The 140,674-nt window shown below is 50.3% G+C and overlaps 2 protein-coding genes and 2 long non-coding RNA genes across 10 annotated transcripts; 2 read left to right on the forward strand and 2 right to left on the reverse strand.

Moving 5' to 3' along the window:
• Positions 1-2,692: 2,692 nt before the first annotated feature.
• LOC129551734 (uncharacterized) lies at positions 2,693-9,285 on the reverse strand. 2 transcript variants are annotated; one of them, XR_016039523.1, is made up of 4 exons: positions 9,169-9,285; positions 8,283-8,529; positions 4,262-4,363; positions 2,693-4,011 (listed from the first exon to the last, which is right to left on the reverse strand). It is a non-coding gene; the product is annotated as an uncharacterized LOC129551734 (long non-coding RNA). The 2 variants fall into 2 exon arrangements; XR_008685127.2 differs by having other exon boundaries at positions 8,283-9,272.
• An 11,395-nt stretch (positions 9,286-20,680) lies between these two features.
• MAPKAPK2 (MAPK activated protein kinase 2) lies at positions 20,681-66,226 on the forward strand. Of its 4 annotated transcripts, none has more exons than XM_088845151.1 (12): positions 20,681-21,304; positions 23,882-23,919; positions 60,848-61,016; positions 61,191-61,330; positions 61,518-61,591; positions 61,835-61,914; positions 62,345-62,471; positions 63,054-63,129; positions 63,489-63,613; positions 63,910-63,995; positions 64,096-64,176; positions 64,670-66,226. In XM_088845151.1, exons 1-12 carry the CDS (start codon positions 21,014-21,016, stop codon positions 64,811-64,813), a joined length of 1,431 nt encoding a protein of 476 aa, XP_088701277.1. In that variant the 5' UTR covers positions 20,681-21,013; the 3' UTR covers positions 64,814-66,226. The 4 variants fall into 4 exon arrangements, with proteins under 4 accessions (XP_088701277.1, XP_088701278.1, XP_055275958.1 ...); XM_088845152.1 differs by having other exon boundaries at positions 20,684-21,304; positions 61,518-61,582; XM_055419983.2 differs by lacking the exons at positions 23,882-23,919; positions 60,848-61,016 and having other exon boundaries at positions 20,686-21,304.
• Positions 66,227-105,096: 38,870 nt separating this feature from the next.
• IL10 (interleukin 10) lies at positions 105,097-109,621 on the reverse strand. Of its 2 annotated transcripts, none has more exons than XM_055419980.2 (5): positions 109,330-109,621; positions 108,504-108,563; positions 108,062-108,214; positions 106,998-107,063; positions 105,097-105,928 (listed from the first exon to the last, which is right to left on the reverse strand). In XM_055419980.2, the coding sequence occupies exons 1-5, from the start codon at positions 109,495-109,497 to the stop codon at positions 105,836-105,838; spliced, it is 540 nt and encodes a 179-aa protein (XP_055275955.1). In that variant the 5' UTR covers positions 109,498-109,621; the 3' UTR covers positions 105,097-105,835. The 2 variants fall into 2 exon arrangements, with proteins under 2 accessions (XP_055275955.1, XP_055275957.1); XM_055419982.1 differs by lacking the exon at positions 109,330-109,621 and adding an exon at positions 108,879-108,920.
• A 23,456-nt stretch (positions 109,622-133,077) lies between these two features.
• LOC129551732 (uncharacterized) lies at positions 133,078-136,059 on the forward strand. 2 transcript variants are annotated; one of them, XR_016039462.1, is made up of 4 exons: positions 133,078-133,197; positions 134,008-134,150; positions 134,537-134,644; positions 135,327-136,059. It is a non-coding gene; the product is annotated as an uncharacterized LOC129551732 (long non-coding RNA). The 2 variants fall into 2 exon arrangements; XR_016039463.1 differs by lacking the exon at positions 134,537-134,644.
• Positions 136,060-140,674: the final 4,615 nt, after the last annotated feature.

A 140,674-nucleotide genomic window follows, 5' to 3' on the forward strand; every position in this document is an offset into this window, starting at 1 on the left:
CATGGTCGTAGGAAGAGGACAAAGCATGTGCTTTAGGGTCTTAAAGATCTGGATTCAAGTGCTGGCTTTTCCCTTAACTGAACTTAGGCCTCCCAATTTATTTATTTTTTTCCAGTTTCTACTTTATGGGAGAAAATAGATTTGTTGTAATTTATTTGTTCATGTTATGCGTTTTCTCTTTCCTCCTACCCACCCTCATAAGCCACTCCTCATCCTTTAAACTAAACTTTCACTCCTTTTATTATTTCCAAATCCAAGAACTGGGCTCTGCTCTCCTGGGGCAGAGGACACAGGGCTTACTATGGGCCCCAGGTTTTAATAGTAACCAGATCCTATCAATCATTCATTGGAGGCAATGCAGTTATATGGCTCCTGCAGTGAATTCGCTGGGGAAGAAAACAGAGAAATGGGGCAGGTGTCAGCGAGAAGCAGACCTGAAGGCCAAGGATACTTAAACATGTTACAAGATCAAAGAGAAGAGTCAGTTGAGGGGGAGTGGGTCACACACCGTCAGTTACAAAAGCTGGCCTCTTTGTCTTCCCTTGGGATGGGAGACTCCCCGACAGTGGAGGAGTTGGAGGAACTCCACTTGTTCTTTCCAGTGATTGGTGGAGGATGAGCATGTGACCCACTTCTAGCCAATGAGACGTAAGGATGAATCTGCTGGGGTTACCTGGAAACCAGTCCAGTCGCTCAGTCGAATCCGACTCTTTGCGATACATTGGACTGCAGCATGCCAGGCCTCCCTGGCCGTCACCATCTCCCGGAGTTTACCCAAACTCATGTCCATCGAGTCGGTGATGCCATCCCACCATCTCATCCTCTGTCGTCCCCTTCTCCTCCACCTTCAATCTTTCCCAGCATCAGGGTCTCTTCAAATCAGTCAGCTCTTCGCATCAGATGGCCAAAGTATTGGAGTTTCAGCTTCAACATCAGTCCTTCCGATGAATATTCAGGACTGATTTCCTTTAGGATGGACTGCTTGGAGCTCCTTGCTGTCCAAATATGTTTGGGTAAATAAGATAGTCAACACAGCAAAAAAACCTTAAAAAGTTTAAAATTTATTTGTATTCTTTGTTTCACTCCTGCCTCTTTCCTTGCTCTGTTGAACTGTGTCCTCTGAAGATAAGAAGCTTCAAGCCACTGCAGCCTCCTTGAAACAGAGAAGGGATGTACTGAGCTGGAGGGTGACACCCAGTCCTCTGAGGATGGCAGTACAGCAGGGTGGTGGGACCTGGATCCTTGATGGTACTTGACGACTTTGTTGAGCTGCCAAACAACCAGAGATCACTCATTTAGGGCTTATTAAGAAACTATTATCTGCTTTATGAGTTAAGCCACTGATAGTTACCTTTCCAGGGCTTCGCTAGTAGCTCAGTTGGTAAAGAATCCACCGGCAGTGCAGGAGACCCCAGTTCGATTCCTGGGCTAGAAAGATCCCCTGGAGAAGGGATAGGCTACCCTCTCCAGTATTCTTGGGCTTCCCTGGTAACTCAGATGGTAAAGAGTCCATCTGCAATGTGGGTGACCTGGGTTTGATCCCTGGGTTGGGAAGATCCCCTAGAGAAGGGCATGGCAACCCACTCCAATGTTCTTGCCTGGAGAATCCCCATGGACAGAGGAGCAAGGTGGGCTATAGTCCATGGGGTCTCAAAGAGTTGGATACAACTGCACAGCAAAGCACAGTACAGTACAACACAGTTACCTTTCCAGCTGAATGCATCTTCACTGGTATGGGGAGGTTGTTATATTCTGGATCCAAGGTATTTTAGGTTGGTCTTAAAATAGGATCAGGGTACCTGTATGATTTTTGATGTTGAGGTAAAGCATCTCTGACTGGGGCTTCTTCACCTAAAGTAGCGATCAAGACTGCTGCTGCTGCTGCTAAGTCGCGTCAGTCGTGTCCGACTCTGTGCGACCCCATAGACAGCAGCCCACCAGACTCCTCTGTCCCTGGGATTCTCCAGGCAAGAACACTGGAGTGGGGTGCCATTGCCTTCTCCGAGCGATCAAGACTAGTGCTCTTTAAAACAATCCTGAGCTGCCAATTACTTTGTGATGGATAGTGAAGGTTATGGAAGTCAGATCTCTTTACCATTCTGATTGAAGCCAGGCTAACCTACTTAAAATCTTTCAAGCTAGGCTTCAACAGTACATGAACTGAGATGTTCAAGCTGGATTTAGAAAAGGCAGAGGAATCAAAGATCAAGTTGCTAACATCCGTTGGATCATAGAAAAAACAAGGGAGTTCCAAAAAAAATCTACTTCTGCTTCATTGACTACGCTGAAGCCTTTGACTGTGTGGATCATAACAACCTGTGGAAAATTCTTTTTTTTTTTTTTTGAAAATTGTTAAAGAGATGGAATTACCAAACCATCTTCCCTGCCTCCTGAGAAACCTGTGTGCAGGTCAGGAAGCAATAGTTAGGGCCGGACATGGAACAACAGACTGATGCAAAATTGAGAAACGAGTATGTCAGGGCTGTATATTGTCACCCTGCTTATTTAACTTCTATACAGAGTACTGCTACTGCTACTGCTGCTAAGTCACTTCAGTCGTGTCCGACTCTGTGTGACCCCATAGATGGAAGCCCACCAGGCTCCCCCGTCCCTGGGATTCTCCAGGCAAGAACACTGGAGTGGGTTGCCATTTCCTTCTCCAATACAGAGTACATCATTCAAAATTCTGGGCTGGATGACTCACAAGCTGGAATCAAGATTGTCAGGAGAATATCAACAACCTCAGATATGCAGATGATACCACTCTAATGGCAGAAAGGAAAGAGGAGCTAAAGAGCCTCTCGATGAAAGAAGAGAGTGAAAAAGCTGGCTTGAAACTCAACATTCAAAAAACTAAGATCGTGGCTTCCAGTCCCATCACTTCATGACAAATAGACGGGGAAAAAGTGGAAACAGTGAGAGATTTTATTTCCTTGGGCTCCAAAATCACTGTGGATAGTGACTGCAGCCACAAAATTAAAAGATGCTTGCTTCTGGAAAGAAAAGCTATGACAAACTTAGACAGCATATTTAAAGCAGAAACATCACTTAGCCAATGAAGGTTCATATAGTCAAAGTTATGGTTTTTCCAGTAATCATGTATGGATAGAAGAAGGCAACGGCAACCCACTCCAGTACTCTTGCCTGGAAAATCCCATGGACGGAGAAGCCTGGTGGGCTGCAGTCCAAGGGGTCGCTAAGAGTCGGACACAACTGAGCGACTTCACTTTCACTTTTCACTTTCATGCATTGGAGAAGGAAACAGCAACCCACTCCAGTGTTTTTTCCTGGAGAATCCCAGGGACAGGGGAGCCTGGTGGGTCTATGGGGTCGCACAGAATCGGATACAACTGAAGCGACTTAGCAGCAGCAGCAGCAGTATGTATGAATATGAGAGTTGGACCATAAAGATGGCTGAGCACTGAAGAACTGGTGCTTTCAAATTGTGGTGCTGAAGAAGACTCTAGAGAGTCCCTGGGACTGCAAAGCAATCAAACCAGTCAATCCTAAAGGAAATCTACCCTGCCTACTCACTGGAAGGACTGATGCTGAAGCTGAAGCTCCAGTATTTTGGCCAACTGATGTGAAGAGCCCGCTCATTGGAAAAGACCTGGTGCTGGGCAAGAGGAGAAGGGGGTGACAGAGGATGAGATGGTTGGATGGCATCACCGACTCAATGGACATGAGTTTGAGCAAGCTCTGGGAGATAGTGAAGGACAGGGAGGCCTGGAGTGCTACATTTCATGGGGTCGCAAAGAGTCAGACACGACTTTGTGACTGAACAGCAGTCTTAAGAAAGAAACAGTGATTAGCCCTCTCCACCACTTCTCATCATTACTGGTCATTCTTGATCCTCTGGGAGGCAGATATTCCTAACTTTTCCAGCTGGCCACCATTTGATCGTGATAGGAGACAGAACTCTGGAAGTCATGCTTTCCTCTGGAACTTAGACAGAAGACAGCTCTCTTGATTGAGAGTTCCAGAGGCTGGGCTGTGGTTCAGAACATGGGCCTGAAGGGAAAGAAAGTGAGAGTGAAGTCGCGACGTGTCTGACCCTCCGTGACCCCGTGGACTGCAGCCCACCAGGCTCCTCCGTCCATGGGATTTTTCCAGGTGAGAGTACTGGAGTGGGCTGCCATTTCCTTCTCTGAAGGAAAAGGAGAGACGTGCAAAGAAGGCACCGAGCAAGCAGCCAGAAGGCACGAGCTGCCCTTCTCAGAGCTACTGAGGAAGGCCTGGTGACTGAGAACAGAGTACCCACCTGGAGACGTGTGCACCCGGCGGGAGAGCATGTTCTCGAAAGTGACTAGTAAAAGCCGAAGAGGAACCAGCAGACTAAAGGATGGATTGGAAACAACCGGGGCTGAAAGCAAGGCATCTAATTAGCCAGTTACTGGGATATGCTAGGTGAGGGAAAACTAGGGCAGTGCCAGGGGAGATGGAAAAGACGGCAGGATACAGGAGGCCTCGCTGAGACAGAAGCAGCAAGGACTGCCGACCAGCGGGATGTGGGATGTACGGAGAGGGAAGAATAAAAGGACAGATCTAATACAGCGTCGGGAGAGACCTTAAAAATCAACTAGGTCCGTGGTCCCCGGCGTTTTTGGCATCAGGGACTGGTTTCATGGAAGACAATTATTTTCCATGGTCCCAGGGAATGGGGAGGCTGGTTTCAGGATGACTCTCGTAAGGCGTGAGCAACTGAGATCCCTCGCCTGTGCAGTTCACAGGAGGGTTCCTGCTCTGACGAGAATCTAGTCCACTGCTGATCTGACAGGATGAGGAGCTCAGGAGGTGATGTGTGCAGCAGGGAGCGGCTGCCAACACAGACGCAGTTTCTCAGCCCTGCCACTCACCTCTTGCTGTGCCGCCTGGTTGCTACCAGGCCACGAACAGGTGCGGGACCCCTGAGCTGGGCCAAGTTTGCAAGCCAAACTTGGGATACCTTCTTCAACAAAGCCGTACGATGTACATGGGATACAATGTGTTTTTCTCACTCTCTTTCCTTGTTCAGGACTAGGGCACAAAGCGGAGTCATATCACAGAAGACAGCGCAGTTGTTCTGTGCAAGGGTTTGGGGGACGGGGCGGGGTGCATCTCTGCAGGGCCAGCTTCAGGGGTGTGTGACCCACGTGCTCACATAGGGACCTGTGCTTTCGGAACCCCATATTCGGCTTAATGCTCTGCGGTTGCTCTCTTGAAATTCTTCATAATTTCTGGATAATTTACTAAGGACAGTTCAGTTCAGTTCAGTCGCTCAGTCGTGTCCGACTCTTTGTGACCCCATGAATCGCAGCACACCAGGCCTCCCTGTCCATCACCAACTCCCGGAGTTCACCCAAACCCATGTCCATTGTGTTGGTGATGCCACCCAACAATCTCATCCTCTGTCGTTCCCTTCTCCTCCCGCCCCCAATCCCTCCCAGCATCAGGGTCTTTTCCAGTGAGTCAACTCTTCGCATGAGGTGGCCAAAGTACTGGAGTTTCAGCCTCAGCATCAGTCCTTCCAATGAACACCCAGGACTAGTCTCCTTTAGGATGGACTGGTTGGATCTCCTTGCAGTCCAAGGGACTCTCAAGAGTCTTCTCCAGCACCACACAGGGTTAAAATGAGGGTGGATGAGAAGCATGTGGATTATAAGAGTTGCAGCCTATCTCACAGGCTTGCTGGGAGTGTTAACTAAGCAAATACATATAAAGAGCTCGGAACAGTGTCTGGCACGTAGTGACTGCCGTGTGCGTGTTTCGTGTCAGTATTATTCCCTCCCTGTGTGGATTCCTCACCTGGCAGCCTCAGGTTGATTATTCACAGGGTCGCAGTTAACCTCTCATAGTCACACTGTTAGACTGGCACTCACCATCCAGCCCCAGGCTTATGGTTGTCTTTGGGGGAAAAACAAACCCCACAATAATAAACGCCACAGTAAATAAATGATGATCTCACATCTTCTCATCCCTAGTGTAGCTGAATAGTGCTTCGGGGTGCATCTGTGTGGGATGTGTGTCTGTGTGTGTCTTTGCATCTGAGCGGAAGCTTTTTTTTTTTTTATCTTAAAATTAGAGGTTCTCTCTGGTGATTTGATTTTTTTCTTTACCTGCCTTCTTTTTTGTTCATTTGGAAAAGATTCTTGAGCCACCTGCTTCCTCCCTCCCTCCCTCTGCGCGTCCTCAGATCCCCAAGGGGAGGGCGGGATGCAAGTCACTACTGTCATCAGGGTAATGGCTCCCTCCCCCGCTTCCCTCCACTTCCATCTGCTTCCCTAGAGCCTATCAAGTGTCCAAACTTTGTCCTTGGAGCACAGCTCCTTGGACTGGTGGTAAAAAATTAAAATACCAGCCTGACACTTCTATTCCACGAACCTCCGTAGTGATCAAAGTCTGGAAGCTGTTCCCCCCTGCCCCGTCCTAATCTTGGATGGTCCAACCCATTCCCAGTAAGCGGAGCCGTCTCTTACTGTCCTGGGGTTTCAGGTCTGCGGAGGACTGCATATTTTTTCCTTAGCAGAAATAGTTGTGGTTTTTCCTAACAACTTTGCAAGTTCCCCATAGAGCTGGAAATTCCCTTCTTGGTTATGGCTTTTAGTGGATGGACAAGAAACCTGGTCCGGGCCTATCTTTCCTGCTGTGTGACTCTAGGATGTCAGCTGAAGGTCTCTGGGCCTCGGATCACAAGAATTTCCTAGACTGGAACAGACTGGGGGCTGAGAAGGGAGGGACTGATTTTTAAAGGACCCTGGGAGAAGGGATTTACAAACATCCCTGTGGTGAGAATAACCATTTGGGGAACTACCAACCCATTTAAGATTCCTCTTCTTGGGGAAAAAAAAAAAGAGTTTAATAATTTCTGTTGGTAATTCCTATCCCCTACCCTCACCTCCATGCCTGCCTCCACCCCTAGCTGTTGACTGATAGAGCAGATAAGCGGTGCCCTCCCCTTCCCACTTATACACGCACTTCTGGGAGGCCCTAGATAAATAGGAGGCAGTGGCAAGCTTAAGGAACTATTATTATCATTGTGATGATTGTTATGTTTTCTGCATGAGAAACAGGAAATGAAACTGGCTAAAGTGACCAGTGATACATGCCTAGCCCCATCTCCTCAGCCAGACCTACAGGCAAAGAAGCCAAAGAAAACTGGCTCTGCCGCAGGCTCTATCAGCCTCCAGTGTGTCTGTGTGTGCGCGCGTGCCTGTGTGAGTGAGACAAGGAGTGTCTTTCAGTAACTGGTTTCCAGGACTGCGATCTTTCTACCTTATTCTAAAGCCCATGCTTCCCTCTTCATGTGATATCCTCAGGGTCCTTTCTTAGGACTTCCTTCCCCATTTCCTAGACAGAGCTTCCCACAGCTGTCAGATGGGAAAGGACATGTCCAGTGATTAATTGGTCCCTCTGCACACACACCTTATCTACTGAGGCCAGGTCTGAGCCTGATGCCTTCCTCGGGAGCCCGTTTCGTCCCCAGAGCCGATATTGCCTGAGCCAGAGGTCTTTCCTCCCTCTCCCTTCGGGAGCTCTGTTTCCTCCTCTGGCCTGGCTGCCCCACACTCCATCCGCACGGCTGATTATTCACATCCTTTGTCGTTCTCAGGACTCGATTGAGGATAAAAGGTAGTCATAGAACAGGGGCGATGTAATGGCCCCACGTTGACATTTCCATTCACAGCACCAGGGCCCCTGGAAACTCTGAATAGCAGTAGAAATGACCTGATTCTCAGACTGCCTTGTTAACCCCACTTCCCAGGGGGGAAAGAGCTGGCAGCTGCGTGGGGAGCATATGAAACAAGCTGGTGTTTCAGAAATACCCCCGCATCTGGACTGTGTTCGTTCCGAGCAGAGGGAACAGCAGAGAAAAGGCATCGGGATGGGGAGCAAAGAAGGGATGAGAGAGCAGGATGCTGCGCTCTGCTTCTCCTCCCAACACCTTTAATGGACCAAGATCTCGATCCAAATGAATGGATTATTGGCATTACGGTGTGGGAAAAACATAACTGTCTCATCGTGACTTTTTCCAAGCCCAGAACAGGGTCCAGTGGCGCCCACTCAGGTCTGGGGTGGGGGTGAGGTCAGAGCTGGGCGCCTGATCGGAGAGGAAACTCTAGGAAAGAGTCTCACGCCCCAGGCTCGTCTGCCTTTGTGTGGCCCCTCTCCCTGCTCCCTGTCTTGTGTTGGGTCCCAGCTTCCTGCCTTCAGATCCCCACTCCAGTCCTTACGTTAAGTCGCTTAAGTACACTGGGCCTCAGTTTCCTCGCCTGGGCCCCTGAAAGGGTATTAGTAATACTTACCTTGAAGGACTCTTGTGAGAACTGATTGAGTCAACACACGGTGGGCACTTAGAACCACGTCAGGAACACAGTAAGCCCTTGATCAATGCGCGTGATTGTTACGGCTTCCCTCTTTCTCTGAGTGGCAGGCACCATTCTGCATTCCGTCTGCCCAGCACCAGTGAGTGTCATATTCTGGGGGTGGATCCAAGCCTGTGGACACGCGTCTCCCCAGAGGCTGCACTGCCGCCCGCCCGGGTCTCTGTCCCTAACAGGGAGCGGAGCATGGAACATGGGGAGTCACCTTGCCTCCAGTTCCTCCTGGCTCCTCGCCCCGGGTCCCCGCCTGTGTGCCTTTGTTCGCTTCTTGCCCGCTCGCTTTTCCCAGCTCTGCGGAAGACGGTCCCTGTGTCCCGGTGCAGGCCGCCCTGGAGTCCTGCCGGGCTCACCCCTGACGCATCCCAGTGAGGACGCCCACTGGTCTCCCCACGCAGCCCCTCACCTTCCAGGCCCCGGGTCCCCCCACACTCCCTGGGGGAGCTGGAGGACGCACTTCTTGGTGTGAAGGAGAACCGGATTCCCCGGGGAATGACGCCAGCAGGGCAGCTGTGATGACACCAGGGCTGGAAGAAACACCTCTGCCCGGCCCGGCCTGTCTGGGGAAGGCCCAGGGGACGGCTGCCCACATGATCGGGCTCCGTCTGAGTGACCGGGGCCTCAGCCCCAGATGGCTCTGCAGACACCAGGGGAGCGGCCAGGGGGCCAGCTTCAGAGGCCTCCCCTCTTGGACCAGAGCTCAGCCCATCTCTCCACTTCCTGGCCTGGCCTCAGCCTCCTCCCTGCTGTATATCCACTCCCGCCCCAGGCCGTCCCCGCCTGCTTCCTTTTCTTCCCTAGGGAAGCTCACAGGGAAAAGGATGACCTGGTCCCAGGAAGCTCAGAGTGAAGTCCCCGTGCTGTCCAGGCCTCCGGACTTGGGTGACATGGCGGGTCCAGGGCTTCCTGCTTGACAGCGTGACTTTGGAGTTGAGGATCTGATGTCCTGGGATTCAGGCCAAACCCAATCCATGCCAGTTCCTAAGTGAAAGGTTGGCCTGGCTCAAATACCGCTGGAAGGATGCACCAGCGAACGGGGCGGAGAACTGGGTGGCTGAGGGGCTTCAAGCGGGACAGAGCTGTTTATTACACGGCCTTCAGAGTCCCTGCACTGGGTACCATGCGGATGTGTTAAAGTTTCCATAAGAGAGAGAGAGAATTTTCTGTACTTTTGTTAATCTTCTATGTGTTGAATATAGAGAAGAACCCTTTGGTCCTCTCTTCAGGGCAGAACGGATACTGATGCAGTCGCATTGGGGAGGCCACATCTGGGCCAGACTTCAGGCTCAGAAGGGGCTGTCAGAGGTGGCTGGCTGCTCGGGGAGATTTTTTGAGCGTCTGAACCACCTGGAATCTTGAACTGTGAGGTGACACATCGCTAAACGCAGCGGTCCATCCCGGCCTGGAAGGCCACTCTCCTATCCGATGGACTAATGGATGGCTGAGAAGAGACGAGAGGACTACAGAGAGGGCCATTCGGGTGCCTTTGCGCTCAGAGCCAGCGTGGAGGGGCTGGCCCGAACTGGCACCCCGGGGACCCATTCTGGTAGATGCCAGAAGCTGCCTCCGCTTTCTAGGTGGGGCTTCCCATGTTGCTCAGATGGTAAAGCGTCAGCCTGCAGTGCGGGAGACCTGTGTTTGATGCCTGGGTTGGGAAAATCCCCTGGAGAAGGAAATGGCAACACACTCCTGTACTCTTGCCTGGGAAGTCCCATGGACAGAGGAGACTGGTGGGCTACAGTCCATGGGGTCGCAAAGAGTTGGACACGACTGAGTGACTTCACTTAGTACATTTTTTTCTTTAAAAACATTTCTTTCTTTTTCATCCCAGGCTTTTGCACTTATATCCTGTGTTGAAGCTTGTACAGCACTTTCACATAATATCACTTATGGCTTCTGTCATCCAAAGTCGAAAGCCTTAGCAGAGTGTTAGCCCTTAAGCCTGCCTGTCCCCTCACACCTTGTCACCCTCCCCTACACACCCCATGCTGACCACCTGCTGCTTCGGAAGGGGCCTTGCAATTTCTTCTCTCCCTTTGCTCCATTGTTTGATGTTACACCGTTTTCCTCCTTTGCCTGGAGAATTCTTGCCCTTTTTTAGATTCCTAGGTCAAATGCCATTTCTTTGGTAAGAACTTTCAGATGATTCTCTCTTGTTATTCCAGAAGACTCATGCTGAAACCCTCTCAATGCCACACCCATTAAGATGGCTATTACCAAAATGCAAAAACAAGACACCAAGAAAATAACAAGTGTTAGCTAAGTAGAGAAACTGGAACACTTATGCATTGCTGATGGGAGTGTAAAATGATGCAACTGCTATGCAAAATAGCTTGACAGTTCTTAAAGAATTTCATGTAGAATTACCACATGACCTAGCAATTCAACTTCTGGGTATATACCTAAAAGAACTGTAAGCAGGGACTCAAACAGATATTGGTACACCCATGTTCATAGCTAGCAAGGTAATGCTCAAAATCCTTCAAGTTAGGCTTCAACAGTAAGTGAACTGAAAGCTTCCAGATGTACAAATTGCATTTAGAAAAGGCAGAGGAACCAGAGATCAAATTGTCAACATCCGTTGTGTGTGTGTGTTTAGTTGCTCAGTCGTGTCTGACTCTTGCAACCCCATAGACTGTAGCCTGCCAGGCTCCTCTGTCCATGGAATTCTCCAGGCAAGAATACTGGAGTGGGTTGCCATTTCCTTATCCATTGGATCATAGAAAAAGCAAGAGAATTTCAGAAAAACATCTACTTCTGCTTCATTGACTACGCTAAAGCCTTCGACTGTGTGGATCACAACAAACTATGGAAAATTCTTAAAGAGATGGGAATACCAGACCACCTTACCTGCCCTCTTGAGACACCTGTGCATAGGTCAAGAAGCAACAGTCAGAACCAGACATGAAACAATGGACAGGTTCCAAGTTGAGAAAGGAAGTATGTCAAGGCTGTATATTGCCACCCTGCTTATTTAACTTCTATGCAGAGTACATCATGAGAAATGCCAGGCTGGATGAAGCACAAGCCGGAATCAAGTTTGCCCAGAAAAATATCAATAACCTCAGATATGCAGATGACACCACCCTTATGGTAGAAGGCAAAGAGGAACTAAAGAGCCTCTTGATGAAATTAAAAGAGGAGAGCGAAAAAGCTGGCTTAAAGCTCAACATTCAGAGAACTAAGATAATGGCATCTGGTTCCATCACTTCATGGCAAATAGATGGGGAAACAGTGGAAACAGTGGCTGACTTTATTTTCTTGGGCTCCAAAATCACTGTGGACAGTGACTTCAGTCATGAAATTAAAAGATGCTTGCTTCTTGGAAGAAAAACTATGACAAAACTGGACAGTGTATTAAAAAGCAGTGACATTACTTTGCTGACAAAGTTTCATACAGTCAGAGCTACAGTTTTCCCAGTGGTTATGTATGGATGTGAGAGTTGGACTATAGAGAAGCCTGAGCGCCAAGGAATTGGCGCTTTCAAATTGTGGTGTTGGAGAAGACTTTTGAGAGTCCCTTGGACTGCAAGGAGAGCCAGCCAGTCTATCCTAAAGGAAATCAGTCCTGAATATTCATTGGAAGGACTGATGCTGAAGCTAAAGCTCTAATACTTTGGCCACCTGGGGTGAAGAGCCAACTCACTTGAAAAGACCCTGATGCTGGGCAAGATTGAAGGTAGGAGGAGAAGGGGACGACAGAGGATGAGATGGTTGGATGGCATCCTGGACTCAATGGACATGAGTTTGAGCAAGCTGCAGGAGATGGTGAAGGACAGAGAAGCCTGGAGTGCTGCAGTTCATGGGATCATGAAGAGTCAGACACGACTGAGCGACTGAGCAGGGGTGATGATGTTCATAGATTCGTTATTCACACTAGCCAAAGGGTGAAAGCAAACCAGGTATCTATCAAGAGGGATGAACAAATAAATAAAAGCTGGTATATATATACAATCAAGTCATCTAGTCGCTCATTCGTGTCTGACTGTTTGTGACTCCAGTGTCCAGCAAGTTCCTCTGTCCATGGGATTCTCCAGGCAAGAATATTGGAGTGGGTTGATAGTTCCTTCTCTAGGGGATCTTCCGAACCTAGGAATCGAAACCGGGTCTCCCACATTGCAGGCAGATTCTTTACCATCTGAGCCACCAGGGAAGCCCAATATATATGATGGCACAGCTCTGCAAAAAAAAAAAAAGACACTGTGACATATGCTACAACATGAATTTAAATACACTGTGGTAAGTAATAACAAGCCAGTCAAGGAGACAAATGCTGTATGATTTCACATTTATGAGTTTCCTAGAATAGTCAAATCCATAGAGACAGCAAGTAGAGTGGCGGTTGCCAGGGGCCGGGAGGAGGACGGGAGTGGGGAGTTATTATTTAGTGGGAACAGAGAAACAACTTGGGAAGATGAAAAGTTCTAGAGGTGGATGATGGTGATGGCTGCACAGCAGCGTGAATGTACTTAATGCCTCTGAACTAGTTAAGAGTTAAAATGACAGATTTTATGTCTGTAAACCATCATATGTATACATGTGTGTATATACATGTAACTTTTCAAGGCACTCAAGGTCTGTCAGGGTCCCCTGGGCATTCCCACGCCTAGTACGATACGTGGTCCTGAGTGGTGCTCTGTTAGGGTTTGTAGCTATGAAAGGGGCTGCAAAACTGATGGTGGGGGCAGGCCAGGCGTCAGGACGGCCCACATGCGAACTTCTCTCTTCCAGCATATCCAATTTTCTCTTGCACTTACTGCTCCAAAGAAGGGGCGGGGGCTCTAGACATCTATCCAGAGGTGTAGGGAGACCTCTCACCAGCATCAGTGAGTGAGCTTCCAGGAATGAGAGGGACTTGCCCACAACGTGTACTATATAGGTCATGCAAAAGAAAGAACTTCCTCCTGCAGTGCAGAGAGGCACCAGAAGTTCTGAGCCTAAAGTTTTCTAGTCACACACCTACTTGTCTACACACAGGTGCAGACAATCTGAAAGCTGGCAGATCAGGTCCTTTTCGTCTCTACGGTATTATAGTTTTTGTAACCTAAAGAGAAATGTGGGAGAAAAGGTTGGCTCCTACCTCTGTCACTTAAGAAGCAAAAGACAAAACGAAATGTGGGATATACCACATATGTCATATATTTAGGTCCTTTCTCAAAAGCTTGTACATCCCAAGACCCCAAATTCATTGCTACTTAAATGACTTTATTCATTGCCTTTAACTCTTGGTCTTGGAGGGAAAGAGTCTTTGGAATCTGGTGATTGCAGACTGTTTCCTTCTTGTGAGCCATGAACACAGCCTGGGATGGTTTCCGCAGAGTGGCCTTGCAGGTGTCAGGTGGCTGGACCACCTGCAGGAGCGTTTAGTAACATGGACCCTGATGTGTGGAAACAGCAAGGGTCTGAACTCCAGTTTTCTGTCTAGTGTGAGGACTTCGGTCTTTAACCTTTCTGAGCAACAATGTTTTCAGTGATTGACATAGCGGAAATAAGTACAGCCTTGTTGAGAGGACTGAAGGAGATGAACGGTATTGAAGGTACCTGCTGCATAATAACAGGTCCCATTTATAGAGGTCAATTAGTATGTGTCAGTAACAGCTCAGAATGTTGCCTGGGTATTTAATCTAGGGAATATTCTCACCCCTGTCATTATACAAAAAGAACGCAGAGCCACAGTTACTATAGTGGGAAGTGGTGGAGGTAGGATTTGAACCCAGACTTCATTCTACCATGCTCCGCCGCCTCAAAATTATGGTCTCGTGGGAAGCTGCTTATTTTTATACCTTTTGAAGATCACTACCCAGTCCACACACACACACACACACCCTCACTCACATCTCTTCCCATGTTCCTCCTTGCCCACCTGCATATACGCATCTTAAGTGAGGGGTGGAGAAAAGTCCCAAGGGTCAGCAGGTCACCAGTGGCCCTTCGGGTTGACATACCCTGGCTGTGTTCCTGGATGACAAAGCCCCTTTACCCCTCTCACTCCCCGTTTCACTCTCCAGGCTGAACGCTCATCTGAGTTGCAACTGACAGGCCAGATGCAGGCTAGACTGGAGGGGCAACAGCTTTTAATATGGGACAACAGTCTTGGGCTGTCTTGATGATGGTGGAATAATTACCTCTTTCCTCTTCATTTCCTATAATAAGGCACAGAATTTACAATCAGGCATCCTGTAGTCTTAAGTAGTCCCATCTGCAGTGCCCTTGGACCAGGTTTTGCCTGCTGATGTGCAGAAGCCAAGTTTCTGTTCCCCCTCGGGTACTTCCTTCTTTCTCTTCCCATTCCCAGTCTTCCCCTCAGCTCCTGCTGCTCCCTGCTGTGGCATGAAACAGTCAGAGGATGGGGTGCAGACAAGGGCGCTGGGGTCAGGGGGCAGAGCATTTCTTCCCCTCTGAGAGGTCCTCACACAGGGCAATGCCCACAACATTTGCTTTGGGTAAAATTTCTTTCTGTGGATCAGTCCCTAGCACTTTCAGAGAGTTCAGAAATTTCTGTGACTAATGATTCTTATATATCTGTCATTTTTGCTTTGGAGAATTTCTCAGTTTCTCAAAGAAAGACTAGACTACAACATGAAGACTGCTGATCTCTCCCTGGCCTCAAGTCATTTTCCTTTCCAAGAGTGAGTTTTCAGCAAAGAGACCTTTTCCTGTGAATCATGCTCCCTTCTGCAATATTTTGTGTGTCCCAGCAGTAGACACAAAGATCTGTATCTGTGTGCACATATCTGTCCAACAGCTTGTAGATAATCCTATCTCATCAAAAGCATGTCCTCTGAAAATCTGCAGGAAGTTCACGTCCATAGATTTTCACTCCTGTCATCCATTCATAATGCCACATCACAGTAAAATAGGAAATTTTTACTCTTGGATGGTGTGAAGGCACGGTAGGGGAAGCTGGAGAAGACAGACTGTCACAGATCATGATTAATCCTGTGATAATAACCCAGCCATGCAAATTAACACAGACCTATACTCTGTAACAGATTAGGCCAAGATCGAAGGAAATTGAGGTGTGGGAGATTTAAAGTTAATCTAAAATGGAAAGTATAGGTCATACCTTTTAGGCCATTCCTGCCCAGAAATGGCAGATATCATATTTCTGAGCTTGAGAAGGACATGTGGGTGTATGTCTTCTTAGGATTTACAGTGGGGGCTGTGAAAATGTACTTTGGGTTAGAAATACCCTTGGAAAATTATTCAATTTCTCAAGGACTCAATTTCCTCATTTTAAAACAGATACATGAGGACAACAGCACATACCTCCTAGAGCCACGTAATAGTTAGAACGGAATTAGAATGTTAATGCAAGAAGACTTAGAACACCGGTTATTGTAATAAGAAGGACATTTATTTCTATCTCATATGAAGGCTGGGTGAGTTGTTTAGGGTTGATACAATGGATTCAGTCTCCATGTTCTAGCCAGGCTCCTTCTATCCTTCTGCTCTGTCATCCTCAACTGTAGCCTCCACTTCATGATTCAAGACGGCTGCTCAAACTCCAGTAATTCCTTTAGAAAACTACTTATTATTTAATTTCTGGCTGTGCTTGGTCTTCATCGCTGCAAGCAGACTTCCTCTAGCTGCGGTGCATGGGACTTTGGTGGCTTCTCTTGTTGCAGAGCACTGGGCTCCAGGCACATGGGCTCAGTAGTTATGGTGCATGGGCTTAGTTGCTTCAAGTCATATTGGATCTTCCTGGACCGGGGATCGAACCTGTGTCCCCTGCACTGGAAGGTGAATTCTTAACCACTGGGCCACCAGGGAAGCCCCGGCCATTACATTTTTATTCCAGCCACCAGGAAGGAGAAAAGAGGAGAGGAGGAAAGGGTAGGAGAAGAAAAGAGGGGGAGAAGGAGGAAAGGAGGCTGCTGCTTCCCTTAACAGCTTTCGTTCACAAGTCATGAACACAGCCAGCTGTAATGGAGGCTAGGAGGTGTAGGTTTTATTCCAGTCAGTCATGTATTAGCTAATTGTTGAAGATTCTTTACTATCAAAGAGGGGGAAATGGATACTGGCAGAAACAACCAGCAGTCTCTACCACGGATCCTCATGAGATTTAAATGAAACACTGGAGGGGTGAGCACAGTCTTGGATATGGAATAAACACTCATTAATCACCATCACCATCTCATCATGAGGAGGTGGGGAATACTCTGGAACTATGACAAAACGTTTCCTTATTTAACCTCATCTTTCTGATAAAGTCACCATACCCATCTCCCTTCTAAGACACAATGAGCTTCGCCTTTTTTGAAGGTCAGACACCTTTATGTGTCCTTATGACAGAAAGGAAATCAGTCCTGAATATTCATTGGAAGGACTGAGGCTGAAACTGAAGCTCCAATACTCTGGCCACCTGATGCAAAGAGCTGACTCATTGGAAAAGACCCTGATGCTGGGAAAAATTGAAGGAGGGAGGAGAAGGGGATGACAGAGGACGAGATGGCTAGATGGCATCATCCACTCAATGGACATGAGTTTGAGCAAGCTCCGGGAGTTGGTGATGGACAGCGAGGTCTGGGTGCTGCAGTCCATGGGGTTGCAAAGTCTGACACGACTGAGTTGAATGGATGAAACAAAGCTACATAAATGGAAAGCCAAAGAATGACGAACATTGGATTCAAGATAATGGTTATCTTGGCCAGAGAAAACAGAGTTGGGTTGGGGGTGAACAGAGCAACTGCCTAGTTAGATGCATGCTTTTTGTCAAAGTCCTAGTTTTCACTTCGGGTGGTGGATTCACAGGTGCCAACTGCATTATTAAAAATAACTAGGGAATTCCCTGTTGGTCTAGTGGTTAGGATTTGACACTTTCACCACCACGGCCTGGGTTCAATTTCTGGTGAAGGAACTAAAGTTCTGTAAGCCACAAAACGAGGGCCCCCAAACCCCCCAAAAACCAAAAGACAAAAAACTAATAACTAGTTAAATAAAAGCAGAGATTCAAGGAGCAATGATTCAATGATGAGGATGTGCCATGAATCAAGGATTATAATTAACCCAATTCTTTGTGCCTGGGGTCTTTAAATGGCCTTTGTGTATACAGTATTGCATGGCATATGTGTTTGCATGTCAACAAAAGTAGTACTTTCTGTTTGCATAGACGTTTAACTTTTGAAGTGCTTCTATATAGCCATAAAAATTGTTTAAGTAGTTCATTACAGATGGTTGAACTCTGGGTTTTTATGTCCTAAGAAAAAATATTTGATTCTTCCAGTAGTTCTAAAGGGAGGCAGGACAGAGCTTATCATCACTGTTTGACAGATGGAAAGATGGAACTGAGAGGCACCGGATCTGCACGAGATTACGCAGCTGGTTAGGACTGGACTGGAACTTAAGGCACTGCATCTCTTGCCCATCTAAGGTTCTTCCCTTAGCCCATCTCTCTCCCCAGTTACTGTCCATCCATTAGACATTTATTCCGTTTCTGCTACATGCCAGGTACATTGCAGTTATGTGTTTGCGTTCATACACGTGTGTGTTTTCTGGGTGCTGTGTGTGAACTTTATGTAATCTCTATGCACAGAGTCCTCGTGTGCCCCTTAGGCCTAACTGGTCCTTGTAATTCCAGGAGGAAGCCCCAGCTGGGGTTTCAGTTGTCTAGTTATTCCTAGGTCTCTGGGCTGCAGCATCTCCCCAGAGTCCCAGCTAGACAGGAAGGCAGCTCTGGTATCAGGGACAGAGCCCCAGGCAGTGGGCACAGAGGAGAAGAGCAAGCCATCAAAGCTTCAGTCGTGATAAGATTCACTATTTCACGATCATTTCTAGTTTATGGGGAGTTTTCATGAACACTATCTCATTTAATTCTCACTCAACCTTTATATTTGAATGTATTATTTCTTTTTTTTTTTTTCAGATACAAAGAGGAGAGACTTGAATTCAGGTCATTTGTCTTTAAATTCTGTTCTCTTTCCAGTGCACCTCTGTCTCTGAAAGAGGAAAAAGAGCTTATCCCCTTTCTAACCTTGTGGAGAAAAGCAGGTGAAAACTCAGTGCCAGGTAGTAGGAAGGCCCCAGAGACTCTGCAGAGGGCGAAAGACCAACTCCCAGCCCTGCACAGCCCCAGCCCAGCTGAGATGAGACCAAAGAGCGTGCTTCTGCCTCCCCATCCCTGCATCTTTCTCTCCGTCCACAGGCATCTTCCTTGTGTGCCCCAGGGAGGTGACAGCAGTACTGCAGGATGGGTGAGTTGTCTTTCAATCTCTGTGGCTGTCTTTGAGGAGTTAGAGGAATGGGGAACTGTCTAACCTGTCTGCCCTCCAGCACGAGAGGAAGCTCCCAGTCTCGCAGAGGAGGATCCCTCCGTCTTCCCCTCCCAGACTTGGGTTAGTGCCACTCTCTTGATGCTGTCTGCTTGTACCTGTCTTCTTTCCCACAGATCAACACCATCCACCACTGCAGGTCTGAGCATGGCATCTTGCCCAAAGCCAAGGTGTTCACTAAATTAACTGCTGAGAAAGAGCGAGGACTGGGGTTAGGGGAACTGTTTTTCTCCTTGGCCCTGGAGTGAGTCCTGGAAGGGACTGTGCTCCTTTCTCCACTACCCTTCAATCCTTCCCTGCTTGGGCTCAGGCCCCAGGGCACCTGTCCTTAGGATGTTCCCTCCTCTGCTTCTCCCTGAGCAGGTTCTCCCTGGACAAGGGGACTCCAGAATGTTGGGGGAATATGCGAGGAGCCATGTGTGGCCATACGTCAAGTCATTCTCTCTAATTCAGCCTTCTCAGTTATTAAGCTGAGATTTTGTCTTCACCTGTGTGATTCCTTTATCTCATTTCTGAACTGTTTTACCAGTCAGAGTGAGGAGAAGGTCAGCAGGGATATATTTCATGATTATCCTCAAACCTCCATCAGAATATGTACAAAGACCCTCTGGCACCATATATTTAGGGCCTCTCTAACCTCCTCCCCTGATCTGGGCTACATTTAGGTCCAGCTAGATCTTTGGTGTGGAGAAGGAAATGGCAATCCACTCCAGTGTTCTTGCCTGGAGAATCCCAGGGACGGAGAAGCCTGGTGGGCTTCCGTCTATGGGGTCGCACAGAGTCGGACACGACTGAAGTGACTTAGCAGCAGCAGCAGCAGCAGATCTTTGGTAGGCTTCCCTGGAGGCTCAGCTGGTAAAGAATCCACCTGCAATGCAGGAGACCTGGGTTGGATCCCTGGTTTGGGAAGATCCCCTGGAGAAGGGAAAGGCTACCCACTCCAGAATTCCGGCCTGGAGAATTCCATGGACTGTATAGTCCACCAGGTCCCAAAGAGTTGGACAGGACTGAGTGACTTTCCTTGGTGTCTTCCTCAGAGACATGAGGCTGAACTGGACCCGAATATGGCTTCTTCAAAAAGCACCCATTTCTTATGGCTCTAGGTTCAGGGGCTAACTTTTCCATATTGGAGATGAGGTACATAGTCTCTTTTTGCTACACTGTCTCAGGGAATTCTCTCCACACCCTGTTCTTGCCACTGGGAGTGGTGCACCGGACTAGCCAGACAAAGGAAAAGGCCGCCTGAATTCAGGCAGTCTGAACGTGGTCCTCTTCCTGCTCTGTATCCCCTTTTAACTAATTGACCTGGAAAAAAAAATGTTCAAAAGTATAATTACCAAACGTGTTCATACAGTAACAAATCTTTACTGAAAAACAAATCTGTGGGAAAAGAAATGTAAAACTCAGAGGAATGTGTTCAAGTTAAGAAACAGTCCGTGTTTGCCTCACCCTATTCCGGGGATGAATGGCTTCTGTAATTCCAGCTCACCCCCGGCGGTCTCACCCAGGCTCATACTCACGAGTCACTCCTCGCCCTGAAAACACACCCCCAGCGGCTGATGTCTTGACGTAGACAATTGGAGAAAGTGGATTTTCTGTCTGATTATGCAGACACTTTCATGCACCTCCCTTTTCCCTTTGCGCGGCCCTCACTAATGGACAGCTAGGATTTTGGATGAGATGGCTGGATGGCATCCCCGACTCAAAGGACAGGAGTTTGAATAAACTCCGGGAGTTGGTGATGGGCAGGGAGGCCTGGCGTGCCGCGTTCCATGGGGTCGCAAAGAGTGGGACTCGACTGCGCGGCTGAACTGAACTGAACTGAGAGTTTCTCGGTGCGGCGGTCCTCACGAATGACAACTAGGACTTCCCGGTGCGGCGGTTCTCACGCCCCGTGCCCCGCTCCCGCGGCCCTGGCTCCCGGGATGCTGCGAGCCCTCCCCTTTAAGGCCAGCCCCGCCCCCCCGCCCACACCGCCCCGGCCCCGCCCCGCCGCCTCCCGGCCCCGCCCCCTCGGCCCTCCCCTTTAAGGCCCGGCCCCGGACGCAGACGCGGCTGTGACGCGGCCGCCGGCCCCCGGGCTGGGTACTCTGTCGCGCGGCCGCTTCCCCCCCGGCCGGGCCCCGCGCGCCGTCTCCCGCGTCCCGCCGAGCGCCCGGCCCCCGGGGGGAGGGCGGCAGGCAGGCAGGCAGGCAGGCAGCAGGGCCGGCGGGCGCCAGCGGCGCGCAGCGGGGCCCCACGGAGCCGCGCGCCCCGCCGAGCCTGGAGCCGGGCCGGGGCGGGGAAGCCGGCTCCCGCCCGGAGCAAACTTCGCGGCCGGGCGGGGGGCGGCGGGGCCCGCGTCCGGAGCCGGAGGCGGGGCCGGCCGCCGCGCCCGCGGGCACCATGCTGTCCGGCGCGGGCGCCGCGCCCCCGCCCGCCGCCGCGGCCGCCGCGGCCGCCGCGCCGTGCTGCCCGCCGCCCGCGCCGTGCCCCGGCCCGCCGCCGCCCCCCGCCCCGGCGCAGCCGCCGCCGCCGCCGCAGTTCCCCCAGTTCCACGTCCGGTCGAGCCTGCAGATCAAGAAGAACGCCATCATCGACGACTACAAGGTCACCACGCAGGTCCTGGGGCTGGGCATCAACGGCAAAGTTCTGCAGATCTTCAGCAAGAGGACGCAGGAGAAGTTCGCCCTGAAGGTAGGGGGCGCGGCGCAGGTGGGGGCCTCCGGGGCCGGCGCTCCCGGGCGGCTGGTCCTGTCGGCGCCGGCGGGCGCGCCCCGCGTGTGCCCCGCGTCTGCCCCGCGTGTGTCCCACGCGCGGCGGGAGGGTCGCAGACGCGCGGCCGGGCTTCCGGTCACCTGCGGGGACTCCCGGGGGCTCGTGAGGACTCGGGCGTTTGGGGTCTCAGCGCCCGCCGGCCGAGTCGCCGCGGTCGGCTTCGGGGACCACTTGGTCTCGTCTCCCCGTCTCAGGAAGCGGTTTTCGGGGGGCTTGTGGTTCCCGGTCCTCTCCTCCCGCCTCTCTCTTCTTTCCGCGGGCACAAAAGGCCCATTACTCATTGAGCTGGTTGGTGGGTTGGTTTGGAGAAGTCGGATCTCAAGAGGTTTATTTAGCCTCGCTCCTTATTTGGGAGCCGGAATGTGTGATTTCACTTCCCTGGGCCTCGTGAGTGCGGCTGTGGCGCCTCGGGGCGCGCGCCGGCCGGGGAGGTGCAAGGCTGGAGATTCCGGGCGCGGGGGCAGGGATTGTTTTGATCCGGGAGCTGGCCCCCTCCTACCTTCGGTGCCCGCGAGGCTCCAGATGGGAGGCCAGCAGGCTCCAGCGCGGTGTCTGCTGTTTCCATAGTTCCCCTGATCATTGTAAACTGGGTCTGGAAAACCACGGCTTGGACCCAGGCTGATTCCACAAATCGGAGATGGCCACTTGAGTCTTGGACTTGGCCGATTTTTTTTTTTTTTTAAGGAGCCTGGTGTGGGGAGAAAGGGGATTTCAGTGGGAATATCTACTTCGAAGTTTAAAATAATGAACTTGGAGGTCTGATGAGTCCCCAGTGCAGTGTGAGCAAGTGTCTAGGGTCACTAAAAAGGTTTTCCCCTAAGAGGGGTTTCAGATCAAACCACCATCTCTAAAGGTGACACATAATGCCTATTTCCCTTGAGGTGTCTTTAATGATTGGAGGAGGAGAAAAATACTTCCTGTGTTATATTTTCTCTTCCCCCTCAACCCCTATGGCTAGCTGTGTTTCAGCTATTCATACGCAACTCAGATATGTGTCATGGGTGGGACTGTTGGAATATATAATTAGATCTAATAAAACCTTGGTACTTGGGGTTGTAGAAGGCAAGCATGTTTGATTTACAGATTTTAAGGCCTCTAAAATTGTTTTCTTGCTGCTTTCAATTCTTCCTTTCCGGGGAGAACTTCAGCTGGCCTCAATACTGTCAGATTTCTTTGGTTTTACTACAAGCTATTGCTTTGGACTTTGGAGAAGGAATGCATTAGTATCCTGAACCCTTTAATGTTTGTGCCTTAGACCATTCTTTCCATAGTCAAAACTGGGGCAGGGAGGGAGAGTGGTTGTTTGACCGTGGCTCTGACCTTGGGGAGTGGAGTTGGGTGAACACTGTTGGACCACAGTTAACCTGCACCGTTGAGGAAGTGACAGATGTTCTTTCCAGGAGAGTTTTCTGTCCCCTCTGAGATGCCATCTGCCTTCACCCACCAGCAGTTTGGGGACACTGGCTGCTGTTGGAATATGGTATAAAGACTCAGAACAAAAACTCTCAACTTCTGGTCCTTACTCTATTTGATAGACACACAAAACTACCCCCTAAAATGCTTTTGGGTGGCAGTTCAGATTTCTATTGTAACTAATAGGAGAGAGATTTGGATTTTTTTCGCCTTTAAATAATTTTGAAAGGGAAGATCTAGCAGTATCTTAAATAACACTCCTAGTTTGCCCTTCTCAGGTTAGAAGCAGGTGACGATTGAAGTCAGAGTGTTTTGACAGGCAGCCTGCTCCCAGATCTCACAAGTTGACTCAACTGTTAAATTGTAGATTTCCCACACATCTTTGTGTAAAAACTTAATCATAGAGGAAGAAAGAAGGGATGAGGCATTCATAGACTGACAGCAGTATCAACAGTGCTTCCACGTCCAAATGCTGGGTAAGACATAATTACAGCTGTGGGGGAAGCCTGCTTCAAACAGTTCGGTTCCAGAGACACACCAAAGAGATTTCGAGATCTTGAATCTTGACTAACTTAACTGTAGGTGCTGAGTAGTGAAATGATTTTCAAAACCGGGAGTGTTTTGATTATGAAGCAAGGGAGGAAGATGTGGTCGGGATTGCCTCATCGGAAAGGTGCCTGAAGAGAAAGGGAGGAGGCCTCTGCTCCGTGTACAGCGTGAGGCCATTCCTGGGGTTTAGGGCAGAGAGCTGCAGGGCCTCTGACAGGGTCGTCTGCTATCTCACAGCCCTGAGACTTGATGAGAGGTGGCAGCTGCCGTGATGGCCTGCTCCTCTGTCTGTGGTCTGGTGACCTCTTAGTCCTATTAAATGTAATCAGTGCTTTTAAAAATAGCCTCAACCCACCCTGCTATTTCTCTCCATCCACCTGAGAGATGCAGCATTTAAATGCTTTTTGGTTGCTGTGGTGGCCTTGTCGCATGGTCTCTCCTGGCTGCTTTTGCTAAGGTCTGAGTCATATTCATACTTCACTCAGAGTTGGAAGGACAGTAGAGGTCATCTCATCTGACTTTTTCATTTTGCAGATGAGAAAACCGAGGCCCAGAGCAAAGGCTTTCTTGAGGTGAGACAGCCATGCCTTTGGCAGAATCAGGATCAGAACCTGGGATGTCTGACCTCTTCCTGCTTGATAACTGCAGTGACATCAGCGGGCTTGGTCCCAGGACTGGCTGCTGCTCCAGAGCCCCTCAAGCCCCAGGAACTACTATTACTGCAGGCCCCTCCTTGACTGTTGGGTTAGGGGTTGCTGGGTGGGGATTTATCACCTCCCAGCACTGATCCCCAAAGTTGGAGGGGCAGCTTATAAACCAACTCAGCAGCTCCGTAAGTAAGTTTTGAATCTGGAGTAACAAACTTTTTTTTTTGGGACCACTCCCTCCTCTTTTTAGGAAGTGTTTGCTAGAAATCTTATTTACTATTATTATTTTTTTGTGTGCAAGAACATGAGAATTCTATTCACTGTTTCTCTGGTAGGGACACCTAGTCTCAACCCACTTGTGCATTAATTGGACCTGTTCCCTGCTGCTTCCTGCTTCATTGTGTCATGGTGACTCTTAGGTATTAGCTGAACAAATTTAATTAAAGCCAGCACCCCTGTCCCCCTCTGCTGTGTGACTCTGATTCGGTGACGCGTGCTCTGCTTTACAGAGTATAGAATTTGTAACTTATCTCTGTTTGTCTTTCCATTGTGTGGATTAGAGGAAGCAAAGTCCTGTTCCTTCTCCTTCCCTTTCTCCAGTCCTCCCTCCCCAGGTGGCTCGTGCCGCTGCCCTGTGGCTTCCTTGGTGTCTGCTGGTACCAAGGGCCGCTGATCAGAACCTCTCAGGGTTGCTGTGGACACTGTGAGAGAGCAGGGCTGCCTCATCCCCGCACGGCAGGTAGCACCCTCTGCTGCGTGCCTGTCAGGGAGCAAGCAGAGTTAGTGTAGTTGGGTGAGGGGCAGTGTTTCAGATGGGGGTTTGCTGGATGGAGTCACAAGGTGAGGACGGGCTCACTGGCTGGCCAGCCTCTTTTGTCTCTGCTATCATTACAGGTAGTTAACAGTTCTCTGAGCATCCTACCATATGCTTTGTGTTGTGTGGAGGATACAGACATTCCTAGTGGCCTTAAAAATTTGGAGGTCCAGAAACTCTTTTGGAGAAGGGGGAATTATGAAATGAACAAATATAGTCTAAAGCTGTACTGTCCACTGTGGTAGCCATTGCCCACGCAGAGCTGTTTAAATTAAAATTAGTTAAAATTGATGGATTAAATTAAGCTAAGTTAAATTTAAAAGCCAGCTGCTAGACACATGTCAAGTGTCAGTAGCTAGATGTGGCTAATGGCCACTGCATTGAACAGTGGAGAGGAACGTTTTGAGCTAGTAGAAAGTTCTGCCGGGCTTTGCTGGTCTAGGGGTTAAGTTGTGTGGTTGGAAGTAGAGGAACTTGGAAGAGGGCATCTGTGAGGACTGAAGGCGCTGAGGACAGTGTGTTGCTTGGTCCCTGGGGAATGCTCCCATCTACCTTTGAGGGGGGAGGGATGGTGGGTGGGGGCGGGGGTGGGGGGGTCGTGCTGTGAGAATCACGCGGGGCTGGGGGCTCAGCATGGAGCCTAACGGATCTTTGTGTTAAAAGCGGATATTAAAGTGTTTGAGGAGCATGAAGTAAACTAACAGGATGTTATAAAGAAAGGTTACAAATCTCTGAGGTTGGGGCCTGTGGTTTTTTGGGGGAAGGTCGGGCTTCTGGGTTCAGAGACCCTGCGCCTTACTTTGGGCCCTGCCTGTTGCAGCAGGGCTCTTGACGCCCACTGAGGCAGGGTCAGAGCTGGGCCAGCACTTGATTCCTGTTCACTTAGGAGTTCTGGGCTCTGACAGAGCTTGAAAATAATCTTCAGCTAAGATGTGAGGTCAGTAGCTGACAGCAGCTGGGAGAAGGGCAGCCTTAGGACCAAATATTGATGGGTGTCTGGGAGTTAAGGGGCTCCCCCTGCCTTTTTAAAAAATCAATTTAATGTCTGGTGGACTAGAATACAATCAGATTCTTTTTTCAGTTTGTATCCTGGTTGTGGCTTTTATTTATTCACTTTTACAGTCTTATTTGTTTGTTTCCTTTTGGCTGGTTCTCTGTTGCTGAGCATGGGCTCTTCTCTGGTTGTGGTTGGTGGGGGCTGCTCCCTGGCTGACGTGCATGGACTCTCATCGTGGCCTCCCTTGCTGTGGAGCCCTCCGGGCTCTAGAGCGCAGGCTCAGTAGTTGTGGCCCACGGGCTTAGTTGCTCCACGGCATGTAGGATCTTCCTGGACCAGGGATCGAACCCCTGTCTCCTGCATTAACAGGTGGATTCTTTACCACTGAGACACCATGGAAGCCCTTAGGGGCTGCTTTTTAGGGGATGAAGGTATTGGTATTCCTGATTAAGATGTTTTGGTTGCTTGGAATCTGAGCTGGGCCATCATCAGTTGATGATTTTATTGGGAGAGGCCTGGAGGAGCACTAAATCCCTGGAGGCAAACGAAATCCCTGGATGTCCTGGGGCTGGGGGAGGCCCCCTCACCGTCCGCAGAGCCGGGAGGAAGGTCGGGTGTCAGCATCTGCATCTGAGTTCTTCCATGATTCCCAGGGGGCCCTCCTGTGCGCTGGTGCAGGACGCTTCGGGTGGTTTGCTGTCTGCGGCTCAGGACTCGCTTGACTGCCTGCTCCTCCTCTGCTTCAGGCTGTCTCCAGGGTCCTGCGGAGGCTCTTCTTTCCCCTCTTCCCTGTGCTGCACCTTTCTCGTAGCTGCTGTGACCTGGACAGAGCTGTTCTTCGTGTCTGAAGAGGCTTCAGCTACTCTTGGTCATGATGAAAGGCTCAGGGACCCATCTTGAAGGGACCCATAATTCATAGCTTAGTGCCCACGACACACCCTAATCCTCTTTCTTGACCTTTTCCACCTCACCGAGGAAGAGATTGGGCCATTCTGGAAAGGTTCAGCCATACATCCAAGATCTTATGTGGTATCAGCATCAGAGCCATGTCTTGGGACCTGGTTCCCCGGGACCTTCTCTGGGTTTGGGTTCCTGTGGTGTTTCGGTTGCTGGAGGGAGTGTGGGGACTGGGACCTGGCAGTGCCAACCTCAGTCTCCACTGACCAATCCCTGGGCTGTTTCTTCATCAGTCGGCTTCGAAATGGGGACACTGGTAGGGAGATAAGGTCGTGCCGCTGAGCATCTTGATGTGTACCAGATATGAAGCCAAAATCAGATTTTGTAGCTTTTCTAGTCTTTCGGGAAATACTAGTATTTTATGTTTTAATATATGTATGTATGCAAATACCTAGGGATGACCGTATCACCATGGGTTATGTGCTAGATTAGAAAGAAAAGAAAGATCGATCAGTATTGGTGCCCTGCTAACTAGTTGCGTGACATTGAATAGGTTAGTAAAGCTTCTCAGGCCTCTGTACGTTGGAGGGTCCTGGGCACAGCAGTGTGGGGTAGGCGGGCCGCGCTGGAGGCAAGAGGCAGGAGAGCTGGTTGCCGTGCTCCACATATGACCATCAGCAGTGCCATCCAGCATGGGTGCCCTTTTGACAGGCTCCCTACTGGGTTCCAGGGCAGCTCCCGCCCAGTTAATTAATAACCACCGTGGACCAGCTGTTCCTTCTCTCGTGTGAAGACTTGGTCCTTGTTCCAGCACGAGCCTCAGCGGAGAGGATGGGCTGTGAATCGTCTCCTTCCTTAGAAATGGGAAGAACCAGTGTTGTGTGGCTCAGGGTGGAGCCGGGAACTCTCCACCTGAACCTCCTTCCCATTTGAAGCTGTGGGGCCAGACGCAGCCGCTGAGGTGGGCTGTGCACGGCAGTTGTCAGGCTTTGCCTTGGGTGTGTGTCTGCGTCCATCCAAGTGGGTGCCGCCTTGTAGTTCACCTGAAGTGATAGTGTGGGTTTGGGGCTGTTCTGAGGTGAGAATTGGGAATTGATTTCCAGAGCTGATGGGAAGTTAGGATACATACCAGGTACGCCTGGGTACCCCTTCTTACCCATGGGACTGGGTGCTAGGGGATGTGACGGGACCAAGGAGGCAACAGGAAAGGGAGATGCCTGGTGATAGGTGTTTTCTCTTCTCTTCTTCCGGCCCGTTCAGGGCTACCGCAGTGGTTTCAGCCCTGAACTTTGGACCAGGGTCCTCGGTGCCAGGCCAGGAGATTTGGTTGAAGGAAGAGAAGACTCAGCGGAAAGGGGGCTACGGTTGTGCTCAGCCTCTGGCAGTGTAGAGTTCTCGAGGGTCTCTTCTCTGACCTGGTAAACACATTTGCGTGCCATCTGGCAGGGAGTAGAGGCTGGGACGTGGCTCCAAGGTCACCCTTTATCAGAAGCAATGTTCCCTTCTAGGACCAGCCAAGCTGTGTGTGTGTTCTGCCCGGAACCTGAGCTGTCCTGAAGGGTCATATGAAAGGGCATCTTCCTCTGGAGGGATGTTTGCAGGTCCCTCCATGGTCAGTGGCTTTCCAGCACTCTTCTTGGGAAGTGAGGAGTGGTGACCAAAGGCAGAAGCCTTTCCTGTCTCAGAGGAGATGACGGGAACATCTCTGTGTGGCTTATCTCTGGGATGGTTCTTTTGAACGTGAAACAAAAGCAAAATCTCTCTAGTCCCAGGTACAAGGACCTGGGAGGGGACCTCTTGACGCGCCCCCACCAGCTCCTACACCTTCATGTTCCTGAGGGGCTCCTCCCCCCTTCCCCCAACATCCCCCCCACCCCGAACCCCACCTAGGCAGGTCAGTGTGACCACTTTGCTGCCGTTTGGTTCTTCATGCTGTCATGAGGCTCCCAGCCCGCACTGGATGTTTGTCACTTGGCGTCCCGTCCAGGACCCAGAACTGTCACTCAGCCCCTCTTGTCTCAGCTGCTAAAAATAAACCTGCCCCGCTGCTGTCTCCCGTCTCCAGTCCTGGCTCAGCCCAACAGCGGCCCAGGTTTTCCCGCCACCGCCTAGCTGTTTCTCACACTCACTGGCGCCCCCTCCCTGTTCGCTCCCTTCTTCCAGCCCGAGCTCAGTGGGTGGCCCAGGCCGGCTGTCTTTTCCGAGTGCTGAGAGTGAGCTGCGGATGCTGGTCTCCAGGTGGCTCCATGGGCTTGGGGAAGGGTCGGTCCGCTGGGGAGGGGGCTGAGGCGCTCTGTGCTGGCCTCCAGCTCTGCCTTCCTCCAAGCCCTGCCTGCAGGGGGGCTTCCCTCGAGGGGTGGGGGGCGTGGGGCTGAGTGGGGAGCCCAGGGCCGCTGCCAGGCCCTCACCCCAGCTGCCCAGGGACTGAGCGGCTACCTGCCCCTGCGTGGGGCTCGGCAGCCCGGGGCTTCGGGTTCCCTCATCCACAGTGTGACCTCATCCCCTTGGCTTCCAAGAACAGCCTCTGTCCTGAGTCAGGCATGCCCCGCCCCCGGCCTCCCCCGGGCCACCTGCAGGATGTCACCGAGAGCTGGGCCTCTCCCTCCTGACTGGGGGGGCAGGGGTCTTGCTGATCTGCGTCCCTTAAGGCCCACTGAGGCCCCCTCTTCTCCTGCTGCCCGTGGGTCCTGGTACCCCAGGTGGTCCTGGTACCATAGAACCACGTGAGGACGTGGGCTCAGGTAGCTGACATTGCTGGTTACCGGATAGATACTGGGCAGAGTGTTCCCTTTAGTTGGCTTCCACATTCTCCTTTGTTCCTAATCCTTGGAGGGTGTCGGTACTGACCCCGTCAGACAGGGGGCTTCTCTGTCTGTTTTCTGGTTTGGGGGCTTATTTGGGAGAAGGGGTGCCTTGGGCGGCCCTCCGCCTGTAGCTGGAGTCCCATCCAGAGCCTGCGTCTCCAGGACTGCCTGCTCCCGACTGTCCTCTGGGGCCTGGTTTGCTCCGCAGGGAGGGATTTCTCTGCCAAGGTCCCTGGGCCTCTGGAGGGGAGGAGCTGGGTGTAGATTGCTAAGGGTTTATTTTTGACTCTGACAGGAGTCCCTGTCCTTGGGGAAGCCGTGCCCTCCCTCTCCCCCGATCCTGGGCCTCCAGGCCTGGCTTCTGTAATTCTTAGAGGAAGGTGAGGAAGAATTTTAAAGGCAGGCTTCCGGGAGCCTTAGGTGAGGGAGGTCTTTCTGAGTGAAGAATCTGTAGATCTCTTCTCCGGTCTGATTTCTGCACAGTTCAAAGGGTGGCTGTGGGGGCGGGGGGGAGACGGGGAGCCCAGGGCACTTAAAGCCACATGTGTGGAACTCGGAGCATTCGAGGAATGCAGGTGGACGGGGAAGCGCTCGCGTGCCCTGGAGTTTGCTGCAGTCCAGCTGCAAGGTCATCTTGTACCTTTTCTGTGCTTCGCTCCTGGCAGGCACCCGGGTCTGAAGAAGGCTGGAGGCCACAGAGTAGCATCACCTCTCACGCTTACAGAAGCATCCTTTTGTTCCTCCCCTTGGCTGCAGCTCCCCAGCTCCGTATCCCTCCCGCTGGACCCCAGTGGGGCCCTCAGGACTTCCCGCTTCTGTGTCCCCCCACCCGTGGCCTTTGGTCACCTGTGCTGTCTGGGAGGAGGAGGGGCCGGCTGCGAGCGCCCCTTCGCCTGTGCTCAGCTCTGCTGCTCTCACGGGCACTTTTGGTTTCCTTGCTTTAGATGTTTAAAAGGAAAATAAAACTGAGTTTGAGGTGTACTTAGAGGGCTGGCGGTGGAATGAAGTCTTGCCCCTCGGTTCTTTGGCGAGCGTGGGGATTAGTTTGCCTGAAGCACAGCTCTGATCATGTCGATTCCCGGCTTAAACAGTGGATTCGTTTTGACTGCAGAGCTCAGGAGGTTTCCACATTCTTCTCAGATCTGACCACAGTCTGTTTTTTCTGAATGTATGCTGCGCTTCAGCCTCAGTGACGTCTGCCTGCTGTTTGCTCACGGGACCCTGCTTTCTAACGCCCGCTCCTTCCTTACCCAGGGTCTGTCTCCCGTCCGTCCTGGGTCGTCTTGGCTCCCCGCCTCGCCCCAGCCCTTGTCTGGGTCTGCCTCTTTCGCCCTGTGCCCGCGCTGTTTCTTCCTTTGTGACCCCTTTCAGGCCAGAAGTGGGTCTTCTCGTCCCTCCCTGTCACACGCGCCAAGACGCTCTTACCTTTTCTTTCCAGTTTTAGATGTAATTCTCCATGTGCAAAGTGCAGATGTTGGATTCTGAGTTCCTTGAAAACCTATGTCTCCCGTTATTTTCGTATCCTCTTATTTCTATGTAGTGACTGTACACCATCATTAAAAAACTTTCAGTGTTTTGGCCTTGTGCATTATGCCCAGCTGCCTCACGAAGATGTGATTCCTGAGTAACAGTGGATGCTGCCTCTGCAAGTGTAGCATACTAGCGGTGATCCTCAGGGTTTCAGGGGGTGACTGGGTGAGGGACAGGGTTGGTCTGGACTCTGAGAATGAGTTGGGGCTCTAGTGAGGGTCCCCCTAAGGGTCTCTCCCTGGTCTCCCTCCTGTCTGCTAAAAGGCCATTCAGGACAGCCTTCTGGGAGTTCTCCCCTCACCCACTGGGGCCTGCTGACTCAAGCTGGCACCTGGCATTTCTGCTAATGGAGTTCTCTTTCTTGTAAGGGCCCTGACCACAGTTTCCCATTGATGCGTCTCCTCCTCCTGTTTCACAGCTCCTCCGTTTCCTGTTGCGCTGTGGAGATGACCCTCCTTCCCTTTGGAGAACTTTAACTGAGGGAGGGACGGGTGTGGAGCCAGCTCTCCCAGAGTTCTTGGCATCTTCGAGTCAGCCCCAGACACACAGACACCTGGGTGCAGTCCGAGGGGGTCTTCCTGTCTCCTGGCCTCGCCCTGTGGCTTGCAAGAGGGCCAGCATCGAGCATCATGATGCCAGGACTGAGGTTGGAGCTTTGAACCTCCGGGAACCCGTAAGTTCCAGGCAGGGGGAGAAGAACCTGCCTGGCCTTTGAGGCCCCCACCCGGCTGTGGGTCTCAGCAAGTTCTTGAGCCTGTTGGGGCCTCACTCAGCTTCTTCATCGTAAATCCAGGGCTCTCCTGTACTGAAGGTGGTCTTCATCACCACTGACACTCCTCTGCTGGGAAAGAGGAGGTCAGTCTGGGCTCCAGGGATTGGGAGCCACCCTCTCTGCCCTCACTTACTGCAGGCCAGTGTTCTTTCATCCCTCCCTGGGCTGTAGTATTTTTATTCATTCAGATGTTTGTAAATATGAATTCTCTTTGTGCCTGCCTCCTGTCTTCCCTGCTGAGTGACCATTAGGAGGCCCAGATGGCAGGATTAGCCTGGAGGGGCGACCACTCTGGGTCGTCCTCTTGGGTTTAGACTCCTTTAATACCTCTGCTATGTGAGAAGAGAGGGGTTTAGAACAGGGAGGGCTGATTCTTTTCTAGCAACTTAGACTGGACCCCTTCCTTTCTTAGTAGAGTTTGCCCCAGGGGACCTTCAGCCCTCTGAGATCCAGAGCAACTCACTGCTTAAGAAAATTAGCACTGCCCAGGATGACTTCTGCCACCTCTCTAAGGATAGATCAGAACAGCAGAATGACTGATACATACAACAATATTCTGTCTTCTGTCTCCTTCAGATCACTGTCCAAAGCTTAGCAACACTGTGAAGGTTTTCCAGATTAATAGCAAGTCTTTATGGAGCAGATATTATGTATCAGGCATTGTATTAAGTGTTTCACTTACATTCTTGTTAATCCTTAATATTGCGAAGTAGAAGTCCCTGTTTTACAGAAGAGGAAGCATGTCCAGAGTCACTTGGTCCCAGCGGTTATTTATTGAGTACTTACTAAGTGCTCAGTGGTACTGCAGGCTTTGGGGATACCTCAGTGTACCAAAAAGACGAAAAAGAAAATCCTGCTTGTGTGGGGCTTGCATTCTAGCATGGGGGGACAGACAAAATACAGTCAGATAAATGATACAGCTTGTCAGATGGCAGTAAGGAGAAAATAGAGGGGAGGAGACCTTGGAATGCCGGGAATGCGTGTGTGCTGTTGAAATTTCAAATAGGGGCTCAGAAAAGGCTTCACTGCAAAAGTGACATTTGAGTGAGCCCTAGAAATATTTGGGGGCGAGGCAGGCAGAAGGAATACAAGTGTAGAGCCCTGAGGCTTCTAACGCTGGGTGCATCTGGCTTTCAACCTGGCTCCGCATAGCTTCCAGTACTGCCTCTTAACAGTTCTGCCCTGACTCCACTGGGATTCAGTACTTAGTTGATTCAGCTCTTTGTTTTTTCATCAAATATTTATGGAGTGCTTATTGTGTGCAAGTGGCTACAGTGATCAGATGGGAGCCCTGCCTTTGGGAACTTAGAGTTTAGAGGAGGAGAGAACACCTTTGTGTATGAAGTAGTGCAGATAGCCTGACCCCTGCACCCTGTACTGTGCCTGTTCACAGGTGTTCCCTCTTGATGCTCGCCAACGGAAGCAGTGCCTCCAGGTGGTTTGATTCCAGGTTTTACCATAAAGAGGTTCAGGGAGCTGACTGGGGGGAAAGTGGTAGAATCAGAGCCTCAGAGGAAACAGACTCAGGTGGGCTCCTCCAGCACAGAGGGGTCGGGGCTGTGGTCCCTTTTGCCTGGTGCAGACTCGCACCTGTGGGCCTCGCGGGGCCACTGCTCGCAGCCGGTTGGGCAGCAGGAGGGCGAGCGCGAGGCTGTGGGGCTCCCGCCTTGCGTCGGCTGAGGTCTCCCAGGGCTGTATCTGTAAGCGGAAGTGCTTGGGATCACGCGGACCGGCTGTCCAGGAGCCGGGGGACTGGGTGATGAGATCGGGCTGGCCGGGCCCAGCCCAGGCCCTCACAGGGCCCCTCCCTCCCCCAGGAGTCGCGTGCCTCCTGGGGGGCCTCCAGGTGGGCCGGGTCGCCGGGAGGCTCTCTGTGCCCTCGGGCTGGCCGCCTTGCCTCCTGCCTCTCGGGCGCTGGGTGAGTGGAAGTCCGGGCCCAGGATGGAACGGGCCGTTAGTGCAGATGGGAAAGTGAAGCAATGGCTTCGGTTGCTTCTTCCTGAGCATGTGCTGTGACAAAGGAAGTTACAACATTTTTTCCCCTTTCTTTCTTTTTATAGAGCAAGAAGGGAAAAAAACAGTCTTCCAGTAAACTTCAGAAAAAGATCCAGCCTTTGCTGGATGGCTGTCCCCTCCCCCACGGTGCTGCTTTAGCCTGAGGTCTTCCTCCCATCCTGCCTCCTCCGTCCATCCCTGCGGGTGTCCCTCTTCTCCGAGGGCCTGTGTCCCTGAGGCGGGATAAGTACCTCTTCCAAGAGGAGACAGTAAGTTGGTCTGCGGGAGCCTTGAGGGAGCATCTGTCCGTTGTTCTCTCCACATACTGAGAATTATTTAAATACGACAGGTGTTTGCAGATGCCCGCCTGGCCCCTCACACTGCAGCTTTGGTCTGTGTTCACTTGGTGCCCCAGAAGGTGAAGGTGGTACCTGTTTCTTGGCTAAGATAACCACCCCCTTTGATAGAGTGTATGTCCAGTCAGATGCTGGGCAAAGAGGCCCAAATGTGGGAGCAAGAATCAAGCTGAAAGACCACACATGTGAAGCTGGAGTCCTTGGTCAGGTTGAATCTGGCCTTTGTGCTCCGCCTGTGTGGGGCTTTCCAGGTGGCTCAGTTGTAAAGAATCCGCCCGCCAATGCCGAAATTGCAGGTTTGGCCTCTGGGTCAGGAAGATCCCCTGGAAAAGGTAATGGCAACCCATTCCAGTGTTCTTGCCTGGGAAATCCTATGGACAGAAGAGCCTGGCGGACTACAAACCATGGGGTCACAAGGAGTTGGACTCAACTTAGTGATTAAACAGCAGCAGCAGCTGTACTTGGGCAGGAATCCAGTTGTCTTTTTTAGTGTGCAGATGATAAATTTTCCTGATGGAGACTATTGAGGTCTGAAAAAGTAGTGCAGCTTTTTTTTGGTGAGGTTTATTTCTTCTCCCTTGGATATCTGTGGGGCTTCCCTGATAGCTCAGATGGGAAAGAATCTGCCTACAATGCAGGAGCTGCTGGAGCTGCTGCTGCTGCTGCTGCTAAGTCGCTTCAGTTGTGTCCGACTCTGTGCGACCCCATAGATGGCAGCCCACCAGGCTCCTCCATCCCTGGGATTCTCCAGGCAAGAACACTGGAGTAGGTTGCCATTTCCTTCTCCAATGGATGAAAGTGAAAAGTGAAAGTGAAGTCGCTCAGTTGTGTCCAACTCTTAGTGACCCCATGGCCTGCAGCCTACCAGGCTCCTCCATCCATGGGATTTTCCAGGCAAGAGTACTGGAGTGGGGTGCCATTGCCTTCTCTGGCGATGTAGGAGACCCTGGTTCAATTCCTGGGTCAGGAAGATCCGCTGGAAAACAGATAGGCTTCCCACTCCAGTATTCTTGGGCTTTCCTTCTGGCTCAGTTGGTAAAGAATCTGCCTGCAAAGTGGGAGACCTGGGTTCGATCCCTGGGTTGGGAAGATCCCCTGGAGAAGGGAAAGGCTACCCACTCCAGTATTCTGGCCTAGAGAATTCCACAGTCCATGGGGTCACAAAGAGTCGGATGTGACTGAGCATGTGTATCTGTTCTGTTCTGTTCTGTCGCTCAGTCGTGTCCGACTCTTTGCGACCCCGTGGACTGTAGCCTACCAGGCTTCTCCATCCATGGGATTCTCCAGGCAAGAATACTGGAGTGGGTTACCATTTCCTTCTCCAGGGGATCTTCCCGACCCAGGGATCGAACCCGGGTCTCCCGCATTGGAGGCAGACGCGTTAACCTCTGAGCCACCAGGGAAGCCCACGAGCATGTGTATAGATATCCAGTATCTGTACTCCAGATATACTATGCTGTATACCTATACCTATATACCTGTATACCTATAGCATACTCCAGATACACTGAAGGATATCTATACTCCAGAACAGCCAAAAAGTTCCAGTACAAATCAGCTTTGAGACTCTAGCTTCGGACAGCTGAGGGCTGTTCCAGATCATCCTTGAGACCGAGGTCCGCTTGCTCTGGTGGAGCTAGGGGCTTGCACTGGGTGATAGGCCCCGATGTCTTGGATGGGGTGATGGCTGCTAGTGTTAATTGCTTTCTTGGGCAGAGAAGGGCACAGTCACAGGTCAGTCTCTTCGAGCTGGAGCTGAGCTCCAAGAGGTGGTGGTGGAAGGAGCAGTCAGAATTTGCTTATTTGTGTGGATCTCAGAGTGAATGCATAAGCCCCTTTTCACAGCTAGTTGTACTGCTGGTCCAGTAGCCACTAGCCACATGTGACTATTTAAATACTTGAATACAGTTAAAAATTAGTTTCTCCATACCGTAGCAGCAGCCACATGTTCAGTGCTCGAGAGTCACATAGAGCTAGTGGCTCCCGTGCCGGGCAGTGCAGACGGAGAGCACTGCATCCCTGCAGGACGCTCTCACGCGGCGCCAGACTCTGAGGTCGTTGTTCTGCACCCTGGCAGAGATTTAGCAGAACTGGGAGGGAATTTGTGTAAGAACATGAGGGGAGGTTTTGGGGTCCAGGGTAGAGAGCAGAGAAGGTGATCTTTAGGAAGGCAACTTTTGTTTGTCTTGCTTAGGACTGCCTCCCCACAAATGGTCGTCTAGCTCAGTGACTCCCAACCAAGTTGATTGTCAAAATCACCTGTGTGGGTAACATTTGAAAATACAGATTACTGGGCCCCACTCTGTGTATTTTACTGAGTCCAAGATTGTGGGGTGGTGTTCAGGAATGTGTGTTTTTGTCTATGATCAATTTCTCTGTTTGGCATCCTCTTCTTAAACTCCTCCAGTGATGGGGAGCTTACCTCTTTTGAAGAAAACCTTACTCTTAAACACTTTTTCTGGTTTTCTGTTTTTTTAAGTTTTGTGTCTGTTGAGTCACAGTTTGGTTCCTGAAGGTGCATCATCCCTTGGTGCTTGTGGCGTTTTCCAGAGCCTTACAGGACGCCTCAGCCCAGCCCCACCCGGCCTTCTGCAGACACCTGTGCAGGGCTGTGTCTGCCACCCCCTCGCCACGGCGGGCTTTCAGAGTACCAGGCCTGCCGAGGGCCCCCGAGAGATGCAGGCTGCGGTGTCACTCCCGGGATCCTGCTGATCGTCGGGCCTCGCTGAGAGGCCGTGGAGAGGTGTGTGCCTCAGGGGACCCTGACGGGGAGGGTCCCCAGGCCATCAAGCTGGTCATCCCCCAGTGTCTATCCTGCTCCATGTTCCTCTGCATGGTTCCCACCTGCTTTTTGAGGCCACTGACCCAGTTTCATTCAGAGGCATTCAGGGGCAGCCATCTAGCCAGATATGACCATAGTTATGTCTGTTTAGAGACCTCCTGTGGCCTCCCTTTGCCTGCAGCGTGACACTTAAACTCCTAAATATGGTGTTCTGGCAAGCTGGCTTTGACCTTTCTTTCTTCCCCTACTCCTACCCCCAGCACACCTGTGTGGACTCGCGTGCCCACTCAGGCGCGCACATACACATATACGCACACTCACACGCGCTTTCCCTCCCAGGAGAGGACTCCATGCTGCCCTGCAGTATATGTCTTCTGCTTCCGGATCTTCTGTGTCTTTTTCTTGTTCATCCTTCTATTCCTGGTAGAAGTTTGTTTCTACTTGGAAGCTTAGATTTCACCTGTCCCCCAGCTCCCCCAGTTCCAGGCAGAATAACTTTCTGCCCTTTATTAGTGGTGGTTCACACTAGCTGCTGCTCTGAATTTAAATGATAGCCACTCCCATGTCCTGGCCTCTGAGTACCTTAGGGACAAGATACTTGTAATTTGTTTGGTACTCCCAGGGTGAGCACAGTGCTGGGCACTTAGCTGAGCTTCATCAGACCCGGGGAATGGCTGAGCCTCTCGCCTGTCTGTCTTCATGTGGATCCTAATGAGACGGCCACCGGGGAGCTGGGCCCCTTTCCTAACACCAGCTTTTTACCCCTGGTGTCCTCTGACCGCGTCAGCCTCAGTGAAGAAACTACTGCTCAGCAGCTGATAATTAACAAGCTGAGCGGAGCCTTGGCTACCTTAGAGGCAAAACTGGTATTTAAACAATAAAGTTGCTAAAACCAGGAATTAAAGTGTCAGCTTCACAAGAGCTATATCCAAACACAAGCCCGCCCAGTTAGAGAAGATTAGAATAATGGAGCCGAGGAATTCTCTGTAGCCTTGAGGAGGAGTCCAGGGGCAGGAAGCCCGGTGGGGAGGTTGGGGGGCTGGCAGGAGCTGGGGAAGGCAGCTGTCTCTGTTCTTGAGGAACAGGGGTCTGGGGTTGCTTAGGAAGATTGGGGGGTGCTTCACTGGAAAGGGTTGTGAGTGTTCTCTTCACTCCCACTGTCTAGAGATTGAACTAGTTTTGCTGGGTGGGCAAGAAGAGAAATTTGGGGAAATTGGGTAGAAATAAACTATGAACTTTTTTCTAGGGTGATAAAACATGCACTTTTGTATTTGGTTATGAATAGAGACTGTTGAGCGTTACCTTGTGGGATCTCACCTTAATTTCTTCTTACGTTTCCAGGGTTGGGAGGGGAGAGCTGACATAGGGACTCCCCGCTTCTTAGGTCAGAACTAGAGCCCTGGGAGTTCCCCAACCTCTTGGGTGGTGCCCAGAGAAGAACCACAATCTCCATCTCCGCCGAAGGTGTTCTCAGAAATGTGCACGCCGGGAATAGTCTGTGGCTTCAGAACAAGGGCAGAGGCTGTAAGAAGCAGAGGTTTCCTGGGTGCAGGGCCAGGGGCTGAGGGCACCGCCTGGGGCTCTGCTGCGGAGGTCAGTGGGAGGCGGCGCCCCTGCAGGGTGCGCTTCACTGTGAGTGAAGCAGGAAGCCCGCACCAGGGTACCAGAGGGGGCTCCTGAGGGGCTTTTCTGCAGTTACCCCAACACACACAGCCTCTGTTGTTTCCAAGCTGAAGGAGGGGTCTGTCTGACAAGGTTTTTTTTAGTAGGGGGACTCCTTCCAGATCCAAGAGACAAACTGAAATACATAGATTGAATATAAAAATACTGGACTCTCTGGGAGATGTTGACGGCTCATGTCGTTTCTGAGAGCCTGTCACTCCCGTGATGGGAGGAAGGTTGGGTGAGAACCCTTGCTGGTGCAGGGTTAGGGTTAGGGTTAGGTCAGAACCTAACCTAACCTCCCAGGGCTCTAGTTCTGACCTAAGAAGGGGTCTGTCTGACAGACAAGGTTTTTTTTAGTAGGGGGACTCCTTCCAGATCTTGGTTAGCCTGCCGTTCCTTTCAGGTTTCTCTGTTGGACTTGGTGGTGTGACTGGCTGAGGTTACCCCGACCACGTGCGATACTTACAGTGGTGGCATCTCACTGACCACAGGTGTGTACGTTCAGTGCAGTCACCCAGTTACTTTTATGGGCAAATGCAAAGCAGCTGAGGAAGTCTAGGGAGAGATTTGGTCAGGAAATAAAACCAGCTGGTTCATCCGCAGTTGAACCCATAAGCACAGGTGATTCAGAGCCAGGGTTGGCTTGAGCATATGCAGAGGTTCATTGTTTTGGATGAAGTTCTAGTGGCCTTTGAGGAAACTTCATCACTGGTTGGACCGAACTGTGAAGATGCCACAGCACGCTCGTGAATCTGTTCGTCTGTTTGCTGGAAGCTTACTGAGGAGGAAGCACGGAAGCAAAATGTTCCTCATGTGTTTCCAGTAGTAGAAGAGCTCCCTCGGGACTGAGCGTGGGGCAGACTCCCCCGTTTCTGCAGACACCGGAAGTCTTGGATTGCGTTGGGGGAACATCAGTCCTGAGACACCCTGTGATCAAATGAATCTGGGAAACGTTCTTCAGCACACATTAACATTCTGAAGGTGCTGAGAAGTCCTGTAGTAGAAGAATCTGTTCGGCTTTGTATAAGCTGGTGCTTCTGAAATACGTCGGGCCCCTTTTTCTCGATACCTGTCACTTATTAACATCCTGCAGAATACTGTTTGAGAAATGGCGGTGGAGGCTCCCTGCTCTGGGCTAACTGTCGAGTGATTCAGAGAAGCATTCACCTGACTGTATGTTAACACAGGTTTGAGAGGCTTGAAAAATTGTGTGTGTGCACGCCGGGGATGTGGCAGAGCAGGGCCCCCTGGCAGGTGGCTTCCATTGGCGTTGGCCTGTCTGCATTCCTGCTGGCTTTGTGCTTCTGGAGAAGGCTTTTGTCCTGTCTTGAACACACTGAATAGCAGTTACATCTGTCATGCCTGGGAAGTGGCAGTGTGCAGTGTTTGGGGGGGTGGGGAGCAAGCAGTGGGCGGTCACCCCCGCTTGAGCCCCAGGCTACTGAGTGCTCCTCGCCCTTGGAGAAAGGGCCTGGTGATTCAGAGGCGGCTGCTTGCCAGGTCTGGAAGTGCAGGGGCGCAAGAGTTAGCTCCCTTGCCTCTATGTGGCCTCCTGGTAATGGGGGTCTCTGCCCCTTGAGGTGGCCGTGGGAGAGGCAGATGGACTGTGTCTTTTCTCCCCTCCCCACTGGCCAGGGCGGAGAGGCATAGGGAACCTCCGTCACCTGGGGGAACTGAGATGAAGGCGTTTTGGCTTCAATTTAAGTAAGGATTCAGAATTGGGAAGTGGACTTACTAAAGTCTGTGGAATTTTAAAATTCAGGAGTTCCGGCTAGCGTTGTTTTCAGACCGTTGGTGACCAGAGGTGGATGTGAAGGTTGGTCCCCTTGACAGCGGCTCCTGAGGAAGGGCTCGGTGGCTCCGCTGGGCCCCTCACTCTCAGAAGAGCCTCGCTTCACACCTGAGCCCGCTGCGCGCCTCTGCACCCTCCCGGGGCAGCTTGCTAGGGGGTCATGGTTGTTTACAAGGATGTTAGTGGCTTAGGGACAAAGGGAATGTTGGTGGGGGTTGGCAGTGCTTCTGGAGATTGTGTACTGCCAGTGTGGGTAGAGCTCTGTGTCATGAAGGCAGGCCCTGGGCTTCCTCCCTCTGTGTGTGTGTATTTGTATTTTTGTGTTGTGTCTCCTCTTTTGACCTTCCCAGAGGGAAGGGGCTTAGTGTGTCCTCAGGAACTAGGGCGCCTTCCCTGGTGTCTCCCTGCCTTTCCACTGCCAGCAGCCTCGGCCTCGCTCAGGTGGGGAGGGGCAGCCCGGCCTCAGGGCTGTGTGAGCTGAGGCGGGGAAGTGCAGCAGCCCCAACGGCCCCAGGAAGCTCTGCCGCCAGCTGGGGCTGCGTTTGCAGACTCCCAGGCTCCAGTGTCCCCAGAGGGACCAGTAACTCTGAGCCCCCAGGACTGGTGGCCCCCAGGGAGGGAGCCCTTGCCAGGAAGCTCTGAGCTTACTCGAGGTGGGCCTCGGTAAGGGCAGCAGAGAGCTGGGCAGTGGGGGAGAAGAAGGGGTGGCTCCTCCTGCAGCCCCTCGTCAGCTGCAATGCATCACCGCCACTCCTGGGAATGCTCTCAGGCCACTTGTAGGCAAATCGGTCATTATGGAAGTTCTTTCTGACCCCAGGGTGGAGCTTTCCTTATTTAGAAGAACCTTCAGCTGTGCTCTCTGTTCAGGTCCTGGCACTGAGGGTCAGAGCTGTCGCCCTGATGAGCCCTCAAGGCTAGAAGGCAGGGCGGGGTCTGAGCCTCACCTTGTCCTCTCTCTCTCTGGTCCCCCTTCCCCTGTCCTGTCATCCCCCGCCCTGCCGTCCCCCGCTCGGTCATCCCCTCTCCCGCCGTCCCCTCTCCCGCCGTCCCCTGCCCCGCTGTCCCCTGCCCCGCCATCCCCTCTCCCGCCGTCCCCTGCCCCGCTGTCCCCTGCCCCGCCATCCCCTCTCCCGCCGTCCCCTGTCCGGTCTGCCCCTGATTCTGGCCCGGTGGAGTAGGCAGGGATTGGGGGCAGGTGGCCCCACACCCCTGTCCTCTTTCCCACAGGCCCCGGCCTTGTTGGGTCTGCGTTTCTTGCACGGCTCTCCTTGCAGCTGGAGCACATCTGGACCTTGATGGTGTGTCCTTTTGTCCGGTCTGATGAGGATTCCAGATTTCCCCTAGGTACCAGCCAGTTATTCCAGGGGATGAGTGGGATTTCCCCACCCGAAGGCACTCTGCCTCCTGGAGAGCCTTGACCTCTAAGCCACCTGCCCTCACGCCCTCCCCCAGGAGAATGGCAGGAAGGAAATCCTGCTCGAAGTTGTTTTTTGGTTTGTGAGGTAACCTTGGTTTGAGAAGCATGGAACGTACACCGCTCTCCTTGAAAATCTGAGGCCAGAAGCTCTAGCTTCTTTGGTTTCCAGAGAAACCAGATGGATCAGGCAGGGAAAGAAGGGACTGGTTATGGGAACTGAAACTCCTGAGAGGTTCCCGGGCTCTCCTGTACTTTTCTGGGAATGTGAGTGGTCTCCTCAGGGCCTGGGTCGTAGCCCTCACTCGGTCATCAACCGGCTGTGGACCCCGACGGATGTGCTCAGCTCTCTGCATCCGAGTTTCCATGCATTTGAAATGAAGATCGTGTTGGCTGCACATGGTTTATGACTTTAAAGGGCTATGGAATATATAAAAATTAAACACATTTTCAGGTTGTATTTCCTAACCTAGAAGAGAGAATCGTGTTGAAGTATTCAGTGTCAGAAGGAACCCTGACCTCAGGTAGTCTAGGCTTACGCTAGAGCGCAGGTGCCTTGAGTTCAGGTGCTGGGCCAAGGACTGGGCCGCTCAGCTTTGCTGTGTGTCCTTTCTCTAGGCCAGCTCCAGGACGTGTGTCCTCGGGGTGAAGAGCCACAGTAGGTAAATCATGCCACAGAGAGAGGTTTGCATGGTCTCTGCTGTTGCGGGTCGGGCAACAGGTATAGTCAAGTAGATAATCTTCAAATTATTGAAGTTTGACTTTTCAAAATATCAGTGATTTTTTTTTTCTCCAGCAAATCTATCTTCTTAATTTTCTTGAATCTCTATAATATCCTGTGTCCCAGAAACCTGCCGTGTGCTGTGGGCAGGGTGCAGTGGTTCCTCACTGGTTCAGTGTTGGCTGTGGATAATCTACAAAGCGGATAACTCACATGCAGCAGAGCTAGTCAGTCAGTCTGTTTTTTGAGGACATACTGATTTGATAGCCATCTCCTTGCTGTAGGAAACTGGCTGGAGCTCGCTGCAACCGTAATTGCATCTCTGCATTCCTCGGCTCCTGTCTGGAAACATGGTTTGCACAGATGTGTTGAATAGTTGACTGTCAGAAGTGCTTCCTTCACTGTCCAGGGGAAAGGACCACAGCCAGAGAGGGGCAGGGCTAGGGTCAGAGAGTGATGGAGCGGGTCCCACGGGAACAAGCAGTTACGCCAGCGAAGGTCTGAGCGTGCTTACATGTGCTCCACCTTGGCTGAGATTTCCTGCCCCCAGGTTGGCCGGGCCTGCTGCAGCTCTGCCCTTGAGGCCCCTGTGCTGACTGACGGGTTGCTGTCCTCCGCTTGCTGCCGTCCTGCCGTGGCCGCCTGGCACTCGTCCTTCCCCTGCGCTCCTTGCTGGCTGTTACTTCCTCCGTCCCGCCTCCGTTAGGAAGCACTAACAGGCGGTGAGCTTGAGAGAACTGCAGGTGAGCACCCGTCCGCCCCGCGGCCTGGGCTCTGCCCGTGACGTTCGACGCTGCTCGATTGCTCGTGTCTTGTCTTCGTCTCCCCGCCTCTCCTTTATCAGCCTGTCTTATTTTGAGAATGCATTTTATAGGAAGTGGCGGACATTAGTACCCTTTGCCCTTAAACATAGATAAGCGCTGGAGTACAGTACTTGTTCATGCATTTAATTAATTATTTTGTGGTAAAATTTATATAGCAGTGAAATGCTCAGCTTTTAAGTGTATCATTTGATGACTTTCATCCATGCAATCCAAACCTCCGTCAAGATAGAGAACAAAAATTTTTATTATCCTATAAGTTCCCTCATGCTCCTTCCCAGGTCATCACAATTCTGGTGTTTTTGCACTAGGGATTTGTTTTGCCTGTTCCAGAATGTCATGTAAAAGGGAATTAATCACACTGACCTCTCTTTTGTAAAGTTCATCCACCTGGTTACCTGTGTTGGTAGCTTATTCCTTTTTATATGGAGTAGTTTTCCATTATATGGATATGATACAGTTTGCTTATCCGTCCTCCTTTGGAGCATTTCCGGTTTTTGGCTATGATGAGTAAAGCTCCTATGAATATTCTTGCACAAGTCTTTTTTGGACACAGTGTTTTCATTTTTCTTGGGTCAGTACCTGGGTGTGGGATTGCTGGGTCAAAGGAGGCAGTTCATTCTTGTTCTTGAAACAACGCCCTGTGTCCTGTAGTAAGATTGTGAGGGTTAGAGACGCCTTACTGCTCGTCTGGATTATCCTTTCACTCAGTGTGGTATTCCCCCGAGGGCCTCTGCCTGCGTGTCTCCAGGGGTAAGGCTTACCACCTTATAAGCCCCTCCTCTTGGGGGACAGCTCCTTGTAATTTCTGCCTTGGGGAGTCACATAGCCCTCTTCTCTGTGACAGCCCTACAGAATTTTGGGAGTGTTATCACATCCAGTCTCTCAACTGCTCAGAATAATTGTCCCAGTTTGTCGATCCATTTGTCCTGTGACTTTTCTTCTCAGACCTTTTACACCCTGGTCTTTATTTTTTGGAAGTTTAATAGTTTCCTTTTGCTTAGACGTGACGGTGGATTTGTGTGATGTGAGCAGTGCCGAGTGTGGCTGGGTCTGGGAGCCTGTCTTGATCTAGGATCTGGATCTGCCAGGGAGCTGAAGGTGATGCTCACTTCTTGGCAGCTGCATCATGACCACATCAGGGCATTGGATCAGATATTTGTAAAACAAAATACCACAAATCTAAGGTGATATTAAGGTACTCCTGCAGCTTGAAGTCGTTTAGAACCTCTGATACTAACATCATCTTGTGTACCTTCTGCTTGCCATCTTCTCAGTTTATCTTTGCCACCACTATTAAAACGAACTTAGTAAAAACTGGTTTAAAACAGCGTTTGTCAGCTTTGGGACTATTGACTTTTTGGATCAGATAAGTCTGTTGTGGAAATTGTCCAGTGCTTCTTAGGAATTAGCATCCTGGTCCTCTCCCTCCCAGATCCCAGGTGCAGCCCTCTCTGTGCCGCTCCAAGTTGCAACAATCAGAAATGTCTCCAGACATTTTCAGATGTCTCATGGGGAAAATCATGTCAGGCTGAGAACCATTCCCACAGTGTAGAACTTAGTAATTGAAAAAAATTTAAACAGCGGAGCTCTTCCTGAAAGGTAACCACTGTTACTCCTTACATGTAAACCTCCCTCTATGTTCATTCACTGTGCAGGCAGTCCTTGCTCTTCACAGTTACAGTATACATGGATTTCATTTACTACAGCTTAGTTAAATGGCCCAGTCCCAAAACAACGTAGTCCCAGTTTGAATTGTTATGATACGTGAACTATGAGTAACTGTATAGAGTACAGACTTTGCTACTAGCTCTTCAGTTCACAAATCCCTGTGTACCTAACAGATGTGTGTTAGGCTACGTGACCAGTCACGGCCCTTCTTTGCGTCTGTTGGTGGAGGTCACTGCCCGTCTGTTGTTGAGTTCACATGGGCAAGTGTGCAGCTGTTGTGTTGCTTCCTTGTCTCCTAGCAATAAACTCATGTGATGTTTTACAAAAGTGGATAATCAAAAGAGGAAATTGCCCAACATTGATGAAATTTCAGCAAAGAAATGAAAAATGGTAATGCTGAAAGTGAAATTCCCTAACTGGCCATAAGTGAAATTATAGAATAAGCAGCTGACTGCAGAAATGTCGATATTGCCGCCGTTTGAGACTCTGCGTATGCGGCCAGCGGAATTAAGTGAAGGCAAATTCCCTGACCCAGCAGTTGTGACGCAGAGAATGAAGAAGTGCCAGAGGAAGTGACACTGGGAAAAAGTTTCACATGGAAGGGACTCTTGGAGGTATTTTGCAACATTAAAAGCCCAAAGGATAAAATGTTGGAAACTGATTCAAATTTACAAAGAGTGTGGCAATTTGTAAAGGTGTGGAAAAGATATTTGCTCTGTCCTGTGTTAAACCTTGAGAAGGCAAGCCCTGTTCAGCCTGCTCTTTTTGAGTTTTTACAAAGAAACAAAACACTCATTCTCAGTGTCTCTATTTTTCAGTTGCTAAGCTAAGTTGATTCAGTGTCCGACTGTGCAACCCCATAGACCCAGGCTCCGCCATCCCTGGGATTCTCCAGGCAAGAACACTGGAGTGGATTGCAATATTAGTTTTATACTAGTTTCTTACTTCTTTATTCATTTATAACTGACAGTAAAAGAGTTTTTAATGTTTTGACAGAAATTTCTAACGGTCATGGAACAATCAGTTTTCCCCATTGATGATTAAGATTATTTTGTATGGTCATTTGTATGGTTCCATGTTACTTCCCAGGTGGCCCTAGAGGTAAAGAATCCGCCTGCCAGTTCAGGAGACACAAGAGATGCAGGCCTAGTCCCTGGGTCTGTAAGATTCACTGGAGGAGGGCATGTCAACCCATGCCAGTATTCTTGCCTGGAAAATCCCATAGACAGAGGAGCCTGGCAGGCTACAGTCCATGGGGTTGCAAAGAGTCAGACATAACTGAGCATACACACACACACACACACACGCACTACTAAGCAAAGGCTGTCTATATTTACAAGAAAGTGGGTAAACACACACACACACACACACACACACACACACACACACACCTGCCTTTTCTTTTTCAAAACATTTTGCAAAACTGGGACCAGACTGTATGTACAATCTGCAGATTGCCTTTTTCATGGAAGAATATCTTTTTTGGAGAAATTTTGATCTCAGTTTATCTAGATCTACCTCCTGTTTTATAATCACACATTATTTAATGTACCATTTTGGGTATACCATAATTTATTTGATCAGTTTCTATTAGTGGGCATTTAGTTTATATCAATTTTTTTTAACCCACTTGAAATACACTAATACACTTGACTCTTGAACAGCGTGAGGGTTAGGGGCACTGACTCCCATGCAGTCAAAATTCCATGTATAACTTTGCAGTCGGTCCTCTGCACCTGCAGTTCTGTATCCTTGGAATCAACCAACTGGGGATGCTGTTGTCCTGTAGTATGTATTTATTAATAAAACTCCGCATGTAAGTGTGTAGTTTAAACCCATGTTGTTCAAGAATTAACTGTAATGCTAAAGTGAGTATCTCTGACAGATACTACCATTAGCCCCATTTAATGGATGGAAACATTGGAGATTAGAAAGTAAGGGAATTCCCTGGCAGTCCAGTGGTTAGGACTCTGCACTTCCACTACTGGGGACCTAGGCTCTATCCTTGGTCAGGGAGCTCATTTAAAAAAAAAAAAAGGAAGTGAGATAGCTGCCTAAGGTCAGGCAGCTATTAATACTAAACTTAGAGCTGGCTTGAATTTAGGGCAGTCTAATTGTAAGGCTCTTTAACAACAATGCTTTATAGTTTCTCTTAGAAGTAACTTTTAACAGTAACAGCAACATCATCAGGAAACAATAGTAGAGTTTATTGAATTGCCCTATGAAGTAGGTACTGTTATTATCCCTGCATTGCAATGAAAGACACTGGAGGTGTAAGTTAGGAAACTTCCAGAATCTTATGGTTAATTAGTGGAAAAACTGAGACTCATACAGGCAGCCTGCCTTCAGAGCCTTCGCTCTCACTCATTGAGTTGTGTGGATCTGACTTCAGAAAGGTCTTTCTCATCACATGCTATTATTTTAGTAGATGTTTTTTGAGCCCCAACATATGATATTTTTAGGGAGTTACTTTGGCCCGTATTTTCACTTACTGTGATCTTTAAAAAAAATCTGTTACCTAGCATGCGCCCAGTGTTTGAGTCACTTGCAAGTTTGATGAACTTCCTGTCTACTACATCTTTAGCCAGCATACTGGTAAAATTCTAGGCAAAGCCAAGGATGGCATTCCGTGGTTTGTCACTGGAGGCGTTCTCTGGGTTTAGTCAACATGCAGATATTTATTGAGTACGTCCAAGAATCCATGTATTAGGCCCAGGATTAGGAGTCAAAAAGTGAGCAAGACGCGGTCCTAGTCTCAAGGTCTGTATAGCAGAAGGAGGACCAGTCTTGTAAGTAGCACCGGTGTGTGTGTGGAAGTAGGAGTTTGACAGGAGTCTTGTGGGAGCAGAGAGGAACGAGGGGCTGACTGTGCCTGGAAGTCACTGGGGAGCTTCACAGAGGAGGTGGCACTGCGCTGGGGCTGGAGGGATGCGAAGACGTGGCGCCCTGGTGCGGCGTGACGCATTTGCGGACAGTGGGGTCAGTGTGGCTTCAATACGGTGAGGGCAGAGGCACTGTGGGCAGGAGCTGGAAAGGCCGAGCTAAGCAGTCGGGAGTTTATCCTCTCAGCCAGTGGTGATGTTTGAGGAAGAAAATGTGTCTTCTCAGGTTTGCCTTTTAGAGGTTGGTGTGGGACGTGTTGGAGAGCAGACCAAGTCTAGAAGCTAGTTAGAGCGCACGGAAGGGCCAAGGGACCAAGCACGTGGCAGCCAGACTGGAAAAGAGAAGATTGATTGGGGAGATCTTTGCATAGACAGAGGTGGATTGGCTCTGTTGGGGCAGGTGGAGAGAGGCTGCAGATGACTGCTTCAAGATTTATATCCGGGGGCCTGGCTACAGGGGGTGTCACTGTCATTTACTGAGGCCGGGCAGCCAATCAGAATGAGTGCCGAGTTCAGTTTGGTGCATGTTCAGCCTGTCCCCAGTGGCTCAGCCGTAAAGAATCTGCCTGCGAGAAACAGATGTGAAATCACGTGGTCCTTCTTAGCAATTCTGTGTGCATATTGCTTCTTTTTCCGTGAGTGTTTCCTTCACTAGGCTGAACTCCTTGCCCCCGCCCCCCGCCATGCCTGGAGCAGGGCAGACACTGGGGGATGCTCGCCGCCGAAAGCTGGCAGTGCCCGTTTTCCGCACCGCTCCTCGGCGCTGACCACTGGTGGTGTGGGCCTCACACCTGCTGCAGGTCCCTTCTGATCGTGGGGTGTGATTCTTCTGAGACTGGGATGTGTCTGCAGCTAAGTCTTTGGGTGCTTATAAGTCGGTTCTTGGGCAGGCTTGGATTTGAGGTCTGCCTTAAATATGGTCGAGTTTGAAGAGCTTTCTCCTTGACAGAAAAGAGGGAGCACAGTCGCCGTCACTTTGGTAGATGAGAGCCTCTGTCCCTCCCCACGAGGGGCGCGCTTCCTCCCTGGGTCTTCTTCCAGCTTTGCTTGTAGGTTTAAGACTTATTTCAAGTGGTTCTTGCGTTTTCATCAGCTCTGCGTATCTGTTCTTTGAGCTCATCCCACTCTCGTTGGGACTGTCCTGGGTTCGGGCAGTTGCTCGTGTCTTTGGACACCTCCTCAGCCCCCTGTGCTGTGACCTTGCCTTTGGCAGCTGGGGATTATCGTGCTTTAGATGCTCAGAATCTACTTGTTGGAGACCAGGCCTTGTCTTTCCAACTGCATTCCCTTTAGGGATCTCTGCTTATACTGTGCCTTTGTCTCAGATTTTCCAGGAAGTCTAGGTGAAACAATTGTTTTTGTCTCCAGGCTTTTTCTTCCCTCCTTTGAACTCCAGATTGACGAGGTTATCCCCCAGTGTGGTATTCTTGTTGTTGTTATTGTTTTTGCTAATTGAGGTTTCTTTTCTTTTTTAAAAAAATCTAATTTTCTAGCCTTTGCTTTCTGGTTAGAATCGAGTTCCCTTCCTGCATCTTCAGCTGTTTGAGAGATGAGCTCCTTAATGAGGCGTGATAGGAATGTGTCAGGGACACTGCTCTTAGCAGAAAAGGACTTCCCTCTGTCTCAGATGCCCGGGTACTCGTGGTGGGTGGGGCTCTGTCTTGCGTCTGGTCCATCTCCGTCAACTGTGTAGAAGGAGCAGTTCCCGTCTCTCACCCCTTGGTCCCCACGTGTTACCACAGTACCCACTTCTTGTTCTTTCTCGTTCTGCCTTCACCCAGCTGTCTTACAAGACCCTTCTCTTCTACTTTCTCTCTCAACTCCCTCCACGTCCCCCCAGATCGGTTGGTTAGGGCACACATTCCTTGAATCTCATTCCGCTGAACTAGCCCGACGAAGATCAGAGGCATTTATTGCTTCCAACTGAAGGTTTATATTTGCTTTGTTAGCTGCGAAGGGTTAGATGCATCGGGGCCACGTGTGTACCCAGAAGCGGTATTCATGACCTCCTTTCGTCCCATTTTCTTTTGATAGTTTGCCCATCTCTGGATTTCGTAAAATCATGCCTACATACTACAAAGAACAGGGTGTTTCTCTCCCTGCCACTTGGACTTTGGCTTGCAGCACGCTTGGATAGTCCCGTGTGTTTCCTCCCTGCCCCCATCCACCTGTGTCCGGGGAAATACGCTGTGTCTCATGCAGTCAGCCACAGCCTCCGGCGCTGTCCGCATGTGCGATCCCCATTTGGTCGGTGAGCGTCGCAGCTCCTCAGCGTCAAGCTCTGAGCTGGGCCTGGGGGACGCAGAGATGACCGGGCCGACCCCAGACGAGCCTGGAGGGGAGGCCTTTAGGAGGAAGGAGATGGAAACAGGCACTAGTATCTGCAGCCTGGGCTTTGTTTGCCGAAGTCTCAAGTGTTGTGAAAACAGGGACCTGGAGGTTGGGGTGTGAATGGGGTTGAATTCTGGCAGTCATCACTAGCTGTGTTACCTGGGGCAAGTTGCCTTACCAGCCCGGTCGGTCGTCACACCTGTAATGGAGTCAGCAATTGACTGTCTTCCAGAGGCCTGTGAGGAGGCTTAAATATAGCGTATTTTCTATATATAAAGTGCACCTGATGCCTGGTTGGTGTGGTACACATGCAGATTCTTCTTTCTCTTTCTGTCTGCTGGAAGAAACAGAAGTCTCTGTGTCCTCTGGCTTCTCGGTTCCTTCCCAAGACTCCTTCGAGGTTGACGTCCACGCTGAGCGAGGGGCTGTTTTTCCAGGTCAGTCAGAAGTGGTCAGCAGCGGTGGTTTGGGGCCGCAGCCTGCTCTGTGTCATGTTTGGGTTATTGTGTTCTTTAGTCGCTAAGCCATGTTTGACTCTTTTGCGACCCCGTGAACTATAGCCTGCCAGGCTCCTCTGTCCAAGGGCTTGTCCAGGCAAGAATACTGGAGTGGTTTGCCATTTCCTCTTCCAGGGGATTTTCCGAATCCAGTGATTGAACCCACGTCTCCTGTGTCGGCAGGCGAATTCTTTACCGCTGAGCCACCAGGGGAGCTACATTCGGGTTATATACTCCCCAGGAAGATGGCAGGTCTTCTCATCACCTGGGTTCCCCTCATACTCTGAGTACCAGCAGCCCGCCCCGCCCGCTGTGGTCCACGAGTGGTCCCCATCTCCGCTCCTCCTACTCTAACAAGAAGGTGGACTTGCTTCTGGGGGACTCAGGCTGGTGGTCAAATGTAGGACTAAAGCATACTGCACCTGTTGAGAATCCCTAGACTTAATTTTTAAGAAGAAATACATGCGGATGATAGAGACCCAAACAGTATAGAAAAATGTAAGATGAAAAGGGGGAAAAATGAGAAAATATAAGCTTTTCTTTTGGCCAACTCTGTGGACGTCTTTTTGGGGAGGTAATTTAGCCTCCAGAAAGATGCGAAACATCCATGAGTTTGTATGTTGTCTTGCTCTGCCTTAATCAAAACAAAACAGCCACCCAAGTGCTGTATTTCACATTCTGTTTAGTACTTTTTTATTTTTGGAAATTTAAAAACCGCAAAAAAGGAAATGTTACCTATGGTACTACCGTTTATGTTCAGTGGCTTGCAGGATCTTAGTTCTCTGACCAGGGATAGATCTGTGTCCTCCACTAATGAACCTTTTGGTGTGTTTGCTTCTTGTTTTTGTGAACATACTTTAAAAGTTATCTAAGTAATGTGAATTCAGCTCCATTAAAAAAAATTAGAACATAAACAAAAAACCCAAAGGATCCTCCTGTTCTTGTCTAACCACTGGATTGCCAGAGAATTCCTTCTTTTGTTTTTGGTCAAACATTAAAAAAAGAAAATTTGCCATTCTGGTGAAATTATTGTTATGTTTTATAAACATTTCTGTTTTAATGAGTTGCAGCAACCTTCTTTGGTTTGATTTTCTCTTTCTTTGAGCTGTCTGTTCTTTTCCTTGGCCAGTTTTACATTGGATTGTTAATCTTTTACAATTGATTTGCCAGAGTTAAGTTAACCTTTGTCTAGCACGTGTTGCAAATATTTAAAAAAAAATTTGTCATTTTTAAGCATAACTTCTAAGCCTCTTGCCTTTTGATTGGAGGCTGGCCCTTTCTGTCTGCCCAGGAGAGTGAGAGCAAGGCTAAGGCGGGAACCGCAGGGAAGGTCACACTCCCTCAGGTAGAGTGGCTCAGGGCTGTGAAGGCTTTGGGTACTGGGTTCCCCACGGTAAGTTTTAGCTTTGCTTTGGGTTGGGACTTTCCCCCATCACATTAATAAAAATCAGTAATCAATGTAGAAAACCACTTTACCTCCCAGCCAAATGTTTGGGAATCTGTGTGCCAACATGTGGGACCCTGATGATGTCCTCTGTGTTTTATTTCAGTGACTTTCTCGCCTTCAAAGATTGAAAAGAAATGTGCTGTTAGATTTCTGTTTTGATCATTTCCTAGGGGAGGTCCATCAGTTGCTCCTCTCTGAACTGGGCAGAGGTTCTAGAAGGGGATCCTACTCTTTCTGCGCCTGTTCAGTTGCTCAGTCGTGTCCGACTCTTTGCGACCCCATGAATTGCAGCACGCCAGGCCTCCCTGTCCATCACCAACTCCCGGAGTTCACTCAAACTCATGTCCATCGAGTCGGTGATGCCATCCAGCCATCTCATTCTCTGTCGTCCCCTTCTCCTCCTGCCCCCAACCTTTCCCAGCATCAGAGTCTTTTCCAGTGAGTCAGCTCCTCACATGAGGTGGCCAAAGTATTGGAGTTTCAGCTTCAACATCAGTCCTTCCAATGAACACCCAGGACTGATCTCCTTTAGGATGGACTGGTTGGATCTCCTTGCAGTCCAAGGGACTCTCAAGGGTCTTCTCCAGCTCCACAGTTCAAAAGCATCAATTCTTCGGTGCTCAGCTTTCTTCACAGTCCAACTCTCACATCCATACATGACCACTGGAAAAACCGTAGCCTTGACTAGATGGACCTTTGTTGGCAAAGTAATATCTCTGCTTTTTAATATGCTATCTAGGTTGGTCATAACTCCTTCCAAGGAGTAAGCATCTTTTAATTTCTTGGCTGCAGTCAGCATCCGCAGTGATTTTGGAGCCCCCCAAAATAAAGTCTGACACTGTTTTCCACTGTTTCCCCATCTATTTCCCATGAAGTGATGGGACCAGATGCCATGATCTTAGTTTTCTGAATGTTGAGCTTCAAGCCAGCTTTTCCACTCTCCTCTTTCACTTTCATCAAGAGGCTTTTAAGTTCCTCTTCACTTTCTGCCATCAGGGTGGTGTCACCTGCATGTCTCGGGTGATTGGTGTTTCTCCCGGCGGTCTTGTAGACATCGAGGAAAACCATCATTTCACGCAACACCTGTCCGTTTCTCATGTCTTATGTCCTGAGCTGAGCTGGGTGAAGAGACAAGAGACACCTCTGCAGCCTCTCGTCTCTGAAATTTGGGGGGAAAAGAGATTCTTGCTCAGCAGCACTGCTGCTTCTGTGACAGCACATAACTTATGTCCTTTATAGCACAAATCATGATGTGTAATTTAAAAATAAACAGAAAATGTGTTTGTCGTGTGCTTCCTGCACTAAAGTGTAATCTCTGTGGGGCAGGCTTGAGTTGCCATGTTCTCCGTTGTGTTCTAGCAGCTTCCACACCAGCATGTGACGCGTGCTGGGCGTTCCAGGTGTGCCTGGTGAAGACCATCGGGAAGATGAGGTCTGGGGCTGCGAGGGCCGCGTGCCTCCCACCCCCTGGATGGCTGCAGACCCGGGGAGGGGGCATGGGGGGACCCCGCTCTTCAGGGGGGTCACACATGGTACCGGGACAGTGTGCCCCCTTGTGACTCCGTGGGAGGGGGCGTGGGGGACCCCGCCCCCCACTGGGAGGGGGCGTGGGGGACCCCGCTCTTCAGGGAGATCACACGTGGTACCGGGACAGTGTGCCCCCTTGTGACTCCGCGGACCTCCTTGTTTGCCGTTCAGGGCTGCGGGGGCCTGGTTTCCCAGGGGTCAGGCTGAATGAGAGGAGAGGTCCTGTGATCTTCCAGCCAGACATGGATGCCCCGTTCCCAGCCGGGGTGCTGCGGAGGCGAGGGTCAGGGCCGGCTGAGCTGGAGCGGGCCGAGAGTGTGGCTCGCACTGTAGGTCTGCTCGTCTCTTCTCCGTGGGGGCCTGTGCGGCAACGGGCGCCCTCTGGGCACAAGCCACTGCCTCGCTCAAGACTCTGAGCGCAGCCCCTGACAGAGCCGCCTGGGCGACCACAGCCGCTGTTCCCCGGCCACCGGGCCCAGGGGTTTGAGGGACAGGCTCCGAGTCAAATGCAGAGAGCTGAGCTTCTTAGGCTCTTTAAAAAGTATGCATGCTAATTATGAATCACTCAGAGAATAAAGATACAGTAAAGAAAATTAAGGCGCCTGTTATCATATGTTTCAGATATATCGCTATTAGCGTTTTACTGAGTGTGACTGCCTTTCCATACATATGTGTATATACAGACACATATACATGCTGATCGATACATCTGTGTACATATGCATATAAATATAAACACACGTGCACACATACATATGCAAATATACATATAGGGCTATACTGAAATATACATCTAGGACTACGCTTAAATCTACATCTAGGAGTATGCTGAAAAGCTTTTCTTGGAAGATCATCTTAAGGAGTTTAGTTGGAGGAGCATTGCTCTGCAGTGTGGCGTTGACTTCTGCTGTACAGCACGGTGAATCAGCTGTGAGCACACATGGCCCCTCCCTCTGAGCCCCCACCCCAGCTCACCGCGGAGCCGAGGCTGAGCGCCCTGTGCTGTCTGACAGCTTCCCACCAGCTCTGTCCACACGTGGGCGTGTGCCTGCATGAGTGCCCCGTCTCCACTCGTCCCGCTGTCTCCTTCCTGCTGTGGCCACAGGTCCACTCTAATGTCTGTGGCTCTATTCCAGTCCTTCAGTTAGGCTCATCGGTACCGTTTTTCTAGATTTCATATATATGTATTAATAGACAGTGTTTCGGAGAAGGAAATGGCAACCCACTCCAGTGTTCTTGCCTGGAGAATCTCAGGGACGGGGGAGCCTGGTGGGCTGCTGTCTGTGGGGTCACACAGAATCGGACACGACTGAAGTGACTTAGCAGCAGCAGGATACAGTGTTGTTTTTCTCTTTCTGACTTCGGGTTCATCCACCTCACTGTCGCTTACTTTTTCACTTACAATCAGACAGACTTAAGGAAACTTCAGATGGAGATTTGTGCTGTAAAAGAAAAAACAAAGTGCTACTGTTGATAGCGTCGAGGTGACTGAAACCCTTAGAAATCATTTCCCCTTAAATATTATTAATTCTGAAACATTATTTATCTCTGTTGCCTGTTGTTGGGCATGTGGTTTGTTACTCATTTCTAGTTAAAGTAGGCAACGCTTAGAATGTATATAGTGTTAAAGCTCCTCTGATTAGTGCCATAGGGTAAAATTCTAGAGTTCTTGAATTCTGGGGCTTCAGGGGTAAAGAGCGGCTTTGCGCATGCAGGCTTGTGCATGTTTTCAGTCCCTGTAGGTGGCTGTTGGGCTCATGGATGCCCTTGGGCAGGTATTCTGCCCTCTGCCCTTCCTCGGGGTGTGGGAAAGGGGCTCTGGGAGCAGTGGGAGTGGGGCTGAGACCCCAGCGCTGCTGGGAGCAGCCAGCTCAGGGACCTCGAGCTGGAGCTTAGTGGCTCTGCTTCTGTGTTCTCCCACTCAGAGAGCAGCATGCGTCCTCGTGGGGTGGGTGTGTGGCTCCTGCTGACGCGGATGGCTCCCTTTTCCCAGCTCCTCTGGGCCCTCCGAGGCTGCTGCTTGCTTGCTGGGACTCGGCCCACAGCAGCAGCCCTCCTCCCCAAGCCCTCCTTCTTTCTTCTGGCCTGCTGGGCGCCCAGGTAGCCTCCTTCCATGTGGGTGAGCCTGCCCACAGCAGAGGTGCCACCCTTCTGCTGGGAGGGCAGAGAGGGTCTTACCCACCAGGGTGCCCACGCGTGGGCACCGCACCCTGTGCTTGAGTCAGGCTTCTGCATCACTCCCTCTGGCGCTCAGTCAGTTGTGGGGAGGAGGGATGGCTTCCGACGCGGGCACCCTGCCCCCAGCTGTCTGGGTGGTGTGAAGGGAGAGGGGGACCTGGGGCCAGCACGCCAAAGCCCACTTCTCTCCGCTGTTGCGGGTGCCCCTTGCCCGGCGCCTGGAGCCGTCAGTAGCACCGTGAATGAGATGCGTGTGCGTGAGGTGCCCGCTACCCGCCCCAGGGGGACTCGTGCAGGGTCTGGGGAGGCAGTAAAGCGGCAATGTGCACCGCTCACTCTGCCAGGCTCCGCTCTCCGCGCAGTGTAACGCGCTAGTTCACTTCGTGCAGGTGGGCGCTGTTGTCCTGTTCGGTGGATAAGCCTAGACAGCGCATTAGAAAGCAGAGGCATCACTTTGCCAACAAAAGTCCGTCCGGTCAAGACTATGGTTTTTCCAGCAGTCATATATGGATGTGAGAGCTGGATTGTAAAGAAAGCTGAGCGCCGAAGAATGGATGCTTTTGAACTGTGGTGCTGGAGAAGACTCTTGAGTCCCTTGGACTGCAAGGAGATCAGTCCTGGGTGTTCATTGGAAGGACTGATGTTGAGGCTGAAACTCTAATATTTTGGCCACCTGATGCAAAGAGCTGACTCATGATGTAAAAGACCCTGATACTGGGAGGGATTGGGGGCAGGAGGAGAAGGGGACGACAGAGGATGAGATGGTTGGATGGGCGTCATCAACTCAATGGACCTGGGTTTGGGTAGACTCCGGGAGTTGGTGATGGACAGGGAGGCCTGGTGTGTTGCAGTCCACGGGGTTGCAAAGAGTCAGACGTGACTGAGCAACTGAACTAAACTATTAGTTCAGGAAACTGAGGTACAAAGGGATTAAACCTTCCCCAATTTCGCACGCTTGGTGAGTGCTGGAGCCTGTGAGGGATGGTCCCTGGGGACCTGGGGCTTGTTCTTCCTGTCTTCCTCAGATCGGCCTTACTGGTGAGCAGCGCTCAGACCCCGGCCTCTGTTTCTTTCCGCTTCTCTGGCTCACCTAGGCTTAGAATGCTGACAACCCTGGGTCTTCATGCGGTCCCATGATGGAAGATTCATTTGGTGGGGGATATGAGGCAGACTGCTTTTTTGCCTGCAGATTCCAGCGAAGACAGAGGCATGGAACAGTGTTTTGTTTTTTTTGTTTTGGATTTAAACATTTTTTGAACTGGAGTGTGGTTGATTCACAGCGCTGTGTTAGTTTCGGGTTACAGCAGAGGGACTTGCCATGTGTATGTATGTTCACTCCTTTTTAGATTCTTTTCTCACATAGTCTATCACAGAGTACTGAGTAGAGTTCCCTGTGCTATGCGGTAGGTCCTTGCCGATCTGCTTTATATATAGTAGTGTATATCTGTTAATCCCAAATTCCTAATTTACCCCTCCCCTTCCCCTTTCCATGAATTTGTTTTCTGTGAGTCTTTTTCTCTTTTGTAAATAAGTTCATTTGTATCATTTTTTTTTTAGATTCTACATATAAATGATATCATATGATATTTGTCTTTGCTTTACTTAGTGTGATAATCTCTCTGTCCATCCATGTCACTACAGATGGCATTATTTCATCCTTTATTCCATTGTATTTATGCACTGCATCTTCCCTGTCTTGGCTGTTGTAAATAGTGCTGCTTATCGGGATGCCTGTGTCTTTTTGAATTGGAGTGTTTCTGGATACATCCCAGAAGTGGGATCGCTGGACCGTGTGGTAATGGATCAGTATTCCGGAGAGTTCCCTCGCCGCCACCCTCCCCCTTGAGGCTCCTCCCCAGGCTGCGGCCCCTGGCCTGGTCCTGCCTCCTGGCACACCTGTAGGCGGGCGGCCTTGCCTATTGCGTTGCAGTTTAGCACATGTGACAGTTAACCTTCTCCACTGGGGAAGGGAATTTCAGAGGCAAACTCTGGGGGCAGAGGCAAGTCACAGTATGCATTGCAGGCTTAGCATGTGCTTGAAATGTTTTATGATCCCCTCAGGCGTTCCTTGTCTCGGGGCCTCTAGCTTTTTGGTGGGAAGACCCTTCCTGCCCTCAGGGCTGTGGTCCTGGGCCTTTTGGCCTCTCCTGTCCTTGTCCAGGCCGAAGACGTGGAAGCCTTTCCATGTGACTCTCTTGGCTCCTGGTCAAGCCTGTTGTTGCGTTCCTCTGCTGGTGGCCCCTGGTGGCGCGCCAGAATCCTGTTTTCTCTCCCTGACGCTCCTCGGGCCAGAGAACAGCACCTCCCCTGTTGGTCTTCACTTAGCCCAGTCCTCCAGATTAGCACATTCCTGCCTGCCTCTCTGTGGCGTCGGTACCCCACAGCTGTCCACACAGCCTCTTTGGCTCTTCACGGCTCTGCCCCGTGACATCAGCCAGCCTGGAAGCCTGACCAGGTCGAAGGTCTCACTTTCACTGTGGGCTGATTTTTATATTCGTTCAAGGATGTCTGACACACCCCTGGCTGTCAGTTTCTGGTGTTCATGGGGATTCTTACTCTGCTTCTGTTAGAATTTGAAAGTACTCCTCTGTCCAATTTTCTTGTTTTGACAAGCTGAGAAGTGCAGAACTGGGATGCAAATTGTGTGTGATTCGCAAAGCCAGGTTTGCTGTACTACGTCACTCCAGCTCCTCTGCCAGCTACAGAGTGCATTGTGTGCAAATCTGAAGGTGCAGTGTGAACCCAGGCTTCCTGGCCGCACGTTCTCTTTTGCCTAATGCCCCTCACACTGCTGTGTCTAAGGTAGAGAGCACACAGAACCTGCAGTGCGTGCTCTGAGTTTAGGAGGGGCAGAGGGGCGTGCACGTGGATTTGGGCCTTGGTGTGTGCTCACTTGGAGAAGGAAATGTCAGCCCACTCCAGTGTTCTTGCCTAGAGAGTCCTGTGGACGGAGGAGCCTGGTGGGCTGCCGTCTCTGGGATCGCACAGAGTCGGACATGACTGAAGCAACTTAGCAGCAGCAGCAGCAGCGTGCTCACTTGGCACAGCTGTGGAGAGTTTGAGCAGAGCTGGTTTCTAGGCGGTGGTCACGGGGCTGCAGGCACAAACCCAGCCTACGGTCTTGCTGGTGAGTTGTAACATCAAGGTTTGTCGGTTATATCAGGGGGTTCCAGCCTCACTCAGAGGTGACGGAGAGGGCCCCTGTGCTGTGGCAGTTACGCTGATGGTTTGCAGAGGTGAGCGCCTTTCTGATAACAAAGCGTGCTCAGAGGTTCTTTCCTTAGAAGCTTGCAGTGGCTCTGTGAGGGAGGGAGGCAGATATTCTAACCCCTGACTTGCAGATGCAGAGCAGGCTCAAAAGGTGACGGTCTCTCCAAGGCTGTGCAACCGGAAATGGACAGATTTCAGACCCGGGCCCAGGTCTCTCCTCACTGCAGATCCTTGACCCCCGTTGCCTCTGGGTGAATGTAGAGGCTTGGGCTTCAGCACTCTGCACCTGTAGAGGGCGATAGAGGTCTTTCTTTCTGCGCTGCGCTGCCCTGAGGACTTTTTCTCTTGCACTCTGAAGTTAGCAGTCTCACCGCAGGCTCTCTCACTGGGCTATAAGCATTTTTCTGTGTGGTGACCTTCCCTCACGCCCATTCCCCCAGTTTGAGTTCTTTGAGGTTGTTGTTGAGTTGCTCAGTCGTGTCTCTTTGCGACCTCATGGACTGCAGCACATCAGGCTTCCCTGTCCTTCACCATCTCCCGGAGGTTGCTCAAACTCATGTCCCATGATGCCATCCATCCGTCTCTTTCAGACTGGGCCTCTTCTTTTTGGTTTTGACATCTAGCACAATGTGTGACCCATAGTAGGAGCTCTGTAAATGCTTGTTGAATTGAAATACTTGCAAATGAGATTGGCCAGAGTTTCTTCCTGCTTTTCATAGTGTGTGGGAAAGGAAAAAAACCTTTTTGAATGAGTGAAGTTGAAGGGAGCAAAACTCAGGATCTGTGCAGTGTCCCTAGACTGCCACCAGGTGGCAGTGTGACCCCATGGTGACTGCTCCCAAGGAGACTGAATTATCTGGGCACCTGTTGGGGGTTGTATCTCTGAAACCAGTTTGCATTTGGGGATCTGAGACTAACAAGTCTTGGCTTCCACCCCTCCTCTAAAAGTTGCATGGTATCATGGAAAAGGTTTAGGCTTTGGAATCCACATGGCCTGGATTCCAACCCTGGCTTCCCCCAGAAATGAGCTTGGGACACATTGCTTCTATGAGCCTCAGTTTCCTCAGCCTGTAAAATGGACAGCTGTTGTACAGTTAGGCAAAGCCCAGCATGTCATAGACCATAGCATAACTGAATGTTAGTTTTATTGTTGGAAGTACCTGGTTTGCCTTTCCCCTTCCTGTGTAATCTGGCTACTTTCCGGCCATCTTATCTTCCTCACCAAGACAAATGCGCTTCCTAGCAGATGTTTTTGTGCTCCGCTGTATCACCCCCCATCAAGGTACCCCCTGGTACCAGAGCGGCTGCCCTGGCACCAGGTGCCATGCGCGGGAGACATGCTGCCTTCTCTGTTGCTTTCAAGAGACCTCTCCGCAGATTTCCTGCCGAGTGCTACCTGACCAGTGTCAGGTCTTGGTAAAGAGCTTGGGATTGATGAAATTGGCTTAGACTAGTCAAGTCTCGGCCTTTGACTCAAGTAAGGGAGCCAGGCTTTTTTAATACCTTGGCTTTCTGGTCTCCAAAAGAAGAGGGGACGGGAACAAGGCTCATGTTAAGTGATTTGCTCCAGGCTGGGGTCTGTTCAGAACCAGGAGTTAGATCATACTGACTGGCTCACGAGGCTGTCTGCTGTTGAAAGGATATGGCTGTGGATTTGGTGTGCTGGGTTTAGGGATCTTAGAGCTTCCTTTCCTGACAGATCTGGAGGCTCCCCTCTACAGGCCCCTCTCCACTCTGTCTTCCCATCCAGGCGTCCTGTACCGTCCGCCTTTTGGAGTAGACTTCACACCCTTAGCTGGGGAGAGGCCAACCATCTTTTCCTGCATGGTCAAGGGTGGTCTCTGGTCAGCTGTGGAGACCTCACAAGGAGTCATCCTAAAGTTTCTTTTAGAGCAGATAAGAGAGCTACAGAGCCCCAAGTCAGGCTTGGGAGGGGGTGTGGGGCTGTGACAAGAGGGATGGACCGGGGTGGGGCGTCGATGGGCCGGGGCGGGGCGTGGACAGGTGGGGCGGGGCGTCGATGGGCCGGCCGGGCCAGGGGAGGTGCAGGATGGGCAGCCTCCCCGCGCTCCCTCAGGAGGTCTGGCTTGCAGATGCTGCAGGACTGCCCTAAGGCCCGCCGCGAGGTGGAGCTGCACTGGCGCGCCTCGCAGTGCCCGCACATCGTGCGCATCGTGGACGTCTACGAGAACCTGTACGCGGGGCGGAAGTGCTTGCTAATCGTCATGGAGTGGTGAGCAGCCCTCCCCTCTGGTTCCCGGCCCAGCCTGACCCTGCTCCCCGCCCGGGCTCCTTACCTTCCGAGGACTGCCGGCTGGGGACGCTGAAACTCAGCATGCAAACGCCTCGTTGCTCTTGGGGGCCAGTGGCGAGCGCGCTCGTGCGATGTCACGCCCCGTCTCACTGTGGCTTTGTTTCAGTTTGGACGGCGGAGAACTGTTCAGTCGAATCCAGGACCGAGGAGACCAGGCCTTCACGGAAAGAGGTAGAAAGGGTCTGTCGCGGGCCCGGCAGGGCGGCGGGGCAGCGGGGCTCCAGGGGCCTGCTCCCGGGGAGGTGCTCAGGCCCACCGCCGCCTGCTGCTGGGGCTCTGCCCGCTCCTGCGCCTCGCCTTCTGGGGCGGGTGGGGGCGTCGGGGGCCTTAGGCTTCCCGGGAGGGCTTGCGCCTCGGCTTTTCAAACCTGAGGACACATCTTGTGACTTGGCCTCTGTCTGCCCGCTCCCGTCTCCCCTGCAGAGGCCTCGGAGATCATGAAGAGCATCGGGGAGGCCATCCAGTATTTGCACTCGATCAACATTGCCCATCGGGACGTCAAGGTACCAGCTGTTTGTACCGCCCAGCCCCCAACCCAGGGGGCCTGCAGGCCGTGTGGTCAGGGCCACGGTGGCTTTCGGAAGGGTCCCCAGGGTCGCCCTGCGTCCTCGCGGCCTGGCTCCCGCGGCAGAGTGGGCAGAGCGCCTCTCTGCCGGCAGGCCCTGCCTGGGCAGTGCCCCCTCCTGGCCGGGAAGCCTCCTGAGGCCATGCTTCTCAGTCACCCCCACAGCCCTCCTACGCCCTGCCCCTGCGGTGTTTACTCCATCTCTGCGCCATGAGCCCTCGGGAGGCGGGGGCTGAGGGTCCTGCTGGTGTGCGGCGGGACAGATGGTTGCTGAATGGGGGCGGGAAGGCGGGGAGGAACCGCTCTGCTGTGGGTTTCTGACAGCTGCTCACAGGTTCAGCAGATGCTGCTTGTCTCACTCTCTCTAGCCCGAGAACCTCTTATACACCTCCAAAAGGCCCAACGCCATCCTCAAACTCACTGATTTTGGCTTTGCCAAGGAGACCACCAGTCACAACTCTCTGACGACTCCTTGTTACACGCCATACTACGTGGGTGAGTCCAGAGAAGGCCTGGGAGCCCGTCTTTGCCCGCAGCTTCTCCCAGAGCCTCCTCTTGCTGGTCTCAGGGCCCCAGCACCCAGGAGAGTTGTGTCTGCCGGCCCTTTGTAGCCTGGTTCTGATGTGACCCGACCTGAAGGAGGCTTAGCAGGTCTTGCAGGGCCTGAAGTGGTACAGGAAGTTATGTATGTGAGGTTACGGGTGGGATTTTGTGCACGTGTGCACTTTCACTGAGAAGAGCTCTTGTCCCCTTCAGACCTCCAGGCGGGTCTGGGATGTGCCTCTGCTCCAGGACCCCCAGCCGGCTGCACAGAGGAAACTCTCAAAATGTCTTTGTCAAACCAAAAGGCAGTCTGAAAGGCTCTTGCAGTTCAAGACTTGCTTTATCTTGAGATTCTGGCCCTCGGGCTCCCCGCTGAGGAGGGTCTTCTGGCCTGGGCTATCACTGTCCCCCTTCTGGGCCTAGCTGCGGTCCCATTGTGATGGGCTGAAGGGTCGGGTGGGCACACCTACAGAGGGCCTGGGTGGATCTTGGCATTCTGAGGACCAGGCCCACTGCCTTCGTCTTTGTTTACAGCTCCAGAGGTGCTGGGCCCAGAGAAGTACGACAAGTCCTGTGACATGTGGTCCTTGGGTGTCATCATGTACATCCTGTGAGTGTGGGGAGGAGCCTGGGGACACGGGCTGGGCAGGCGTGGACGGAAGCCTCTGCCTTTGGGGTGAGAGGAAGAGGCTGCGGTTAGCATCCTCTTCTGGATGGGGGTGCCCTGGGGGTCCTGCGTGTCCCCTCTCGGTGTAGAGTGGACTCTGACAGCTCGGTGCTACGAATTAGCTAAGGGGCAGGAAAACGTGTGGTTTAGATACTCGGTATGTTGGATTCCTGGGCCCTGTCCCTGACTTTGTACCTGAATCAGCGAGTCCCACTTTCTCTGTGAACTTCACAAGAAGTCCTGGTGCGGGATCCTAAATGACACCAGCTCTGTTCCTCTCTTCCCGCTGCCTCTCGGCTCAGGCTGTGTGGGTACCCCCCCTTCTATTCCAACCACGGCCTTGCCATCTCTCCGGGAATGAAGAGTCGCATCCGAATGGGCCAGTATGAATTCCCCAACCCAGAATGGTCAGAAGTATCAGAGGAAGGTAAAGAGCCCGTGTGTCTGTGTGTGTGTCTGTGTGATCTCCCATCAGTGACGTGGCTGTGGGTCTTCACCCAGCCCACACCTGCTCTGTGTGAAGGGCCCACGAGGGCCAGGGCTTGGGACGTGTGGGGCCGTCCGATGGTGGAGCTGTCTGTAGTGGTCCTCAGGGCCAGCATCTTGGGTGGTCCACGCCCCCTTTGAGTCTAGCTTCTCCCTGAAAACTGGGAAGGAGCAGGTGGGGAGGGTGGCCCCTGAGCTGTCTCTGTCTCCTATGGGCACCCCACTTTCCTCCCGCAGTGAAGATGCTCATCCGGAACCTGCTGAAGACCGAGCCCACCCAGAGGATGACCATTACCGAGTTCATGAACCACCCCTGGATCATGGTGAGCCCGGCGGGCTGGAGGCACCTGGGTCCACGGAGCCGGTCCCTGCGGGCCCCGCCCCGCCCCAGGCCTTCACTCAGACCCTTTTCTCTGCGCCCAGCAATCGACGAAGGTCCCTCAAACCCCACTGCACACCAGCCGGGTCCTGAAGGAGGACAAGGAGAGGTGGGAGGACGTCAAGGTGAGGAGCGCCTGGCGGGGCTCGGTGGGGCTCATGGGGGCGGCTGGCTCTGCATCCTCCAGCCCCGGGTCGTCCGGTACCACAGCGACTCAGCCGCTTCCCTGACCAGGCTGTGGGCAGAGGCTTCTGTGTCAGTCTAAAGTTGGCTGTGGCTGTTTCCTGCCAGCCGTTACGCTCTGCCTCTGAAAGGGCCTGAAAGGTCCTCTACAAAGTCTCCTCACTTTGCAGATGAGGAAACTGAGGCCCCGGGGGGGAGGAAGTGCCCTATTCATGGTCGCCCAGCTGATGTCTGGCTGGAGCAGACGTGAGTCCAGGTCTCCCGGCTCCTGGTGGGTGCTCTTTTGCTCCCCCAGGCTTGCTGGGGGGCTCTGGGCCCGAGGGGGCTCTGCTGAGCCGGCCCTGGGCTGGCCCTCTGTCTCGCTCCTGCATGTCACCCCATCCCTGCCCTGCTCCGCCTGTGGTCCCTGACGTCTCTCCCGGTCGTCACCCTCAGGAGGAGATGACCAGTGCCTTGGCCACGATGCGGGTCGACTACGAGCAGATCAAGATAAAAAAGATTGAAGACGCGTCCAACCCTCTGCTTCTGAAGAGGCGGAAGAAAGCGCGGGCACTGGAGGCTGCGGCCCTCGCTCACTGAGCTGGGCCGGCTGCTCCACTGGAGGACAAGCAATAACTTTCGACCCGGATGGATTTTTTAAAGAGAGACCCAGAGCCACCTCCTCCCGCTTCTCCTCCTCCTGGGTCGCGTGGGGCCGGGACCTCTTCAGAGGCTGCGTTCTGCCTTCAGTTCCGGCCACCTGCCTGAGAGGGGGCGCCCGGGAGGCTGGGGCCCGGGGGAGAGGGAGCACTGTGCTCTCGACCCTGTGCTCATTTGGCAGTTTTATCAGTAATTTGACTTAGAATTTTTATGAACCTTCTTTTATCATTCTTGCCCTCACTCCCGCCCGTGTCCTCCAAGCCCCGTCTTGTCTGGAGACTGCAAGGGTTTGGGGTGTGTTCCAGGGTGTCTGTGGAACCCTCTCGAGGGGCGTCCCTGCGTTGCCCTGCTGGCCCCCTAACCTCCCCGCTACAGCCCCAGGTCCCCACTGGCTGAGGCCTGCCAGGAACTGCAGACGGTGGGGCCTGGGGCCCAGAAGCTCCGCTGAGCGCTCGGACGTCCCCAGTGTGCCAGATGGATAGGAGTGAGTGTGTGTGTGTGTGTGTGTGTGTGCGCGCGCGCGCGCCACGTGTGTGTATGCCTGTACCCGGGTCAGTGCCTGTGCGCGTGAGGGGCCCCTACGGCGCTCGGAACCGTCTCCCCGCCCCCGGGCCCACCCTGCCCGCGCTGGGCCTGCCCAAGTGCCTGGGAGCCTGTCCGGGCCCCGCGCCAGGCTGCCTGCCCCGCCTGTGTGGGCTCTCGGGGGCGCAGCGCCAGGAAGACGGGAGCCCCACTCGGAACCCTCCACCCCGTTCATGCTGGTCCCAGGCCTCCGCCGTCAGGCCTCTGTGCCCCCTTCCTGCCATTTTTAACCTGCTGGTGTGTGCTCTCACATCTGCAGTCATGTTGCATCAGGCCCGCCCTCAGCCCACATGGGTGAGCCTGTGTTTCGAGTGCCTCCTGGGTGTCGTTCCGCAGCCCCTTGGTGGCGAGTGCGGCACTCCTGTGGCCTCTGCAAGTGTCCGTGGCACGACCCAGCGGGCAGGTGGGGGAGGCTTTGCACCAAAGATGTCCCGACTCTGCCCATCTCCTACCAGCTGCTCCCCCGACCCCGCCCCAAACAACTCAGCGACATGTCCAGGCCAGTGTGGGGTGGGGAGGCCCCGTGTTAACCTGAGCTGTGGGGAGGGCCCCGCGCTGCAGTCCCTGGGGCAGGGGGCGGTGATGCTTCAGCTCTCATCTCCCTCAGGCAGGGCTGGGGGTGCCCGGGGCCTTCTTGGGGTTGCGAGGGCAGGGCTCCGATGCCTGCAGCGCCTCCCCGCCTCTGACGGCGCCCAGCTCTCAGACTGTTGTAAACTCTTGTCGTTTTGTATGAGCAAAATTGTCTTTACTAAACAGATTTAATAGTTGAAAGGCTTTCTCTCTTCCTTCCTGAGGTTCAGTCCCTTGACATCCCCCAGCTCTTGTCTTCCCACGCGTGGGGAGGGCAGAGTCGGGGTATCCTGGGGGAGAGAGGCAAGCCCCTTGCCCGAGGGAGCCAGCGCCTGCCCTGTCGGGGGCCTGGGGGATGTCTCTGGCCTGGGCATGGGCCCTGCGGTTGGGGAGCCCGCACGTTTTGCCAGTTACTGAGTCAGGAGCCGAGCTGCTTCCCAGTCTGGTCTTAGACCTGTTTAGCCACGGCCAGACGCTGAAACTCTTATCTGGGGGTTGGGGTCGGGGTCAGGGTTAGGGTTAGGGCTGGCACGGGGACTGAAGAAGGTGGTGGCTGTGAATTGGTCCAAATCCTGGGGGGAGTGTCGAGGATTAGGTGGACGTAGTTCCTGAAAGCTCCAGTAGGGGGTGCTGGGGGCCAGGCAGAGGCAGAAAACAAACTATCAGTTGAAGAGGCCTCAGTGCTCCTGTGAGCATTCAGTCTGCAGATGTGAAGGCTGAGGCCCGGCGTATTTGAGATCGCTGGGTGAATTGACTCATGGCAGCGCTTAAGAAAGAAACTGGTTTATTGACCTCACTGCTCTCCCACCCAGTCAGGTGGAAAAGGAGCTGTTGACGAGTTTACCTGCATTTTCTCTCGGGGTCCTCAGAGCTGTCAGGGAGACAGGCAGGCCAGGATGGTTAGCCCCGTTTTATGAGTGAGAAAAGTGACGAGAGTGAAGGGATGCATTGGGGGTCCCCCTGCTAGTGGGTTTGGACTAGAACTCAGGAGCCAAGGCCTGGGGTGTTCTTGTCCCAGACCTCCTCCTGCCGGGAGGAGAGAGGCCTGCTCACCCTGTCGTCAGTGGAGTCCCGTTCCCCTGCCCAGCCTCGTGGCAAAGACAAGGCCCCCAGAGCCTACCCCTCACAAGTCCTGAGTGTGTTTGGCTCCTGCCTTGAAACTCAACCCATGTCTCTAGAAACCACTGCTCAAATGAGTCAGCGGGACGTTTTCCTGTCAGAGAAGTCCAGTGATGTCTGCACTTAACATGGGTATCAGAGGCATAAGAACCCAGGGACAGAGGGAATAAGGGGTGATGGGGCAGGAATTGGGGTGCAGGGGGCGTTTCCCAGTGCTCTGCTCTCTCTGGAGGCCATGTTAGTTCCCTGTTGCTTCACTAATGCGTTCTATGACTTAAAATAGCACACGTTTAATTGTTAGACTTCTGAGGTCAGGAGTCTGATGGTCCCCCTGGTCTGAGATCAACACGGGGCTGGCCGGGTTGGGTTTCTCTCTGAAGCCTTTGCAGCTTCCAGAGACGTCTCCGTTTCTTGGCTTGAGGCCGTCTTCCTCCGTCTTCAAGACTGACAACGTCATGTCGCTCTGACCTCGCCAGGAAGGAGCCTCCACTTTGAAGGACCTGTGTGGTCAGAGGGGGCCTACACCTCAGTCCCCCAGGCAGAGATCCTTTGCCGTGAGGCAGTGTGTTCCCAGGCCCCGGGGTTGGCTGTGAGCGTCGTGGGGACACTGCCCTGTCCCTGAGGCCCATGTCATGTCACCTTTTCGTCCACCCGCCCCACATGTTAGCCCCGCGTTCTGCTTCCTCCTCCACCCGGGTCAGCCTGTTTTACAGACTGGACCTGGCATTCGGGAAGGGTGGCTAGGGTGGAGGGCAGGAGGGGCCTGGCTTGATGAGAACGGTCTTACCATGCCTGTCTACCTTCTCCAAGCCCCTGATGGTCCATGCTGGCATCACCCTGCAATTCTCTGCCTCTGCTAAACTCCCAGGTTGGGTGGCGGGGAAACTTTTGTACCTAAAGGCAGATGCTGGCGGGCAGGGTTGGAGAAAGCAACACAGGATGTGATCCTCGAACGCCCTCAAGTGGTGTGGGTGGTAGGGAAGGCCTGCGGACACTCGTGGGCACCAGGGAGGCCTGGTGCTGCGCTGGGCGATCCCCCGGGTCTCTTAACCATCACAAAAGGCCTCCGGGGCAGTCGGTCCAGCCTCCAGCTGACCTCAGAGAAGTAAAATGAAGAAGAAAACTCAGCCTCAGAGAAGTGAAATGACTCTCCCAAGGCCTCATGACTAAGCAGAGGTTGATCTGATTTGGATCTCCTGCTTCCAAGTTTATAGCTTCTTAAAAAACAAACAAAAAACCCCACCAAAGATAAGGAAGGGGAGAGGGGTCGGGCAGTGGGCCTCCTTCACTGGGGGCGCCCCCGTTTCTGTGGAATGGCGGTGGCTCTCCGTGGCCTTGGGGTGTTGCGTGCCATAAGACGGTGGCCTTGGCTGTCTCACCGGGCCGGGTGGCTTTCCTCGTGTCGGTGACCCGCCCTCTGCTGGGCTGCCCTCCCGGGAGGGCTCGGGGAAGCCCAGGTTTGAAGCAGGGACTGTGGTCTATGCTGAGACCACGTTCCTGCTCAGCTTGAGGCCGCTGGGTTGGTAAACAGTAACAGAAAATGCGGGGTTTTCCTCTGAGGGGACTGGAGACAGGAAACGCGGAGGTCTGTGAGTGATGGGTGGGTAGAGCTGGTGGGCAGAGCAGGGTCCGCGCTGCTCAGGGTGTGAAGGAAACAGCTGTTCAAGGGACGAGGGTGGAGCTGGTGAGGCCGGGGAAAGTAGCTGTCTCCCCTGCCAGCTGAATGTCCGCAAACCTTCTAGGTCTTCTCCAGGTGGCCAGAGGTGGCTTAGGGGGGCCGCCTCTGTAACCCTCAGACTCCCCTAGTGGCTCAGCGGTCAAGAATTCGCCTGTAATGCTGGAGACACAGATTCAATCCCTGGGTCAAGAAGATACCTTGGAGGAAGAAATGGCAACCCACACCTGTATTCTTGCCTGGAAAATCCCATAGACCGAGGAGCCTGTCCGACTACAGCCCGTACGGTCGCAGAGTCGGACGCGACTGAGCGTGCCCGTGCATGGCGCTCTGTGCCCTCAGCCCTGTGGATACAGCCCCTCCCAGGCTCGCTCTTGAAGCCCACATGCAGTGCCCACTCCCCTCCACCCCCCAAGAGGGAGACTGGCCGAGTTGGGGAGTAGCCATTCTTTGGAAGGGACCCCAGGCTCCGGTGGGGCCTTTTCAGTGAATTTATCTTCCTTTACCTGCAGTCCGTCAGACCCAGCTTACTAAGTCACCAAATGAATGCACAGGCATTTCCTACCTGCACGATGCTTTAGTGCAAAAACCAAGTGTAAGACCCAGTGTCTGCCCGATTGCTAGTCCTTGAGATACAAAATCTGTGTGCGACCCTCAGAGACCTTGTCTTTCCTTTCTCTGTGTCTGGAGTCCCGTAAACATAAACTTTGTGGTCTGAATCGACTCAGTCAAGATTGCCCCAATGAGGGGCTGCAGCCCCAGCCCAGGTGGTCTCTGCAGGCCGCAGAGGTTTTGAGGCGGGTGGGATGAGTGAGGTCAGAAGCTCCTGGACCATCATCCTCTGTTGGGTGAAGCCCTCCGTGTGCGCCTCGCTGGGGGCGGACAGTGTTGGTCCCCCCTGACCCAGATGCGTGCACATGCAGTGTGGCCCAGCCTGGACTTCAGGAGGGGGGCGCTGACCAGGTGCAGGGGTGGCCCCTCCCTGGACAGGCCGCCCTTCAGAGGGTCGGAGCCTCTCTGAGGAGACTCCCTCCAGGAGCAGCAAGGCCACGCTCTGATGCAGCTCCTGCCCTGCGCCTCTCCCCGCGCTTGGGGCCCTGGGGAGACACAGCTGAGTTGGGGGGGTCCAGCCCTCCTGGGGCTTGGCCTGGAGGAGGGGGCGTGAAACCGCGCCCTCTCGGGTCAGCGGCCCTGGCCGTGGTGGGGAGGGAGCACCGCGACTGCAGAGACTTGGAGCTGACGGTCGGCGCGGTCGAGGTGTTCCCGTCGGGTTTCTGCAGCGTCGGAGTCCGCTCTTCCTCTCCCTGAGTCTGGGGTCCCCCTCTGGCTTTCGGTCTGCTCACTACTGCAGCTGGGCCATGGGCCATTGAAAACCTGACTGAGCCCCGGCTGTGGGGAGTCCTCAATGTTTTCTGTCTGTCTGCTCTTCTCAGTCCCTTCAACCTGGATTCCCCTCCGCCATGTTTGTTTCCCCCACACTCAAATTGGGGAACAAATTTGTGGGATTTCCCCACATGCTTCAGATGTGCAGTGCAGTGATGTCCGGTTCTTGCTAAATGTTACACTCCTTCTAAGCTGTGTAACGTCGGCTGTGTCCCGTGCTGTACAATGTGTCGCTGATGAATTTATACTTAGTAGTTTGCCTCTTAATTCCCCATCTTGCCCCACCCCCTTCCCTATCTTCGCCCCCATCTTTTGTTGTTTGGTTGAACTCTGCCTCGACACCGTGGGTTGTAGCCCACCAGGCTCCTCTGTCCGTGGGATTCTCCAGGCAAGAATACTGGAGTGGGTAGCCATTTCCTTCTCCAGGGGATCTTTCTGACCCAGGGATCAAACCCAGGTCTCAGTTTTCCCTTGCACTAGCGGGTGGGTTTTTACCCACTAGCGCCGCCTGGGAAGACCCTCTGAGTGTTCCTGAAAATCTGGAGTTCTTTGCAGGTCTTTCTGATCCCTGTTTACCATGGTCCCTACACCATGGGCTTCACATATGTTAAACCTGAAGCCCTTAAGAGCTTCCTTGTAACAAATACACAGTACAATGTACCTAAGCTTCCATACTTCTTACTTTGCACACACCATAGAGTCGGACACGACTCAAGTGACTTAGCAGCAGCATCTCAGGCCTGGGTCTACATTACGTCCATCCACCCCTTGGAGGGAATAATGATTGCGCTGAAGGGAAGTCAGAGCTGGTAATCAGGAAGTTTGTCTGTCCAGCCTGCAGGATCTCAGGTGGGACTCTGGGGGGAGTGACTGCCCCTGAGAGCAGGGAACTTCCATGTGACAAGTCATTTTTAGGGGGCAGGCTGCCATGCAAATGCATTCATTTGCATAACTCTTGCTCTAAGGGACAGTGAAGTTTCCTACCCTGTCTGGCACCCCTGCCAGGATTTGCAAGTGAAATACTGGGACTGGCTTTCCTTCCCTCCCTTCATGAGCCCTCCCCACCCCCCACCCCCGACCCACCCCACCCTGAGTTTAGTTTCTGTCCCCCAGGTCTTGTGTGACCAAATACTGGTCTTGACCTCTCTCATCCTAGTGGAGGAATGTTCCCGGGCCCTGAGATGCAAAGTACTGCAAAGGTCATGCAAATGAGCCTTCAGAAGGGCTGGCTCTGGCCCAAGCCCAGGCCGAGTTGCTGGCTCAGGCCACTGGTGTCTGGGACCATGTGAAACGTGATCCTGGTCCTTCCTTGGTTTCGGCAGCTGCTCTCTTGTTCCTCAAATAGCTAAAGCCTCCCTCCCAAGTCCATGAGGCCTTAAGGTTCAGAAAGAGCTGAGTTCTCCCAGCCCTTAGCCTCTGATTTGGAGGCCTGTGGTTCTGAATTCACCAGGCAGAGGTTTACTTTTCAAAGAAATCACAATCTCATCTCACTGAGACCAGACCTTGGTTAGTTGTGACTGGAGCCTGTGCTGCGGGAGGTCTGGTTTCCACAGTAAGACCCAGAGTGGCCGAGGGTTTTCTGGCACTCAGCTGTCTCTTTTTCTGATCAGAAACCTCTTTTACGGAAACGATCCTCAGAGTGAGATTCTAACACGACCTCTCACCCCACCCACCCAGCCACAGCCAGCCAGACGAGGGCAGGCCATTTTTTAACTCTGCATGGAAGAGGAAGACGAGAAATTCAGTTTCTTCCTCCTATTCCAGGTTCTAAGGATGGCAGTTCACTCAGCGAAGGTGTGTGGTCCTTGCTGGCTGGATGAATGCATCTGAAGAACAATTAACATAAGCAAGTTCAGTCATTCAAATAAATTATGAGTGCTAAGTTTCTTTAGTCGTGTCCAACTCTTTGCAACCGTATGGACTGTAACCTGCCAGGCTCCTCTGTCCATGGGATTCTCCAGGCAATAATACTGGAGTGGGTTGTCATTTCCTCCTCCAGGGGACCTTCCTGACCCAGCAAGATTGAACCCGAATCTCTTGCAGCTCCTGCGTTGGCAGGAGGGTTCTTTATCACAAGTGCCACCTGGGGAGCCCAAAGAAATTATATACACACGTAATTACATACACATACAGAGTGAAATGTGAAAGTTTTCTCTTTATAGTCTCACCCAACTATGCCAACTCCCTCTTCAGAAATAACTACTTTTTCTATTTTTTTTTTTTTTTTTTGGTTGCACCACATGGCATGTAAAGTTTCCCTGACCAGGGATGGAACCACAGTAGAAGCGCGGAGTCTTAACTACAGGACTACCAGGGAAGTCCTGAAGTAACTACTTTCAACGGTTTGATTTTATTTTGATTTATCGATTAGCCTACATACATATATGCTTAGATACACAGGTGAGAAACGTCTGTGAAGCCTATAGCAATTGAAAATGGAATCACTAGGCATATTGTTCAGCAATTTGCCTTTTAAAAAAAATTGTGGTGAGGGAATTCCCTGGTGTCCAGGGGTGAGGATTCAGCACTTTCACTGTGGGGCCCAAGTTTGATCCTTGGTCAGGGAACTAAGATCCCACAAGCCACATCGTGCAGCCAAAAAACAAAAAAAAACTGTGGTGCAATACACTACATATAACATAAAATTTACTGCCTCCACCGTCTTTCAGTGTAGAGTTCAATAGTGTTAAGTATATTCACATTGTTGTGCAACCCATCTCCAGAATTTTTTCATACCCATTAATCATACAACTTGCTTTTTAAATTTAGCATCTCTTAGTGGGTGCCTGTGACAGAACTCAGAACAATCATATTCATTTTTAACAGCTGAGATGATTCTGTAGTGTGGATGTACCGTAATTTATCTGCCATTGATGGGTGTCTTTAAAAAAACACAGTATTAATGATGCAAGCATCTTGTACAATATCTTTATGCACATGATAAGGAGTTCTATAGGCTAGATTCCTAGAAGTGGAATAGTTACATCAGCAGATATTCACGTTTTAGGTTTTGGTATCACTGCCAAAAAGACAGTACCAATTTATGAATGAATGCACTTGGCATATTGCTTTCTGAATGAGAAGTCCATGAAAGAATTTGCTGTCAGCAATGGAGCAATCTGGGGATACAGTAAGTCAGCTGATAAGAGGGCGTTCGAAGCACTTCTCCAAAAAACAGATGCACACCACCTTGCATTGTGGGAGACTGGAAAAATCAAATCTGGAAGGGGCAAGGGGATTCCTAAAACCTTGTCCCGCATCAGCAGCTCTGCTCACTCAATTACAATTATTTGCATAGGTTTTGGATGTGTAGGCAGAATAGCTCAAAGACAATTCTGAGGTTTAGCCTTAATTCAACCTTCTACTGGCATTCGGACAGGTTACCTGACCCACTCCTGAGACTGCCGCAAGAGCCCCAGCAGGGGTTAGGTACCATGTGGGGTTACCAAGGAGGGAGGGTCCTCCGATTAGGAAGATTGGGGGAAGAAAGGCTCGTGACAGGGGAGATGGCTCTAACTCAGGATCCCTGGTATTATGGAGGACTCAGGAGATACAAAAGGATTTTTTCCTTACTGTTCAGAAACTCAGCCTCATTTCCCCTGAAAACCCTTTTTGGGATGCAGTTTGTATGCTCAGCCCTCTGCTGATTACCGAGTCTGAGATCTGGCTTGTGACGCGGTGGTCAATAGCTCAGATGCACACTGCACAGAAGTCTCTGTAGTTGTGCTCAATTTGATTCCAACTATGGACAAGTGATTTGACCCCTCTGGCCCTCAGTTTACAACCAGTACATTGGGGATAATAACTGTGGCGCCCCACAACTATTAGTTAGATATCTATATTTATAGTAATTATTAATTGTGGGAATGTGCCTCACAGGCCTCTGGTTCCAGCGTGATCATCCAAGGGCCCCAGCTGCTTGCTCTGAAGCCTCTGTGGCCTCTGCCCAGAGGCCACCCTCCCCCAGCCAGTGACGGGGGCCCAGCAGGGATGCTAAGGCACCGGGTTTCTGGGGGAGCCAGAACTCTAGTGGCTTTGACTGGAGGCTCCCTGGCAACTCTGTGGAACCTCTAGGACACCTGTGCCCAACCGCTTCTTCCTCGCTCCTCGATGGTGTCAGGAGGGGTCTGAAGGCTCTGTCCGCCTGGCCTGGGTCCCACCCTATTTTCTCTCGCAAAGGCATTTCCGCTCAGTAAACCGCTTGCGTGTTTAAGCCCTTTTTGTCATCTGCCTCTCAGAGGACGCAGACTAACACAATAATACCACTGACCTCATTCGGTTGTTGGGAGAAATGAAAACTATAAAAATCATGTAAAATCTCAAGCATAACGCCTGGCACACAGCACTTGTTACCGCGCGTCATAGGAGTCATCTTGTTGTATCAGTGCGAGCAGGCTGACTTCACTGAAAAGGAGAGTTTGGGGTTGGGGATCTGGAAAGGTGCCTTCCTTCCCCTCCCCTGCCCCGTTTCCTCCCGCGCTCTCCCCCTGCTGACCCGCGCCCTTTCAGAGCGGCGGCGGCTGTCTCTGCGGTGTTCTGGGCTGGCCCCTGTTGCCCTCTGCCTGGGAAGAGATGGTGAACGCTGTGTGGCTTTGGTTGAGCAAGCTACTACAGGGTCTACAGCGGGGATGTTCAGGCCCACGGACTCTGCGACTCTCCAGCCCGGCAGAGAGGACCCCTGCCCGCACGGGGCTGGGGCTTGCAGGGGCAGCCTGAGCAGCCGGCGGCGCGGGGGTTTCTGGGGGAGGGTGTTGGCAGCCAGACAGGGCCGGGCCGCGGGGGCTGATGGGAAGATGGCGTCCCTTTGAGTGAAACGGGGCCGGTGAGAGGTGAGGGTGAGTCACGGGGTTCTCGCGAAACCCCGTGCCTGTGGTGTCTAGTGTGAGCTGAAAGTGGAGCCCGCCAGCCCCTGCCTCAGCCCCAGTTCAAAGAACACATCTCCTCCCCTCCCACAGCTGACAAAATTAATCAGGGCCCTGACTTGAGGAGTGAGAACCCCTGCGTTATATCCCAGCAGAGGAGGCCACCGAGACGGGCTGATGGAAAGGAAATGTGAGCGAAGCCGTGTCTAGGTTGGGTTTCAGAACCCGCTTCTTTGTGCTCACACCAGCACATACAGTGTGGCTTGAGGGACTGCGCAGCACAGGGGTTGCGGTGCGGTGTGGACCACAGCCAGGACTCCCACAGCCCCGGGTCACGTTCCGTCTCTCCCGCTTACCAGCTCAAAGCTTTCAACCTTGTGAGAAGCCTCCCTTTCCCATCAGTGAAACAGTGTTGGAAAGGGCATCTTTGTCATGCTGTTCTGTGAGAATTAAATAGCTAACCTCTGTGAACGCTTGGCCCAGTTCCTGGCACACCCTGAATGAAAGAACACACCCAGCCCGGCTCAGAGATCCCATCCCCCTTCGTGACCTCTCTGCCCGTGTGGATTTTGACCTCCAACAGCCCTGTAAGACAGTGGTATTATCATCCCCATTTCGTGGATTTGTAAGTGGAGGCGCAACTTGATTGAGTATCGAGAAAATAATGCTTTGTAGTTCAGAACCCTGATGTGATCGGCAGGGATTTACTGCTTTCTTGGAATGTCTCCTCAAAGGCCAAGAGCAGGCAGTGATGTCAGTGAGGCTGAGAGAGGCTCAGGTTGCTCATCCCGGACCAGCCGCAGCACTCACGGACCGAGGACTGGAAGGTGCCGCACCCCCTCTCCCAGCCCCCCAGGCTCCCCCTCCTCCCCCAGGCCCCCAGGGTGGAACGCTCCTCCTTCAGACGTCTGCCGCGTGTTTCCTTTGCCTTCTGTTCCTCTCTCACTTTTTCAATGACGCTCTTCTTCAAACTGCCGCTTCCTCCCCGCCCCCCACCCCTCTCTCTGGGAGCTAGGTTCCTTTCCGTGACTATATTTTTAAAAACCGTTATTATTGAAGTATGATGTGCATGCAAAACAATCATCCTACTTAGAAACTCCCATCCCCCATAGATCTGATCACCTTCTTACCAATTGCATCGCTTATTTATAATGACTGGAACGTGAGCTCCTCGAGGGCAGGCGTTTGCTTCTGCTTTATTCACGGATGCCTCCCCAGCGCCTGGCCCTGTTCGGGGATTGCTGGCGGGAACCTGGGAAGTCCTAGTTTCGAGCACAAGGCAGCGAGGCCCTGCCTCCCTGACAGTTTCGAGGAGGCGCCCGTGACTCAGTGCCGAAGGGTGTGGCAGAGACTGCGGCACGTGCGGCGGTGGGAGCGGTCCCCCCGGGCCAAGGAGCGGGCCTCCCCGTGGAGGGGGCGGTGGGCACCCGACTCTGCCCGCCTCCTGCCGGCCGAGACGGCGCCTCCGTACCCCGCAGCCTGCTCCCCGACAGACCCCCGTCCCCGTGCTGATGCTTCGCCCGTTTCCTCCTGTTCCGCCCTCAGCGGGTCCTGCGGCAGCAACCACACTAACCATGCCCCCCAAGCACACTCCTCAGCCTGACCTCCCACGGGGCTGCCACAAAGCAGCCACAAACCTCTGCAGCCTACGAGGGGCACGTGGAAAAAATGTGCCCCTGGAGTGGGGTGAAGTCCTGGAGGCACCATCCCTGGTTCCTGTCGGGAAGCTGATGTAAATACCCGGTGAGCAGATGGATGAGGCTGAGGCTTAAAAGATGTCCTGAGAATTCCATGTTTTTAAGGCTGTCTTTTAATACTTGATCTATGTCTTGAAATTGCCCGTTTTTGAAAGTGGAAGTGTTAGTTGCTCATTGCATCTGACTCTTTGAGACCCCAAGGACTGTAGCCTGCCAGGCCTTCTGTCTATGGGATTCTCCAGGCAAGAACACTGGATTGGGTTGTCATTCCCTTCTCCAAGGGATTCTCCTGAATTGCAGGCAGATTTTTTAACCCAGGTCTCCTGATTTGCAGGCAGATTCTTTACCATCCGAACCACCAGGGGAGCCCTGAAAATTCCTTTTAAATAACATAGCATCTGTCTAGATTTCAGCAGCTTCATTATTTATACAAGTTTTTGGTTATTTCACTCTATTATTTATTTGTATTTAGTATTTTGAATCAGAGATCAAATTGCCAACGTCCATTGGATCATAGAAAAAGCAAAGAGAGTTCCAGAAAAACATCTACTTCTGTATCATTGACTATGCCAAAGCCTTTGACTGCGTGGATCACAACAAACTGTGGAAAATTCTTCAAGAGATGGGAGTACCAGACCACCTTACCTGCCTTTTGAGAAACCTGTATGCAGGTCAAAAAGCAATAGTTAGAACTGGACATGGAATAACAGACTGGTTTCTAATTGGGAAAGGAGTACATCAAGGCTGTATATTGTCATCCTGCTTATTTAACTTCTGTGCAGAGTACCTCATGTGAAATGCCAGGCTGGAAGAAGCACAAGCTGGAATCAAGATTGCTGGGAGAAATACAATAAACTCAGATATGCAGATGACACCACCCTTATGGCAGAAAGTGAAGAGGAACTAAAGAGCCTCTTGATGAAAGTGAAAGAGGAGAGTGAAAAAGCTGGCTTAAAGATCAACATTCAGAAAACTAAGATCATGGCATCCGGTCCCATCACTTCATGGCAAATAGATGGGGAAACAATGGAAATAGTGACAGACTTTATTTTCTTGATTTCCAAAATCACTGCAGATGGTGACTGCAGCCATGAAGTTAAAAGACGATTGCTCCTTGGAAGAAAAGCCATGACCAACCTAGACAGCATATTAAAAAGCAGAGACATTACTTTGCCAGTAAAGGTCTGTCTAATCAAAGCTATGGTTTTCCCAGTAGTTATGTATGGATGTGAGAGTTGAACTGTGAAGAAAGCTGAGCGCGGAAGAATTGATGCCTTTGAAGTGAGTTGTTGGAGAAGACTCTTGAGAGTCCCTTGGACTGCAAGGAGATCAACCAGTCCATCCTAAAGGAAATCCGTCCTGAGTGTTCATTGGAAGGACTGATGCTGAAGCTGAAGCTCCAGTGCTTTGGTCACCTGATGCTAAGAGCTGACTCATTGGAAAAAACCCTGATGCTGGGAAAGATTGAAGGCAGGAGAAGGGGACACCAGAGGATGAGATGGTTGGATGGCATCACTGACTCAATAGACATGAGTTTGTGTGAACTCCAGGAGTTGGTGATGGACAGGGAGGCCTGGCGTGCTGCAGTCCATGGGGTCACAAACAGTCAGACATAACTGAGCAACTAAACAACAACAATTTAGTATTCTATTTTTATGTCACTTTTTTCCAAATAGAAGTTTCCAAAACCGTATTCACTGTGGTATAATAGAGCTGAATAAAAATAAATACAAATCAAGGAAAAAAGAAAAGTGGGATAGTAAGTACATCCCCAGAAGCTCTGGGCCACAGCAGGACTGGGTCACGCTGAAGCCCAGACATTTAAAGCCTTGCTTTTGTCTATAAGAGGGTGGAGCATCACAATTCTTATGGGATCCCATTGTTGTTGTTTAGTCACTAAGTTGTGTCTGACTCTTCTGCGACCCCATGGACTGTAGCCCACCAGGCCCCTCTGTCCCTGAGATTCTCCAGGCAAGAATACTGGAGTGGGTTACCATGCCCTCCCCCAAGGGATTTTCCCAACCCAGGGATCAAACCTGAGTCTCTTACATCTCCTGCATTGGCAGGCAGGTTCTTTACCACTAGCGCCACCTGGGAAGCCCAATTTTATTAATATACAGCTATCATAATGTGGAAATGGCAATGGTATTACATAATAAATGTGCTTCTTTACTAATGCATTAATTAGCAAGATCCAGTGGTGGGCCAACAAATTGTTGACATTTCTAAGTAGTGATGAGTGTTGAGATATCTAAAACAGCCATAATGGGATACAGAATATCTGTGATTTCTATCAGCAACAAGGTCATAGGCACTGTTAATGCTACTGTGGTCTGTATTTGTTTCCTATCCTCTTAATAAAAACAAGGGGTTACATTTTGACTAAAGGTTAGTGAAAAGATAAGATGTGGCTTTTTCCCATTCTCCTGCCAGGTTAGGAACTCCTACATTAGAGCATCTTTTCTGCTCACCATGCCCTGAGGTCCCGGGAGAGGTCCCAAGAGATTAAGCCTGTTCCTGCTGGTATTCATGGGTCATCCAGCTCAGTGTCTGGACATGGGAGACTTGAAGTTTGTTTTGGGAATTAAAAGGAAAATAATTGAGTACATCCTTATTCTCCTAGGTTAGGGCTCAGTTGTGTCTGACTGTTTGCGACCCTATGGACTGTATGTAGCCTGCCAGGCTCCTCTGTCCGTGGGCCCATGGATTCTCCAGGCAAGAATACTGGAGTGGGTTGCCATTTCCTTCTCCAGGGAATCATCCCGATCCACGGATCAAACTTATATCTTCTGCATTGACAGACAGATTCTTGAACCTGGGAAGCAAAAAAAAGCCAGCTGCTTCCCTGTCTGGTACATCAGAGACCAGGTTGGGTGATGGACATTCTAAGAACATCCTCGATTCAGAGAATCTCAGGGCTGGAGGCCTGCGGAGGGATACTGCTGCTTCCCAAGCTTTCTAAAATCATGTAACATCAAATAATATTGTTCACACTTCACGCTATAAACCTGTTACTTAAAAAGTGTCCCTGCCCTAAGTCACCGAATAGCTACATACAGAGCAAAAGCAAAGGGAAGCCATTCCTTTAGCCATATGGTCTCAAAGAGGTAACATTTTATCTGTTTCACCAGCAGAAAACATGTAGCAATATTTTGCCAGTTCTTATAGCACATCTACCTTTGTTTTCATAGGATCTGGGCTGGAGTTCTGTGAACTCTATAGCTTGTCACCAGCATCCCAGTTTACCCATGCCCCTTTCCTCTGGGTTCATCCACGGTGACACTGAAAAGGGGCAAGAGCTGGCCAATTTACAGTCGTCCTGTGAGACGTTCACAGTGAGGCCAACGGAGCTTCAGTTCAGAGCCCTGACGTGCACAGGCCCTTTTCTAATTTGGGACCTGTTCCCTTTATTTTTTCTTAAAGACAGCCTCTACATTACTCAGGCTTTGGGCCCCACAAAGCCTAGATTGCTTGCAGTCCACTGTGGCAGGAGGCTGGCCCCGAGCCACGGGTTCCTACCCCTTCCACAGCTGCCCAGCTCGCAACTGCGTTTTCCTCAGTGACTGAGGTCTAATCGGTGCAATGCGGGCAGAAAGGAAATGCCCGCATTCCCTGCTTTACCTGTGAAAACCTCCCATCAGTCTTCCGTTTTCCTTTCTACCTTTGCTTCTGGCCTCGGTGTCGACACTCAAAGCGACTATGAAAGCTGTGTGTTGCTGAAGCAAAGTGAATGAAGAGCCTGACTTCGTTTTTGGTGTTTGACTGGGACATTCTTCGAGCCTACCCCTCCCCTCACCTCTTCCGTCTCCAGGAAGCTTGCCCTGGCCTTTGGCACTAGCAGGAGGTGCAAACCGTGCGGGTCAGCCTGAGCCTCAGAGCCCTTAGCAAGTCCCCTCCCCTAAATATCACGAGACCCCAGCTCCCTGCTGTCTCCCAAACCATTCCTGGGCCTGTTCCCCAGGAATGAGGAAGTCTGAGAAGCTGCCCTATTCCCCACAGAGAGCCTCGTGATGTGAGCAATAAACCTTTCCATATCCTCTTGAGCTGTATGTGTGTGTGTGTGATAATCAGTGTGAACCACATTTGGGAGTGTTTGGGGTCCACCCCGTCTCTGCGGGGTGACTCTGACACAGAAGCTCTATCACCACGGATGATGTGTGGAACAGGATTCTTGTCTGTATCTCTCCGCAACCCTCTTGCTCTGACCCCTCCACACACATCCTTTCCGGGAGCGACAAATACATTTCCATCGTGTTAGGTTACTGAGATTGCAGGGTTTACCTGTCACAGCGAGCTAGTATTACCGTAACTACCATGGGCAGTGACAAAGGTGACTCTAGTTCTAGTCACGTCTGTCAAATTAATCCTCACATCGTAAGAAGCTTCTGGGAAACTGGGGTGGGGGGAATCACTGGATGTCTTCCTTTCTGGCTTGAGAGAAGGTGCTGACTCCTTATCTAGCCAAGAGATTGTGGATAGTAAAGCCATTTGATCCAGGACCTAGGACTAAACATGCTGTGATTTGGGAATGATGAATTATTTGCTCGTATTGATATGACTTTACTCATTCAGAGTATTTTCCCATGGAAATAAGAGGGGAGGGAGGAGGTTATAGTGTGTTATAAAGCGATAGGAGAAGGGAAGGAAACAATGAACCTGAGCAGCAAAATCAACCATCTAATAAGCAGTTCACTCATGCGGTCTCTACAGGCCAAGAAAGCTGCAGGTCAGGAGCTTCCCTCCCTCCCTCCTCCAATTCAAGATTTCACCCGAAATGGTGGTTTCTGGAAGAAAACATGGACTTAGGTTTGTCTGCTCTCCTGCTGAACACATTTCAGCTCCTGTGACATGTGTTTCTCTTGACATGTGAGTGTCTTTCCTCTCTCAGACCCCACGCCCAGTTTCTGTGCGGAAGCACTGTTCCCGCTGCCTGCCTCCACCCTCGGAGGTGGTGTGTGAGGAAGCAGAGGAGAAACCAGCCGTCACCGGGATTCGGTCAATGTCACCAAGGTTTCACTGTGAGGCTGTGATGCCCTTTGTGTCGTGATGGGGCTTCGGGAGACACCTGAGACCGGAAGAGTCTGCAGATGTGAGCGCAGAGTCAGGTTTTAGCGGAGCCGTAAAGCCATGCCTGGGAGACAGGGTATCTCTGATATGCAGGCTGGGCAAGACTGTGGGTCAGAGAAATTCAGGCCCACTCACCAAAACGAGCAGACGCGTTTACACGGCGGCCGTCCCAGGGCAGATTCGAGGTCCCTTTGCTCTAAACAAGCTGCTTGTTTCACATGGCCGCTGGACCGGTAGAGGTGGACTTCCAGGGTGCAGACTTGACTCGGGGATTTTATCAAGGCCTCTGAGAAAGTCTGACATTATCAAATTCTGGATGAGCTCTAGCTATCTCTCATTTCTAGCTGGCAGAAGGACCTTGACGGATGTCTGACACGCTGTGGCCTTGACACACCATGCCTACTGTTCTATCAACTGGGGCCAAGATAGAGCAGCCACATGATCAAAAGCTAGGTCAGCTGTCCCGCAAAGGAGACACGGATGTGCACACACCATGGATTTAACGTAAAACGCTTCCGTGTACAGCACAGAATGAGGTTGAAGTCACCTGGTCATAGTTCAAATTTAAAAGATGGGATTTTAACTGACTCCAGGGTATTAGTTCCTAGGGCTTCTGTAAAGATCGGCCACAATCTGGGTGTCTTAAAACAACGGAAACATATCCTCTCACATTGTGAAGGCTCCAGGAAAGGCTCTTCCTTGCCTTGTCTGCCTCCTGGTGATTGCCAGCAATCCTAGTGTTGGTTAGTTTGTGGCAGCATAGCTCCAACTCTGTCTTCACAGGACCTTCTTTCCTGTGTTTATGTCTCTGGATCCCGATTATTTCCCTTTTGTTGTAAGGACGAGTCACTGGATTAGGGCCGGCACCACTTCTGTATAACTTCATCTTAATGACATCTGTGAAGATCCTATTTTCAAATAAGATCACATTCCAGGTACTGGGAGTTTAGGACTTGAACAGATCTTTCTTTTTAAAATGGAAATAACTTTAACACATTCTGAGGGGAGACATCGCTCCACCCATAACACCTTGTACGGCCAACAGTGTGGTGCAGCTGCCGCTGAACGACCTCACGACGGCGATGAGGCCACACCGTGAGATGGTCCTGGGGAAGAGGGCGGTGCTCCTCAGCTGCCAGCGGGGAATCCCGGCTTCTCCGCGGGGTCTGGCTCCTCCCGCTCCCCTTGGCTTCCATGCCTCACTCTCCATTTCTCTTTCTCTCTCAATTGTTTGTTTTTGATTGGAGGATAATTGCTTTACTGTATTGTGTTGTGTGGAAAATTCTGAAAGAGATGGGAATACCTGCCTCTTGAGAAACCTGTATGCAGGTCAGGAAGCAACAGTTAGAACTGGACATGGAACAACTGGTTCCAAATCGGGAAAGGAATACATCAAGGCTGTATATTGTCACTCTGCTTATTTAACTTATATTCAGAGAACATCATGAAAAATGCTGGGCTGGATGAAGCACAAGCTGGAATCAAGATGGCTGGGAAAAATATCAATAATCTCAGATATGCACATGATACCACCCTTATGGCAGAAAGTGAAGAGGAACTGAAGAGCCTCTTGATGAAAGTGAAAGAGGAGAGTGAAAAAGTTGGCTTAAAACTCAACATTCAGAAAACTAAGATCATGGCATTCGGTCCCATCACTTCATGGCAAATAGATGGGGAAACAGTGGATACAGTGTCAGACTTTATTTTGGGGGGCTCCAAAATCACTGCAGATGGTGAATGCAGCCATGAAATTAAAAGACGTTTACTGCTTCGAAGGAAAGTTACAACCAACCTGGACAGCATATTAAAAAGCAGAGACATTACTTTGCCAACAAAGGTCTGTCTAGTCAAGGCTATAATTTTTCCAGTAGTCATGTATGGATGTGAGAGCTGGATTATTAAGAAAACTGAGTGCCAAAGAATTGATGCTTTTGAACTGTGGTGTTGGAGAAGACTCTTGAGAGTCCCTTGGACTGCAAGGAGATCCAACCAGTCCATCCTAAAGGAGATCAGTCCTGGGTGTTCATTGGAAGGACTGATGTTGAAGCTGAAACTCCAATACTTTGGCCACCTGATGTGAAGAGCTGACTCATTTGAAAAGACCCTGATTCTGGGAAAGATTGAGGGAAGAGGAGAAGGGGACGACAGAGGATGAGATGGTTGGATGGCATCACCAACTCAATAGACATGAGTTTGGGTGGACTCCGGGAGTTGGTGATGGACAGGGAGGCCTGGCGTGCTGCAGTTCATGGGGTTTCAAAGAGTCGGACACGACTGAGCAACTGAACTGAACTGGACTGAACGTGTTGTTTCTGACAGATCAATATGACTCAGCCATTGGGACACATATGTTCCCTCCCTCTTGAACCTCCTTGCCACCTCCCACCCCATCCCACCCCTCTAGGTTGTCACAGAGCATCGGACGTGAGCTCCCTGGGTCACACAGCAAGTTTCCACTGGCTGTGTAATTTTACATATGGTAATGTGCACGTTTCTGTTCCTCCTTGGACTCCATTTCTGATACCTCTTCCTCAGCCCACCCATTAAACGACTCTCAGATTCTCACGCTATATACTTTTTATGAGTGAGCTGACCTCCCACAGCTTCCGTGCTGATATCCCAATGACTCCAAAATCTGTGCCAGTGTCTCCTGAAATCAAATTAGATGTCTCCATCTAGATATCATAAGGTACCTCAACTGAATAGATCCCAAGCTGGGCTTTGCAGCTTATTTTCCAAAACCTGGGCCTCCTCCAGTGTTTCCAGCCTCAGTCTGTGGCATCACCGTTTGTCTCCAGAGAGATCCTTGAGCTCCCCCTGTTCTTCTTTGCCCACATCCAGCCAGACATCAAGTCTGATTGATGCCACATCTGAACTATTGTGCAAGTATGTCTCTGTAATTTCCTTTTTATTTCACTGCTGTTACCTTGGTTCAAGTCACTGATTTCTTTTTTTTTTTTGTCTTGGGGTAACTGTAACAGGTTTTGAATTGGTCTCCCAGACTCTGATCTTATTGTCAGCTAATTTGCTTTCCACACAGCAGCCAGAATGCAAACACAATCATGTTATTTCCCTTCTTAAAACCCTTCAATGGATTCCCAACTTCTTTAGGATATGAGTCAACCTCCCTAACGTGGTCTCACAGAAACAGCGTGGCTCGATCGCTGCTTACGTCTCCAGACTCCCTTCTCTGTTGCCTCCTCTCCCTCCCGCTGCTTTGCCTTACTTCCACGTCTGCGCACCTGCTTTCCATTAGCACCGCACGTTGCTCCTTTCTCTCTTTGCCTAAGTAACTGATACTCATGTTTCAGGTCTCAGTTTAAATGTCCCTCTTGTACAGAGGCCTTTTCTGAGCCGCTGCTTGGTCCCATCAATGACTGGTCTACCACATTGCACAACTCCGAGGGGTGAAATGTGTGCCGTGTTGTGTGTGCATGCTGCCCGGACGTTGTGCAACGCAGTGGCCAGGCACACGGACGTGGCTCCTCACTGTCAGCGTTCACTTGCTTCTCCTCCTGGGACTGCAGGTTCCACCGCCAACCCTCTGCTGTACTCCTGGCACAGAGGGGGAGCTCAGTCAACACTTGTGAAATGAGTAAATGAGGCGTGAGAGAGAAATGACTCTTAATGCGTGCATACAAGAAAAAAAAAGTGTGGGAATGGAAAAGATCCTGGAAACCATACCTTTTACAGAAAAATTTAAGCACCTATGCATAGTTAGCCTGAACAGGTTAAGGCTAGAATAGATAGAACAGCTGCCTTCCACATTTGAAGGACTAATCTGTGTGGAGATGAAATACGTTTATTCTACTTTATCCTGGAAAATATAAATGAAACAATCGAAGGCAAGTTACAGGGAAGCAAATTTGGTCCTGATAATAAAATTCAAATAGCTTTCCAATAGCAAAAGCTCTCCAGAAATGGAACAGGTGGCACACAAAGTGCTAACTTCTGCTTTATCGCGAACATTGCTGTGTGAGCCTGAGGTCCGTCTGTTAGGATCGTTGTGGCTGGCAGTTGGGCAGCTGAACAAGAGCGCCTCTGACAGTGTAACTCAAAATGTTTGTGATTTAATGACTATAGAGAAAGCTTTCTTTTTCATTAAGCTCAAGCATTTATTTAATGCTTTCTCTGAGCTTGACACTGTTGGGGATATAGGACTGCCAAGATCCTGCACTCAAAGGTTCACCATTGGACGCAGTGGGGAAGGAGAGGGTGGGATGAGCTGAGAGTAGCATCAACATAAATACGTTACTGTGGGAAGATAGCTGGTGGGAAGGTGCCGTACAGCACAGAGAGCTCAGCTCATTGCTCTGTGATGACCTGGAAGGGTGGGCGGGGATGGGCGGGAGGGAGGGAATATACGTTTGCATAGAGCTGATTCGGTGTTGTTGTACATCAGAAACTGACACATCATTGTAAAGAAGTTATGCTTAAATTAAAAGACTGAAAAAAACCATTAAGACAGTTTCACAGTCAGGTTTCAGAAACAATGTCAAGTTTAGGAAATAATTAGAAGACAAAGCCTTTCAGATTATCATCCATTGTCTAAACAGGTGACACAGAGCTATGGTCAATGAGAGGAGATAAGAATGCTGTCTTCCATTGTGGTAGAAGAGGAATCATCTGAAAAGGCCCTGAGAAGAAGGGGAAGAGCTGTAAAGTGGTTCCACCTCAGAAGAAATGGGGTGAGATGGTAGAGCTCGGTGAGAAATGCAGATGCGGGCAAGATGGTGCAGCTGGGGCTCCTCACACACTTCATTGCTGGCCTCAGGGTGTGGACTTACCTGTGCAGAGCTCTGGTTTCTTTAGATGAAGGCAATCAGAAGGTGGGCTGTGGGCTGGCCTAAGACTTGGCTGAAAGGGAAGATTCCTGTCTTATGGTGAAAGGGAATGAACTCCTTCCCTGTCCTGAACTCCCTCAAATGCTGGGGGTTCAGTGGATGAATCAGAGGTGACTCAGCCACTCAGAAAGAGGAAGGGATATGGGAACCTCGAGATGGAGAAGGCTGGGCTGCTTATAGCCCGGGAGGTCACGCATATTTTTCATGCAGATTTTGGCTGTAACCGCAAACTCAAATAACAGTGACTTAGTCAAAAGGAAAATTATTATCTCATATATTGAAAATTCTCAAGTGGGTTTCAGAATTTGATTGGTTAATTGATTGATTGGTTAATTCATGGGTTTTACAAGGTCACCAAGGTCCTAATTCTTTCCACTATTTTGTGTGCTATTTTCTGCTTGTTGATTTATCTTCTCAGGCTGAGTTCTTGGTCTCAGAAGTGTGCACAAAAACCAGAGGGATAGAAAGGGCTAGTTTTCTTGCTCTGGAGAGTAAGAAACTCATTATTCAGTAGTCCTTCAGCCAACCTCTCATCATACTTCTTTGACGTGGTTGTGTCACGAACCTTTGTCTAAATCGGTCACTGGGGAGGGGGGATCAAATTACAGTGGGAGGGGCCCAGCTCCCCTGGATTACAGGGAAGCCTGACATCCGAACAAAATCAGGGTTGTTTCTCATGAGAGACGAGGAAAATGGCAGCCAATGGCAGCTGCCGCATTTTCTTCCTAGTTCTGATGCTGAGTTCTTTAGGTTTAATGCAGACATGACCTGGCTTGCCTTAGCTGTGGTCCTTGTCAGGAGCTGTGGTTGACATATTTCTGTGGTCCTGTGATTCTCACTGGAGCAATGAGTTGTGGGTTTAACCCCGTGGTTTTTAAGGCAACTCACAGTCCTTACTGTGGCCCTGGTATTGTGCTAGGCCAGTAGCACAGTATTTCATGTAGTGCATATGTCAGTATGCAAATCAAGGACTATTTCCCCTACCTTCAGATAAGGAATTGAGATTAGCCAATTTACACAAATCAGCAGTAGGTGCAGAGTAGGGATTTGAAATCTAATATATGTATTTCCTTTTTTTTTAAAAGTGAAGTATAGTTGATTTACAGTTTTGTATTATTTTCATGTGTTCAGCAAAGAGATTCAATTACGTGTCTGACAATGCGAACCCATGACCCCATGCAGCACTCCAGGCCTCCCTGTCTATCACCAACTCCTGGAGTTTACTCAAACTCACATCCATTGAGTTGGTGATGCCATCCAACCATCTCATCCTCTGTCATCCCCTTCTCCTCCTGCCTTCAATCTTTCCTGGCATCATGGTCTTTTCCAATGACTCAGTTCTTTGCATCAGGTGACCAAAGTATTGGAGTTTCAGCTTCAACATCAGTCCTTCCAATGAATATTCAGGACTGATTTCCTTTAGGATGGACTGGTTGGACCTCCTTGCAGTCCAAGGGACTCTCAAGAGTCTTCTCCAACACCACAGTTCAAAAGCATCAATTCTTTGGCGCTCAGCTTTCTTTCTACTCCAACTCTCACATCCATACATGACCACTGGAAAAAACATAGCCTTGACTAGATGGACCTTTGTTGACAAAGTAATGTTTCTGCTTCTTAATATACTGTCTAGGTTGGTCATAACTTTTCTTCCAAGGAACAAGCGTCTTTTAATTTCATGGCTGCAGTCACCATCTGCAGTAATTTTGGAGACCCCCACAAAATACATATATATAAATAAAATTTTGTTATTTTTGGCTGTGCCACATGTCTTGTGGGGTCTTTGTTCTCTGACCAGGGATTGAGACTGGCCCCCAGCAATGAAAGCTCCAAGTGCTCACCACTGAGCCACCAGGGAATTCCCAGTAAGCCTTTGTTATTTATCTGCTTTATATATAGTATGTATCTGTTAATCCCGAATTCCTGATTTATCCCTCTCCCCCACCTTTCCCCTTTGGAAATCCTAAGTGTATTTTCTGTGTTTGTGAGTCTGTGTCTGTCTTGTAAATAAACTCATTCGTGTTTTAGACTCTACATAGAGGTGAGATCATGTGATGTTTGTCTTTATCTGACCTACCTCTCTTAGTGTGCTGATCTTTATGTCCATCCGTGTGGCTGTAAATGGCGTTCTTTTATTCTTTTTATGATTAAGTGGTGTTTCACTGTATGTTTATACATACATAGCACCTTCTTTACTCATTCATCTGTTGATGGACACCTAGGTTGTTTCCATGCCTTGGCACTTGTAAGTAATGCAGCTGTTAACGTTGGAGTGCATGTATCTTGTATTTCTACCATTTATATCTCACTGTTTCTTCTTCTAATTTAGGCTTCATGTGGGTCTGGGAATAAGCTTTGGTGTGTGATTTAGAACCTTGCTTTGACTAAGAAGAGCTTCCCTGGTGGCTCAGATGGCAAAGAATCTGCCTGTAAGGCAGGAGCCTCGGGTTCTACCCCTGGGTCAGGAAGAGCCCCTGAAGAACGGAATGGCTACCCACTCCAGTATTTTCGCCTGGAGAATTCCATGGACAGAGGAGCCTGGTGAGCTACAGTCCGTGGGGCTGCAGAGAGTCGGACGTGATTGAGAAACCAACACACTTTTTGGCTAAGAACCAGACTGAAGAAAAAATTCCCATCCATTATGGATCAATATTTTAATAAACTCAATAACAAAAATTACTAGGAAAATGAAATAGAAATTATAAAAGTATATAAAATACAAACCCCATTTCAGTGATTCAATCTAATAAACAAACAAACAAAAATACCCTGTCAAATTGCTATGCAGCTTTTTAAGCACTTACTCTTCACTTCTTTTCCTCCCTTGCCAGAGCCTGGTCACTGCTGGTAGACCAGCACTGGTCTTCAGCCGCAGTGAGCAGCACTGGTTTAGAGAGATTTCTGCCTCCATTCTCTCTCCCTAGACTGCAACTCAGGATGTTTGGTGCTAACGCCTCAGTAGAGGTGAGGATGGGAGAATTACTAACTATAATGTTGGGCCAAACATCAGAGGAAGAGGTTAGATTTTGCACTGTTGTTTTCATGGGGCCTTTTCTTGTCATCAACAGACAAATTATACTGGGGAAAACATTTTTTTTTTTTTAAGTAAATTGTTTTTTTAGCACTGTTGCTTTATAATGTTGTTAGTTTCTACTGTAGTCAAGTGAATCAGTTATATGCATACATATATCCCCTCTTTTTTGGATCTCCTTCCCATTTAGGTCACCACAGAGCACTGGTGATTTTCTGTCCTCTTATTATGTAGGAAAGATTGATACAAAAATGTAATATGTGAGCTGAAACAGACTTGTGTTGGGGGAGTGGCAAAGCGCGTGCACGCTGGAGGAAAAGAGCGGTGTTTGGAGGTTCCCAGTTGGATGTGTCACTAGATGATGATTCATCTTGGCAACAACAACAAAAAAATACACTTCTTGATTTGAGTGACTCCAGGGTTGATGTTTGAACACTGTTATTTTTCTGACGTAAAAATGACTTCAGTCTGGTGAGATATGTTTATAAATATGTTAGTCCTTTTATTTATTAGGAAAGTCCAAGAAATCTATATTTAGGAAGCCCTCTAAGAAATCTAGATCTAGTGTCTGGATGTGAGAGTTGGACTGTGAAGAAGGCTGATCGCCGAAGAATCGATGCTTTTGAACTGTGGTGTTGGAGAAGACTCTTGAGAGTCCCTTATACTGCAAGGAGATCCAACCAGTCCATTCTAAAGGAGATCAATCCTGGATGTTCATTGGAAGGACTGATGCTAAAGCTGAAACTGCAATACTTTGGCCACCTCATGCGACGAGTTGACTCACTGGAAAAGACTCTGATGCTGGGAAAGGTTGGGGGCGGGAGGAGAAGGGGACGACAGAGAATGAGATGGCTGGATGGCATCACCGACTCTGTGGACATGAGTTTGAGTGAACTCCGGGAGTTGGTGATGGACAGGGAGGCCTGGCGTGCTGTGATTCCTGGGGTCGCGGAGAGTCGGACACGACTGAGCGACTGAACTGAACTGAACTGAACTGAAGATTTAGAAAATCTAAAATGGTCATATGTGCAGTGAATGAAGCTGATAGCCTTACATATGTGGAAATAAGGCTCCGCCAGCTGCTCCTGGACCCTCCAGCGCCTTCCGCCTCCTGCTTTCATCCACAGAATACTCGAGTGCCTCTCTATACTCCTCCTTGAACTGCCTTCTGCTGGCCTCCCTTCTACTGCTGTGAGCCTGGGTAACTTCGGTGCCCTTGCAGATGACTTACCCAAAATGTGGCTTTTCATCCCCACAACCTCTGTATTTCCAATGACCTTTTCCTCTGCCTTTACTCAGTCATCTGCTGTAGGATTTATAGCCTGGGCTTTGTCATGAAAGCTACCCAACCTCCCAGATCCCCTCGTTTGGTCTTTCCGCTCTGTCCACTGCCTCTGCTTGGCGTTTCAGACGCTACCACAACTATTCCCTGATCTCAGCGCACCCTCCGGTTCCTTGCCTGGCTCATGATCGCGTTTCAGCAGTTCTCTCCTGTCTTCACTTTCCTTGTTAGTCAACTCTGAATCCTGGATCCAACTTTCCAGTCCGGCTCTGAGGTGGACTCTCAGGGTCCTCTGTCCCTTGTCCTTCTGGGATACTCATGGAGCAAAACAATTCCACCTTCTCCAAGCTAACTCTAGGTTGCCAAGACAATCCTGAAAAAGGTGATACAACCTGGCAGAACACTTCAATTCACGCTTATTTACCTCATCCGGGCTCTGCACTGCCTGGAAATCTGCCATGTTTCTTGCCAGTTGTTTGCTTCCCACGTTTCTGACAACATCGTTTCAAATCTTTGTTTCTCCCCTCAAACTTTCTTGTGTTCCCTGGTCCTTATTGGCTCTTCAGAGAGAATAGAAGCCATCTGATGGAAACAACCTCAACTTCCTGCCGATGAACCTTCAGCCCAGACTGCTGCTGTACCCACTGTCCCTGCTTCCTTCCTGTTCTTTGGTGGAGGCGCGCCACCTCCTTTCAAAGGCCTCCCCGCTTGCTTGTCCCTTCATCCCAGCCGCTCCTGCTTTCTGAAGACTCTGTGTTCAGGGGCTCTCCCATCTCACTCCTCTGTCTTCAACTGCTTTTCCTCCCCGATTGGCCCAGCACCTTAGCAGAGCTGTCCACACTTGTCCTCATCCCCCCGCCCTTTGTACAACCCCATCTGTCTGACCTCTTGCTATCCCCTGCAGTCTTGGAGATGAAGTCCTCAGGGCCCCCACTTGCTGCATCCAGTAGAGGCGTTTTGTCTTGATCTTGCTTGACTTCCCAATAGCATTTGACTTGGCTGACCACTCCTTGCCCCTTGGCACAGTGTTTCCCTTGTCCTCAGGGATGCCACTCTTCTGGTATTTCTTTTTACCGCTCAGGTCACTCTTTCAAGTTGCTTTTCAGCCTCTCCTGCTCTGAATTATAAATGTCTGGCTTCTCTGGGCTTTGGTCCTGGGCTCTCCTCTCTCGTCACTCTACACTCTTCCCCTCGGTGATTTGCTCCAGGCCATCATTTCACTTTCTGTCTCCACAGATATCTCAGGGGCAACTCTGACTCAACAGGGCCAATGTAGAGGGTGTCAACTCAAAAAAAAAAAAAAGCACAATGTGAGAGTTGCAAGTTGAGTTTTATTTGGGGGCAAAATCAGGACCATAGCCGGGAACAGCACTTTAGATAGCCATGAGAAACTGCTCCAAACAGGTGGGGCGGGGTAGACGGGGGAAAGTCAGTATATGTGTCATTTTGGTGAAGGGGGCATTCATGCGATCAAGCACTTATCTTCCCAAAAGTTTTCTGCTAGTCATGAGGAGCAGATGTCATCATGAAGGAATTTAGCGCTTTTCTAGATTTGAGGAGATGCAAAAGTTGGGCTCATAAAATCAGCTCCTAAAAATATCCAGCTATCTGAAGACCTGTTCTGCCAGTTTTTCCAGAGCACAGAGTACCTCATTCCCGATTTCCGCCCTGACCTCCCAACACAATACACAATTGCTGTGTTGAAGTCCAGCAGTTACAGCAGCACATGATTTAATCCTTGGAGGGGTAGATGGCAAGTGCCCTTGGCAAGTGCCAATTTGAAGTTGACCAAGTGTATCACCCTCCTCTGCAAACCAGCTTCTTCTCCACCCGGTTGTTCAAGTCAGAAATCTGAGGTTTGTATGTATGTTGTCATATGTGAAACGAATCACCAGTTCAGGGTTGATGCATGTTACAGGATGCTCGGGGGTGGTGTTCGGGGATGACCCAGAGGGAGGATAAAGGGAGAAGGGAGGTGGGAGGGGGGTTCAGGAGGGGGAACTCATGTACACCCGGGGCGGATTCATGTCAATGTATGGCAAAACCAACCAATACAATATTGTAAAATAAAAACATTCTGAAAGAGATGGGAATACCAGACCACCTGACCTGCCTCTTGAGAAACCTGTATGCAGGTCAGGAAGCAACAGTCAGCACTATACATGGAACAACAGGCTGGTTCCAAATAGGAAAAGGAGTACGTCAAGGCTGTATATTGTCACCTTGCTTATTTAACTTATATGCAGAGTACATCATGAGGAACGCTGGACTGGAAGAAGCACAAGCTGGAATCAAGATTGCTGTGAGAAATATCAATAACCTCAGATATGCAGATGACACTACCCTTATGGCAGAAAGTGAAGAGGAACTCAAAAGCCTCTTGATGAAAGTGAAAGAGGAGAGTGTAAAGATTGGCTTGAAGCTCAACATTCAGAAAACAAAGATCATGGCATCTGGTCCCATCACTTCATGGGAAATAGATGGAAAAACAGTGGAAACAGTGTCAGAGTTTATTTTGGGGGGCTCCAAAATCACTGCAGATGCTGATTGCAGCCATGAAATTAAAAGACGCTTACTCCTTGGAAGGAAAGTTATGACCAACCTTGATAGTATATTAAAAAGCAGAGACATTACTTTGCCAACCAAGGTCCATCTAGTCAAGGCTATGGTTTTTCCCGTGGTCATGTATGGATGTGAGAGTTGGACTGTGAAGAAAGCTGATCGCCGAAGAATTGATGCTTTTGAACTGTGGTGTTGGAGAAGACTCTTGAGTGTCCCTTGGACTGCAAGGAGATCCAACCAGTCCATTCTAAAGGAGATCGATCCTGGGTGTTCATTGGAAGGACTGATGCTAAAGCTGAAACTGCAGTACTTTGGCCACCTCATGAGACGAGTTGACTCACTGGAAAAGACTCTGATACTGGGAAAGGTTGGGGGCGGGAGGAGAAGGGGACGACGGAGAATGAGATGGCTGGATGGCATCACCGACTCTGTGGACATGGGTTTGAGTGAACTCCGAGAGTTGGTGATGGACAGGGAGGCCTGGCGTGCTGTGATTCCTGGGGTCGCAGAGAGTCGGACACGACTGAGCTAGTGAACTGAACTGAACTGAACTGAAAATTTAAAAAAAAATAAAATAAATAAAAAATAAAATATCTGGCACAAACTGAAAAAAATAAAATAAAATAAAATTGTTTGTTTTTCGACATGTTTAAATTCTCAAAATTTCACCTTTAAATTGCTTTTATCACATGTTCGTTAATTTTCAGTAAAATGGAAAGCAATGCAAATCTGCCAAAACGGTACCTAAAAGTAATCACTGCAAATCTATTACTTTGCTTTATGTATCAATATTTGTTACATTAAATAGTTAAAGGTGTACAAGAGTATCAATATATCAAAGTGAAATATTAACTTATCTCACAACTCACTTTATTACAAACACGTCTGCTAATAACTCTGTTTTTTGTTTTCTGTTTTCCAACTTAACTCTTAGTAAAGTATAAAGGAAAAAAAAAAATCTGTGCTGTATAACTTTGGATGTTTAAAAAATTGTAAGATAAATTGCTAAAAGTAAAATTGTTTCAAAGCTAAAAAAAAAAAAGAAATCTGAGGTTTGTTTTGGTCTTCACCTGCTGTCACCACTCTCATCTAGGTAGTTGCTGAATGTCTGATCACTCGCCCTTCTCTCAATTCCTGTTTCTTACCACCTTAGTCCAGACTGCAGTTTCCTCTTGTCTGGATTGCTAGCAGATGGCCCTTACGTGGTCTCTTTCAGAAGACACGTATTTTTCTCTCTACCTAATAGCCTTCAATAGCTTCCCTTTGCTCTTAGGTTAAAGTCTGAAAATTTTACCCCTGCTCATTGCTTCGAGCTCATCTTAAATCTCTCTCCCTCAAGCATGATGTCCCTCACTTATCGGGCTTCATTTTTTATTTCCTTAAACAGTTTAAGTTCTGTCCTACTTCCAAGCCTTAGATTATGAGAGGGTATGGAGAGGGCAGAGGGTCCTGAAAGGGTCCCGGTCCAGCTCTCAGTAAAATCACCCTTGCTTCAGAGACACCTGCTTGCCATTCTTCTCAGTTCTAAGGGGTCTTTACTTAAAAAAAAAATTTTTTTTTACATTTGTTTGTTTTTTCATTGAAGGATAATTACTTTACAGAATTGAGTTGGCTTCTGCCAAACCTCAACAGGAATCAGCCATAGGTATACATCCGTCCCTCCCTCCTGAACCTCCCTCCTGCCTCCCTGCCCCTCCCACCCGGCAAGGGGTCTTTCATACCTGGTTCTTCCGCTAATGACCTCATCGCCTCCCGCTTTGCTGGCCGGCTCCCCTCAGTGTCCAAGTCCGGGTGAATGCCACCTTCCCACTGAAGCCTCCCTCTAACCTGAGTCTAGGTGAGTTGCTCTGTTAGAAGTTCCTATTTCTCATTTAGCTGACGTCACAATTTTAATAAAATTGTGTTGTTAACTTTGTAATGTCTATTTCCACCCCTAGCTATGAAATCCACAAAGGTGGACTCCATGTCTGTCTCACTGCCTTTTTCTTCAGCCCTCAACATAGTACTTACAGCATAACAGGTTCTGAGTAAATAAATGTACCTCTCATAACAATTCTGATTTGAGGCAAAGCCCAGATAGGAGCTCAGTCTGCCTGTTTTTATTTGAACCTCATCCTTGACACATATGCATGTGGAAATTATTCTTTTTTAGAAAATTTATTTATTTTCATTGCAGGCTACTTACTTTACAATATTGTAGTGGTTTTGCCATACATTGACATGAGTCTGCCATGGGTGTACATGTGTTCCCTGTATGTGGAAATTATTCTATAAGGTGACTTGATTAGTTATTTATGCTGCATTCTAAGTTCAGTCACTAATTAAACCCTTGTGGAGAGATTTGATAGGATCTGGTTGGGGAAATGATACCGTCCCCAGCCCCACTCCTGTAATCCAGGAAGATGTCTTCAGATAGACGTGCCGTTCCAGGTTGTATATGGCACAAATTCTAGTCTCTGTTATACAATGGCCTTTTGATCTTGGAAAAAAAAATTTTTTTTTTTTTTCTTAAATAGTGGTAAAAGAAAAAGCAGGGCAGCAGGCCGTCTCATTTTTCAGATTGTTAGCAGGGAAGTAACAATGATGGTTAATAAGCATGTATGAACGAAGCTCAGTGTTGTAATCAAGTGAAACTTTCTACATAGTTAATGTAATCTATATTTAATGTAATGTGCAACTACTATTGCTCTGAATGAAATTAGGTGTTTATGTTAAGCAGTTCACTACGCTAGATTTATGCAATTCTAATGACTGTAATTCATATGTATATTTTTAAACTTTACCAAGCCAAGTATTTCTGAGACCAACTTCAAGCACTCAAAAAGCTATCATTTCCCTTTTTTCTTCTTAAATGGTTCATTTTTGCTTTCCTCTTAGAAATGGTGAGTAGGGAGGAAGAAGGCATTATAATGAAAGATACAGATCTAGTGAATGGCACACGAGGCATGTCCAGCTCCTGTTCATGGCGTTAGCACTGGTCTTGCCATCTCTCATGTGAGCATTTTTCCAAATGTCTAAAGAACATGCTGTGCTGCTCAGTTGTGTCTGACTCTTTGTGACCGGGTGGACTGCAGCCTGCCAGGCTCCTCTGTCCATGGGATTTTCCAGGCAAGAATACTGGAGCAGGTTGCCATTTTCTACTCTAGGGGATCTTCCTGACCCAGGGATTGAGCCTGCGCCTCCTGCGTTGGCAGGTGAATTCTTTACCTCCCTGGACACCTGGAGCTGCTTTAATTAGTTGCTCTGTGCTTTACATGCATCCACTCCTTTTTCACTCATGACAATAGCACCTTGGAGGACTGATTCAGTTCAGTTCAGTCGCTCAGTCGTGTCCGACTCTCCGCGACCCCAGGAATCACAGCACGCCAGGCCTCCCTGTCCATCACCAACTCTCGGAGTTCACTCAAACTCATGTCCACAGAGTCGGTGATGCCATCCAGCCATCTCATTCTCCGTCGTCCCCTTCTCCTCCCGCCCCCAACCTTTCCCAGCATCAGAGTCTTTTCCAGTGAGTCAACTCGTCTCATGAGGTGGCCAAAGTATTGCAGTTTCAGCTTTAGCATCAGTCCTTCCAATGAACACCCAGGATCGATCTCCTTTAGAATGGACTGGTTGGATCTCCTTGCAGCCCAAGGGACACTCAAGAGTCTTCTCCAACACCACAGTTCAAAAGCATCAATTCTTCGGCGATCAGCTTTCTTCACAGTCCAACTCTCACATCCATACATGACCACGGGAAAAACCATAGCCTTGACTAGATGGACCTTGGTTGGCAAAGTAATGTCTCTGCTTTTTAATATACTATCAAGGTTGGTCATAACTTTCCTTCCAAGGAGTAAGCGTCTTTTAATTTCATGGCTGCAATCAGCATCTGCAGTGATTTTGGAGCCCCCCAAAATAAAGTCTGACACTGTTTCCACTGTTTTTCCATCTATTTCCCATGAAGTGATGGGACCAGATGCCATGATCTTTGTTTTCTGAATGTTGAGCTTCAAGCCAACCTTTTCACTCTCCTCTTTCACTTTCATCAAGAGGCTTTTGAGTTCCTCTTCACTTTCTGCCATAAGGGTGGTGTCATCTGCATATCTGAGGTTATTGATATTTCTCCCAGCAATCTTGATTCCAGCTTGTGCTTCTTCCAGTCCAGCGTTCCTCATGATGTACTCTGCATATAAGTTAAATAAGCAAGGTGACAATATACAGCCTTGACGTACTCCTTTTCCTATTTGGAACCAGCCTGTTGTTCCATGTTGTTCTGACTGTTGCTTCCTGACCTGCATCCAGGTTTCTCAAGAGGCAGGTCAGGTGGTCTGGTATTCCCATCTCTTTCAGAATGTTCCACAGTTTATTGTGATCCACACAGTCAAAGGTTTTGGCATAGTCAATGAAGCAGAAATAGATGTTTTTCTGGCACTCTCTTGCTTTCTCCATGATCCAGAGGATGTTGGCTATTTGATCTCTGGTTCCTCTGCCTTTTCTAAAACCTGCTTGAACATCTGGAAGTTCACGGTTCACATATTGCTGAAGCCTGGCTTGGAGAATTTTGAGCATGACTTTACTAGCGTATGAGATGAGTGCAGTTGTGCAGTAGTTTGAGCATTCTTTGGCATTGCCTTTCTTTGGGATTGGAATGAAGACTGACCTCTTCCAGTCCTGTGGCCACTGCTGAGTTTTCCAAATTTGCTGGCATATTGAGTGCAGCACTTTCATAGCATTATATTTCAAGATTTGAAATAGCTCAACTGGAATTCTATCACCTCCACTAGCTTTGTTCGTAGTGATGCTTTCTAAGGCCCACTTGACTTCACATTCCAAGATGTCTGGCTCTAGGTAAGTGATCACATTATTGTGACTATCTTGCTCGTGAAGGTCTTTTTTGTACAGTTCTTCTGTGTATTCTTGCCACCTCTTCTTAATATCTTCTGCTTCTGTTAGGTCCATACCATTTCTGTCCTTTATCAAGCCCATCTTTGCATGAAATGTTCCCTTGGAATCTCTAATTTTCTTGAAGAGATCTCTTGTTTTTCCTATTCTGTTGTTTTCCTCTATTTCTTTGCATTGATCACTGAGGAAGGCTTTCTTATCCCTCCTTGCTATTCTTTGGAACTCTGCATTCAGATGCTTATATCTTTCCTTTTCTCCTTTGCTTTTCGCTTCTTTTCTTTTCACAGCTATTCGTAAGGCCTCCTCAGACAGCCATTTTGCTTTTTTGCATTTCTTTTCCATGGGGATGGTCTTGGTCCCTGTCTCCTGTACAATGTCACAAACCTCTGTCCAGAGTTCATCAGGCACTCTATCTATCAGATCTAGTCCCTTAAATCATTTCTCACTTCCAGTGTATAATCATAAAGGATTTGCTTTAGGTCATTCTGAATGGTCTAGTGTTTTTCCCTACTTTCTTCAATTTAAGTCTGAATTTGGCAATAAGGAGTTCATGATCTGAGCCACAGTCAGCTCCTCGTCTTGTTTTTGCTAACTGTATACAGTTTCTCCATCTTTGGCTGCAAAGAATATCATCAATCTGATTTCAGTGTTGACCATCTGGTGATGTCCATGTGTAGAGTTTTCTCTTGTGCTGTTGGAAGAGGGTGTTTGCTATGACCAGTGCGTTCTCTTGACAAAACTCTATTAGCCTTTGCCCTGCTTCATTCCGTGCTCCAAGGCCAAATTTGCCTGTTACTCCAGGTGTTTCTTGACTTCCTACTTTTGCATTCTAGTCCCCTATAATGAAAAGGACATCTTTTTTGGGTGTTAGTTCTAAAAGGTCTTGTAGGTCTTCATAGAACCGTTCAACTTTGGCTTCTTCAGCGTTACTGGTTGGGGCATAGGCCTGGATTGCTGTAATAATGAATGGTTTGCCTTGGAAACGAACAGAAATCATTCTGTCATTTTTAAGATTGCATCCAAGTACTGCATTTCGGACTCTTTTGTTGACCATGATGGCTACTCCATTTCTTCTAAGGAATTCCTGCCCACAGTAGTAGATATAATGGTCATCTGAGTTAAATTCACCCTGTCCAGTCCATGTTAGTTCGCTGGTTCCTAGAATGTCGACGTTCACTCTTGCCATCTCCTGTTTGACCACTTCCAATTTGCCTTGATTCATGGACCTAACATTCCAGGTTCCTATGCAATATTGCTCTTTACAGCATTGGACCTTGCTTCTATCACCAGTCACATCCACAACTGGGTATTTGTTTTGCTTTTGCTCCATCCCTTCATTCCTTCTAGCGTTATTTCTCCACTGAGCTCCAGTAGCATACTGGGCACCTACCGAGCTGGGGAATTCCTCATTCAGTATCCTATCGTTTTGCCCTTTGTTACTGTTCATGGGGTTCTCAAGGCAAGTATACTGAAGTGGTTTGCCATTCCCTTCTCCAGTGGACCACATTCGGCTGTGGTGCATGTGATCAGATCGACTAGTTTCCTGTGATTATGATTTCAGTGTGTCTGCCCTCTGATGCCCCCTCGCAATACCTACCGTCTTATTTGGGTTTCTCTTACCTTGGGCGTGGGATATCTAGCTGCTCCAAGAAAGCGCAGCCGCTGCACCTTACCTTGGACGAGGGGTATCTCCTCAAGGCCGCCCCTCCTGACCTTGAACGTGGAGTAGCTCCTCTCGGCCCTCCTGCGCCCGCGCTGCCACCGCCTATTGGACGTGGGGTAGCTCCTCTCGGCCACCGGCCCTGGCCTCAGGCTGGGGTAGTTCCTCATGGCTGTGCCTCTTTGCGTGGTCGGGGCGGCGTCTCCCGCGTCTGCGCCTCCGGGCCGGCGGCTCCCGCTAGGAGGAGTGATTGTCCTCCCTGTATCACAGAGAATACTGAGGCAGGTCATGTGGCCTGCAGCCAAGACCAAGCAGATTCCAGAGCCTGCCATGTTATCTGGGTGCTGAGGAATAAGAAGTAATCTGTGCTGTTCCCACATCCTCTCCAGCCAGAGTGCCGAGCTTCTGGAAGCTCAGGGCACTGTGGGTGCTCAGCCCTGCTTGGAGAGGGGAGCTGCTGACGACACACAGATCACTGGGAAGCTGTTTGGAAAATCCCCCCTGCAGACCTTGTAGACAAAGGAGCATGTCCTGGTGGAGGGTTTAAGTGGAAGCAAGTCTGGCTGACTGAAAATCTGATGCTGGGATTAGGAACTGAGGGCTTGAAGGAAACTTACTGGTTTTAAAGCTTTTGGACTGCTGGAACCAATTTTCCTCAGAGAGTCTATTTTAAACTATTTAGACTGGTTAAATTTTTTTTTAAGGAAATAATTCCATTTTCTGATTGTTTATCAAAGTTGTGATGTATAACTACCAAGGAGGGCTTTCAATCAGCAAGAGGTAACCTGTGTTTCCATACGATGTGGCTATTACTTTAGTCAAGCCTGCACCACGGTTTTTTTGGAGTCTGGATAGACTTATGGGAGGTAGGGGTGACAAATGTACAGTTCCCACTAGACTTCTTCAAATTTTGGAAATTATTCAAAGGCAATCCTCTTCCAGCCCATGAGTGCCTTCAAGAACCCACATGAACGGCTCCAGTCTGAAACCATTGGTCCAGACCTAGTTCCTTACTTTATTATTGAGGAAAATGAGGCCCAGACAAGGTACATAAAGTCATCAAGTGAGTTAGTGCTTAAAAGGAGTATTAAATAATGGGACACATACCACCTGGGACCCACCAGCCCCTCAGAGACACAGAGTTGACTGGTTCATTCTGCAGCCAGTTCTGTAGTTTATGTGAGTTCAACGATCTTTCTGCCATTTTAAACTTTGGGTGTATGTTCTTATGATCCAGCTCCTGTTTCCTTGTAGTGTTACGTCCGCTTTTCCCTAACTCGCCCCAGGCCTAGAGCTGGTTCCTGCGTTCCAACAGTCAAATCCACTTGCCTAGTGTCTTGAGGGGAAACAGGCCATCGAGTGGGCGGCCCTGCCATCTGGCCCCTCCTCCTCTTTCTGTTCGTCTTTGACGTCATTCCCTTCCTTCCAGATTGTGCCTTGCCCCCAGGGTGGAAGAACATGCTTGCTTTCTCTCAGATTCTGCCTTTGTTCAGATGGGTAACCACACTGTCATCACAGATTTGGGGAGCTGATCTCATGGGGCCCACCCTCCTCCCCTCGGCAGCTGGGACCACAGACAAGCAGAGTCTCACTCCACTGACAGCCAACGTCTGCTGTGAGGGGACAGGCAGAAACCGGAGGAGGTGAGGAGGCTTGTTCTTCTTAGAGAATGAAGATAGGAAGCAAAGTCCCCACCCAAGCCTCCTCTCTGAACGTCCTATTCGAAACACATGGACATCTTCACGCCTGACACTCCACTTGACTCTGACGTCACACCTGGTGCGTTAGTCAGCTCAAGCTGACGTGACAAAGTGCCGGAGACTGAGTGTCTTCAACAAAAGACATTCTTTTTCTTAGTTCTGAAGGCTGAAAGTCCAAGATTAAGGTGCTGGCAAAGAAGGTTGCATCCCAAGGCCTCTTCTCCTCACACCATCTCCTTTCTTTGTGCTTGGGAGGAGGGAGAGGACTCAGAGATCACACAAGCATGAGCTCTCTGCCATCTGTCCTTTTTGGACACTAATCTCATCACAAGGTCCCCACCCTTATGACCTCATCTGACTCTAATTCCCTTCCAAAGGACCCATCTCCAAATGCCATCATGTTGGAGGTTAGGGCTTTGACACATACATTTTGAGGTGACACATTCAGTTCACAACACCTGGAAAACAAGTTTTGCTCATTTTCCAGATGAGATGCTGAGGCTCAGAGAAGTAATTATATTAGATTGAACCTGTAAGAGAGGACCGAAGAGGGTAGGATCCTTGGTAATGACCTATCCACGCACTCTGATATCTAGCCAAATCTCCTCCTTCCCCTTAACAATCCAGGTGCCTGATGGATGGTTCCTTCTAAATTCTTAGAAGAGTGTAGTAGTTTTAAAACATGTCCATAGATTCTTTGATGCTCTGTCCTTCCAAGGGTGGAATCTAATTCCTCTCCCCTGGAATATCCTTAACAATGTGCTTCTAACAAATGGAATGTGGCAGAAGTGATGGTATGAGATTTCTGAGGTTAGGTCAAAAGGATACCGTGACCTGCCCTGACCACCCCCCCACCTTGGATCATTGACTCAGGCAGACAGCTGCCGTGTTGTAAAGATGCATAGGAAGCTTTGTGCAGCGGCTCATGTGGCAGGAAGCCAAGGCCACCTGCCAGTGGTCAGTGACACGCCGAGGCCACTTGCCAACAGCCCTGTGAGTGTGCTGTTGGGCATGTGATTGTCCAGCCCCAGTCGAGACTTCCAGTGACTGCTTCCCCGGCTGTCATTTTGACTACAGCCTCCTTTGAGACCCATGCTGTCCCAAGATTCCTGACCTATAGAAACGGAAATAACAGATTTTGTTGTTATACTGAGCTGCTATACTTGTGGGGGCAGGGGGTACAATGATAGGTAATTGGTACAAAGGGAAAGGCATTTCGTGCTGCTGTTCTCATTGGTCTGTTCTCCACATCACTCACGTGGCCGAGCCCGATCAACATTCTTGAGCATCAGTTTCTTCTTATAGAAAACAGCAACAAAATATCAAGTGTAACTGGTGCATATTGTGCATGCCTAGAACGGATTGGCTCAAAAGAAGTGCTCAAGAAGTCATAGTTTTTGTCAGCATCTTATCAGCAGTGTGGCTTCTCTAGGTGAGTTTCTTTCTGTTGGTTTCAGATGCCCACTTCCCTCACATGAGGTGTCAACCTCAAACCAAAGTTAGAGTGCATTACCTGTCAGTGAGCCCAACCACCTGAACTTTCCCAGCAGAGGGGCTCCTGGCTTCTTCTCCCTTTCAATACAGAGAGCCTTCCTCCCTCTCTCATTGTCTTCTGCTAGCCTCCACTCTTCTTTGTTTTTTAGCTTTTTATTTTAGAGCGGGGTATAGCTGATTAGGGATTCCCAGAGGGTGCTAGTCGTAAAGAACCTGCCTGCCAATGCAGGAGACCTAAGAGAGGCAGGTTTGATCCTGGGGTGGGGAAGATCCCCTGGAAGAGGGCAGGGCAACCCACTCCAGTATTCTTACCTGGAGAAGCCCGTGGACAGAGGAGCCTGGTGGGCTACAGTCCATAGGGTTGCACAGAGTTGGACACGACTGAAGTGATTTAGAATGGACACATAGCTGAGTAACAATATTGTGATAGTTTAAGGTGACTGAAGTGACTCAACCATACATATATATATATCCATTCTCCCCCAAACTCCCCTCCCATCCAGACTGGCACTTAACATTGAGCAGAGTTCCCTGTGCTGTACAGGAGCTCCTTGTTGCTTAGCAGTGTGTGCACCTCCATGCCAAACTCCCTAATTATCCCTTCCCCCCCCGTTCTTCCCCACTGGTAACCATAAGTGCATTCTCTCCTAACTGTCCCTTCCCCCGTTCTTCCCCACTGGTAACCATAGCGCATTCCCAGCGTGTGAGACTGTTTCTGTTTTGTGAATATGCTCTTTTGTATCACTGCTTTTTAGACTCTGCATATAAGAATTGTCATGAGAGAGTTCCCTTTCTCTGTCTGACTTACTTCACTCAGTATGACAATCTCTAGGTCTATCCATGTTGCTGCAAACGACATTATTTTATTCTCTTTAAAGCTAGCCTCCGTTCTCAACCCTAACCTTTCATCTCAGAATTTCAGCTTTGATGCTTCCCACTTCCTTCCTATGGTTACTTTAACCGGAGTGAGTCAGGTTTTACTGAAAAACTGACCACAGCCACTTGGCTCCCACCCTCCCCCAGACCAGGGCTGCCTGAGCAGAGAGTGACGGGGTCGGGGCTCCTCAGCCCTTCTCTCCCCTCTCTGCCTCGAGTCATGGGGCTGTGAGTAGGGCTTCCCCAGCCACCATGCCCCTCCCAGCAGACCGCAGTCTGAAGCTGATCTCAGGTTTGTCTGGCAGCTCAAGGAGAGAGCAGAAATGCAGCAGCTTGAATCCTTGGGCCGCCTTGCTTATATTCCACCCTACTGGGTCCAGCCTGTTGCCTCTGAGCTCAGCTCAAGGAGAATTTGGTGGAAGATTTTAGGTGTGAATACTAATAATAGCCAACTGTGTGCACTATACCAGCTCCTAGTGTCTGGAGACATGTAGCCCTTTATCTTAATCCTCACGATAACCCGGTCAAGTTAATATTCACCCCTGGAGCTCTGGAGCTTGAAGAAGCAGACGAGAATAACAAAAAACAGGACAAACAAAACCCCACCAAAACCCCAAACCAAAATGCTGGAAAACTTCCTCTGCCCAGCTTTTCAATTTGGTATGCACAGAACCTCATCCTTAGCCTTGCAAATTAGCATGATCATGAAGGATGATTCTTTAAAGGACCGAGGCTACGGGAAGACTGCGGTGGCCTTCGCTCTTGGCATTTGAAGGGGTGATAGCTTTTCCCTGATCGGGTTTGGAGGCTTCCGTTTTCTGGGAGACAGTATCCAGCTTTCTTTCCCTGGAGTTCATGCATCTACTCTCCTCTATCTTGGAAGCTTTGAGGGAACGTTTTTAGCCAGACAGAAGTCAACTGACACCATAACGTGGTTTTATTGACTCGTTTATTTATTCAAAATTAAAATCTGATATGAAGACAGACAAACAATGTAACATTCCCAGAGGAATTGAGTTGCTTCTAGTTCAAACTGAGTTCTATTAGAACCAATTTTAGTTTGTTATAAATAACAAGCTGACCACAGCTTTCAAGAATGAAGTGGTTGGGGAATGAGGTCAGGGGAATCCCTCAGAGCCACTGGAATATTAATCGTCAAAGCAGCTCCCTGGTTTCTCTTCCTAAGAGCCTAAGAGTCTCAGTAACACTTGGGGAGCCCAAGGACCCGGGTGGGTCCAGGGACAAGAGAAATTAGAGGGCGGTCAGGAAGAAAACAGCCCAACAGCTGGCAAGCATGGTTACGCTTGGAATGGAAACTGCAGTTGGCTCCACAAGGAACATTTCTTTATATAACTTACAATTTCTTTTTAAACACTAAAATACCATAGGGTATCACCCTATGGAAACAGCTTAAACACAGGTGAAATTAATAAATATTAAAAAAAAGTATAATATTCAGCTTCTTCCTAAATAGTTCACAGAGAAGCTCAGTGAATAAATAGACTTGGGAGCTGAGGTATTAGAGGTAATAAATATTCTAGGAGAAAGGCACAGTAGAGGTCTCCAGGGAGCTGGCTCTGCTCTCCCAGAACCCTGGATCGGACTTCAGAGATCTTCCGTTTCTGTCATAGAGTCCAGTAGAGTCACCATCCTGGAGGTCTTCTTCCCTAGAATGCTTCAGTTTTTCATCTTCATTGTCGTGTAGATTTCTATGTAGTTGATGAAGATGTCAAACTCACTCATGGCTTTGTAGACACCCCTCTCTTGGAGCTGTGTGGGGAGAGAAGATGTGTTCAGTGAAAACTCCCTCTGAGCAAATGAGTGGGTCCCCGCTGGGATGGTCATGACCCAGGGCCCAGAGGCTGCGCTAGCTTGCTCGCTTCGGGAGATGAAGGACAGACTCTGGGCGACTGCCAGCAAAGGCTATGCGATGGCCTGGACCTTGCCCAGGGGGCAGCAAGAGGAACATTCACTTTGCAAAGCGCAGTTTTTTGCACGGTGCCTTTCCAGCAGTTTTAAAGGTCATGTGTTCACATGATGCTTATTCAAAATCTGATGGAAACACATTAGCGGAACCACTTTGAAAGAAAGTCAATGAGAGAGAGAGAAAAAAAGGTAGCCTTGTTCCTGTTTATGTTCCCCTACCCACCCGTGGAGTGGGCAGGCCCAGCCCCGCTGCTCTGACCTACTGCAGGGGGGTTCATGGCCCCTGATGCTGGAACCTGCCCAGGGTCTGTCCCACGCCCACGAGGAGGACATAGGCCCCACGGCTTCTGGAAAATGGGGTAGAAGAGCTCATGGACAGTTGGAAGTGAGAAAGGCCACTTGGTTTGAGAGCTGAGATTCTCAGGCACCTTGTGTGGGGTGACGGGCAGGTGGAAAGAGATGGGGGCCGAGTCCAGGTGAGGAGAGCTCTGCCTCCTGCTCTGGGTTTGTGGCACTCAGGCTGCGCCCCTGGGTGTGTTTGCAAATGCACGCTCACGTGTCAGCTTCCTGCACGTGTGGCTTCAGACTGGATCCCAACAAGCTACTTTCTGTTTCCTCTGTCACTCTCCCCAGCACCCTGCTCAGTGTGTTCACAGCTGGTGGGCCGGCCCAACCCGCAGGCCTGAGAAGGCAGGGCGCAGTCATTTAGAAACCCCCAAAGACACTTCACAGAAAACAAATATAACTGAGGTGGCAGCCCCTCACTGGATGCAGAGGTCACCCCACTTGCCGGGTTCCCACACTGCCTCCGAGCAGAGTTCAGGGCCTGCTGAGCACCTGCCCACGCCTGCCCCTTCGGGAGTGGACGGCGGTCACGGTCCGCAGGCCCTGCCTGCTAGCAGCCCGGGCTCACCTTGCTGAAGACGCTCTTCACCTGCTCCACCGCCTTGCTCTTGTTTTCGCAGGGCAGAAAGCGATGCTGTGGAAAAGGAGAGAGTATGAGCAATACCGGTGGCCGGTCCCGGGTGCGCCTTGCTTGGGAGGCGACCTGGGAGCAGGAGGAGACCGGCTCATCGTGAATGCCTACCCCCGCAGCTCAGGGAGGACTGAGCCTGGCCGAGAAGAAACACAGCACAGGCAGGGGCCCGCGACGTGTGTGGCTCTAGGAGCTCCTCCCCACCGTTAGCAAGGCTGCTTCAACACCTCGGTCTTGGAGTTTCCTTCCGGGCGCATCCCAGTGCCAACCAGACTGCTGAGCCAGCCCTTTGTCCATCCTGTCCTGCTTCTGGCCTGTCCACCTCTGCCATCCCAGCCACAAGGACCATTTCTAAGTGCCCCACGGAGCAGAGACACAGGGTCAGCCCTGCCAGCCAACCCCCTTGCCTAGCGCTGTCCTGCAAACAGAGCCCAACCGATTTCTCAACACTGGCGAGGGAGCAGAGGAAACCGGTGGGGAGGGTATCATTGCAGTTGGAGGGATCAGTAATCCTGGGGGATTATTTGCAGGCACTAGCCTGGGACCAAGGAGCCCCCTGGCCCTTCTAAAATGCTGGGACAATCCTGGCAGTCAGCCGGGCCCCACCTGAAGCTCTGCTTTCAAAAGGTCGAGAAGAAGAGGAAGGGGCTTTCCCTCTCCCGGGCCCTCCACCTCTGCCTGCTCCCGTGGGGCCCAGGGCCTCGGTCCCCAGGGACAAGGGAGCCCCAACTGAAGCTCTGGGCCCCTTTCACGTCGAGACCGGGGACTGGCTAATAACCCACGAATGACTCACAAATAACAGGAAAGCTATTGCAAATCTTCACATGAAAGTACTCAGCAGCCACCCCCACCCGCGGCTCAGAGAGAGCCGAGCCAGGCCTGGGCCTCCGGAGGGGCAGGGCGCCTGCGTGCCGGTGTCCCAGGGTCTCCGGGCTAGAGCAGGGCTCAAAGAGGAGGCTTCAGGATGAGCCCAGAGGAGCCAGAGCCAGTGTGCTACTCACACAGCGCCGCAGCTGCAGCCGGAGGGTCTTCAGCTTCTCCCCCAGCGAGTTCACGTGCTCCTTGATGTCAGGCCCCTGGTTCTCAGCCTGTGGCATCACCTCCTCCAGGTAAAACTGGATCATTTCCGACAAGGCTTGGCAACCCAGGTAACCCTACGGGTGGAAGCCAAGGCGGGTGGTGACCCAGGAGGAAGGGCTATACAGACTGAGAGGATGGCTTTGTTCCCCAGGGATCTTTTTCAGTGGCCACCTCCCCCTGGAACGGAGCCCTTGGCAACTCCCAACCCCCTGCCTCCCCCTGGCTGTGTGCTGAGTTAAGATCTTCCCACTTCTCCTTTTTTGAAGTGAAGGAAGCAGACCCAGCTCCCTGCAGGCGAAGAAGCAGAGCCTCCCTTAGTCGCACTGCACGCTCCCCCCAAAACACACTCACCCCAGCCCTCACCTTAAAGTCATCCAGCAGAGACTGGGTCAGCAGCAAGCTGTTCAGTTGGTCCTTCATTTGCTGCAAGAAGAACATGAGGAGAGTGAATCCAAAGTTTGCAGCAGTACTGAGAATGACTGTCTTTCTGATATCCTTTTATGGAGAGACTTTCTGATTTTTAATCAACACAGTCCTGCCTCCAAAAGGGAAAGGACAGCTTTCGAAACAGCACATTCAACAGTACTGGAGCCCTTCGTTAAACCAGGTAAAAACCTGGCTGATTTTGAAGGCAAGGCTGTAGGGTTGTGTCACGTGTGCAGGGACCCCCATTGCCAACCCCGCAGCGCCCTTTGCTTTTCTGTCTCCTCCCTGCCAACATCCAGCAGCAGCGCTGACCGCTCTCTGGGAGTGGCAAGCGTCTTCTCCTGCAGGTCTACCCCCAACCATCTGTCTTTCAGGTTCTGGAAGCCTTCCAAGCTGAGGCAACTTTTGTATCCCTGCCATGGGGTACGGGAACATCTTCACCTCCAATCAGATCCTTCGTGATCTCTCCCAGCCAATGAGGTACTGAGCTCCAGAGAATCCTTTACAGATTTCCTAGCATAAGCGAGACAGTGCCTTTACATTTTTAAAGACAACTTTTCTTGCACAATCTGCTGCATCACCAGAGCTCAGAATAACTCACTGAACCCACAGTTTGACCAGGGACTCTTAAGAATTTCAGCTTCAGGGGGATTGGGTGCTGAGGGTGGAGGTGAGTGAAAAGGAGGCTCTTGTGAACTCCTGCAGAATGGCTCTCCCTGCAGCCCTGGGGGAGGAAGGAAGGACAGGAGGGCTTTATACTCACAAAGAAAGTCTTCACCCTGCCGAAGGCAGCTCGGAGCTCCCGCAGCATGTAGGACAGGCTGGCTGAGAAGTGGGTACAGTTGCTGTCAGACAGGGTGCTCGTATCTCGGCTGACTGCCACCCCAGCCAGGAAGACCAGGCAACAGATCAGGGCTGTGCTGCTGGGCATGGCGGAGCTCTGTCTTCTTCGTTGAGTCGGACCTGTGGTTTGGTTTTGCAAGAGCAAGCCCCTGTTGTGTAGACCTTCACCCACTGTACCCCCTTTTATATTGTGTGAGGCCTCCCATTCACAAAAAGCCACAGTGTCACAGATTTCCTGGCAAAGGTTTCTTTGCCCCTCCCTTCCCTAGACCTCTCCAGCCTTGCATTGGGTGAACCTCTTACTCAAAAGTTTTTAAATATTGCATCGTAAGCAAAAGAGATGGGTGAAAAATGAACTTCTGCATATGGCTATTTTTAGGAGACACTACCTCTCTCTCCCTTTTAAAATAATTTTCAACTTCTCTTAATAAAAAAAATGTTGATTTCCTGGGGTGAACAGCTGTTCCGTACGCAGGGACCCACAGTTGTGGGTTCCATTCACGTGTCTGTAGATCAGAGTGACGTGGGCAAATTGGCCATTCCAGATACAATGTGATTAAGAAATAATATCAACTCCTCAACCTGGGTTGATACTCAGGGCTTCTTCTTGCTGGGATGGGAAATTACCTCAACTCTCCAGGCCTCAGTTTCCTCAAATGAAAGCAAAGATGCGCGCTAAATGTCCTTAAAGCTGCCTTCTGGTTCTCTTATGTTCCAGGACTACTCCTCAAAGTGGCCAGCTTCCCAGAGGACAGTCAGGGGCATGGGGTGCAGTCCAGATTCCTTCCCTGGCCCTGGGTTCATTTAGACTCTCAGATCTATGCCTCTAACCCCCTCCGCTGCCCCATCCTCAGGGGGCATTAGGAGGAGTAGTCCGTGCTCCCTGGAAGCTGTGCCTGCCAGTCGCCATGACCCTCACCGCCACTGCGCAGTGGACAAGCCGGGGCACAGAGGCGTCAGGTCCCCTGCACGTGGGCGCCGTGGGAGGGAGCCGGAATCTGCACTTGAGTCTGCCTGACATTCAGGTCAACGTTCCCTATTCCACACTGGCCCTGGGGTGCAGAATGGAAGCTTTGGATTAAAGAGGCATTAGGTTTCTTCTGGGTTGTGAACTGCTATGGCTGGAGACTCACACTTGAAAAATGGGGAGAAAGAAGCAGACGTAACAAGGAAAATAAGTTGAGATTCTATGGAGGCTGGACATGAGGCCTCTTTCTCCCCTCTTCCCCATCCCTTCTCCTTCCAAAGACACCTTGGTTGTCTTTCTTTGGATTTGCACCTTTTTGTGTGTGTGCACACATGCATGCAGGGGTGGAATAGCCAGATGTAGTGAGGAATGCTACTCTACCACTAGAAGGAAAGGCTGGAGACTGTGCCTTGACTCCTCCTTCTTCAGGGGCTTCTCCCCCCATCTCCCGTGAAGAATTTGGATCCAGGGGCCAGGAGGCCTGGGCTCCGCCCCGCTTTAAACCTGGGCAAGTCACTTGACCCTCCTCTGCCTGTTTTCTGTCCATTCCGAGGGCGCAGCAGTACCTGCCTCCTGCCTGCTGGGGGGCCTTTGGGCTTCACATGGGGTCGGGGAGGTAACTTGTGGATCCAGACTTAGGGTGTCTCCAGCGTTTCTGTTATTTCCTTGCCTTCCTGCATCAGCATTGGTGGCCCTGGGTTCTGAGCCTTCCCCATTAAAGAAGCTCACTGCACCAGACAAGGAGGGCAGATGTACTGGGGCTGCTGTGAGTGGGCGGGGGCAGGAAGGAGGGAGAGGGCCTCCCTCCTGTACCTTGTGGGGCAGGAGCAGCAGGCGGTAGCCTCACTTCCCACCCTTTGGGGAATGTCAAGGCAGAAATCTAAGACTCATGAAGGGAGAAAGAAGTTTTAGAAATAGGCATGAAACTATATTCCATATCCAGTGATAAACCATAATGGAAAAGAAAATGAATGAGAATATATATATATATATATGTATGTATGTATAACTGATTCACTTTGCAGTACAGCATAAATGAACACATTATACATTTACTAATGCTTCAATAAAATTAAAAAATTATACAGGTGTAGAACTGACTCAGGAATTGCTGCTCCTGCCATATTTACACTGGGCTTAGCTAAGAGTTCTGACTGTGGCCACTAGGAAAAAGAGCGAAGGGGTCAGGGGCCGGGTTTTGCATCCCTTCTGCCCTGCCCCTCACCTCTTGGCTCCTGGGTTTGCTGGGTTGTGTCCGCTTTAGCCCGCAGGGCTAACCTTTCTCTGAGCTGGGCGTTCTGGGTTGCAGACTCAGCCTGGCAGGCCCCTCAGGCCAGAGGACCCAAACCCGGTGGAGACTGCGAGGCCCTACTTCTGGGCCCAGGTGGTGCAGACCCCCCTCTTACCCAGTTTGCCACATGCCCTGTGCCCCTCTACGCTACTCAACCGACAGCAACTGCTGCTACCATCCGTGTACCCCGCTGCCTCTGCGAGTCAGCGTGAGCTCTCTGAGACCTGGCGCTGCTTCATTATCCTATATACCTGGTGCCGAGTACAGGGTCTGGCCTCTGGAATGTGCTAGGCACATAGCTTCCTTTTTCCGGTGTCGGGATGGGCATAGGAGAGTATCCTGTGAGCCCGGATCGGGGCTGGAGGAGCCTGGACCTGGGCAGGTCTAGACACAGGCAAGCACTCAGAGAAACAGGGACAGCAACTCAGAAAGGCAGGCTGCGTCTCTTCCAGTTTCTTCTTATAATTTCAAATATTAAAGACACACTCACACAGACATGCACACGCACAGAGGCAGGCAGTGGCAGGTGAGAGAAGGAGGAAAGAACCGTTTCTATCATTCTTTCTTCTGTAATCCATTAGGTAGGGCGAGGGTTAGCTTCTGCCTTCTTTGTTTTGGAATGTGCTGCCAATTACTTCAAGTCATTTGTTGAATCGTTGATCTTCCTCCACTGATTTGAAACCGTTGTCCTCTCTCCTCTCAAAATTTTCACAATCTGAATGGTTAGAGACCACTTAGGCAATCTCCTTGATGCAATTACTTAATTAACAAATGGAGACAACAATATCTTCCCTATCCATATATCTCATAGAACCGACGTGTATGAGAAGAGGTACACACATTTTGGGAAAAGTTAAGACCCTCTGCTTATATATTGACCAAACAGTAAGAACAGCAAAGGTGACACCTGTGTCTCAAGACCGTGAAGGTATCATTCATCTGAAAAGTCATTACAATCCACTGGGAAAAGTCCCAAACTCAAGGGTCTCATAGATGAGACATAAATAAATATCAGCAGTCTGCATGTTCGATTTGGGCTGGCCTTTCCAGCCCAGGGAAGAGCCCTAGCAGGGGAGGAAACGAGTGAGCAGACCCCTGCGGGTGGACGGTGCATCATCTGGGCACATTCGGCCCATGGCTCTCAAGACAGCACAGATGCTGCTTGTTAGACTATGGGCACCTTGAGAGCAAATTACCTGAGCCCAGTTACCCCTCAAGTCTAGACTCACGGCAGATGTCTGATGCGTGCTCTTTAGATAGAATTTAAGCAAATCTTTTCCCGTGCGGACTAACTGGGAAATCAGAGGAACGTGTGGGAGGGGAAATACCTCTCTCTTCTCCCCCTGCTCCAAAATATTCCCTAATGTCAGTATTCAGCTACAAAGGAAAGACAGCCTGACTCACCAGGGCTTGCTTTAAAAGGAAAGGGATATTATTTTTTGGTCTCCGTTGACAAGAAGTTCAGAGGCAGGTTGTCCAAAGCTAGCACGGCACCCGAATGTCACCAGAACCAGCCTTTCTGCCGTCTTGCTTTCCCACATGTTATTTTAAGATGCCAGGGACGAGGGACATGGGTAAAGACCAAAGGCCCTAATAATTTTTCTGGAATGTTCCATTCATGCTTTTCACCACTTTAGCTATAGAGGACTCTAGGCAGACAAAGTGTGGATAGATTTTGGAGGGTGCAGTCTAGAGTGTACAAGAGTCTTACAAGGAATCACCTAGTGGCTACCCTCATGCTCAGCAAAAGGACAACCTTTTTGGTAGAATTGCCCTGTGCCTTGCAAAAATTCTGCCCCAAGAGTGGAAAACAGATGGGGAGCCGCGTGGGCCTGCCCTGTGCAATCTCAGCTTGCTGGACGCAGGGTTCAGCCAGTGTGCCTGTCAACAGGGTCACTGCGACAGTAGCGGGCAGCTCAGTGATGAAAGCAGGGCAAGTGAGAGGGTGCCCACCCGGAACCAGGCGGCTGACGACCTCCATGAAGAATCCCTCGGGGCTTGGCCCTGCTTGCTCATTTGCAGCTATTACTTCAAGGCTGATAACAGAGTTTCATTTCTTCTTCTTCAGGACATCTAGAACGTACCACAGTTTCCCCAGCGTGAAATTTCTAGTATTCCCTTGAATAACCTCCCTTGGCTCCCTGAACCGTTGGTTCCTCAGAGGCTGTGCAGCAACAGGCCCGGTCCAGAGCGCAGACGATGGCATCACACCCCCCACGTGCAGCGGCAGGACGGGGGGGGGCGGAGCTGAGGGGACAGGGTTCTGCCTGTGACTTTGACCTTGTGGTTGAAGCGCTTCAGAATAAAGACCTGGTGGGTCAGAGCTTTAAAAGGAGCTCCAGTTGGGGCTGGCCCCTCGGCTGAATCTAGCAAGGGTTATGCAAACTGGAGTGGGCGCCCTTCCGAGGACCTAGGCCGGCAGACGCTGCAAACCACAGCGGAAGGGCTGATCTTTGGACAGCCAACGTGGAATTCCCCTTTGTGCAACGGTGGCGCCGAATCAAGCAACTTGGATTTTCCTTAGGGGACGGACACTGTGTTCTGTAATTTCTCACGTGAGAAATTTGGCTACAGGGGCCAGGACACCGGGTGTTGGAGACCCTGCCACCCAGAGAATACAGCTGTCTCTGCTCAGTCTGCATGACCACCTAGAATAACGAGTGGGTTCCTGAGCCTGGGGCACAGATGGATGCCTTCAGCTCCATGGCTGTCCTTCTGGTGGGGATTTGTTTACTCAACTTTCCCTGAATGGCTGACACCTGAAGCCTATCGTGTCTGAGCAAGTCACGAGACTTGTGTAGTCACTCAGGGGCCCATGCTTTGGTCTGTTGTCACTGTCTTGAAATTCTTAACAACTGTTGAACGTTTTCGTACGCTGGGACCTAGGATGATGGGGCCCATTTTCATCAGAGACTAAATAAGTAGCTTCATCTCAGCTTCATCCAGTGACACGGTGCCCTCCCTCAGGAGGGGGGCCACCATCTAACCTAACATACATGCCGGACGCTTAGAAATAGCTTGTTGGTTCCTCTCTCTCTCTTAATAACCTATGTCCAATCTATTACAAGGTCTTTCAGAATTTTCTTCACAAACATCCTTTTGTTTTTTTCTTCTTAAGCTTAAGCTGCCCTGGTTCTTCCTTGCAGTATGCAGGCTTAGTTGCCCTGTGGCCTGTGGGATCTTAGTTTCCCAACCAGGGATAAAACCCACATCCCCTGCACTGGATTCTTAACCCCTGGACCACTAGGAAAGTCCCCACAAACATCTTTCTAATCTTCTAACTTCTCTCCATTTGCATCATCAGCAGCAGCCACAGCAACTGTCTGGTTCAAGCTAACATCTTATCTCTTCCAGGCTACAAACAAGTGCCTGGTTGATATTCTAATATCTGTTTTCCAAACTGTTCTCCTCTTTGTAGCCCAAGGGATTATTTTCAAAAAACCACTCTGATCATGACTCTCCCCTTGCTTAAACGCTTCAGTGACGAGCCACTTTCCCTTCCCGGGCAAAATAAGGACCGTGTTCTCCATGCTGTTTACAGCCCCTGCATCCTCTGACCCTGAGTGTTCCTCCTGCCTCGCCCTCCAGCACTCTCCACCTCTCTCTGCATACCCGCCTTCCCGGCTTTCCTCTTTTATTTTCTCCCAAATGATCTGCTCTCTATCCTACCACAGGGCCTTTGCACATGTAGTCTCCCCTTTCTGGATGGAAAGAGATTAAAGAGAGGGGATTCCCCTCTCTTTATCCTTCCATTCTCAGCTTAGCGCTTACTTTGTCAAATGAGTTTTTCCTTATTCCCCTGTCAAGGTCGAGGCACCGGGGCATATCTCCTTAGGACACCTTGCTCCTTTTCTCTGTAGCACTGATGTCAGCTTGTAATTACTCACGTGGCTACGTGGTCACCTGTTTGGTCTCTATCTCTTCCATTAGACTGTCCTCTACAGGGGCAGGGTGCATGTCTATTTTTGATTATTGCTGTTTGCCTCATACTCAGCACAATTCCGGGCACATCCAAGGCTCTCACTGAATATTGTCGATGACGGAGCATGACGGAGCGTGTCTCCTGCACTCTTTGTGGCTGTAAGTGGCTACATTTGTCTACTATCTCACATAAAGTAGAGGGTGAAAGCAGCCTAACAGGCTGCAGTCCATGGAGTCACAAGAGTCGGACAGGGCTTAGTGACTAAACAACAACAGCAACAAAATCCATGTCCCTCATTTTACAGGTGGCCAAACTGAGGCCTAGAAAAGAAAGTGACTTTCCCAGGCACTGCATGCATGCATGCTAAGTCGCTTCAGTAGTATCTGACTCTTTGTGACCCTATGGACTATAGCCCACCAGGCTCTTCTGTCCATGGGATTTTCCAGGCAAGAATACTGGAGTGGGTTGCCATGCCCTCCTCCAGGGGGTCTTCCCAACGTGGAGATCAAACCTGGGTCTCTTATGTCTTCTGCACTGGCAGGCAGGTTCTTTACTACTAGAGCCACCTGGGAAGCAAGTACTAGAGATAGTTAATACCAAAGGTGAAATCAGAACCCGATTCCTTTTGCATTCTTCTTCTCAAATCAGTACTTAATTCCTTGACTGACATGAGTGTTAAATCACTGAATTCTCATGGTCAGCACTGCCGGCCGGGGGGAGTTGTCTAAAATGTGAGCAGCAGTGAGGAGCAGAAGCAGAAAGTCTGTGAAAATAAGCTTTTCCTCCATAAACAGTGATAACTCTATCATGCACTTGCAGGGCGCATAGCCCTCCTGCTTGGGAGCTGGAGATGGGGGTGAGAGTTGCTTAGATGTTTTTCTTTTTGGGAAATATTTCAGGCCCTCGCATATTTGCAGACAGAAAGGAGTTTCTTCTATATCTTGTCTCTAAGATGTGACTGCAGTGACAGAAAGGCGTAGTTTGGCTTATCCTCTCACCCCAGCACCCTTGAAGCACAGTCTCCTTCAGGGAACCTTATTCAAGAGAGCTGAGGGCCTGCCTTCGGCTTGCCTGCTCCGACCTTCATCTGTAAGATGGACCCCGACTCTAAATCCTCAGCCCCACCGCACGCATGCTGAGGTGCACAGCCGCACTAACACGGGACAAGCCGGTGCTCCCTCAGGCCTGGACCTGCATCATTCTACTGTGAGTGTGTCATTTACACGCCAGCCCGTGGTCGTCCATTTTCCAGGGCAGGGAGTGGGAGTGTGTCACTGTGTTCAGTGTGGTCCTGGATTCGCTTAGTTAGCTCTTCTCAAACTGTTTGGATTCAGGACTGCCTTACCTTCTTAAAAAATATTGAAGACCTCAAAGAGTTTTTACTTTGTTGGATTTTGTCTATCGATATTGATCACGTTAGAACAGAAAACTAAGAAAATTAAAAAAAAATCCATTTATGGCGTTCTAAAGAAAAGCAATAAAAAACCCATAACATGTTAAACTAAATAGCATATTTTAAATGAAAAATAGCTGTGTTTTCTAAGTCAGAACACATTTAGTGAGAGGAGTGTACTGTTCCGACACAGTATTGCAAAGCTCTTCATATACCTGGTTTAATAGAAGGACTTACACCCTGACATCTGCTCCTACAGCCAACACACTGTAATAGGTTTTGAGGTCAAAGCATATGGAGAAAATCCAGCCTCACAGAACTATTCGGTTAGAAGACAAAAGTCTACTTATATAAGGTGTCCTTGGACCACCCTTTGAGAACTGCTGGCTTAAGGAGTTGAACCTTAATTAAGACATTTAACAAAAATGTCTGTGTGAGGATGAACGGGAGGAGGGTGATCAAAGTCTGGCCTCCGAGGAAGGAGTAGAGGATGTACGCGCAGGCCCCTGACCTGCAGCGAGAAGGGAGACGCCCACTGCGTCGCTGCTGTCTCCTTCACGCAGAGTTTCCCAGTAGTCTGTGCGGTTCTTCAGCGTGGCATCTCCGAGCATCACGTGTGTCCTACAAGCGGCAGTGCCCCCCACACACATCTGTGGTTTCGAGTCAGAACCCCTAGGAGTCTGGGGGCTGCTTCGCCGTCCCTACCTGCTACTGTGAATTCCCTTCTGCAAGGGGCTGGGGCCCTGGGGTCAGGCTGCAGGGCTGGGGGCAGTCAGAGGCGCTGGGCGGTGGGAGGGCCTCTCCTGCCGACTTATTGTTGACTCTATTTTCCGTCTCCACTTTTAATTCTTCTCTCTCTCTTGCTCTCTCTCCTTCGGTTCTGAGGGGCAGTTAAAAACCCTGCTTTCTCTTTGGCTAGACTTGGGCTTTCTCAGTGTTCAGAAAAGCTTGGAAAATAAAAGCCAATATTTCTCATTCTAACAGGCCAGGATTCATCCGATCAAATCAATACAATTTGCTTTCCATTCTCTTCTGACCAACTAAATATTTGAGTGGCAGACAAAGGCAGAGGGCTTTGATTGATCTGGTTAATTCAGAAATCGCTTTGAAAGGCAGGCGCCCTTTGAGGAACTGGGTCAGACATGGTGTGCTCAAATTAAAACTTGGTCCCTGCTTGCCGTCTGACTGTGGGAGACTCTATAGACTGAGTGGAAAGAGGTTCTTTTTTTAAAAATTTTTAACAGAGCTGGACTAAAAAGTCCTAAGACGCTTTAACCTTCAAGTGTATTTCATAGTAACATATTCACTAAACCATGAAAGAAATTTAAGGAAGTCCAGCAAGGTTCTGATACTTTTATGGTTACACACATCAATGCTTAAGAGCATCATTCTTTCAAAAAATTGAACAGGATCTCTTTGTGCCTGGTTTTTGGGTAATTCAGAACTGTTCCTCATCAGGTGCTTCAAGCAGGAGGTTGGATATAAAGTAGTTGACGGACTGGTTTCACGGAAGCGTGGCTAAGAATCTTGCAGTCAAGCTTCCCTTGTGTGACAGACCTCATATGCCTCCGACAGCAAGGCTGGCTCTTTGACAGCAAAGCACCCAGCTTGCCCACTTGCCCCCACACCTCCGCCGCTGGGTCCAAGTGTTCAGTTACTGGAAACCACTTGATGTGCCCTGCCTTTGGGCTGGTCTTTGCAGGAGGCAGCGGTGGTTAAAGGTGTAGGCCCTCCAGTCTGACTAAGTTTGCAACCCAGCTCTGCCCTTAGCATTGGTGTGACCCTGGGCAAGTCACCGCGCTTCCCTGGGCTGCAGGGCTTCCAGCTGGAGATGACGACCAACCCCGCGGGGCTGTTGCAGGGGCTGAGTGAAACAGCGCGTGGGCACAAGTGCCCAGGTGAGCGCCTGGCCCTTGACATGCAGTCAGTACCTCTGAGTTGCGGTTGATGCTTTTCTGCGGGCCTGTGCCCCTGCGAGAGCTGGAGGTATCTCTTCACGGACCGAAAGTCTCGGAATAAGACAAGTTCTTCAACCCAACCTTCTGAGGCTGTTACAGCGGGCAGAGACATCAACCCCATGGTCGAAAGAGCCCTGACTTGTGTCCAGAGGACAGCTTCCAGCCTTGGCTTCCGCGGTGAATCCTGGACCCAGCCTTTCCATCTATCAACTTTGCTTTCCGCGTTGGCACGTGGGAGGTTTGACCGAATGGTTTCCCTAGGGTACTTTTCAGGCGTGTTGTGATGCTCCTACTCGCCTCCCCTGCCCCAGCTACCCTCCCTGGCAGGAGTTAGCTGGCACGGGTGACAATGATGCACACCTTCCCACCCACTCGCCAGATCCGCTAGGTCAGCTCGAGAAGGGGGCCCTCCGGCCCTTTCCAGAGATGCTGCCTAACTCTGGAAGTGCCATTCTGTAAGAGACACAAAAACCTTTCCCTTGGGCAGCTTTTGCGTGTGTTCACCTGTGTTTCCTTCTCGCAATCCTGGCCCCCAGCTTTCTTGAGGTTGCAGTTTCGTTGTGAGTCAGAGATGCTGAGAGCAGTGGAAATGAGAGAGGCCTCCGCTGGTCGGGGAGGACATGATGCTGCCTTTTCCTCAAGAGCGAGGCCTGGGGCGGGCGGTGGGGGCGTGGGAGGGAAGTGAACACCTTCCGGAAGTGGATTTCTCACAATGAGTGTCTCCGGGAGGAAAGAATATTACTGGAAAGCCCTAGAGATCGCTTCGGCTCTCTCAGAAGGGCCTTTACGTTTTCAACTTATCTGCCCCGGGAGGTAAAATGTCTGTCCTTCTGGTGCTGGCCCGGAGCAGGCCGTGGCCAAGCAAGCAGTGTCCTTGATGTGGCTGGCTCAGGACCGGAGTCTCGGAGAACGGGTTTTCTGGGTGGCAGGGGTCCCAAGGCGGGCTGTGTTGGATGCCCACGGCGGCCGGGTTGGGTGCTGCCTCAGGCTGCGGTTTCCCAGCGCTGCAGTCCTTGAAGCCGTGAGGGGGTCTCTCAGACCCTTGGTCACAGCTCACGGGGAAAAGGAAAGGAGGCGAGGCGGAAGAACCAGAGCTGCAAGCAGGCTACGCGACCATCGCGTGGAAACCTCTGCCGAGGAACCCTCGCCTCATGCCGGCTCCAATGCGGTGGACTCATGGGGCCAATGAAGGCAGCTCCATGGGGCAGAGAGCCAAAGAGCCGTTGGTCAGAAACAGGCGGATGAGTTGCAGGCCACTCGCAACTCAGGAATGCCCATTTCGACAAACTCAGATGACGTCCGTAAATTCGTTCTTGCCCTTCTGAAGTCAGGAGCACCTTACTCCAGGATTCTGCTTCTGAGACATCTTAGATGAAGTGACCAGTTCCTCTGGGGGCCTCTGGGGCAGATTCAGGGCCGGGAAGCGGCGGTGGGGAAGGAGCAGAGCGGTGAAGGGCGCTGACCCCGGCGGCTGGGCTCTGTGTGCGGCCGGGTCGTGAGCTGTGATGAAGGTCACCTGGGAGCTCTGGGTCAAGCAGGGCAGAAGGCAGGGGTTTCAACCAAGCAGTTTCAAGTGAGGGTGGCCTCAGAGGGGAGCGGAACATGGACCTCCCAGAAGGGGGTCTCCGGGTGAGGGAGCAGAGTGTGAGAGAGGTGACCCGAGACAGCTGAGTCTGTTTCAAATGTTGCGGGTGCGTGCATGCTCAGTCCCGCAGTCGTGTCCAACTCTTTGTGACCCTTCGGACTGTAGCCCACCAGGCTCCTCTGTCCATGGGGTTTTTCAGGCAAGAGTATTGGAGTGGATTGCCACGCCCTCCTCCAGAGGATCTTCTTGACCTAGGGATCAAATTTGTGTCTCCTGTGTCTCCTGCATTGCAGTTGGATTCTTCACCTGGGGAGTTGTAGGGAAAGCCTCCAAATGTTGCCTGAGGCTGATCATATATCCAATAGGAGAAAGAATCTTTCTTGTCAATCTTGTAGACCCTAGCTCCCAAGAACCTGAGCTGAGGTTGGTGTGATTTATAGTATAATACAGCTACATAGTAGGCTAAGAACAAATCAGCATTTGAAAAATGAGTTTCTATGATGACATTGTTCCAAAAAAGTGACTTACAAACAACTATGTCTGGGCCAAAAGCTGACCTGCACTGAAATACACAAACACGTACCTAGTCAAAAGACCTGCCAGGCGCACTGCATGTCGGGAAGGGATGGTGATGGGGACTTGGGGCTGGGCATATGGAGGGCAAGGGACAACTGGATATCCTTAGTGGGGTGTCATAGGCAAACTGGCCTGGCGTCTCTGCCACTGGAATCCAAAGCCCCACCTACACGTCTCCCAAGGAAGCCCTATCATATGTGTGAAATGGAAGAAATAGTAATACCCATCTCCTGGTCTTGAGAAGAAAGTGGCATCAAAGCTTGTCACAGTGCCTGGCCCGTAGTGCATGCTCAAGGGCCATTACCTGGCGGGCATGGCTTCTGTATAGCTCTGCTATACCTCCCGCCCCGCGACTACCAGGACAGCTATGACTGGTGATACTACCACAATTTCGCTTTCCCTTCTGGGCCTCTTGAAATGACTCTGAACATCCAGACAGTGGTGCTAGTGGAGCAGGGCAGGTGGGGGGTGGGGTTGGGAGTGCCAGGACTAGTGAGGGCCTTTGGTGGAGGGAGACACACTGGGGAGCAACGCGTGAGAGCTTCTGGTCACTCTGACCACAGCTGGGGCTTCTGTTTCATTTCAGGTAAAAGCAGAGGGTTTAGAGTAAACTGGAGGTGAGGGGGAGGAGCTGGTGGCATGTGAGAGGCCACAGGGAACCAGGGCTTGCTCCTGCACAAGCTGCCGTGGTGGGAAAGCTGGGGTTGAGGCTGCTGGGGCCACTGCAGCTGAGATCTAGGGCTGCAGAAATGGTGAGGCTGCAGCCCGTCACACGGACCCCATGGCGGGTCCTGTGTACTTTCTGCCCTCGCTGAGCTAAAGGCCACATGTGGGTTCAGCTATAGGTGGTAGTTACTGCTATCACCACGCTAAGGACAAGCAACTTAACCCTTTATGTTGATTGTTCCCTATCAACCCCAGGCTGCCAAGAGTACAGATGGAGTTCTTGATGTCATTTTTTATTTTTCCAGAAAAATTTTTACAGGCTCATCTCCCTAGTGTATCAGTATTATCCCCAAACTCCCATTTGCAGGAACTGTCAATGGCTGCCCAGGTCCTTCAGAACAGACCCCAGCCACCCAAGCTTGGCATTCACGCTTCCAAATGCCTTTGCAGCCTTCTTTCCCACAGATTTTCTGCACGTGCTCTCTGGGCAAAACAAAGAAGCCTGTTGTCAGAAGATGCCCTGTTCGCTGTCAGCGTCTGGCTTCCACTTATTGGTCTGCAATGACTGCACCTCTCCCCACTTTCATCCAGTGGAATCTTCCAGAGCCACCTCTTCCACGAGCCTTTCTTTAGCACTCTGATCCCACTGAGCTCCCTTCCTTTCTCTCTCTCTCTTTCTTTTAAATCCTCTACTGCTTTTGTTGTTGTTGTTTAGTTGCTGAGTTGTGTCCAACTCTTTGAGACCCCGTGGACTGGAGCCCGCCAGGCTCCTCTGTCCATGGGATTCTCCAGGCAAGAATACTGGAGTGGGTATTGGAGTGGGTTACCATTTCCTTCTCCAGGGGGTCTTCCCGACACAGGGGTTGAACCTGCTTCTCCTGCTCTGGCACATGGATTCTTAAGCCCTGAGCCACCAGGGAAGCCACTGCTTATGACCAAACATGGCCACCCTTGGTACTACCACCTCAAGTTGTGAATACATACACCACCTTTCTGTGTGTATGTATGTTGTGCTTTGTCCTGGGGGCCTGGACCCATGTTGACACATGCCAGGGATGGGGAGGAGAAAATCTAGCTTGAACAATCTAGCAAAATACTTTGCTCATTTTGGCTAGCAGGTGAGTTTAAGATTCTCAAACGGCAAAGATCTGGGCCCAGGAGAAGGCGACCTGTTTGAGTTTTAGCCTTTCTTCTGTGTGTCTATGGAGATGTCTTCCAATTTCATTGAGCCTCAGTTTCTGTCTCTGTGAAATGGGGAGACTCCTCCCTTGCAGAAGATCAAAGATGCCTGCCCATAGGTTGAAATACTTTAAGGCCACAAAATAGCCAAGGATATGGAAGAGTTAGCCCCTTTGTGGTCTTCTCCTTGACCCAAAGAGGGAGGCCCTGCTGGCTTTTCCCAGAACCAACAGCAGGAGCTGGACCTAGGTGTGTCTCCTCCTTCACTAGGTCACAACCCCCCAAGTCCCACAGTCCTTTCCTGGGCTTTATTCTTCCCAGTGCCCTGTGTGGCAGTCTGTCAGACCTCACTTTCCTTTCCAGGCCACATTACAGCCGTGGGGATTTGAGTTTTTCAGAGAGCTTCCTTCTAAAATCCCCCTCTACCCAGGGTTCCCAGGGATGCCAAGGACCTTCCTTCTTGTGACATGGCTGGGGAAACACACTGGTCTGCAGACCTCTTATTCATCTTCTCGATCTGAGATGGCAAGTTTGAGCAATCCAGCCTATTGTGAGTGTGAATGTGTGCTTGTGAGAGTGCACGGGTGTGTGACTCCCTGCAGCTCTTCGATGGCTAACTGATGCAGCTGTCTGCTGCCATGTCGTGTGTATCTTCTGCGTGCCATGGACTTGACATAGCTTGACCCGGGGGAAAGGGCCCTTGGAGCCCTGCTGATGCCCACAGTTGACTATGGCCTGTCCTCATTGGTTTTCCTTTATTATTTTTTGATTCCTTATTGTGTGCCAGGAATTTCATCAACATTATTTCGTTTTAAATTTCATAACCACTTCAGGAGTTTAATCCAATTCTCAATCCTATTTTATTTATTAAAAAAATTATTTGTTTGTTTATTTGACTACGCTGGGTCTTAACTGTGACACCGTGGACCTTCCATCTTTGTCGTGGCATTGGGAATCTTTATTTGTGGCACGTGGCCCTGCAACTGGCCAGCGCTTGAACCTGGGCCCCCTGTGTTGGGAGAGCAGAGTCTTAGCCCCTGGACTACCAGGCAAGTCCTATCAACCCGATTTTGAAGAAGAATAAAATGAGGCTCACCCTGGGTCAAAGAGTTCACAGTGATGGAGGCAGAATTGTGAACCCAGACTTGACCCTGAAACTTACATCTTAATAAAAACTATACCATGTACATTCTTACAAGAGCAAGAATTTTCTCAAAGTAGCCATACCTGCTTCCTGAACTTCCCTCTTGGGAAACTATTAAAGTATTCCTCTACATTCCTTCTAAACTGCATTCATACCACTCCACACACCCTCCCAACCCAGTGCTTCAGAACATTGCCCATGCAGTCAACAGCTTCTCTAAGCATCTCCCAGGAAGCCTCTCCCAAAGAGGCTTACCTCTTACCTCTACCAGTAAGCGGTAGAGATAAGCACTGATCCAGTTCAAATCCAAAGGGCTATTGTCCATGTAGATGATTTCCCCAGCCCAACCCTTTAAAATTCTCACACTGGAGAAGAAGCAGGCGTCATCTAGTCTAGATCCTTGCCTTCACGACACTCACACTGGAGAAGCAGGCGTCATCTAGTCCAGATCCTTGCCTTCGAGACACTCACACTGGAGAAGCAGCAGGCGTCATCCAGTCCAGATCCTTGCCTTCGAGACACTCACACTGGAGAAGCAGGCGTCATCTAGTCCAGATCCTTGCCTTCGAGACACTCACACTGGAGAAGCAGGCGTCATCTAGTCCAGATCCTTGCCTTCGAGACACTCACACTGGAGAAGCAGGCATCATCTAGTCTAGATCCTTGCCTTCGAGACACTCACACTGGAGAAGCAGCAGGCGTCATCTAGTCTAGATCCTTGCCTTCGAGACACTCACACTGGAGAAGCAGCAGGCGTCATCTAGTCCAGATCCTTGCCTTTGCGACACTCACACTGGAGAAGCAGGCGTCATCTGTCCAGATCCTTGCCTTCGAGACACTCACACTGGAGAAGCAGCAGGCGTCATCTAGTCTAGATCCTTGCCTTTGAGACACTCACACTGGAGAAGCAGGCGTCATCTAGTCCAGATCCTTGACTTCGCGACACTCACACTGGAGAAGCAGCAGGTGTCATCTAGTCCAGATCCTTGCCTTCGCGACACTCACACTGGAGAAGCAGGCATCATTTTTTCCAGATCCTTGCCTTCGAGACACTCACACTGGAGAAGCAGGCGTCATCTAGTCCAGATCCTTGCCTTCGAGACACTCACACTGGAGAAGCAGGCGTCATCCAGTCCAGATCCTTGCCTTCACGACACTCACACTGGAGAAGCAGGCGTCATCTAGTCTAGATCCTTGCCTTTGAGACACTCACACTGGAGAAGCAGGCGTCATCTAGTCCAGATCCTTGACTTCGCGACACTCACACTGGAGAAGCAGCAGGCGTCATCTAGTCCAGATCCTTGCCTTCGCGACACTCACACTGGAGAAGCAGGCGTCATCTAGTCCAGAACCTTGCCTTTGCGACACTCACACTGGAGAAGCAGGCGTCATCTAGTCTAGATCCTTGCCTTCGCGACACTCACACTGGAGAAGCAGGCGTCATCTAGTCCAGATCCTTGCCTTCGCGACACTCACACTGGAGAAGCAGACGTCATCTAGTCTAGATCCTTGCCTTCGCGACACTCACACTGGGGAAGCAGGCGTCATCTAGTCCAGATCCTTGCCTTCGCGACGTGACCAAACACAAGACTACTCAGCTCTGGTCTTTGTCTGGTCTTTCCCTAGACTCTTTCAGGAAAGATTTCCGTGTCTGTGATTTTGTTGGTCAGAAAATTTGCTTCAGTCCAACAAACCTACTCTTCTGCTTTCTATCATCCTGTTGCTAGCTACCTGGAGCCCCAAGCAGGGCAGATAACCAACACCTTCTTCCATTACTGTTTGCCTTGGTAAATGGAAATTATACAGTCTGAATGTGTCTAGAGCGTGTGTGCTGTGCTCAGTTGCTTAGTTGTGTCCCAAGTATCATTACAGGTATGGTATCCTTTGGTCCTCCCAGCCATCCTAGGAGGGAGGGCAGGCTAGGGTTCTTGCTGAGGTTTTAGAAATGAAGAAACTATGGCTTAGAGAGGTTAGATAACTTGCTTGAAGTCAGATAGCCAGGATGTGTAGAGTTGAGACTTGACTCTTAAGTACTTAGTACTATTAGAACTGGCAGGGATTTTGGAGTTTATTTTCCAGTTGACTTCCATATTAATCCTCTCGTTTTACAGATGAGGAAACTGAAACTCGGAAACTTTAAAGAATCTGCCTGAGTGGCAGGGTGAGAATTAGAAGTTTGTTCTAGTCAGTTCATTTCTTTACCCCATCACCATACTGAGATAAACAAAGTAGCTTCAATAATTAAAAACAAATTTTAAAAACACCATTGCACCTGAAATTAATATGAAGTTATATGTCAATTATAGCTCAATTTGAAAAAAATGCTGGGAAAAGAATCTGAAAAATAATATATGTAAATGTATAATTGACTCACTTTGTTATACACCCATAAAACTAAGAAAAGAAAAAAGTAAAAATGTGACAGGGGTTTGGTCTTCCCCTCCCATCATCCTTTCAGTATCCTGGAAGAAAACCAGGGCCATGGGCATCACAGGCACTGGTCAGCCCCTTTCTCTGGCTGTGGCTCTCAAAGGCATGGAACAGCAACCCACTCCACCGCAGTGAGAGGAAAGTACGTGCTACCTTTCAAGTAGAAACAGTAAGAAAAATCCCCAGACTCGGCAACCATAGAAGATAAACAGCGTTGAATCTCAACGTGGTTCGTCGGCAGAATTTTCCCCAGAGCCAACGACCTGTGGCAGAGTGATATTTTCCACGCTGGCCACCGTGATTTGGTTGTGGTGCACTTGCTTTCTTTCCTCTCGATGGAGTCAGGCTCTGACGCAGGCTCAGGGCCCTGGCAGGTGTCGGGGGTTTACATGGCCACCTCTGGCCTCTGACACCTCACCTTCACCCTGCCTTCCCTTGCTCCCCGACACAGACCTGCCGGGGCAGAAGCGGCTCGAGGTGCTAGAAGGGCGTGAGGGTTTGGCCATCTCTAGAACCCCCTTAGAACACGCCTGCAGCCTGAAGGCAGAACGGGGCGGGACGGAAGAATGGAGGCTGGATTCCACAGGCCTTTCTCTTGGAATGCAGTGCAGAAGGTGGAGGGGATTTGATCGATGACGTTTGATATCTTTGCTTACTCCTTCTCGCTGAGTCCTTCTACCTCGCGTAGTGCTTCTGTGTGTGAGACATCTGTGGACCAGAGGGCTTTTCCAGGGCTGGGCAGATTTACCAGGTACACTGTAAATCATCGTCTCTGCTGGTCACCAGATGAACTATTGTCATACCCAGCAATAGTCAGGTTCCAACTGGAGGGCCGGGGTGACCTCTTCCACTTCCTCCTTGGGAAGAAGACTGTTTCCAAGGGTGGTGATAGCACAGGATAGAGAGGTCAGTGAGCTTTTGTTCACAGTTAGGGCAAGGCTGGGCAAATTCCCAGCGGCCCTGCTGCGGGCTGTATCCAAGGAGGCCCCGGGCCTTGACTTTAGTTCTCTGCATGCTGTGCTGGGCAGCTCTTCCTGGGTCCTGCGTCCAGCCCTCCAGGGCCCTCTCCTCAGTGTGTTTTCCTTCACCAACATCTTCACAGTTACCAGGTGTGCCCTTTCCTCCTCCTACAAAAACCCCATTTTCTTGAAAGTTATCAATCAACTGAACACTAAAAAATAGGTTGTAACTGCAATTTCTCACCCTCCCATGAAAACTTATGGTTTTCACTGGTAGGGTATCTAAGTAAACAGGAACATTCTTGACTGTGTGTGTGTGTGTGTGTGCACACGTGTGCATGTGTGTATGTGTGTGTGAGTATTTGAGGGCAGGGTGGGGGCAGACCCAGGGCCTTCCCAGGCTGGTGGGATTTATCATCTCAGCCACCCTCCCCAATATGCAAGATGAGCAGTGCCAGTCATAGGCAGTTACCCACTTCCCTGGAATTGCCCTGTCCTGGTGACATCTGTGGCTTTTAATGGCCAAGTTTGTTCTATGCTTTTGAGGAAGCCTGGGAAAGAGAAAAAAGTCCACCCTGGAAACAAAATACAAGCAAACCACCCATCCACCCACTTCCTGAGTGAATGTGGCTGAGTACTCCTGAGCCGGGGGCAGGGCCGAATTCCTTGGCTTCTCTTCTTGACCAGTCCCAACCTGGGTGTGGCCTCAGCCCCTTCCCCATCACTTCAAAGGCTGTGTCTAATTAACAGTGATGGCTACTCTCAGACCCGGCTGGCCTGGGAAAAGCTCGGCGATAAACACGGTTGTCCTGGCCGCCCTTCAAGCCAGCACATTAACGTTAGTTCTCCTGTCCCGTTTGCCGTCACTCGGTCAGGACTGGTGTGCATCCTAATGACAGTGGGGTGAAGGGCTCTCAGGACCGATTACAGCGCAGACGAGAAGGCTTCGTGCTGAGAGTGGGTTTGTGGGACACCCAAGCTGGCCACTGGCAATCGCCTGGGAGGCCCCAGCGTTGGCACCTGGCTAGGCCTTCTGCACATGACTTTTCTGGTTCCCGACACTTTAGTCTCTGCATCTCAGGTGGAGTTTGTTGCCTGAGGCATTCGCGGGATGGTGACTAGATTAAAAAGAGTGTGAGGCAGCACGTGAGCTGAGGCCCAGGAGGGGAAAGCCATGAATCAGGAGTCATGTAGCAAGACAGGATTTTCCTGCAGGCTGCCTTTGGTCAGCACGGTCCACGGTTCCCTTGAGGGATTCCCCGACGACACGACCCAGCGGCTACGCTCTGGAAGAACGCCTCCAATTCCCCCATCTGGCCTGACTCATCCCAGCCCCCAGATTGCTCAGAGGTGCTCAGACCTCCAAAAGGTGCTGCTTGGAGATGCAAACAGGGCCCCAGCAGGCACCCCCTCACCCACTGCGAGGCTGAACTGGAGGCTGAGCAAACGGCTCATCCTCTCAATTCTGGGAAAAGAATGATTGGGTGTCCGTTGAATCTCCAGTTCACACAGGGAACCTCAAAAATGGGGAAAAGCACAAGGGTTGGAAAAATATTATAATGATTATCAGTACTTTCTGAATCTCTGACACTGTGCGATTAGTCATAGCCGCAGTTTGGGTGGCTGAGATGATAGCACCTCGCTGACCTCCTTAACAGTTAGTTGGTGATGATTAATTAACCTCATCCATCCTCTGGGCAAGGGAGAAGGGTGCCTGGTGACTAGATGCAGATGCTGAGCACCAGGCGAAGGAGGATGGGACCAGCTTGAAACCTAGCGTGGCAAAGGTCCTTGAGGGAAGGCTCGTTCTAGTGTTCCTGAGTCGTAAAGGTGAATCCCAAGGTCAGAGATCATCACTCAAGGTCCCGAAGACCTCTGGGGGGCTTCTGGGCTGTGTCTCCTCCTGACGTTAGGATGCAGATGGACAGTGTTCTCCTGCACCTTGGGTGCCATGGCGTAGCCAGTCTTTTCCTATCACTGTTAGCCTCAAGCTCCTCCCCAGTTTGGCCACTGACAGAGACTCCTCATTCATCATCAGGTCAAATCCAAATTCACGTAAACACCTCATTTTCCCTCTCTGCAACATGGAAATAAAGTTATCTACCACTCTGGTTGGGAGAAAATGAAATACCAAGTGGAAAGTGCTCGGCACCTTGAGTGGTACAGAGTGGGCACTCAGCAAATGGTGGTCTCTTTCATCTCAGTTTCTCTCCGTCCTGTCCCCTGCTCCCTAAGCCCCTCTTCCTGCCTTCCTGCCTCCAGGCGTTCACTGATCACCAGCTGCTGGGCCACTGCCTCAGTTCTCAGGGACATGCCCGTCTCTGAGCCGCCTACATTCCAGTTTGGCCCCCAATCACTAAATAACAACTTCTTGGGTCCTCCCTACTTGGGGCTGACCCCCCCATGTAGGCTGTAACTTCTTAAATTAGGAACTGGGCTCATTGCCTCTTTTGATGCATGTACCCAGCAGGTCACTAAGAAAGCAGTAGGTATTTGAGAAGAGACCTAAGAGGGTAGGGATGGGTGTGTGGCAATGGAAAGTTACCTAAAATGATGGGGAAACCAGCTGGGGCACTTCTGTCTGGGGATTTCCCCGGACCACATTTCATGACCTGTCCTTAGCCCCTTGGGCTTTATTGAGCTGTAATCCTATCTCACTCCGTACTCCCTACACCTATTTTGCCCATGGTGCCTGTTTGAAGTGACAAAGATGTGGTGGGATGGAGAATGTTGGGATATCAGGGCAAAGGCCAGTGAGTGCCTCCTTCAGGGCAGGATGCGGGGGCAGGCAACACCTTGTACTCCGCTGGTTTTGAGCACATCGAGTGCTGGTTTCACGCAATGCCTCCCAAACTCTCCCTCATCTCTGTGACTATGGAGGCAAGGCTGGCTGTCCTGTTCTGGATCATGCTGGTCTCTTGGGAGGGTCTCTTCTCTCTGTGCAAACAGCTCAGACACAGGGGACAGTCTAGGTCCAGGCCTTGGGGCCCATGAAGAATTTGAAAATTAGAGTAACATCTGGCCTCCAAGGCTGTTCTTTGGGCAGAAGTCTGTGGGGAGGGGGTCTGTTAGAGGGGATGGATGGGTCATCTTAAAGCCATCGTGCATTTTTAGACCCAGTCCCATGTCCCTGACACATTTGTTTCTTTGCATCCAGATGTGTTTATTTTGTCATTTATGCACATTGCCCTCTGCTCTGGGGCTGCTTGACAGGGAAGATACTGGAAGGTCTTGGAAGATGCTCTGTCAGGGGTGGGTTTTGAATTTGTTCAGCTGTAGCTGATATGCTCAGATTATGTTCAGGTTAGATGCCCCAAGAACCTGGCCTAGCCCCACCTATTTTCCATCTGTTTTCTACCGTACTCAACCCAGCCCGCGCAGGGGCTCTTCCCTAAACGTTAGGATTATAGCGTGTAGAGTGCTGGAGCTGGAGGGGTGTAGAGACAAGCTAGTGCATCTTTTCCCTCATTCTGTGGGTGGGGAGACAGACCCAGGACTTGAGCATGACTTGCTGGGAGTGCATACGGCGTCCGCACACGGGTAGCTGTGGGTTTGCCTCCCCTGAGATGAGAGCCCACCCTTGGGTTAGGCCCCACAGTTCATGCTCATTTCATCAGCTGTGCCTGAAACAATGCCTCTTACTCCTTGTTCCTTTTACTACCAGTCTTAAAACTCACCTTCCCCGAGAAGCCTTCTCTGATTGATTCAGGTCATTCTCCATCCTTTACTAGGTGGGAGGCTTGCGTCGTATTAATTTTTACTTAGTGTTGTTTTTTCCTCCAGGAGCTCCCATAGGGTTATTTCAGTTCTTTATTATCCTCTTTAGTCTGGCAACTCCTAGAGGGTAGAGTCCATTGGCTTGCTTCCCCCACCATTCTAGGGGCCCTTGAAAGGCATCATTTTCTTCCTGTGGATCATCACCCTTTGCCCAGTGCAGGGCTACAAACCCAGGATGCTCAGAGTCCAGGAGCTGGCTGGCATTGCCGGATGACCCGGGTCACAAAGACTTTCTGTGCGGAGGGTGAGGCTGGGGTAAGACTTCTAGGAAAACAAATCTTCTCTGACTCCTACACTGGGGTCAGGCTCTAAGTGTCAGGGTCCACCCCCTGCAGTGCAAAGGCTTTGTTGCTGGGCAGGATGTGAACATCCTCGATTTTTACTTAATGGTCAAAGTTAAGTAACTTGTCTGGGGTCACGCTGTGACACATTATTGCCAAACCTGTTCCTTTTGCCAAGTCAGTCCTTCTTTGTACTTTCCTGCCCGACCCATGTAGAATGCTAAAATTCTCAGGCCGGAAGGGAATCTATGGTGGGGTCTGAGTGGGATGGGGATCTCGTCCTAAGCAGAACACACGGAAGTCGGGTGCACCAAAGGGTTCCACTTTTACCTTTGGTCACCAGTCTCAGCATCGCATGCTTCAGAAAGCTCAGCTGTCCTTGCAAATGACATTTCTGCTAGTACAATGTGATCCTGAGTCCCTTCTTGTGTTTTTCTTGCCAAGTATGGGAATGGGCTGGTGTCTGCTCACATACCTAAAAGTATTAATTGAAAAGTTGCCTTCCAACTTGAAGCACCTAAGCACCCTGATTTTATTTTCCTTGCTCAGGGCCCAACAAGCCTTCCTGCTGCCCCTTCCAGACTCACTGCACTCACTCACAAACACTGCCACATGTGGCAGATGGCCACATCATGCCACATGACCTCATGGCTTGGTCTCCCTGGGACATGATGGGGGCCCTCGAGAGGGTGTAATGGTTTGTAGGAAGTGCAACTTTCTGGGGTACTGCCTCTCACTCTTTCTCCAAGTGACTTGGAGATGAAGCAATTTCTGGAGAAGTTTAAGAAACTTGAATGTCCTTAAGCCTAACCTCAGATTTTAGTGATAAGAGCACTCATCTCAGAGCAAGCCAGAAGCAGAGCTAGGGATTGACCAAGGCCACACACTTGGCTACTCAGAGAACCCAGAAACTGCCATGCTTAGTAGTATTGAGTTGGAGCTGAAGGAGGAAGCAGAACACACCTGCCGTGGGCTGTGGGGACAGGTGACTTCCCTTGGACCACCCACTGCCTACCCCTGCCTCTCCATCTGGGTCCTTGGCAGAGTCAAATCTTCCATGGGAACAGTCCTAGCCTGCTTCCCAATCCAGAGGATCATACTGAGGGGCCATGTAGTTTTGTTTCCACTTGTAGACGTGCTTTGCTTTTTCTGAAGCTTTGACACTGCCCTTAACAGCACTAGGCCTTACCTTGATCAGCTGTGAAATGGGGAGAACTCTCCTAAGTTCCTTGTCTATTGCTCCAAGGCAGGACCCCTGACAAATGCTTTAAGGTCGACAGAGACAGGAGTGAGGGAAGGGGCTTCTCTGACAAAAAGGCATGATCCTCAGGAAAGTCGGGGGCCAGAGCATTTAAGCCCAACAGCTGTGCCTGCTGTGCTGTCTCCCATAGTGCATGGGCGTCAACCTGACGAGCATTTACTGGGTTGGACACTTTTTTCTTGATTTATTTGCACAATAACTCTAAGAGGTGGGGTCTGTTTTTATCTCAGTTTTACAGAGAGGAAACTGGAAGTTAGAGAGAAAGCTGAAATAACTTGGCCCAAGCTCACTCAGCTAAGACGTGGCTGTGATTCAAGCACAGGCAGCCTGACCCTAAGCTCTCACTCTTGCTGTGCTGCCTCCCTAGACCGCGGCTCGAGGTGTCCTGCAGGATATAGGGTGAGTTCCACTTGCCCCCTGGAACCACCACTTAAAGGGGTTGTGTGTCCTAGGAGTTGAGGAAGGGGAGTGATTTATGAGAGGTAGAAGCAGAGGGATCAAGCTGAAGTGGGTTGGCAATGGCTGGGTTAGAGGAGAGGCAAGAAGGGGAGGAAAATGCTCCTTTCCCCCCTTCTCCAGCGGCCTTGCTGATGCTCTTCACCTGGCCCGGTGTCTCCCCCGGGCTCACCTCTCCGGCTTGCAGGGGTCTTGTCCCAGGCATCACTTTCATGATGTGAGCACTACCTTTGTGGAACCACTGTCCTCTGGGGACTTCAGTTGGTATGGATGTGACAAGGATAGAAGAAAGGAAAGAAGTTTAAGTTTGAGCTTCTGCCTCTTCTAAAGCTTCAGGGTCTCCCACTTGCACCAGCCCTTTTCAAAGCCCTGGACCTAGTTTATATTAGTAATTAAATAAATATATATAATATATATATATATATTTCTTTTTTCCTTAAAGAGAGCACTCCCTCCAATTGTATATCCTCAAGGCCCCATCAAACCTGACTATGAACCCTCTGTCACCCGCTCAGCCAAATGTCAGAGTCCCACAACCTCCCTGAGAAACACCACAGACCCCTCTTTTCCTCGTGGAGTCCTCCCACACAGTACGGACCTTGATTTAAGGTGTGATTCCCCTCTGAGTAGCTGGGTTAAGTTTTTGTAAAGAGGTTGCTGTGTGAACACTTTTGCAGACCTCAAAGCCACCAGAGGATGGGAGCTGAGTCTACTTTCTTTGTAATGATGACTCTTTGTGATTTTTCTCCATAGACAGGTGTTTGAGTGTTCTCATAGGATTCCAAGAAGACACAGAGGGAGCATTTACGTATGAGTCTATGTGTCCTCACCAAGGACACCTGTGGATGTGTGCAAGCTTGCATGTGTGCAAAAACTTCTGCACTCTGTTCCATGAGGTGAGTCACTTCTGTTACAGGGGTCTTGGATGTAGAGTCAATGTCTGTGACATGGGATACCCAGTTTATTCTAGGGATTTGAAAGACTAGGCGTCCAGACATCCGTACATCGCCAGGAAGGTCTTTGCCTGGGCCACGCCAGTCTCTGGCCGCTGGGCTGCTGGGTAGGTTTAGAACTGGGGGAACCCCTGGACGGGAGATGCTGAAGGAAGTGAGGGAACGTGGAGTGATGTGAAGGTCAATAAGCTCTCCACTCACAGCCCTTCTCCAAAGCCCCGCCCTGGCAGTGGCCCATTTCTGCACACCCACAAAGACATCTCCAAAATGCACTGGCCACGGTGGCACAGTCTTGTTGGCTGAAACAAAAAGAGGGGTGTTTATTGTAGAGTGCCTGGAGCGTCTCAGAATACCCAAGGGCAGCAGCGGCTGCCAGTCCCCAACGGCGGGAACCAGGAGCTGAAGCCGTCAGAAAGCAGGCCACTGCCTTTCTCTCGGTGAGATCACCTGGCCACCCCTTTCTGCTTTCCTCGCTGCCCCTGCATACTGCTCTCTCCCCAGACCAGCTCTCTCTGCACCTCTGAGAAAAGGCTATAGCTACTCAGCTCTGGAGACTACTTGTCTTTAGTCTAAGGAACCAGCAAGCACTGGTCAGTGCTCTGAAGCCTCCCATCCTGGTTCCTGGGAGATACTGCAAGTGGTCACCCTCCAATTAGCTACATCCAGGGAACCCAGGTCATGCAGCTACCAGGGTCACAACACACTGGGAAGACACTACAAATGGCTCCCCAAGTCAAATAGCTCGGCCTCCATGAAGACCCCTACCAAGCTGATGGGAGAAGTCCCCTCTCTCCTGAGTTCCCATGGTACTTTACTTGCCCTCTTCTATGGCACTTATTGCTTCCTGCCTTGTGTGAGTATTGCTTTTACAAACATCCCATGTATCTCTAAGCTTCTCTTTTATCTTTATATACCTCACAGCTTGTGCAGAAAACCTGGGCAGGTACTAAATACATATTTGAAGTCATGATAATCCTCAAATAAAAAAAGTTTTTAAGAGGCTGAAGTAACGTGGCCAGGTCATTTATTTAGCTGCTTTGTGTTGAGTTGATTCAATTCAACTCATTCAATCAATTAATTCATGCAACCAAATTTTATTGAGTGCCTTCTGTATGCTAGGCACGGCCCTGGATGCGCAGAAGCTACAGCACCAAACAAGACAGAGAAAGTTCTTAGCCACTGAACTTCTGAGTGGTGGAGATCATCAACAAGCCAGACTACACACAGGGCTCAGGTGGAGACGTGGAAATCTCCGGCACTGCCTTGAGGAGCCTACTTTCTTTGGGCGTCTCAGACGAATCTTCGGATACATTCCTGAGTGACAGGACAGTGCTGTCAAAGGATGAAGGGGAAGTGCTGTCAGACTTCAAGGAGAGAGTGATTTACCACCTGGGGTAGAAGGAGGGGACCGAGGGAGGCTTCACTGAGAGCTGGACCGTGACTGAACTGAGTAGGAGTATGCCAGGGAGAGGTGTGTGTGTGTGTGTGTGTGTGTTTTGAGGGGATTGGGGGCAGGGAAAAGAACGGGAGAATGACAGTGATAAAACCCTTCCAGATAGGCAGATGCAAAAAAGATTTTAAGCATTATGAAATGGATGCTGTTCCAGAGAAAGCTAGAGTTTGAAAAAGTGCATGCATCCTGTGTTCGCTGCAGCGCTAGTCATGCTAGTCAAGAAGCGGAAGCAGCTTAGATGTCCACTGATAGATAAGTGGGCAAAGAAGGTGTGGCATATATATATACGTACACACATATATATTACCCAGCCAAAGAAGATTGAAATAATGCAATTTGCAGCAACATGGATGGACCTAGAGATTATCATACTAAGAAAGCAAATATCATGTGATATCATTTATATGTGGAATCTAAAAAAAGATTATTTACAAAAGTAAAATTTGACTTATTTAAATTTATTTACAAAGCAAAAACAGACCCACAGACGTAGAAAACAAACTCACGATTACGAAAGGGAATGGGGGAGAGGGATGAATTAGGATTGGGGATTAGCATATACACACTGGTGCTCAGCGCTCAGCCTCTCAGTCGTGTCCGACTCTCTGTGACTCCGTGGGCTGCAGCCCGCCAGGCTCCTCTGTCCATGGGGTTCTCCAGGCAAGAGTGCTGGAGTGGGTTGCCAAGCCCTTCTCCAGGGGATCTTCCCAACCCAGGGATCGAACACATGTCTCCAGTATCTCCTGCATTGCAGGCGGATTCTTTACCACTGAACTACCAGGGAAGCCACATATACACACTGTGCTGTGCTGTGCTTAGCTGCTCAGTTGCGTCTGACTCTTTGCGACCCCATGGACTGTAGCCTGCCAGCCTCCTCTGCCCATGGGATTCTCCAGGCAAGAGTACTGGAGTGGGTTGCCATCCCTCCTCCAGGAGATCTTCTCAACTCAGGGCTTCTTGAACTCAGGGCTCCTGCACTGCAGGCAGATTCTTTACCATCTGAGCCACCAGGGAGGCCCATAAATACTGGAGCGGGCAGCCTATCGCTTCTCCAGGGGATCTTCCCAACACAGGAATCGAACTGGGGTCTCATGCATTGCAGGCAGGTTCTTTACCAGGGAAGCCCTCACACACACACTACGATATATAAAATAGATAACCAACAAGGACCTACTGTATAGCACAGGGAACTATACTCAATATTCTGTAACAACCTATAAGGGTAAGAATCTGAGAAAGAACATATATCTAGATCACTTTGCTGTACACCTGAAACTAAGACAGCATTGTAAATCAACTATACTTCAATTAAAAAAAAAGAAAGAGCTGCTGGTTCTGGAATATGGTGAGCCCATTGTAAATCAACTATACTTCAATTAAAAAAAAAGAAAGAGCTGCTGGTTCTGGAATATGGTGAGCCATTCAGTGTGTATGGAACACAAGGAACATGGGGAAGAGAATGATGAAGTTAGCCAGAGCCTTGTAGGCCGAGCCAAGGAGGTGATAGGTACGTATCAACGGCCCCTTCCCTGGCAACTGGAGGACAAGGATGTCGGCTGATTCTAGCATGGGACCTGGCAGAGCCTGGAGACCAGCAATAACTCTAGGCCAGGAACATATTCTAGAAAGCCTTAGGATGGCGCATTGCACTGGCCTTGGGGTTGCTGACCTCTGGCTCAGAGAAAGAGGGCTGGATGATGAGAAGAAGTTTTCACTCTCAAATTGCAACCTTCCTCAGAAAGCACTAAATTTTCCCACTTTTATTCCCCGGTGAGTGTAGTGCGATTTTCTAAATTTTGCAATTGAATTTCAAGAGATCAAAAGAAAAGTTGTTCATCTGTAGTTTTTCTCTTTTATTTTTTAAAGCCAGCAAAAGTGGGGGCTGCCATACTCACATGTCTTATAACTTACAGTCCTATAGTATATGACCCCTCATTTCAGTCCATTTGCTAAGTCCTGCCTGTCTCTTTGCAATCCCATGGACTGCAGCATGCCAGGCCTCCCTGTCCATCACCAGCTCCCAGAGCTTACTCAAATTCATGTCCAGTGAGTAGGTGATGCCATCCAACCATCTCATCCCCTGTCGTCCCCTTCTCCTCTGCCTTCAACCTTTCCCAGCATCAGGGTCTTTTCCAGTGAGTCAGCTCTTCGCATCAGGTGGCCAAAGTATCAGAAAAGACAAAAAGGTCTCTAGAAACTGCTCCTGTCCTGGGATGCTGTTCCTCATGGGACCTCAGGTCTGTTCTCTCTTATCCCAAGATACCTGGGCAGGGGTGGATCGTGGCCAGCTTCTCAAACTCTTCCCTGGTCAAAGTCAACATGTTCACACCCTCGGCCCCTTCCACCTTTCCAGCTCTGCCTCCATCCCCTCCCAACTCCAAGTTAGCCTCCAGCCATGTTGGCCCTCTTCCTAACTCCGATGTTTGGGTCTCCAGGACAGTTGTAGACTTTTCCTCTCATCTCTGTCTGTCAAATATCCTGTTCCTGTACTCCTGTTCCAGGTCAAGCCCAAAGGTCCTTGTCAGTGTGGAGACTTCCCTAGCCCGTTTGACCCAATAGCTCCCCCTTCTGTACTCTCTCAGCACTTTAGACTCACCTCTGTTACTACATATATTATAGTTTTCTGTTCTTATGTTAAGTCAGCTGAATTTGTGGACTAAACCTCAATCATCTCTGTATCCCTAGGCCCTAGTAACTGTACCTGACATACAATAGGCTCTCAATACTGTTATTTTAAAAAATTAATTAATTTTAACTGGAGGATAATTACTTTACAACATTGTGATGGTTTTTGCAATACATCAACATGAATCAGCCATGGGTAAACATGTGCCCACCACCTCCTGAACCCCCACCCACCTCCCTCCCCACTTTACTCCTCTGGGTTGTCCCTGAGCACCAGCTTTGGGTGCCCTGCTTCAAGCATCGAACTTGCACTGGTCATTTCTCTTACATATGTTTCAATGCTGTTCGTTCAAATCATCCCAGCCTCGCCTTCTCCCACTGAGTGCAAAAGTCTATTCCTTTCGTCTGTGTCTCCTCTGCTGCCCTGCAGGTAGGATAGTCGGTACCATCTTTCTAAATTCCATACATATGCGCTAATATACGGTATTTGTCTTTCTCTTTCCGACTTACTCTGTTTGTTGATGAGGGGTGGTTTATCTCAGCATCTCATCTATCAGGGTTGGGTAGTATAAAGATGACTTTGGGAAGAATTCCAACAGTAGAAAATGAGGAGAGGGCATTACAGGTGGCAGAAGCAGTATGAGCAAAGTTACCAAGGAGGAAAACATAGGCAAACATGGGAGCCTGGAGGGCAGGAGAGGAGAGGAGAATGCAAGGGCTAAGCAGGGTGCTGTGCTCCCTGTGCCTTGCTGTACCAGGGCATTGCGACCTTGTCCGAGGGGGCTGCTATTCCCAGAGGAGGAGACTGAGCCATTGAAAGGTCAATCAGTTCACGGGCTGGTGATGGAGATGGGATTAGATCAATCCTGTTAGACTCTAAAGCCCATGACTGATCAGAGCCTTTGAGAAGAGTGACTCAGGTTGGCTAGAGCCTAGAGTAAGTGAGGAGGAGCAAGTGGAGGGAAGTGTGGGAGGACCATATTGCAGAGTTATATTAGTAACGGTATCGTGTTTTTGGACTGCCTGTCGTGTGCCACAACCTGTCAGGCGCTTTAAACATGTTATTGCATGAACACGATAGCATTGTTACTATGTGATCAACCCCATTTTACAGATAAGAGAACTAAATCTCAGAGAGGTTCAGTAATTTGCCCAAGGTCACACAGCCAATACGTGATGGACCGATGACTAAACTCGGATCTTTCGATTCCACAACCCACTTCATCGGGAAAGAATTTAGCGAGTGAGTACTTAATACTTCAATTCTGAATCACATAATGGGGTACGGATTTTTTATTTTTTTACTTTACATAGGCAAGTTCCAAGCCTAGGCTTTTCTTCCAACACCATCCTTTCCTTCCTGTATGTTTCTGCTCACTAGGCCTATTTTCTTGCCCTACACCTTCTGCCCAGATGGATAGAGCTGGACTCCAGGCAAAGTGAACTGCTAGCTTTAAAAAAAGACCAATTTTCTGGCAGATTAGAACTTTTCTTGAGAAAGAGAATGGGCAGGAAGGTGAGAAAACTGTAAAAAAAAAAAAAAAAAATAGGGTACCTGGCCCAGATCTCAAGAAGAGATGGAGCAATGGCTTTGGGAGGGCGGGGGAAATTGTCCCTGTTTTCATATACATTTCCTTTTTAGGTATTTGGTCCTGAATGGGTGAGGTTCAAAATCAGCTTCAGTCAGAATTACCTGCTCCTGCTTGTTCAGAGGGAGAAGGCAATGGCAAGGCACTCCAGTACTATTGCCTAGAAAATCCCATGGATGGAGGAGCCTGGTAGGCTGCAGTCTGTGGGGTCGCTAAGTGTTGGACACGACTGAGCGACTTCACTTTCACTTTTCACTTTCACACATTGGAGAAGGAAACGGCAACCCACTCCAGTGTTCTTGCCTGGAGAATCCCAGGGACGGGGGAGCCTGGTGGGCTGCCGTCTCTGGGGTCGCACAGAGTCGGACACGACTGAAGTGACTTAGCAGCAGCAGCAGCAGCTTGTTCAGAAGGCAGCTTTTCTGCCCCTACCCCAGATATTCAGATTTTTTTTTTTTTTGGTGAAGCCCAAGAGTCCGTCTTTCTAAATAAGCACCCCAAAGATTCTATAAATAGAGAACACAGCCTTCGGTGACACAGCTACACCCCTGGGCTTTAGCCCTTCGTGTGGAGAAAATGTGAGGTGCCGGGAACTTGGGGCTGGATGGCCTCCAGGTTCCTTCCCCAGTCACAGGCACTGAGCTGCAGGCTTGTGTAGGAGTCCCGGTCTTTCGGAATTAGTGCTGTGGTTACAGTAGCAAACGTGACTCTGTGGATGGAGGCAGGTGCGTCGGATGTGAGAGTCTCCCTCCGTGAGCCCATGTGCGTCATCTCAGTCACAGCTTGACTCTCAAAAACAA

The sequence above is a fragment of the Moschus berezovskii genome, chromosome 17 (assembly GCF_049115385.1).
Source record: "Moschus berezovskii isolate FMDL1 chromosome 17, NW_MosBer_1.0, whole genome shotgun sequence".
Classification (NCBI taxonomy): Eukaryota; Metazoa; Chordata; class Mammalia; order Artiodactyla; family Moschidae; genus Moschus; species Moschus berezovskii.

What these genes read in the sequence shown, in the direction of transcription:
- IL10 (XM_055419980.2), bottom strand. Translation starts at nt 109,497, where the DNA reads ATGCCCAGCAGCACAGCCCTGATCTGTTGCCTGGTCTTCCTGGCTGGG. An exon ending in CTCTGCTGGATGACTTTAAG is followed by an intron (nt 108,215 to 108,503) that starts GTGAGGGCTGGG and finishes TTCCACCCGTAG; the next exon opens with GGTTACCTGGGTTGCCAAGC. An exon ending in TGAAGAGCGTCTTCAGCAAG is followed by an intron (nt 105,929 to 106,997) that starts GTGAGCCCGGGC and finishes CTCCCCACACAG; the next exon opens with CTCCAAGAGAGGGGTGTCTA.
- MAPKAPK2 (XM_088845151.1), top strand. Translation starts at nt 21,014, where the DNA reads ATGCTGTCCGGCGCGGGCGCCGCGCCCCCGCCCGCCGCCGCGGCCGCC. An exon ending in GGTGTCATCATGTACATCCT is followed by an intron (nt 63,130 to 63,488) that starts GTGAGTGTGGGG and finishes CTCTCGGCTCAG; the next exon opens with GCTGTGTGGGTACCCCCCCT. An exon ending in TGAACCACCCCTGGATCATG is followed by an intron (nt 63,996 to 64,095) that starts GTGAGCCCGGCG and finishes CTCTGCGCCCAG; the next exon opens with CAATCGACGAAGGTCCCTCA.